Raw genomic sequence first — 144,179 nt, forward strand, 5'->3', positions numbered from 1 at the left:
TTTTATTCCAGTTCTTTGTCGATGATAATTGTGGAGCTGGGAAACAGAGGTTAGTTTGTGAATCAGGTTGGACCTGTCATTGAAGCCGGGACACAGAGCCCGAGGAGTGTTTTATATGAGTTGAGATGAGATGTGCGAATCAGGTTAGAGTCCTGTCATTGAAGCCGGGATATGATAGCCCGAGTAATATTTATAATGTTGAGAATGGAAAGAAATTCATAGAAATCCATAGCGGTATAATTGGCGACGCGTATAATTAGTGTGGGCATCTTGAAGCATATCTGTGCATTTTGTTGGTTAGAATATCGTATTTGTTGAATCATGTCGGCAGAGTTTAAAGGGAGCATTTTGAGAAGTCAGTCATCTGTGAATAAACCAGGTGGTTCCTGTAACTGCCAAGCGAGCATGGGGTGAGAGACCTAAGCGGACAGCGGGGATAATAACGGGAATAGGAGTGGAGTCGAGATTGTACTGTATTCTCGGCCAGGAAAACGTTAAAATGCTGGATTCAGTTGAAATTCATAGCCGGTAATGATCTGAGTATTGTGAAATACTGTAATTGAGGACGTAATGAACATTTGAAATCACGAACTTTGAGTATAAGGAACAGAGTAACCCAATTTCAAGGTTGTCCAAAATATAGAGCGATGGTCGTGATGATCGATTTGTCTGCGAGGGGTGTGCAAAATTCATAATGGTAATGACGAGATATGACATCGTAATTATATGGCGAGTTGTTTGGTTTGTACGCAGATTATTAGGATATCCAAGTGTTAAACGGTTAGGATTAGATTAGATTTTTAAGCATGATATCACGAGATGAGATATATAGCTGGACATGAATGATGTAACAAATTCTTTTCCAGCCAGATAAACATCGCAATATTGAATTTTACATCACAGCTGCGTAGAAATTTGTGAGGAAACCAGAGTCCGCGGAGATAAAATTTGTTGTTGGTTAATATTTCGTTAAATCATTTAAATTTATTAAATTATTAAATTCAGTGAAACCGCATTTGAAATAACTTTAATCAAGCGAATAACTTGGAGATGCATTCTGGAAATTTTAGTTTGTTGTCTGGGGAATATTAAAAATAAAAGTAAAGATTAAAGGGACATATCCGAAGGAAATGGATTTTACTGCCACAAAGTTTGTGAGCATTGCTATTGTTGTAATTATTGAACTTTGATTGATTGAGCAGTGAATGTGCTGGGGATAGTAAAGTGGAACTTTGGTCATCAACCGGTGTAACTTAATTGTGTTTAGCCTTCAGCCTAGAAACTTGGATGGTCAGGGGGTCATCAACCTCAGTGACTTAGATTAGGGCCATATGCCATTGTAGCATCATTTCCTTGCGGTCATCATCCACAATGACTTTAAAGTAACTTAAAAGATTAGAGGTCGGTCCATGACATAGACGCAGGTCACATCGATTCAATTAAGGGTCCATGCCGTAGAACCACTGTGTGGCACACACCGATTGGACGGCCTTAATTATACTCAGAGTCCAGAGTTCGTGTTACGAGGGCTGGACCATAACGAATCACTATGATGGTACATGTGATCTCACATGGAAGCCGAATTTAAGGATTTCCAGACTTTCCTTTCTTAAATGATTAATAATTGAGACAATGGTTTCTAGTAAGAATGCCCATCAGGCAGTTATGTTAAAGTCTCACACCAGTGTTCTGACATTTATGTTAAAATGATTGTGGTGTCCAGTGGACACATTTGACTATGACACCGTTGACATAGTAAACTACTTCAGAATTTTCCTGAATAAATAGGAATCCTTTAAATAGACCTTTCATTCCAGTAGATAGATTAGAATTAATGAACCCTACCTTTACCTCAGCAAGTGACGAAGAACCCGAAACGACCCAAGAGACAGATCTCATGAACTTTGCTGATAGGTAAGGAAGGTAGGTATCCCTCAATAAGGACCTAAAGGGTTCAATAGTTTATGCTAGACAGGAAAATGAGTGGATGATGTGGATAGATTTTAGCTGTTGGAGGAATTAGAACGAAAATTGCCTTAGTGAATTTATGAAGCACTGGCATCGTAGTCAAGGCCAACAGTATGCGCTAATGGGCGATTTAATTTCGAGAACTGGAAATAGAACTGAAGGACACGAAACAGGTGATGTGGGGAAGATATGAAGCCAATAGGAATAGGAATCTTGTTGAATATACGCTGCAGAATTTTGTCATGTGAGGTTGATACTTGTTTGACCCGTGTTTTGGCTGTTCCTAAAGAATAAACGATCATGTGAGGGACTTAGATCTGAAACAATTTTTGTTCCCACTTCATTGCGAGGTTTGGAACCTTGGAGAGCCAGTTTGCCCAGCGGACGGTCAGAACACTATTCATTTCCGTTTTCCGTCCCTTTCTAAGATTCTTTATTACTGTCCAGAAATGTTTTCCTGCCGCTTGACTTAGCCTTTCCATATCATTACCGAAATCTTCCCAGTCACACCCAGCTCATTGCTGACCTCAATGCTGATTCCAAGGGTCTGTTAAAAGACTACCAGGAGAAGTACGAGAAGGATCTTTTTGCAGACGACACCATTCAGACAGGTGAAGAATTCTTGAAGAGCATCGCCGAAGAAAGTAAGGAAAGATGGATGAATTTACTTGCAGACCTTGTCATGGCCTAGAACAGCAGAAGAGCCTGGAAGCTGATCAATAACTTGAGCAACGATTCTAAGAGTCCACAAGATGTTCTGACGAAAGTTATACCAAATCAAATAGCTCACCAGTTGCTGTGTAATGGGAAAACCACCGAGAAAACAGCGTATTAAACTAAAATCTACTGCAGATGAAAATAATTTCCTCGGTTATCCATTCACATCAGCAGAATTAGAACATACCATCAAACTTCTGAAGGTCAACAAAGCCGCAGGTCCGGATGACATCAGAACAATTTATGAACATTGGTCCAGGGACAATTCAATGGATGGTAAATGTGATGAATAGATGCGCCGATAATCTTCAATTATCAATGCTATGGAGGAAAGCTCACGTTGTCGCGTTGCGCGTTGCTAAATCCAGGCAAAGCACCAAATACTTCAAAGAGTTTCCGGCCTGTCCTTCTCCTGTGCCACCTATACAAGGCTTTTGAAAGGCTGGTCCTTTAGAGATGTGCATCGTTCATAGATGACCAGCTAATTCAAGATCAACCGGGATTAAACCATGGAAATCTTGTTGCAGCCAAGGTTTGAACCTAACGCAGCATATCGAGGATGGAAATGGGAACAAACTGATCACTGGTGTTGCCTTCATAGATCTCAATGCAGCATACAATACAGTGAACCATAAGAAGCTCATTGCCAAGCTATACAACACCACCAAGGGTATGAAACTAACACATGTCATACGAACAATGCTCCAGAACAGAAGGTTCTATATCACACTTAAAGGAAAAAGGAATCGATGGAAGAAACAGAAAAACGGATACCTGAAGGCAGTGTGTTATAGCCATTACTATTTACCATCTATACAAACGTCCGACTCGTTGGCTGAATGGTCAGCGTACTGGCCTTCGGTTCAGAGGGTCCCGGGTTCGATTTCCGGCCGAGTCGGGGATTTTAACCTTCATTGGTTAATTCCAATGGCTCGGGGGCTGGGTGTTTGTGATGTCCCCAACAACCCTGCAACTCACACACCACACAAAACACTATCCTCCACCACAATAACACGCAGTTACCTACACATGGCAGATGCCGCCCACCCTCATCGGAGGGTCTGCTTTACAAGGGCTGCACTCGGCTAGAAATAGCCACACGAAATTAAAAAATTAATCTATACAAATGATCAGCCAGAATATCTAGAGGCAAGGCGCTTCATCTATGCTGATGATACTGCTATTGCTGCACAGGGTAGGAGCTTAGATAATGATTACACACAGATCATCTGAAACCTAATCAAGGAAAGACACAAGTCTGCGCATTTCGTCTTCGCAACAGAGAGGCCCGATGAAAGCTGAATGTTATCTGGAAAGGAGTGACACTTGAGAATTGTGATACTCCTCGGTATTTGGTAATCAAGATCGATCGCTCCCTGAGCTTCAATAATCATTCTAGAGGGCTGAAATGCAAGATCTGCTCAAGGAATAGTGTACTGTGGAAGTTGACTGGTTCAACATGAGGAGCAAACCGTCATGTTCTGCTTCAACTGCTTTATGACTGTTCTTTGCTGCAGGAGAGTACGAATCATGAGTGTGGGGAGCATCTGCCCATACCAAGCTAGTGGATACAGCTCTCAACGAGTCCACCCGTATTGTCACTGGGTGTTTATGATATACTCCAGTGCAGAAGTTCTACCCTCTCGCTGGTATTGCCCCTCCATCTATTCGACGTGAGGTGGCAGCTGAGAAAGGGTGACACAAGATTGAGCCAGATCCCAGACATCCAATATATAACCACAAGGTCAACACATCTCGCCTACGATCCAGGAAGAGTTTTATGAAGGGAACAGTGCCCCTCTATACCAAACCAGAAGTTCGAGGGGTTTAGAGCCTCTCGGCGCCCCCAACACAAAAGTCAAGAGCATATAATAACATAGTAGGCTACTATTCACTCCATCTCACCTAGAACGAGGCAAACTTAGTTGAGCTGGGCGGAGCGATGACCCTCCTCCCTACAGCCTGGACCACGCACCCAGTGACTTCCATCTCTTCGGGCCGTTGAGGAAGAACCTTGGTGGTAAGCAATTCAGCGACGTTACGGCCGTCGTGCCGTGGCTTCAGGTACTGGATTCAGATTCCTTCCATGCCGGCATCATAGCCTTGCCGTACCGTTGAACAAGTGCTTGAACAAGAATGGTGAGTACTGTATGATCAATAGTAAAGCTTATCATTGCCCTAATACTGTGTATCTGGCTGTAAAATAAGTCCTTCACACGAGCTCTTGTTATCTTAATTTTTGAACTTACCATGTACTTATGGCAGAAGGTGCCCCTTCTAGTCACGAATTATTTATATGAATTTGAAAGAAAATCTCTTACAGGGTTATTGAATTAGAATCATAATACAGTGTATCGCATTTTTCTTGTAGAACTACAACGGCTCATTTCCGGACAACGTGAACGGTCAGCGTAGTCACCTTCTATTCAGAGGGCCTCAGGTTTGTTTCCCAACCAGTTCGGAGATTTTAACCTTAACTGATTAATTCCCCTGTTCGGGGACCGGGTGCTTGTACTGTCCCCCAACATCCTAGCAACTCACAAACCACACTCAACACTGTATCCACCACAATAACACGCAGTTTCCTATATAAGGCAGTTGCCGTCCACCCTCCTCGGAGGGCCTGCCTTATAAGGGCTGCATCAGACTAGCAATGGTCATTATTATTATTATTATTATTATTATTATTATTATTATTATTATTATTATTAAGGGCTACGTAACTAAATGGTTTAGATTGAGATGGTGTCTTCTTCTTCCTCGCTCAACTATGCAAAAACTATTGGGCCTATTTAGATTAAACTAGGTATAGATGTGTCTCAGATATTAAGTTCAGGCACAGTCTATTCTGGTTTTTCAATAATTAATTTTTTAAATGTGGCTATTAATGGGCCTATTCTTAATATACTGAGCTTGCACATGCCTTATCCGCTAAGAACTGTAATGATGGGCAAATGATCTCTTCTATTACAAAATAATGTCCAAAACATGTACTTTAATTCACAATGAATTATCTACTTTGATTATTTATAGCGCTTCGTTGATTGCTACATTCTTTTCTACAGAAGAAGGTCATATGCATTTTATTTATAACTCTAATGGCTCTGCAGGAAATTGCGCTTTTCTGTGTTAAGGCACAGTTCCATGTTTATCTATCTATCTATCTATCTATCTATCTATCTATCTATCTATCTATCTATCTATCTATCTATCTATCTATCCGTATTTGGTTGTTTGAGTCGAACATCACGGAAAAACGACTTCACATAATTCCTTGAAAATCAGTATTTAAATTCAGGGATAACCGGATAGTAGCCTACATTAGACTAAATATTGTTTTTTAATTATTATTATTATTGTACCGGGAGGTACACTTCCACGCCACTTATTCAAACTTTGCGCCACTTGAAACTCCTCTACTGGAGGAAGTCTGAACTTTAACTATAGTGTTAATTCTCTAGTTTCTCAGAAGAGATCCCTACTTGTAAATTTTGAAGTGTTCTGAACGGTGTAGTTTTCGATGTATTTTTGTTTTGCCTGTAGTAAGAAGTGTGAACATTCTTTTCTAGATGGCACTACTGAAGGACTACAATTATGCACCCTAGTGCGAAGTGAAAGAACTGTGTTTTTGGAGAAATTTTGTGTTCATAAGTTTGTTCTTTGTTAAATTTCTTTCAGTCATTGTTTAGGTTGGCTGTATAACCCTTCACCTTCCGCCAGTTTTGAATTCGACCAATGAGTAATTTTTGTAATTAATTTTCCACCAATCCTGGTTTTCTTCTTCACTTCTGACATGTAATCTTTTGGTCGTCCAAGAAAATGATTGTGGGCGGGCGTTATCTTTCCTGAAAGGTCTCGAATGTTCCGCGAGGGTACATAAACTGCTAATTTTCGGGTCTCTGCGCCACTTCAGTAACATCTATCAGTGTGTACATTATGTAGCAGGGGGCGGGTAGCGCCTCTTTCTTCGGGCAGCAGTTCAACCACCAGGTAATGGCCGTCTTATAACTTATTTTCTTGCCAGCTCAGCAGTTTAACCCTCGGGGCGGGTTCGAAACCTTCTACCATGTAACTCTCCTCTAAAATGTAAAAGTCTCTTGATTTAAATTCTGCCTATGTAACTACATATGGGGATAGAGAGTGCTTAACCCTCTCGAGCTCCCACTCATATTGCTTTGAGGTGAACTTATTTTCACTACCATTTCTTCCCTTCTAATGTAATGTAAATCGTTTTCTTGTATAAGTCACCTCTTTAGTATGGGATTAGCCCTTGCATTAGCGGCCTAGTGCCAAGTAGGTTTTAATAAGGCGTATTTGGAGTGCCGTTTCGCCTCCTCTCAAGTTGGTATTTTGGAGGCCATGTAATTGTCCTGTTTCTTTACTTAATAGGCCTCAGTAGGTTGGGTATTTTTACCCCTGTTTTCATGTGTTTGGAGGTCAGCTTGAAAGTTGAGTTTGGTGTGGCCTTTGATAGGCTGGAACTTTGATAGCGGGTTGCTCTTTCAAAAAAGGTTTCTGTGTGCCTAGAGGAGGCTTTACTGTGTAATTGGGAGTAAGTGCCCCCGGGCATGATAGGGGTTTTCTCCCCCTTTTGTTGAATCTTGTATATTCGAGTAAAGTTGGGCTAATTGCTCAAGAATTGTGTGTCTGGGTCTCAGAGCCCAAATGTTGTAACTACCGTAACTGTACATTCTTGATTGGTTGCTAGGCTACTGTTGTGATAGTACATATATCACACCCCCGAATTATATGTAGAAGTTAGAGATATTAAGTCAGTATTCGATTTTTATTATTATTATTATTGTCATTATTATTATTAGTATTTCATTTATATTGGTAAGCTGGAAGGTATCCACATATGTAGGTATGAGTAATTTGTTTTGCACGAGTGGGAAAACATTGCTTTAATAACTCTGGTAATTCGAATGAGTCATATGGCTACCCCAGTGTCTGTTGTGATGTACTTGCGTCGGGAAGTTCGTATGAGTCATGTATATATCCCAGCCTGATGAGATGAGCTTGTTGTACCAGGGAAATTTGATGATTCATGTAAAACTCCCGAGAGTTTGTTATTGTCTTGGGAGGAAGAAGTAGTTCAGGGCTTGGTCTTGAGAAGAGGACCACCCATGATTGGCTAGCAAGCACCAATCCAGACTTATCATCTGAGAGGAGGGGGATGTTGATGTCTATAAAGGTTGATGATACGGCGGCAACGAAAAAACATCGTAAGGAACATTGTAAAGGTGATTGTAGAGGTGATTGTAAAGGAACGAGAAGGAAGATAACTACAACTACAACTGACGCACTGTACGGGAAAGAAGTGGTGCTGATACACGGTACTGGAGTGACACGGCTGCAATGGACTGGACTTCAAACGTTCGTGGAGCGTAGTCCTGTTATGTTTGTGGAAAGTGGCTGATTGTGGAGAGTGCTTGCGCATTAAGTATTGTAGCACTTGTGGCGGCCTAGCATTATATGTTGGTGAAAGCTATCTCAGACTTTCCATAAATTTATATGTTGAGGATCGACAGACGTGTGTGTATATATCTTTACAACAAGTGTTAAAATATGTGAACACAGTAGTACAAGGTACAGTATCTGTGTGATGTGATAACTGCCGATTATGTGAATCGGTAAGTCGAATTGATATAGAGACAGTGAAGGGTATTTATCTTCATACATGTACATTGTTCATCGGACTATCTACAAATGGTAGCATAGTTCTCGCTTTCGTTTTCCCACGATTTTCATTATTGTTGTTGTTGTAAATATGGAGTCTTCCAGCAATATTTTATGTGTGTATTATATGTATAATGTTGTATGTTGATGAGGTGCTCATGCACGGAAGTTGTTAAGAATATAGTTAGATATTTTAGAATCAGTGTTATTGATGAACCTAGGTGCAGTTCCTACCTAATTAGTCGTTTTCAGGAGGTTAGGTAAGGCCTGCAGCAGATGTACCAGTACGCAGCATTATGTACACGCCCTGGGATATAAAGTTTATCATGCTCTTATCTAAATTCGAGGGATCCATTCTGGTGAACTCTGGCGCCCATACTACGGACATTTCGGTTAATTATGCTTATTAATTTTATTAAGTTTTTGAGTAATTTTATTTATATATTTTTATTCATGATTTTATTTATCAGTAGTCATCAACTTAGTCACAATTGGCTTCCCAACGTGTGGCTGAATGATTGGTACATCTGTTAGGCTTATAAGCGTAGGTGCACTTGTCAGGTGTGGTTGGAATTCTGCAAACTATGTCAGTGAAGTGTTTTATATGTACGTGATATGTATGTTGGAGTATGAAGAAATGTTGTAGCGAGTCAAGTATTATAAAATTGAGAAGTAGAGAGGTTGTTAAAGTTGTTGGTACTATGAATCAGGATAAGAGAAGTCAAAAGAATTCCACCACATTGAGTCTATCGAATTTAAGTGAGAGTAGCGAAATGGCTGATAGTAGGAAATATCAATTGACAACGATAGGTGAGGAACCGAGTAACCCGTCTCAAACTCAGAATGTAGGGGATCAAGGGGCGACCTTAACTCTTAGTATGCTTCAATCACTATTTAATCAGTTAAGTAAAGAGTTGAAAGGTGAATTTAACAGTAAGAGTGATGTATTGTCCAGTAAGAGTGATGAATTATCCAGTAAAATGGATAGGAAGAATGAAGAGTTAAAGGATGAACTCTCCAGTAAAATCGATAATAATAATGTTGAATTGTCCAGTAAAATCGATAATAATAGTGTTGAATTGTCCAGTAAAATCGATAATAATAATGTTGAATTGTCTAGCAAGATTGATAGTCAGAGTAAAGAGTTGAAGAGTGAACTGAGTTTTTTAAGTAATGAAATATACAGTATTAATAGTGAATTAAATTCAGTTAGTACGGAATTGTCCAGTAAGATTGAGAATCAAAGTAAGGAGTTAAATTTAGTGAGTGTTGAATTGTCTAGTAAAATTGATAGTTTAAGTAGTGCTGTGAATGGTAGAATAGATGAATTGAACCAGAAGTTTGACCATCAAAGCAGGGAAATTCAGGAAGTCAATAATAAGGTAGAAGCTCAATGCTTGGAATTGACTGAGAAAGTTGAATGCCGATTTAATGTAGTTAGGAAGGAATTTGTTGAAAACAGCAAGGAATGCGACAAAAGAATAAAAATAGTGGAAGATAAAGTCGAAGAAATAGATAGAATTAAATCCAATCAGAACGTTTTAGCGAAGCGTATAGATGAGAAGGATGAGAAATTGGAGAAAGACCTTAAGTCGGTAAAAGATGACCTCAAGTCAGTAGAAGGAAATGCCAGAATGGTAGTTGAAGAAGGAATTAAAGCATGTCATGTAAAGTTAAGGCAGGAGATCAGTCAAATCCAAGTAGGTAGCAGCATATGTAATAGGTACGTATCTTGTACGAAGGACTCTGAATTACCCAAGTTTAATGGTCGGCAGTTTAATCCGATGGAATTCTTGAAAACGGTGGAGAAACGGTTTTCCAAGAATCTTGACGATGGTTTGATTGAGTGGAGTATGGTTGATGAGCTGTTGGATATTGCATTTGTTGGAGAAGCGAGATCCTGGTTTCAAGTTTATAGACAGGGTATTTCGTGTTTGGAGGAATTTAGGGAGAAATTTAGTTCTAAATTTTGGAGTGATGCTATTCAGGGAAGGGAAAGAGATCGCGTGCTATTTGGCAAATATAGACCTCAGGAAGGTGTGTCTATGACGGAATATTTCTTGGCGCATGTTCTGATCAGCCAGAATATTGAAGGTCTAGCATCGGAAAGAGATACAGTCCGCCAGATGTTGAGGCATTTTCCTGAGAAGGTCGGATTAGCTGCATGTATGCAGAATGTTGTTACGATTAAGGAATTAGAGCAGCTGTTAGAGAGGTTTGATGCTTTGGAAGGGCAGGGGAGGACTAGGCAAAGTGAAGGTAGAAATTACGGGGATAATGGGAGACAAGGTAATCAGCTAGGGGGAGATAGGAATAATCAGAATTTCAGTCATTCTAGGCAAGGGAATCAGGGAGTTAATCACCAGGAATATTATGGCAGAAGTCCTAATCAAGGGGAATCAGAAAGTAGGGGGCGTACGGATCAAAGACCTCCAGATCAAGTGCCGAGACATGATAATAGTGAACAGTCTACGTCAAGTAATTTAAATCGGAATCGGACTTCTTAGTTGGGTCAGATAGGCAGTCCGATACCGAAATTCCTATTCACGCGACGAAACAGGTAAGTTACGAGGTAGACGTGAAAGAGGAATTATTGTATGGCCATGTGTTTTGTGTTCAGGGAGATTTTGAGAATAGGGGGCGTGTTGAAGGTAAGAAAGCTGTGTCGGATGACTTACTTTGTGCTAGTGGTGATGGTAATAGCGGTGTTGCGATCGATAATCTTGTGGAAGTTTCTGAAATTGAAAGTGAAGTTTTTTGTGAAGTTGATGAAGGTTGTTTTGTGAGTGAAGAGTGTTCACGGAGTATGCATCATGAGGATGTTTTTGTTGATTTAAGTGTACGTGAGGAGAGTAAAGTTAGGTCCATTATGTGTGAAAATGGTGACTTTAAGATTAATGAAACTTCTGATAAGAGAGTCGAAAGTAGCAGTGTTGTTGGCATGAAAGTGGTGCAAGTAGTAGCTGATATGGAAGGTGGTGAAGATGGTTTAATTGTTGGGTCATTAAGTAGTAATGACAGCAATTTCGAAGTGTATTGGGGTAAGAATTTCTGTAATCGAGTGAACGTGAGTGAGAATGAAGTGCGTATGTTTGACAAGCGAGTGCGTAATGTTTTATTTAAGTCTGAGAGTTGTGTGAATGATTTGAATGACGTGCTGTGTGATATCGATGTGGAATGTGTGAAAAAGTATGTGATCTGTTTGCTTGCATTAATTATGGTTTTGTGGAAGAGTAAACGTAGTGAGATTCCCGCGCATTTCGGAAATTGTGATTTCTATGTTCCGAATGAAAGTTTGTATGATTCTTGTGTGACTGGATGGTACGAATCTTTGTGTGTGAGATAGAGTGGATTCTAGACGTAGTTAGATTTTATTACGGTACCCATTCCTCGCTTATCGATGCCAATGTTAAGTTTATGTATAGTTTTTTCATTTATATCAGGATCCGTATACTGTGGACAGTAGAATAGGCAAGTGCGCTTATCAGCTTCTAACTTCTGACGACGAGGTCCTTAGGACATTTAATATCTATAGCCTTCGCAGATATAAGAGATAGGATCTGCACTTTGGATGTATATATTATCAATTATGAGTTATGTGTACAGTAGTAAGAAGGGATTGTATTCAATGGTATATGAAACAATCGGAGTTGTGTGTATATAGCCATATTATTATTATTATTATTGTTTGGACAAATTGTATTTCGTGTGTGCGAATACAATGCAGTAGACGCAATGTATATATCATTATTACAGTAAATTATGTGTTCAGTTATGTCATAAGGTTATGTAAGAAGTTCTGTTTTATGGTGAATCATAATATGTGATATCATCGATTCACCAAGGGGGCGTTATGTGATAGTACATATATCACACCCCCGAATTATATGTAGAAGTTAGAGATATTATTGTCAGTATTCGATTTTTATTATTATTATTATTGTCATTATTATTATTAGTATTTCATTTATATTGGTAAGCTGGAAGATATCCACATATGTAGGTATGAGTAATTTGTTTTGCACGAGTGGGAAAACATTGCTTTAATAACTCTGGTAATTCGAATGAGTCATATGGCTACCCCAGTGTCTGTTGTGATGTACTTGCGTCGGGAAGTTCGTATGAGTCATGTATGTATCCCAGCCTGATGAGATGAGTTTGTTGTTGTACCAGGGAAATTTGATGATTCATGTAAAACTCCCGAGAGTTTGTTATTGTCTTGGGAGGAAGAAGTAGTTCAGGGCTTGGTCTTGAGAAGAGGACCACCCATGATTGGCTAGCAAGCACCAATCCAGACTTATCATCTGAGAGGAGGGGGATGTTGATGTCTATAAAGGTTGATGATACGGCGGCAACGAAAAAACATCGTAAGGAACATTGTAAGGGTGACTGTAGAGGTGATTGTAAAGGAACGAGAAGGAAGATAACTACAACTACAACTGACGCACTGTACGGGAAAGAAGTGGTGCTGATACACGGTACTGGAGTGACACGGCTGCAATGGACTGGACTTCAAACGTTCGTGGAGCGTAGTCCTGTTATGTTTGTGGAAAGTGGCTGATTGTGGAGAGTGCTTGCGCATTAAGTATTGTAGCACTTGTGGCGGCCTAGCATTATATGTTGGTGAAAGCTATCTCAGACTTTCCATAAATTTATATGTTGAGGATCGACAGACGTGTGTGTATATATCTTTACAACAAGTGTTAAAATATGTGAACACAGTAGTACAAGGTACAGTATCTGTGTGATGTGATAACTGCCGATTATGTGAATCGGTAAGTCGAATTGATATAGAGACAGTGAAGGGTATTTATCTTCATACATGTACATTGTTCATCGGACTATCTACAAATGGTAGCATAGCTCTCGCTTTCGTTTTCCCACGATTTTCATTATTGTTGTTGTTGTAAATATGGAGTCTTCCAGCAATATTTTATGTGTGTATTATATGTATAATGTTGTATGTTGATGAGGTGCTCATGCACGGAAGTTGTTAAGAATATAGTTAGATATTTTAGAATCAGTGTTATTGATGAACCTAGGTGCAGTTCCTACCTAATTAGTCGTTTTCAGGAGGTTAGGTAAGGCCTGCAGCAGATGTACCAGTACGCAGCATTATGTACACGCCCTGGGATATAAAGTTTATCATGCTCTTATCTAAATTCGAGGGATCCATTCTGGTGAACTCTGGCGCCCATACTACGGACATTTCGGTTAATTATGCTTATTAATTTTATTAAGTTTTTGAGTAATTTTATTTATATATTTTTATTCATGATTTTATGTATCAGTAGTCATCAACTTATTACACTGTGTACCTGTTATATTTGTTATTTATTGATCTTGAAAAGAAAATATAACCTTGTTAAATTTTAAATTAACTTTAATTTCGTAGATTGAGACCTATTCATCCCAGCACCTTCTTTCACCTCTAACTACCACGGATAACTCCGTAACAATTATTATTATTATTATTATTATTATTATTATTATTATTATTATTATTATTACAAATACGTTAGCAGTAGGGAAATATAACTTAATTTCACCCAGTAAGAATATAATATAAACAAAATAAAATTGTTCAAGCTCTTTAGGAGTTTTCAATGGTGAAATCACCAGCCTCAGTTGGTAGTGGGTTCATTAGCTTTAGTGTGGCATTAGAACTAATGAGCACCGGGCGAGATGGCCGTGCGGTTAGGGGTGCGCGGCTGTGAGCTTGCATCCGGGAGATAATGGGTTCGAATTCCACTGTCGGCAGCCCTGAAGATGGTTTTCCGTGGTTTCCCATTTTTACACCTTAATTAATGCCACGGCCGCTTCCTTCCAGCTCCTAGGCATTTCCTATCCCATCGTCGCCATAAGACCTATCTGTGTCGGTGCGATGTAAAGCCACTAGCGAAAAAAAAAACAACAAATGAGCCCACTGCTATACTGGGGTAAAGGGCTGGAAATCTGACGATTGAAAAACCTACAATCTTCAGTTCTTTCAGTTTCTTATACTATTAACTTACTGTCTCTCACATTCGAAAGCATTTACTTACTTCAAGGCTATTCGAAGACTGGACTGTTGGTTTCATCTCAATCTTTCCCGCTCGACTTCTTTGAGTCATATCTTGTTCTCTACTCAACCCGAGGATTTCAGGTCTTCCGAAGCTTGGAGAATATTTCAAATTATTCCCTATTGTGGTTCTTCTCTGTCTATTTGATACCCCATTCTTGAATTGTACATACAGTATTATTTTTCTTCTCTTCCCTTCGCATCTTTATTTTGTGAAATTAGAACTACTTGGACGTGATCTTTCTATTTCATTCTACCCCCGCAGTGTTGTTAGCCGCTGTTCTTGGAAGCTCGGGTTCGATTCACGGTACTGCTAGAAATTTATGATTAGCACGACGCTGGTATGTGGTTTAAAATGTCCATACAGCTCACGTCCTCTGGGAGTGTACCTAGAAACAGCTGCAGCACCTAGGGACGAGGACATGATATGTTTTACTTAAAAAATAGTCAGCATATTGACCGGAATTCGAAAGGCAATTGTCTAGATATGCGATTTTATGATGAGATAAAATATACGTTGAGAAGCAAATCAGTGTCATTCTGTTATTCAATCAATGATGATTGTTGTGGCTGGAACTCATTAAGGGAATAAAAAGAAACTGCTAGAAATTCGGCCCTAGTCATTCTGAAAATAGCAAGGAAATGTAGGTTAGGGATCTCAAGTTGAGAGTGTACGGGCATGCAGAGCGGCGCCGCTATCCGAATGAAATCTAAAAAAAAAAAAAAGTTGGGGTGGGAGCGACTGTTCACTACGAATGCAATAAAAGTGTCCGCAGAAAAATAATGGAACAGAGCGCAAAAGAAGATAAAATGCGAAGGGTGCAAACTTTTCTCTCTCCCTCTCTACTCCCGTTCTCTACCGGAAAAAACCTCAACCAGTATTTTTAAAACAAAAAAATATCTACGTAAATTATTATGTTGACTCGTCGTTATCTTGTTCGTTCCGGATTTGTATTTTGGACATTTTTAAAATGCTATTATTTTTTATAATTTAAAGTCTTGCGGCTTTATCTGTACTGGTACAACAAAAAATATCTTTTGTTTGCACTTTAAATTATTTTGAATGTTTTCTATGCAGACAAGGGGTGAAATATTAGTATTATTAAAGCTAATCGCAGGCCGAGGAGGTGCTATATCAGCCCATCGCGACCGCCATTTCACTCGTGTGACGTCATGCAATGGATGGTGAATGCCGTGGGGTTTATCATTTTACTACAAAGGGGGTGGGGTGGGGGTGGAGGTAGTGGTTTGGGGGAGGAGGCTTAGAGAGTACCGCTGAGTTTCAATTCCCTCTTCCTCTTGTTAAACCCCAGGTACAACTGCATTAATCCGCCCTTAAAACAACTTGTATCACCCACCCACTCGCTTGTTTTCCTTGATGATTCTACTTGTGTTCGGAATTAATGCCCACTAGCGCGGTGCTGGAGGCCATTACGCTCGCTGGATGTTCTACAAACGTGCCTTGAAGCGTTGAATTGAAGGGATTTGAGGCTCCTTTTAGTAATGTTCACGTGTGATATAAACCTGTAAAGCAACAGTCAATTACGGTCTTGCCTTAGCGAGACAGCTGCTCCCAAGCCAGAGGGCCTGGAGTCAGCGTTACGGCATCCTCAGTCATACTGCCTGGTTTTCTTGGCCGGTTACACTATCTCTCGTATCAGATAAATCCCCAGTTGATCCTAATAGGCTGAGTGAACCCCACCCCAGCTTTCAGCTTGGAATTAAAATACCTTGACTGGCCAGGAACCGAAACCGGGGTCTCTGGGTTAGAGGCTGGAATGCTACTTCTACATTACGGGGCTAAACAAGTGTAATATAAAAACTTTCCTGAACAGTCCAGAAAGATATGTGGAGGAATTAAAGGTCAATCCTTCTGCAAATCCTAATTAGATTGGTTAGTTTTCCCTTAATTCGAGATCTGTCTCCGGTTAGACAAAATAAAAATAATCATGAAAATCAATACATTGAAGACCTAAATTATGGTGTGAAATCGCCAGCATATTGTGGTTGACTGTTCAGAGTAGATGTAGGAACGCGCTCTTAGGAGGAAATGAAGATACTAATATTGAACAGAGGGGAAGTGGAGGAAAATGATTGCTACCAAACAATCTTCGAATAATAATAATAATAATAATAATAATAATAATAATAATAATAGAATACCGAGCTCGATAGCTGCAGTCGCTTAAGTGCGGCCAGTATCCAGTATTCGGGAGATAGTAGGTTCGAACCCCACTGTCGGCAGCCCTGAAGATGGTTTTCCATGGTTTCCCATTTTCACACCAGGCAAATGCTGGGGCTGTGCCTTAATTAAGGCCACGGCCGCTTCCTTCCCACTCCTAGCCCTTCCCTGTCCCATCGTCGCCATAAGACCTATCTGTGTCGGTGCGACGTAAAGCAACTAGCAAAAAAAATAATAATAATCAAATACATTTTCATGTATTTGGAAATATGAAATGAAGGTAACACAATTTGTTGCACCTTATGCACCTTTTCGTGAGATGACTACATTTTTTCACCTTTTCTCTTATATTTTATGCTTCAGCACCTTTCTCCCTCTTTTATATGTGTTTTCATTTTGTTTTTATTTTACTTTTTTCATTTCTTGAGCAGAGTTTTAAAATTTTGTTTAATCAGAAGTAAAAAATATTCAATAAATATTAAAAATATAGTTCATGGAAACCATCAATGATTCATATTCCAGCAAGAATGGCCAACCTGCAGCTGTGAAATTAAATTTAAACAATGATGATGAAATAGTTTACACCAAGTTCAGTTGGTACTAGCATGAATTGAACGATTCCACTTATCGACTGAGTACTGTCTCGTTGGCGATTTACCATTTTGGTCCAGAACGTATTTTTCACAACATAAAATTATGGCGAAAGAGAAGCTGTATGCACTTTCAGAAGAACTCAAGACGTAATTTATCTAAACTGATGGCATCATTCTTCGATGTGCTGTCGGTGAAGTAAATATTGCATCAAGCATCAAAGAAACATAATAAATCAGCATATCCACTACAGCAAACATGTAGAGAACATTGAACTTCGCAAATCGTAACCTAAGCAAACTACTCTGATACACGCCTTCGCTTCAGGCCCTATTTGTTCATTTTACTGCTGGTTGCACCTCTAACTACAACGGAGCTGCACTCGACGCAATAGGTAGCTACACTAACATATAACGGCATATTCACGTCGCATCTATAGTAAATTTTAACGTTAACTCTTATCAAGTCCGGCAGTCCGAACGGGTCCCAGGTAAGCTGTCAGGCTTAGGTAAACCCAGGTTTTGGTTTGTTATCCATATGACTAGCGCGCTCAGTACGCGTGCGCTCTTGCTTCGTTGTCGCTCAAGCTAAGCTGATTTGCTTGTTGCAGAGCAGCTTGGGGCAGGCAAGCCTGAAGTGGTGTTAAGTGGTGATTCAAACGAGTCAATGGACTAATGACCAAAGCAAAAACACAATAACTATTTTCTTCTTTTTCTTCTTCATAGCCTCCTGAGATCCTCGGTATAGTATACTATACCTTAGGTTTGAGGCATGATGTGGCCTCTTCTATTGTCACTTGCTGCATTTCTAGCACATGGTGACATCTGTGGGAGAACTATCAGAGCAGACAAAATAAGGATATGCTCACTACAGGACATCGGGAGTAAAATGGCGGAATGCAGTGCATCTACTTCTTCGAGGGGTCCTCATTATTTAACAGATATATTGTACCCGGATGAGATAGGCCCTAGATATCATGATTTCTTGATTATAATATGAATACAGATATATGGGAATGATAAATTACCTACAGTGTCAGTTTGTGCGGACGGAAGGATTTCAACATAGTCAGACATATCGCGACAATCCGTCACCACAGTTAAGCTTGCCAATATGGGGAGAAAGTTTCTTGGTCAGAAGCTAAGAGGATTAAATCTAGAGCTCACAACAACAGAAGTAATGACTACACGGAAGTGAAAGGATATTTATTTCTGAACAAGCGCGAGCCAGGTGTATCACCGATACGAAGAATATGACGTATGAGGATTTCCAACGCCTCAAGGCATTTTGTGTTGTCAGGTTGCAACGAAGAGATTTTAAACTAACCGATGCGGTGTTGACCAATGGAAAGATTTATCAGAGGCCCGCAGATAAACCAACATAAGAGAAACTCAGAGTGATCTCCAGTTACCGTCTCCGGTAACAATAATTAAATTATTCCAACCACATAATTGAATAGAGGGGATTTTTGTAATATCATTCCCATGTTGATTAATAGTAATTGTAATAAATTAAAGTAATGAATTCTTGGAAATGACCCACGCTATCTCGCCATTGGTCAAGAAGAGCACGCCATCAGGGACGAAGATTTAGCGCGCGAAAAGTAGGACAAGAATCTAGTGATATTTCCATGATCACCGAACGATATGAGTTCAGAATACGACACATGAATGTGTATCGCCAGTTTATTAAGTGGGATAAATCAAGAGATCCAAATCCACCTGCATATGCCGATTTAGGATACCCAAACCCCCTCCCCATGAGATGACCAGGGATGACCTCGGCGGGAAACCATATCGTCCATAAATAACCAGTAGTGGGACCTCACATCACTCAGTTGTTACCAGTCACCAGTTGTGACCAATCGAGCTTCACATCAACCAGTCATTTGAAATAATTTGTTACGCTGACACGGTAACTCTGTAATTCGGTACCAGGAAACTCATCATAGATTCTGTTAGAGTGAAAGTACGTTAGTAGTCATGAAGGTGAAGACGAACAGTGATAATTATTCAGTATATCGAGTGTAAATTATCAGTATCACTGTATGTGAAATTAATACATTTCTCAACATTTCATGTGTTGGAATTTAAAGGATCGACAGGAACGCCGATAATACTTTTTGGAGGCAGTGTTCAGAGCCTGAAATAAATATTTCATGATAGACGGTGTAACAATTACTGTAGCAGGGAACTGTAGGAGCGAGGCGATCGTAAGACGGCATCGTATACTTCAGGAAGTGCGGATTGAAGAACGCGATACGCGCCGGTTCGAATGAAACGACACTTCGTCGTAATGTGTCACAACGTGTGATTCGGGCTCAAGAAAGAATAATTGTGCAAATGTAATGGGTCTAGAGGCACCTATAAGTGTTTTTTTGTATAAATTATTGTAAATTCTGTAAGTAAGGTATTAATCATGGGTAATCACCCAGAAGTGTTTTATTGTGTTAAATTTATGAAGTGCGATATGATGGACGAGTAAATTACCATGGGGCCAGGAGGCTTCTCATCCGCTACGAGACAATGGAATTTTACATAGGAATGAGTACACAAATTTAATATTTGGCGATGTTATCGCGACTAAACGGGGTCCAGTGTAGATTAATTATGGTTACTTAACATGGTCCGCCTCCCGAATCCATGATTTTAATTTTTTTGTTAGACGGACGAACTAGTGTATATTAATGTAATAATGGGTTAGATTAAATAATTTGAGTATTTGTTTGTTGTATATAATGTAAATATGGGATATATTTCTTTCAATTAATGCATGCTGTTAGTAATATTTTGATTTAAGTTCATTTTAAGTGTTAAATTCCTCTTTGTGCTAACCCATTTATTTGATTTCAATCACTGCGGTGATTATTTGTATTTTAGTTAGGAATATTTTCTACCAGACAGTCAGATTATGAAAGTGCCAGAGTATGTAAAATTTGTGTTGCGTACGGAAGGTCATAAAAATAGTAATAATAATGTTCTATCTGCTTTGGGCGTTCGTAAGTTCTATATAATAATAATAATGTTCGGGGTGTTTGCGAGAAAGAAATAATAATCATGTTTGTGGGTTGGCAAAAGAAAGTAAATTAATAATAATAATAATAATAATAATAATATTTTGTGCGTTTGCAAGTTAAAGTATAATAGTAATAATGACGGTGCTTCGTGAGTTAGCTAGTGCAAATAATAATCAATATGGAGATGACATGTAGCGTTAAAGAATTTAATTCGCGTAGTCAGTTTGATTTTACGTAAATTGTTGATTTCATGTTTGGACTTTATTTTAACCATTAAAATTTGTTTAAAAGCGATAAAGGCACGTGAATTAGAATTGTCACGATATGTTAAAAGCTCAGAGTGGTTTGAGCCCATATTTAGAGTTGGAAGTCATGAGGGACGAATATCCGGCTTGAAATAAATTGAGCCGTACTGTTTGTAATGATGAAATAGATTAATCTCAAGGCCTAAGATGATATAAAATGCATATTCCGGTGTTATGAGTGGCAGAATCCACGCACCGAGGATTAATTTACGAATTAAATGTTTGAAGAGTTTCAATAAAAAGAAATGGACTTCAAATTGGAAGGAATAGTTTAGCAATCGCCGGCATTGGAGGTATATTCCCAGCCGCGATGTGCCATAGATTGTGAGATGTGTCTTGGGAGGACGTGTGTCCCCATATAAATTAACGGCAGTACGAAACTGAAGGTACGGTCCCGAATACCGTGTTGTCCCGACCGACATAAAGTAGATCTTGGTGGTTCATAACGGGATTTAACATATGTGACTAAATTCTAAAGAGAGGAAATTAAAATATCATCTTTACATTAATAATAATAATAATAATAATAATAATATAAAAAGGAATAATAGGAAGAATGTATTCGATTAATTTGAGAATAATTAGGGTGAGATCAATGTAAGATATTAAATCCATGATGAATAAGTGATACGAAAATGATAATCTCCACCGATGTAAATAATAATAATAATAATAATAATATAATAATAATAATAATGAAAAGTTGAAGAAGCAGAAGATGAAGAACTTGCAATAGTATTTTGAGAATAATAATTATGATGACGGAGAATTAAGAGATTTTTGGACTATGATTCATTGTAACGATAATAATAATAATAATAATAATAATAATAATAATAATAATAATAATAATAATAATAATAATATTTTATTAGGAAACTGGTCATAAATTTATGCAGATAAATTACGAGGAAGAACGACCCTTCGTTTGAAACGTCGGCAAGGGTTGGGATATAATCATCCCGGATGACAACTGATAATAATCAAATATAGGATTATAATTGAAAATTATGATAATAAATTAATTGATGGTAATCACAGAATATGATAATGATCAGATAAAGAATGATAATGATATTATTTAATAATCATAGGAGGATATGATAGGGACAGTCGTCTTGTGTCGAACTGCTCAGAACCAGATGTTGGGTTTTCACAGGGGAGATTGTTAGCGGTAGATACGAAGATAACCCACGGACGGCACATGTCTTCATTGTCAGAGCATAGTAATGAACATTTCCGTACGTCTTGTCGTACTGACAAGTGTAAATATTGAAATAGGCTTTGAGTTAATGAACTCTACCTGGCGTGTTTGTGAATCTGGAAATAATAGGCTAGAGTTTGTCCGTACTATAAATTCCCGTTTTTTCGAGACGATAACATTTCCACGGTGGGTGTCCGGCTCACCAGAATGTACATACCGGAAGTGTCTCATGTCCAAACGGAACGAGGAGATGACAGTAAATAGTTACTGTCATGCCTTCGTGTCCGAAAGAAGATCTCCAGCGATGAAACGTCCACTCATACGGATGTGAATTCGACCCCCAGTAACCAATTGGGGCGAATCCACCAAATGTTTTACACTACCAGAGTAGTGAGGTAAATCCAAGTAGTATGTCATTTATTTTTCAGGATGGAAGTGTCCCAATGTAATAATTTGAGATGTTCCTGACTGTCTGACTTAATTTACAAATATTAGATAAAACTGCATTTAACTTGAAAAATCTGAATATCTGCATTTAAAATGGAAATTATGAAAATTAACATTCATTAAATAAAATACACACTCGTCGGACCTTGTACTCACACTTACTTGTTACCTGCTTACTTACACATACGTTATTTGAAGGGCGCCAGCTGCCACTCAGTGCAGCAATAATAGAAAGAGACTCTTGACTATCTCTAGGGTGTGGGGTAATAAGCTTACTTTTGACAACATACCATATAAGTTCTGGGAAAAGGAGATTGGCGTTCGGTTTCCCCATTAATTTTGAGGTTATGATATTTTACTTTCATTGAAATAAAACTATGAATTCGTTTGATAGAACAATATATATTCTTTAAATAATATTTCAAAAAATAGTGAGTCTTGTTGCGATAAAACAGATGAGAATATGAAATTATGACATTGCAACTGAAAGAAACTAGGCATGAATTTGAATTCTTCTTGACCAGACATTTAACAATTTATACGAAATATTTCCCTCACTGATTCACTTGACTGTACCTTCAACACTTTGAGTGTAATTACGACGTAATCCATTGATCTGGTGTTTACTGTAGATGTGTCACGCCTAACTTGGTGATACATCCTTGTGGCTGCTTCTTCTCCATATCATCTGCCTTCTTTGTAAGTCAATATGGTATTACCTCTTGGCAGGTCCAGAGTTGCCCTCTCTGACTCCATGGTAAGCCTTGCGTCCGTGTCTTCCACTAAGTGACGGACCAACCTTTTGGTCTCACTCTCTCAATGACCAAAGAATAATGGCTCACTGAGTCTTCTCCATCTCTCGTTCACACTCGTTGACTGACCAACTAAGGCCTCTTGATCTAGTAGACTTCTTCACTGTACTGGATCCGTATAACTAATGACTGACGCTACAATATGCACCCACCTTTTATAGACGTTGGTTGACACAGCTACGTAATCTCCAGAAATAACAATGACATACTCCCACTTACGCGACAGATATTACATACAGTGGTGAAATAGCCTGGGGCGGCCGACTCTCTGAGCGCATATCTAAATAAATACGATGACGTAGCCATGGAGTGGAGATGACTTGGCAGAATCGCCAGTGGTATAGCAATATAACAACGTCACTTCCACATCTGATACATCGAAACTCTCACTGTACAGGTATTTAATGATAATCTACACATACGTATATATGCATACATCTAAGTACAATCTTGCAAGCAACAGGCATTGCAAAATTGAATTAAATAAGACTGATAATTACAATAATAGTACCAATATCACAGATATCATAATAATAATACTGCCATAATAATAATAATAATAATAATAATAATAATAATAATAATAATAATAATAATAATAATAAAATACAGATAAAATCATACAATAATAAAAATACAGATATCATCTTGTAACGGGATTTGAACCGTTACAAATTGTCATCATGTGTAGTCTGCAAAATAAGTGAATAAATTGCTCCTCATTGCAATTTCAATAGGAAACAGTTTCCATATCTTTTTATTGTAGTTAGTCCAGTATGCCCATGGAATTTAAGTTGTCACTTCCCAGTTCTATGGTGGAGTCAAAAATTTGTATCATGAATGAGTCATCCCCCGTTACCTTAATTTGCATGCCCCGTTCATCCCTGTGTTCATTTGATGCGCCGATATATAATTAGATTTTCTTTATTAAATTTATTTTTTATCTTTTTCGAACTGATCACCCCTGAGATTAATGCTGGTCTGGGACTCAGGAAGTGAGCGGGTGCAATATGCTTTCCTTAACCAAGAGTTTAATAGACTTGTGAAGAACACATGTTAATGAAGAATATGGACTGTGTTAAAGACCCAAATTTCCTTAGACGGTTATGACAATTGCGGAGACCAAGACAACTCATGTCAAGGAATTTTCATTGATAATAACATACAACAATGACAACCCTAATGATGGAATAATATATTTTAAGCACTAACTATGCAATTATTTAATGCATGTTTTGGTACATCATCGACATAGTTGTATGAAATTACCTTTTTATGAACTTTGTAATTTTTTAATTACCAGATGAACGTACTATAGCTGAGATATTAACCTGCCTTGATGGTTCAGATATTCACAGAGTTTCACAAGTAAAACAATCTGAGTGAAAAACTTGTGTTCCAAACAAAATTTGATAAATTTTGGAAAAAAAATATTTAATGATTAATTAATCAACATGTAATAATTTTATTTAGTTAATTAGGTGGTTTATATATCAGCCAGGAGAAGTGCGAATTAACACATTGAAAACTTAAACCAAATCAGTGTAATGAATATCTAAGTCCGTCGTTGATTTTCGGTGTATAGGTATGTATGGCTTGAGTCCTTAAGTATATTATACTATACCCATGATTTTGAGCAAGTTAGTAAAAATTTTTTAAAAAGGTGCCTGTTGTGTGTTATTTAACTCTTTGCTTAATCCCTGAACCTAGTTTAAGTTAAATCTTGCAAAAATCCAAAGCCGGGGTCTCAGGAGGTTATACAGCTTTTCCTACATCCTGTTTGGATCCTGAATGCGAGCTGTGTCACACATATGGGCGTGGCCCTGTTTTACGGCCCACCTCGTGTGGACGGATATGTTCACTATTGTTCGTTTTAGTGGTGGTTCGTAGTACAATGAGTTGTGTGTGTGGTTGAGGTAAGCTAAGGGTGTATTCTGCCCGAAGGCAAGTCCGAACCTCCGCAGAGGTGTGCCTGAGCCGTTGTTTACGTACGGTAGGGTGACTAGTTCCTTTCCGCTCCTCCATTTCCTTACCCCCCCCCAATAACAGCGCATGGCAATCCATCCAAATCTTGACCACGCCCAATGTTGCTTAACTTCGAAGATCTCACGGGATCCGGTGTTTCAACGCGGCTACGTCCGTTGGCGTGTGTAGACGAAGAAGGGTGTATTAAGACAAACCCGAGTCAGATTTATTACCATACGCGATTAATATCTCCGATCCGGCATCATGAATACTGAAGACCTCGACGTAGACCATTCAACCAAGAAGACGGCGATCCTCACCTCCATAATATCTTGAACATTTCTTGCTACTCATTTTCGAGGTTTTGTGTTAAAATTAATTTGGTCTTTTAGAATATTTTAAAACCCACAAAAATGGACAATGGGCATATGCGTTTGTAAATGGGACCATTTCCTGCGGAGTGCAGGACGAAGATGATGTTTCTGAAGGATTGTCATTTCGACTGTCCTGCACGACAATACTAATCCGTTGAGGGAACTGTTGGCACGTTACAGGCGAATGGTTCTGGATCATCCGCCCTACTCACCAGGTATGAGTCCTTGTGTTTCCGATCTGTTTCCCAAATTACGGGAACCACTCCGAGGGAAGCATTCGCATACACGTGACGCCATACTTCAAGCGGTAAGGCACTCCATCGCGGACATCGGCAAAGTTATCGTGGCTACTGGTATTCTCCGCCTTTCATACATTTGGTAATGGGTACAACATGCTGCTGGGGATTATGTTGAAGGTCTACAAGAAATATGTGTGTATGTTGCCATTACATTGTTTTTGCTAGTTGCTTTAAGTCGCACCGATAACGAACATGGGACAGGAGACGGCTAGGAGTGGGAAGGAAGCGGCCGTGGCCTTAATCAAGGTACAGTCCCAGCATTTGCCTGGTGTGAAAATGGGAAACCACGGAATACCATTTTCAGGGCTGCCGACAGTGGGGTTCGAACCTACTATCTCCCGAATACTGGATACTGGCCGCACTTAAGCGACTGCAGCTATCGAGCTCGGGTCATTTTTTCCACCCCCTCGTAGATATTTTGGGTGAGTTGGCTTGTCTGTTCACCTCAAATAACTCACTATTCGTTAAAGTTTTCTGAAATCCTGTTTCCACTTTCACTATTGTTATCAAGGAGCTAATAAGCGTACTTGCTACTCTTTTCCAGTGAATGAATAAATCGCCACCGTGGCGACCAAGGTAAGCACTACTTATGAGCTGTTGACGTAAGAGTTCCTTCTTCTGTGGTATTCGCTCATTTGTGCTCGTGAATACACTTATGATTTATAACCTTTAATTAATAACAGGTAAAGGAAAAGTAACAGATATGTGACGACTTGTCAGGGACAACATTCATACGAAAAGTGAGGCCTGGGCTGGAGAATGGAACACATTTGAACACATCCATGTTCTCTAGAAGTACTGTACTTGTCGGATTTGGAAATTAATTGCAACCCTGAAATTGCAGTGTCCATAACTAATGCTAGGTGTAGAAATCAGAATAGTTCTATTTAAGTAAACAAAGTTGGTCCAGTTTTATTACATTTGTAATGGGACACCCTGAAAGAATATTGCAAGTTTAAATTTGAGCCTTTTAGTAAAATTACTGATTTTTTTAAATTTCTCAGTAGTTTTCGAGTAAGTTTTCGCGAACATTTTATCTGACATGCGGTGGTGGTAATTATTGTTTTAAGAGGAATACTGAACAACTGTCCTCTTGTAGCCCTGATCAGAAGGATAATTGGAAGAGGTCCGACACTTCAAAGAATGAAGAATCGGCAAAGGAAGATAAATTCCAGAAAAGGACTAATAATGAAATACTATGGGCCCCACAAATCTAATGCTGTTCGAGTCGGAGGAAAATAATAGTTGGCCAAGGGAGGTCAGATAAAAAGGGTTAAAGTGAGGAGTCCGACACAAATCAGTGGAAGCTGGTGGTGGCCTTCCCACACTCCCTAGATCAGAGCATTTTCTAAAGCTAACTTACCCTTTATATCGCGTATAGGACGTTTCAGGCTTAAGTTAGGAAGGGTATCGGTAAGTAGTGGAGAAAAAAGAGAGTAAGAGAAAAATAAAAATGTGTAGTTTGATTCTATCAAACTTGAAGCGATACATGAAATGAACAATATTTATAAACACTGCAAGGGGAACGTACAGAACAAATCATTTTAAGCTATGCTTGCTACCAAAGGGTACATCCGTGTGTCAAAACATTGATAAAACTCAAATTATAACTGTTAACTATTTAAAAAAGTGAAACCTTAGATTGCTCACATTATTCACATAACTATAATCAACCGTGTTCGTTTGAACGCAGGTAATTTCTCCACATGATCGATATGTGAAATGATAAATGTTAGAAAGAAACAAAATGCAGCCATAATTAATACCTAGCATATTTCAAACGCCTGTCATTCTGTCCAGTTTTGGATCGCCGTGACTGTATGGAGTCCAGGTAGAGTGGGTAGATGGTAATAAATAACAAATATTGTCCGGAGCCTGGAAACGGCTAAATAGGGCTCGTGTAATTACTGCTAGTCTAGTGGCAATGCAATGGGATGGAGAGCTTAATCACGGGCGATAGCGCGCGGATGTTGCCGTCAATGGGAATCGAGCATATCGGGCCTAATCAAAACATTAGCAGGTACAGTCAGCTCTGCGCCAGTTCGGTCCCCCGAGGGGTAACTTTGGATAAAGTCATTTTTAACGAATTAATTCACCATGATATGTGTTCGTTATGATACGCAGCATTGTCGCAAATTTAATCAGGTCCATCATACTGACAGGCAGATGATATGAAATGTGTGTCAATATAACAAATAAATATTCAAAACTACTGTTATTGAATTCACTCTCCATGTCATGAATCGAACATTTGATAAACTCTATTTCCATAAACGTGACCCTTAATTAATAGTATTGTTTCTTATCCTTATTCGTCATCATCAAGGTCATCTTCTTTTCCTTCTCCCACTTCGCGTTTTTCATTTTTTTTTACATGAGGTTGGCATATCCTTCTTTCATTCCGCCACTCCTTATCCTGGTCGTCCTCACTTCTCCACTCTTTCTCCCTGATATTCTCTTCCACCTTGTTTTAGGTCTTCTCCTCCTTACCCCTCTGCTTCCAAGTTTACAATCTTCTTTCTAATCGTATGTATAACTATCTCTGCTCATTTAGGCTACGGGCTTGAGATCGTGGCCAACAGACCCATGTGCTTAATGATTTTCTGAACCCAGGGACATGATAGCCGAGTGGTCGTAGTTCGAAACCCAGCCAATGCATGGTGAATTTTAAAAATGGTTGGGATTCAACGAAAAACTGGAGGTCTCGTAGAACAGGTATGATCACGATATGAACAGTTACGTAAAACTACAAGCTTGTTTGTGTATTTATAACCTCATCCTGACCCCTACCCGACGAGGTTTGAATGAGGATCATGGAATGACGACCACATGCCTCTTATTTGTTAGGTTCCTACTTTTCATTTTCCTTTTCCGATCTTTACTGGTCAGCTCTTGTTATCTTCTTAGTTTTAAGAGGCCTTCAAAAGAAGCCCAGAGAAATCTTAATTTTCAGTAAGGAAGCTGGAAGCCTCCGTGACTCAGGCGGAAGAGCGTTGGCCTCTCACTGCTAGGTTCCGTGGTTCAAATCCCGATCACTCACCGTGAGATTTGTGCTGAACAAAGCAGAGGTAGGACAGCAACACTCCCCAATATCATTTCATTTCATCTGTCAGTCATCCATCATTGCCCCAGAGGACTACGACAAGCTTCGGCAGCAAGTATAATTACTATCCTCGCTGCTAGATTGGCGCTTCATTCATTCTATTCCTGACCCGGTCGAAGGAACGGAAACAGGCCGAGGATGTTATTAAGGAAGCTGGCAACAAAATACGGGTAATTTATCTATATGCTTACATTCGAACCCCATCGTCGGCACTATTAAACAATTTTTGTGGTTTCCAATTTTTACACCACATAAATGTCGGGCCTGTATCTTAATTAAGATCAAGCCACTACCATCCCAAACCTGCCCCCCTCCATCTCCATCGTTAGTGTAGGTCGATCGGTAACAAAAATACATTTCACTAGTATGTAAACCTGTCTTCAACAGTCAAAAAAGTATTTGAATTGTAAGCGAAAATTGAAATGAAAATGTTAATCAAATCTTGAGTATAACAGTTACACTTTCCTTGTTGGATACTTATCATTTGTAAAGAATCATAACTGCTATTATGAAATTTATTTATTTTTAGTTGTTACAGATGAGAATTGTACTTTTTCGTCTCTGGATCTGCGAACTGTTGAGAAAGCTGCATTAAGTTGCCCATAGCTGAACACCGGGGTGAAGAGATTTATCCCAACTGTATGTAAAGTTTGTTCTCGTGTCCTGTTGACTGCGACGTAGAAAGATATATTTAGAAGAAATTGCCTCCGTTTTTGTTGCAACTCGTTTCCAAATCTCAATAATCTGAAAGCGTATTCGCTGGCTTCAACTCTGGCACCACATTGGTAATGCGTTCTACCTTATTATGCGCTCGTTGGCTGGCACTGATGGTTTTAATAATATTTCGAAGGGCACAAGACTCGGTTTCAGCGAACGAAGGAATTGCAGTACGTGTCATCATCTCTACGTTATTACCTTCATTTCTAAGATATCGTATCCAATACTTCAAAGCAGACAGTAGGACTTATTTAAGTATTACGTTAGTAGATGAGATTAATGTTGCTATGTGCAAAGAAAATAACAAATTTTGGGCCGATGACCTTCGATGTTAGGCCCCTTAAAACAACAAGCATCATCATCATCAATAACAAATTTACCCTTGAATGAGAAGCATTCCAAATTTCTAGAAACTAGAACTCAGACAATTAGAGGAGGTGAAGTGTTATCTGATCCTGTAATAGTTATGACGGGGGTAAGGGGGGAGGGAGGGGTCCCCTCAGGAAAGTATTAGTGGACCTTTACTATTTCTTATGTTTGTAAATGGTATGAGTAAAGGATTCGAATCACAGATAAGTTCATTTGCGAATGATGTTGTACTGTAGTAAGTGAGTTGTAGGATTTCGAGTGACTGCAGGGGAACCTAGAAAATGTTGTGAAGTGGACAGCGGACAGTGATATTATTGTAACGGGATGAAAATCCAGTTTGTAAGTTTCACTAAGACGAAAAATCCTCTCAGTTGTAATGTATTCGATGGAGTGATAGTACTTCATGGGTAACACTGTAAGTACCTAGCTGTTAATATAAGATATGATCTTCATGGGGTAATCATATTAACGAGATGGTTAAGAAAGGTTAGATATGGTTATGAGAGTATTTATGGATTGTAGTAAGGATGAAAAGGAGAGGGCATATAAGTCTCTGGTAAGACCCCGATTAGAGTATGGTTCCAGCGTATGGGACCGATACGAGGACTACTTGATAAGAGAACTGGAAGAGGATCCAAAAGAAAGCAACACGATTTGTTTTAGGTGATTTTCGGCAAAGGAGTAGTGTTACGAAAATGTTGAAATCTCTGGGCTGGGAAGACTTGAGAGTAAGGAGATGAGATGCTCGACTATGTGGTATGTTTCGAACTATCAGTGGAGAGATGGCGTGGGATGATATTAGTAGACGAATATGCTCGAGCAGAGGTTTAAAAAGTAGGAAATATCATAATACGGTCCGGCTCCATGGCTAAATGGTTAGCGTGCTGGCCTTTGGTCACAGGGGTCCCGGGTTCGATTCCCGGCAGGGTCGGGAATTTTAACCTTAATTGGTTAATTTCGCTGGCACGGGGGCTGGGTGTATGTGTCGTCTTCATCATCATTTCATCCTCATCACGACGCGCAGGTCACCTACGGGTGTCAAATCAAAAGACCTGCATCTGGCGAGCCGAACATGTCCTCGGACACTCCCGGCACTAAAAGCCATACGCCATTTCATTTCATCATAATACGAAGATAAAGTTGGAACTAGGGCAAATATTCATTTATAGGACGTGGAGTTGAGTATTAAGAGTGGTAGCAATTGCAATAGTATTTACGTCTGTAGGACAGTCGCATATACAGGATCTTTGGAAGATAAGTACAAATGACTATTATTATTATTATTATTATTATTATCAATATTATTATTGTTATTATTAACAAATACATCGCAATTGGGAAATATCCAAGTTAAAATATAATTACCCAACAACAACAACTACTAATACAACAACAACAAGAGTGCAACAAGCTTACGAAGGATGGAGTAGGTGCGCGATACGTAAATAAATATATATTTCTTCTAATTTTGCGAATGGCTTATCTCAGGGAGTAGCTCGAATTGCAATGCGATGTTTGTGAGGTAGGTAGCAGCTTCCATCGCCCCTAGGCGTCAACCACCCGCCGTGCCATACTTCAGGCAGTATGCTATGCATGCGTAATGTGGATGACTATTCGAAATAACCTGGGGACACTCAAGTTCGGGGACCAGCGGCTAATCATGAATTTTTGTCATCAGCCATAATCTTGGTTGACATCGCTTTGAGTTATGTGGTGATAAGAAACCTTCTGATGGTCATGGCGGTTACTAGTACTATAATATAGAAGGCAAACAAATTAATTGTATAAAAATGTAAAGATGACCTCTTGAAGAGTGAAAGGTAAAGACGTCCACTATCCCTAACCCAGGCACTGCGTAAGGTAACGTGGTAAGCTTTGTTTGGCTGCCTGTGTCCTCAGGAATGAACTTGATAGTCACATCTGATGGAGCTGAGTGAACCACAGATCCTCTCGAAGTCTTGTTTCTAAAATTATCTCGTTCTGAAAGGAAATCAAATCCATCCTTCTTTTAATGCATATGTGTTTTTTAAGGCATCTAGTTTCTATCTCTTAGATTAAGTCAAGGGGACGACTCGGCCCCCTTTTATTCTTGAACAACTACGTGGGGTTCTTGCTGCTAGGGGACTTTCCTATGGCAAATAACACGATCTCGGGATTCGAACCTGGTGACACTCAAGTTCGGGGACCAGCGGCATGTTAAGTAATCATCCCGGAGGCCGGTTGAATCCTCGAAAAAGCACCCCCCTAGATTTTGTTGTAGAAAAACCCTAAAAGCAAAGACTGTGTTATGATAGAGCATACTAGGCAGAGTGGGGAGTGAAGCAAACGGAGTCATCAAGCTCCCTCCGTGGATCAGTGGTAGAATGTTCGATTAACTATCCCAAATTCGAGGATTTGAATCTAGCCAAGATAGTCGATTCTAAAAGGTAGGGAAAATCTTGACACTCCGTATAACCACAGTTGGTAGCCTATGTTAAGAGACCTCTCGTTGTACACTCTCGGGTTTACTAGATAGAATTCACTCATCCTGGTACACAAACCACCTGAACGACAACACGTTTGATGCTCTGCAACCTATAGTAGTAGCTGAGACCATACGATTATGATTATTATGATTATTATTATTATTAGTGGGTCAGAAAGTGAGATTGCAGTAATAAAACCCTTTAATTATTTAAGATGTCGTGCAAGAGAAACGTATCCTTGGTTCGATTCCCAGCCAGTGCAAGGATTTTAATTCTGGTACTGGGTCCAGTCAGCCTCAAGCAACTAAGGAACTGTGTAGTACGAGAGACAGAGGACTCAGCCACAAAGCTGAAATACGTCTTCTTAGGGTACCGTCACACAGGTCTCGTGGTACTTCAGTATCTGCAGGCAATCTGACTGGACAGCAGTCTCCTTGGCAACGTAAGTCACACCATGGGATGCATGTACTGCGGTAAGATGTCGGTAGAATTCTAGTCGTTCAGTTAAATTCTGTTCTGACTCTTCTTCTTCTTAATCTGTTTACCCTCTAGGGTTGGATTTTCCCTTGGACCTCTACTGCCTCAAGGTCAGTGTCTTGGACTGTGAGACTCTGTTTCAGGGGATACAACTGGGGAGGGAGACCAGTACCTCACCCAGGCGGCATCACCTGCTATGCTGAACTGGGAACTTGCGCGGAATGGAAAGATTGGAAGGGATAAACAAGGAAGAGGGAAGGAAGTGGCCGTGGCCTTAAGTACCATCCCGCCAATTTCCTGGAGAAGAAGTGGGATACCACGGAAAACCACTTCGAGAATGGTTGAGGAGGGGATCGAACACCCCTCTACTCAGTTGACCTCACGAGGCTGCGTGGACCCCGCTGCAGCCCTCGTGCCGCTTTTGAAATTTCGCGGCAGAGGCGGGAATCGAATCCGGGGCTGTGGGGGTGGCAGCTAATCATACTAACCACTACACCACAGAGGGGGACTGTTGTCACTGTTACGGTACAGAATTTTTGAGACCTGGGTAGCTTCTAATTTTACGTCTTTCATAGCTTTATTCTTTATTTTTCCAATACCTTCAGTCTTCACAGAGTCAAACCTCTGAGAAGAGGATGATTATCCCGTAGTAATTTCCCTTAAACAAATAATCGACGTCAACTTCTGTAGAATAACTTCGATATACACACAGAACTCTGAAATGAAAATTTTGTGGCAACAATCAGGAAATCACAATCGAGAAACCACATTATTATTGTTATGAATCAAAATAAATTGTGAATTTCAATAGATGGTACACAATTTTTCTTCTGAACGGATGTCTAGAGATGAAGCTTCCTGCTAGTTCGTGTTTGTGGTCCAGTTTTCATATCGCGGACTTTACCGATATTAACCAGCACTGTTTGTCATTGAGAGTCGATAGTGGCGGAAGAGATGGCACTCGCAGATAGAGTAATGTCAAACACACATACACATACACGGTCACCGCTACTACTGTATGCATGTTTGTATCTTCAACAAGGAAGACTATCCAAAGTGATGGGCTTCTGTATTCTGTTGCTGCAAGAGACCGCCCTCCTGTCCCCACTTCCCTTGTCTGTGTAACTTATCGTTATTGCATCCCTAATTTTAAAGTCGTACGTTAATGAATGTTATTTAAAGTGCATTTATTCATGATAACAATGTAGTGAGAAGTAGAATCATATAATTTATAAATGTTAGGTTATTCAGTCTGCCGAAACTAATCTTTCTTATAAATAAAGTTGTTCGTGTCTGTCTGTTTGTCTGTTCCACCATCACGTCGAAACGGCTGGATAGATCTCAACCAAACTTCATATTTAGAGTATACTGACCCCGGGGAAGGTTTCGATATGCATATCATTTTTAAATCTTTGAAAAGACGGGGGTTTTATAGGAAAAACGGTTTTCCTCCATTTTCTCTTATACTATTATAGGCAAAATATCGAATTTGTCGTATAAGGACGAGACAAAACTCAATTTAATCCTCTTGACGCAAAGAACAAAACTCGGTAAGCCCTACGGGCCCGGAAACCATGTTTTAAGGCCCTAAAACCAACCGTTACGGAGATATTGGCACCACACTACCCCTGCTCTAGGAATCGGATAAAGAAATGAACTGCCGTAACCTTGGCAACGTCAGCTCCAGGATTCTAGAGCAGTGAGATTATGCATGTACGTTTGGGCATAGCCGCCAACCAAAATTGGTACAAATAAGACTTAATATCTGGAAAAAAAATATACTGTTGTGTAAGGCACTCATAGGACTCCTTTGGGCGGGAATGGAAAGGGGGTGAAGAACAAGTGTAAAAATCTTACTATATATAGAAATGGAAGTGTGTGTGTAAATGACACATCTCCAACTAAACCACTTGAGCAATTTCAACCAAACTTGGTACACGTATCACTTACTATCGGAACACGAGCACTGTGGGGGTTAAGACATCCCTAGCGCTCTTAAGGGAGAGGTTCAGGGGGGGGGGTGTAGTTACAATAATAATCGAGAATAGTGTCGAATTCATAGTTTTCGGGGTCGCTGAGTTGAAAAGTAATACTCTAGAATTTTTTAAAGTCCAGCCCCCTTTTAGGTGGGGAGCAAAGGGTGGGGGGGGGTGTGGGGGGTGAGATATAGAAATAATTTAAAACAGTTTCGAATCCATAGATTTCAGGGTCTCTGAGATGAATAGTATTACTCCGGATTCTTTTGCAAATCCAAGTGGGGGGCAAAGGGGGTGAGATATAAAACTAATGGAAAAAGCACATATTAAAATGTTATCTTCTTCTTCTTACTATATATAAAAATTGATCTATGTGTGTGCGTGGGTGTGTGGGTTTGTATATGACACATCTCCTCCTAAACCACTGGAGCAATTTCACCAAACGTGGTACACTTATCAATTAGTATCAGGAGACAAACCGCGTGAGGGTAAGACACCCCTAGCACCCTTATGGGCAGGGGGCGAGGGGGGTGGTATAAAAATAATCTTATAAATAAAGTTGTTCGTATCTGTTTGTTTGTTTGTTTGTTTGGCTTAAGTGCGGCCAGTATCCAGTATTCGGGAGATAGTAGGTTCGAACCCCACTGTCGGCAGCCCTGAAAATGGTTTTCCGTGGTTTCCCATTTTCACACCAGGCAAATGCTGGGGCTGTACCTTAATTAAGGCCACGGCTGATTCCTTCCAACTCCTATCCCTTCCCTGTCCCATCGTCGCCATAGACCTATCTGTGTCGGTGCGACGTAAAGCAACTAGCAAAATCAAAGAAATAAAAATGTTTGTTTGTTCCACCATCACGTCGAAAGGGCTGGATAGATCTCAACCAAACTTCATATTTAGAGTTTACTCACCCCGGGGAAGGTTTCGATATGCATATAATTTTAAAATCTTTGAAAAGACGGGGGTTTTATAGGAAAACCACGACGGTTTTCCTCCATTTTCTCTTATACTATTGATTTTCTGCAAACTCTGTGGACCATATGTGAAAGGTCTCATTATCATAAACAATTTTCGTTATGTTCATAAATTACCTTACTCTTCAAATGACGGAGAAATTTACTATTTTCTGCCGATACCATGCTCGGCATTGAGTGACCGACAGAGCGATAACGAATATATGGGTTACCATGGCAACGTCTCTGACTGCTTGCCAGCAGGGAAGTAACGAATTGCCATTTTCCCCATCATTCCTTTAAATTAGTGGTTGTTCCTTGGGTAGAAAGCAAGACAGTCGTCAATCGGCCATTCTGCGCGATATGGGCGGAATATCATTGGAGGTTATAACCGTCCTCGAATAGCTTAAGTAATAACACAAATATTCATCTTCTTATCTGATTACCTAAGAATCCCTGCGCCTAAATTTCTCTCCGATTACCGCTTTCTTATATCCATAACTCACACCGGAATAATTTATTGAGGAGCATTTGATTTTCCAATACATTCACTTGGTATTTATATATTTGTCGTCATCCGGATGTCCTCAGTTATAATCCATTTTCTATTAATTTCAACTAACTAAACTGTATTATTTTCTTCCTTAATTACCACGTATGTATGCGAGTGCTAATCCCGAAAGCTGTACACTCTTTCCTTTGAGGAAATATTCTAAGCTATGCAAATGTATAACTTTTTGCCCAGGAAAATTCCGAAATATGGATGCAATTTTAACGGCGGTGCAGACCTTCGATTCGGGGTAATTTTTGGCTAATCAGTAAGTCGTATCACAAGTCACAAAGCAAATGGCGTTTCATTTTGGAGAGATCTACAACTTTTGTCCTATGACTTTTCGTCGTATTTCTATCCCTAATACATTAAATACAAGTTGATTTTGTACTTTTACACGTATATGTTATCATTTGGCACACTTATAGGAAAGGTAGAATCATGACATTCGGCAAGCACATTGACATGACCATTGGCAATGTTATAGCCAAATTTTATGATTCTAGCTGTCACATGAGAATCAAAGTTCGACTCGTTGGCTGAATGGTCAGCGTCCTGGCCTTCGGTTCAGAGGGTCCCCGGTTCGATTCCCGGCCGGGTCGGGGATTTTAACCTTCATTGGTTAATTCCAATGGCCCTGGGGCTGGGTGTTTGTGCTGTCCCCAACATCCCTGCAACTCACACACCACACATAACACTATACTCCACCACAATAACACGCAGTTACCTACACATGGCAGATGCCGCCCACCCTCATTGGAGGGTCTGCCTTACAAGGGCTGCACTCGGCTAGAAATAGCCACACGAAATTATAATTATTATGAGAATCAAAAATATAAAGTAGCATCCAAAAACTGTACAAGATTTCACCCCATTCAATGACTCTAATTCAATCTAACCCATGAATATAGGAGATGCGAGAAGATGTCATAGGACCAGCCATGTAGAGCACTGAAAGGGGCGTCTGATGGTGAAGTCCGTTTGTAGATACGTCGTACAGTTACAAAGCAGTAACTATCGAAATAAAGGTCTGCACTTCTAGAGTGTGTCTGTACATTGACAATTTTGGCGAAATTTCCGTACAGTTATCCGTTTCAGGTGTAATAATGACCATATGCATATATTCAGTTTTGGTGCCTGTCTGTTTGTTTGTTTGTTTGTCTGTTTGTCTATAACTTGGAAACTACTGGATATATTTCCACCAAACTTGATATTTAGAATCCACCTGTCCTTTGGTAGGTTTTAGGGCAAATATTGTTTCTAAATCCCTGAATTGACTGGGGGATTATACGAAACCGAAACCGTGATTTTGCATTCTCACAAAATATAGACAACCAAACTTAATGTAAATTTACCTGCCTTAATGGAAATTCATTTCTAAGCCTTTTTCCTCATGTGCATCATTTCAATACGAGGGTTAATAAGGGAGATATCATTAACGGACCGTTTTCCGGTACAAGTCCCACCGGACTTAACTCAAGAGCGGGTGCGTGTAAAGCGTATGTTTTACAACTTGAAAACTACTGAAGATATTTGAGTCAAACTTTACATTAACATCCACCTGTCAAACGCTACGTGTTAATCGTCAATAACATTTCACGTTCCCGGAATGGACTGGCGGTTTATAGGGAACCGAAATGGTGATTTTACTCTTACACAATATATGCAGTACAAGACCAACCTGACTGGAAATCGACCAAACGTGATGGAATTCCATCTCTAAAACTTTTTTTCATGTGCATTTTTTCGACAGGAGGATTAATAAGGGAGATATCATAAACGGTCCGTTTTTCAGGTTAAGTCCAGCGGATATAGCCCAAAAGGTGTTGTACGTGGAGCAGGTTCCTTATTTATCTATGTAAATAAAATCGTAACGACTGTGTGCCTGTACATTGACTATTTTGGCGAAATTTTCGTACAGCTACACGCTTAAGGGGCAATAATGATCATCTGCATATTTTTTGGTTTAGTTTCTTGAAAGTCCTAATTTTTACACTTCTCACCGAAAACCCAGATTGCGGCATAATCTGCCAGTCGAATAAGGATATTGAAATTTGGCAAAATTATACGTTTTAGCCTGTAACAGACGGAAAACTTCCAAGATCTTTAAAATTTCCCTTTTTATCCCTAAGAATATCGAAATATTGAGGCAATTTTAATGATGGTGCAGACCTTCGGGAAGTATTATCGCATAATGGATGGCACAATCCCCGTTCAATTTGGAGTGATCTACAACCTTGGTCTTACGACTTTTTGTCGTATTTATATCCCTTCCACGTTTGATTTTTCTCTATTTCTCGATGTTAAGTAAATGTGGACTTTTCACATACCTCCCATCATTTATAGGAAAGATAGAATCATCAAACTCTACACGAAAATTGGTCCACCCAGTAGCCATATGTGAGCCAAATGCTATGTATGTAGCTGTCACTTAATTATCCGAAAAGCAATGCAATGTGAGATAATCTTACACAAATTTTACCCTATTCCAAGTTTCTAACTCAATCTGACCCATGAATAGATCAGATATCATAAGACCAGCAATTTAGGCCGCTAAATCCGGCGTCTTATGGTACAATCCTTTCTCGATATGATGTACCGTTTAGAAGCAGTTAATCTGTAAATGAAGGTCTGCAATATTGTAAACAAGCACATACTTTCGTGTGTCGAACTATATATATTCACTGATGTCGATTTTGTAGCGATCGAGAAAGGGTGTGTCTGCTATTGTAATCAGTACTCCGCACACCGACTATGACTGGCAGTAGGAATGGAGTCCTTCTCCAATTCCTGTGTAACTGGCATTAATGAGGCAGGCCTACCATTGTAATGAATAATTCACTTCTCGATTTGACTTTCAGAAGGCAAGGGGGCATGCAGCATACAGTCTTTGGCTATAGGCAAGCGTTCCCGCAGTTATAAACAGATGTACCCATCTAAATGTGACTGGCATTAGGCATACTGGCCTGCTATTTTGATGGAAACTCATCAACTTGGTGTGACTGGCAGTAAGCTGGCTGGCAGTTGGAAAAGGGGCCTATCATTATAATGATAACTGCACAACTCAATTTTGATTGGTTGTAGGGAAGTTTCCTGGCATTATAATAAAAACTCCTCAATTTGTAATATGTCTGGAAGTAGGAAAGGGGGCTGCCATTGTAACGGAAACTCTCCAAATCGATTGTGACCGCGCAGTAGGCAATGGGGCCTGCAATTATAATGCAAACTTCCCAACTCGATTGTAAATGGCAGTAGGCAAGTGAGACTGTCGTTATCATCACAAATCCGTAACAAGCACTTTACACTGGAAACAACGTATGGGGACCTCTCCATATTGTTTCTCGGATAACGCTAAGAGACATGCTATTTTAAATCAATCTTATTTACTGCATGTACAGTATTTACTTCAATATTCGTATACAATGCAGAATACCGTAGCGAAGCACGGGTACATTTGCTAGTTTTGAATAATTATATTTAAAAACTACCTAGAAATTGAAACATATTGTAACAGTATTATACATGAAAAATAAAACATATTGTAGGAGTTTTATACCTGAAAAAAGAAAACATATTGCAACAGTATTATACCTGAAAAATAGTCCGACTCGTTGGCTGAATGGCTAGCATACTGGCCTTCAGTTCAGAGGGTCCTGGGTTCGATTCCCGGGCGGGACGGGGATATTAACCGTAGTTGGCTAATTCCAATGGCTCGGGGGCTGGGTGTGTGTGGCGTATTCAACATTAGAAATCATCCAAGGTAGGGAGGGACCTCATCTTCATCTTCACAGACATGCAGGTCGCCTAACAGGCCATCTACTAGAAATAAACCTGCACCAGGCCTCTCCGGAGGCCATACGCCATTATTATCATTACCTGAAAAAGAAAACATGTTGTAACAGTAATATACCTGAAAAAGAAAACATATTGTAGCAGTATTATACCTGAAGTCCGCCTCTGTGGTGTAGTGGTTAGCGTGATTAGCTGCCACCACCGGAGGCCCGGGTTCGATTCCCGGCTCTGCCACGAAACTTGAAAAGTGGTACGAGGGCTGGAACGGGGTCCACTCAGCCTCGGGAGGTCAACTGAGTAGAGGTGGGTTCGATTCCCACCTCAGCCATCCTCGAAGTGGTTTTCCGTGGTTTCCCACTTCTCCTCCAGGCGAATGCCGGGATGGTACCTAACTTAAGGCCACGGCCGCTTCCTTCCCTCTTCCTTGCCTATCCCTTCCAATCTTCCCTTCCCTTCACAAGGCCCCTGTTCAGCATAGCAGGTGAGGCCGCCTGGGCGGGGTACAGGTCATACTCCCCAGTTGTATCCCCGACCAAGAGTCTGAAGCTCCAGGACACTGCCCTTGAGGCGGTAGAGGTGGGATCCCTCGCTCAAGCCGAGGGAAAAACCGAACCTGGAGGGTAAACAGATGATGATGATGATGATGATTATACCTGAAAAAGAAAACATAATGTAACAGTAATATACGTGAAAAAGAAAACATATCGTAACAGTACTGATACCTGAAAAATGAAAACATATTGTAACAGTAATATACCTGAAAAGAGTCCGGCTTTATGGCTAAATGGTTAGCGTGCTGGCCTTTGGTCACAGGGGTCCCGGGTTCGATTCCCGTCAGGGTCGGAATTTTAACAAACATTGGTTGATTTCACTGGCACGGGGGCTGGGTGTAGGTGTCGTCTTCATCATCATTTCATCCTCATCACGACGAGCAGGTAGCCTACGGGAGTCAAATCAAAAACCTGCAACTGGTGAGCCGAACATGTCCTCGGCCTTTACCGGCACTAAAAGCCATACGCCAATTCAATTACCTGAAAAAGAAAACATACTGTAATAGTATTATACTTGAAAAAGAAAACCTATTTTAACAGTAATATACCTGAAAAATAAAACATATTGTAACCGTAATATACCTTAAAAGAATACATATTGTAACAGTATTATACCTGAAAAAGAGAACATATTGTAACAGTCATATACCTGAAAAAGAAAATATATTGTAAGAGTAATATACCGGAAAAAGAAACAACTTAATAAGTAGAATGACACGTTTCGTTCTTAAAAGCACATCATCAGATTCTATCAAATTACACCCAAATCTTTAAAAATGTATAAATATTTATGATTATTTATGACTAGCAAATGTACCCGTGCTTCGCTACGTTATTCTGCATTGTATATGAATATTGAAGTAAATACTGTCTTCTTCTTCTTTCTTTTCCTACCGCTTTTCCCACACCTGTGGGGTCGCGGGTGCGAACTGCGTCGCACATGTGGATCTGGCCCTGTTTTACGGCCGGATGCCCTTCCTGACGCCAACCCTATATGGAGGGATGTGATCACTATTGCGTGTTGCTGTGGTGTTTGGTAGTGTAGTGTGTTGTCTGAATATGAAGAGGAGAGTGTTCGGACGGACACAAACACCCAGTCCCCGAGCCAGAAGAATTAATCAGAAGCGATTAAAATCCCCGACCCGGCCGGGAATCGAACCCGGGACCCTCTGAACCGAAGGCCAGTACGCTGACCATTCAGCCAACGAGTCGGACATTGAAGTAAATACTGTACATGCAGTAAATAAGATTGTTTTAAAATAGCATGTCTCTTAGCGTTATCCGAGAAACAGCATGGAGAGGTCCCCATACGTTGTTTCCAATGTAAAGCGCTTGTTACGGATTTGTGATGATAACGACAGGCTCACTTGCCTACTGCCATTTACAATCGAGTGGGGAAGTTTACATTATAATTGCAGGCCCCATTGCCTACTGCGCGGTCACAATCGATTTGGGGAGTTTCCGTTACAATGGCAGCCCCCCTTTCCTACTTCCAGACATATTACAAATTGAGGAGTTTTTATTATAATGCCAGGAAACTTCCCTTCAACCAGTCAAAATTGAGTTGTGCAGTTATCATTATAATGACAGGCCCCTTTTCCAACTGCCAGCCAGTTTACTGCCAGTCACACCAAGTTGATGAGTTTCCATCAAAATAGCAGGCCAGTATGCCTAATGCCAGTCGCATTTAGATGGGTACATCTGTTTATAACTGCGGGAACGCTTGCCTATAGCCAAAGACTGTATGCTGCATGCTCCCTTGCCTTCTGAAAGTCAAATCGAGAAGTGAATTATTCATTACAATGGTAGGCCTGCCTCATTAATGCCAGTTACACAGGAATTGGAGAAGGACTCCATTCCTACTGCCAGTCATAGTCGGTGTGCGGAGTACTGATTACAATAGCAGACACACCCTTTCTCGATCGCTACAAAATCGACATCAGTGAATATATATAGTTCGACACACGAAAGTATGTGCTTGTTTACAATATTGCAGACCTTCATTTACAGATTAACTGCTTCTAAACGGTACATCATATCGAGAAAGGATTGTACCATAAGACGCCGGATTTAGCGGCCTAAATTGCTGGTCTTATGATATCTGATCTATTCATGGGTCAGATTGAGTTAGAAACTTGGAATAGGGTAAAATTTGTGTAAGATTATCTCACATTGCATTGCTTTTCGGATAATTAAGTGACAGCTACATACATAGCATTTGGCTCACATATGGTTACTGGGTGGACCAATTTTCGTGTAGAGTTTGATGATTCTATCTTTCCTATAAATGATGGGAGGTATGTGAAAAGTCCACATTTACTTAACATCGAGAAATAGAGAAAAATCAAACGTGAAAGGGATATAAATACGACAAAAAGTCGTAAGACCAAGGTTGTAGATCACTCCAAATTGAACGGGGATTGTGCCATCCATTATGTGATAATACTTCCCGAAGGTCTGCACCATCATTAAAATTGCCTCCATATTTCGATATTCTTAGGGATAAAAAGGGAAAATTTAAAGATCTTGGAAGTTTTCCGTCTGTTACAGGCTAAAACGTATAATTTTGCCAAATTTCAATATCCTTATTCGACTGGCAGATTATGCCGCAATCTGGGTTTTCGGTGAGAAGTGTAAAAATTAGGACTTTCAAGAAACTAAACCAAAAAATATGCAGATGATCATTATTACCCCTTAAGCGTGTAGCTGTACGAAAATTTCGCCAAAATAGTCAATGTACAGGCACACAGTCGTTACGATTGTATTTACATAGATAAATAAGGAACCTGCTTCACGTACAACACCTTTTGGGCTATATCCGCTGGACTTAACATGAAAAACGGACCGTTTATGATATCTCCCTTATTAATCCTCCTGTCGAAAAAATGCACATGAAAAAAAGTTTTAGAGAAGGAATTCCATCACGTTTGGTCGATTTCCAGTCAGGTTGGTCTTGTACTGCATATATTGTGTAAGAGTAAAATCACCATTTCGGTTCCCTATAAACCGCCAGTCCATTCCGGGAACGTGAAATGTTATTGACGATTAACACGTAGCGTTTGACAGGTGGATGTTAATGTAAAGTTTGACTCAAATATCTTCAGTAGTTTTCAAGTTGTAAAACATACGCTTTACACGCACCCGCTCTTGAGTTAAGTCCGGTGGGACTTGTACCGGAAAACGGTCCGTTGGTGACATCTCCCATATAAATTAATTTCCATTAAGGCAGGTAAATTTACATTAAGTTTGGTTGTGTATATTTTGTGGGAATGCAAAATCACGGTTTCGGTTTCGTATAATCCCCCAGTCAATTCAGGGATTTAGAAACAATATGTGCCCTAAAACCTACCAAAGGACAGGTGGATTCTAAATATAAAGTTTGGTGGAAATACATCCGTTAGTTTCTAAGTTATAGACAAACAGACAAACAAACAAACAGACAGACACCAAAACTGAATACATGCAGATGGTCATTATTACAAATGAAACGGATAACTGTACGAAAATTTCGCCAAAATTGTCAATGTACAGGCACACTCTAGAAGTGCAGACTTTTATTTCGATAGTTACTGCTTTGAAACTGTACGACGTATCTACAAACGGACTTCACCATCAGACGCCCCTTTCAGTGTTCTACATGGTTGGTCCTATGACATCTTCTCGTATTTCCTATATTTATGGGTTAGAATGAGTTAGAGTCATTGAATGGGGTGAAATTTTGTACAGTTTTCACATCATCATCATCATCATCATCATCATCATCATCATCATCATCATCATCATCATCATCTGTTTACCCTCCAGGGACGGCTTTTCCCTCGGACACAGAAAGGGATCCCACCTCTACCGCCTAAAGGGCAGTGTCCTGGAGCTTCAGACTCTTGGTCGTGGATACAACTGGGGCCTCACCTGCTATGCTGAACAGGGGCCTTGTGGAGGGATGGGAAGATTGGAAGGATAGGCAAGGAAGAGGGAAGGAAGCGGCCGTGGGCTTATGTTAGGTACCATCCCGGCAATCGCCTGGAGGAGAAGTGGGAAACCACGGAAAACCACTTCCAGGATGGCTGAGGTGGGAATCGAACCCACCTCTACTCAGTTGACCACCCGAGGCTGAGTGGACCCCGTTCCAGTCCTCATACCATTTTTCGAACCCGGGCCTCCGGGGGTGGCAACTAATCACGCTAACCACTACACCACAGAGGCGGACACAGTTTTCACATACTACTTTATATTTTTGATACTCATGTGACAGCTAGAATCATAAAATTTGGCTATAACATGGCCAATGGTCATGTCAATGTGCGTGCCGAATGTCATGTTTCTACCTTTCCTATAAGTGTGCCAAATGATAACATATGCGTGTAAAAGTAAAAAATCAACTTGTATTTAATATATTAGGGATAGAAATACGACGAAAAGTCATAGGACAAAAGTTGTAGATCTCTCCAAAATGAAACGCCATTTGCTTTGAGACTTGTGATACGACTTACTGATTAGCCACCAATTACCCCGAAACGAAGGTCTGCACCGCCGTTAAAATTGCATCCATATTTCGGAATTTTCCTGGGCCAAAAGTTATACATTTGCATAGCTGAGATTATTTCTTCAAAGAAAAGAGTGTCCAGCTTTCGGGATTAGCACTCGCATACATACGTCTTAATTAAGGAAGAAAATAATACAGTTAAGGAAATTGAAATTAATAGAAAATGGATTATAACTGAGGACATCCGGATGTCGACAAATATATAAATACCAAGTGAATGTATTGGAAAGTCAAATGCTCCTCAATAAATTATGCCGGTGTGAGTTATGGATATAAGAAAGCGTTAATCGGAGAGAAATTTAGGCGTAGGGATTCTTAGGTAATCAGATAAGAAGATGAATATTTGTGTTGTTACCTAAGCTATTCGAGGACGGTCATAACCTCCAATGATATTCCGCCCATATCGCGCAGAATGGCCGATTGACGACTGTTTTGCTTTCTACCCAAGGAACAACCACGAATTTAAAGGAATGATGGGGAAAATGGCAATACGTTACTTCCCTGCTGTCAAGCAGTCAGAGACGTTGCCATGGTAACTCATATATTGGTTGTCGGTCTGTCGGTCACTCAAATGCAGAGCATGGTATCGACAGAAAATAGTAAATTTCTGCGTCATTTGACGAGTAAGGCAAATTATGAACATAACGAAAGTTGTTTATAATGAAGAGACCTTTCACATACTGTTCACAGAGTTTGCATAAAATCAATAGTATAAGAGAAAGTGGTTTTCCTATAAACCCCCGCCTTTTCAAAGATTTTAAAATGATATGCATATCGAAACCTTCCCCGGGATGAGTATACTCTAAATATGAAGTTTGGTTGAGATCTATCCAGCCGTTTCGACGTGATGGTGGAACAAACAAACATACACGAAAAGTAAAAACCACCGATTCGGTCTTGAGTTGACCTAAAACGGATAAATATTTGAAAATTTGGCTAAACAAAAGGAATTACAGACAGCGGACCCCCTACAACTTTATTTATAAGATTAGATACTTAGGAATTTGAAATCTGGAACTTATCTTAATGGAGTCCTGCTTTGTCTCCACTTCAGCATAGAATGCATATTTGCTTGTGATTTGATAAAATCTGACGATGCTCTTTTAAGAACGAAACGTGCCATTCTATTTTAATTTTGTTCATACTTCGGGTATAATAATCTTACCTTTTTTATTTTTTTCAGGTAGTTTATAAATGTATTAATCAAAATTACTTTCGGCAAACTGAAGAATCTAACAGTTATGAGTCGGAACTGATAGGGATGGCTCAGATATGACAAGAAATCGAATCATGATGTTAAATATAAAAATTAGCAGTTTTGATGGATGGTGTGTTGCAAGAACGAGAATAGTTTTCAGATTAAACATTCCTTGGGACACCCTATATTACTCTACACTGATCTTGCTGTTAGTAACACCTCAATTCTCCTGTAGCTGAAAACATTGAGTTATGGTTTTTTATATTTTACTTAGATACACTTGTAGGTGTAAGTTATAACAGTCCAAGCATGTTATTCATGAGAGTACTACAAGTAGGACTAAATAGCAGTACTGTATAAAGAGAGAAAGTCAAGAACCAAATATACAGGATGAAGCGAAATTCGCGCACTCGGGCGTCGCAGCGTGACTCCTCACATGGCAGTAATAAAAAAAAGTGTCTGCCACAAAAGTTCGTACTTCGAGTATGTCCGGGAGAAAAAGGACGTTGAATAGTGGCAATCTGGGAACACTGTAACCACATGTAATGTAACTACCTCTGTCAGCAGATATTGTTAGTGCCGTGCAGTTAGTACGGTGGATAGAGTTTTGGGTTAGCATGCAGGAGGGCTAGTGGTCGATTTTGGGTTGAAGCGTATGTTTTTTTATTTCGTAAATGTAGTCCAGGTGGTATGGGATCTGGCATCTTAATCGTCAACAGCGATTGCAGCGGGTCCTCTAGAAACCATTTGCACTTACATACTATGATCCTAGAAATGGACGAACAATTGTTTTCATTGGTCAGATTTGAAAGACGCCCTTTCCACGTCGTGGGCGTGAATTATTCGCACCCTCCTCCAATGGTCTCATAGATTAGTCATCATCATCATTATCATCTGTTTACCCTCCAGGTTCGGTTTTTCCCTCGGACTCAGCGAGGGATCCCACCTCTACCGCCTCATGAGCAGTGTCCTGGAGCTTCAGACTCTTGGTCGGGGGATACAACTGGGGAGAATTACCAGTACCTCGCCCAGGCGGCCTCACCTGCTATGCCTTGCGGGGAATGGGGAAGATTGGAAGGGATAGACAAGGAAGAGGGAAGGAAGTGGCCGTGGCCTTAAGTTAGGTACCATCCCGGCATTTGCCTGGAGGAGAAGTGGGAAACCATGGAAAACCACTTCGAGGATGGCTGAGGTGGGAATCGAACCCACCTCTACTCAGTTGACCTCCCGAGGCTGAGTGGACCCCGTTCCAGCCCTCGTACCACTTTTCAAATCTCGTGGCAGAGCCGGGAATCGAACCCGGACCTCCGGGGGTGGCAGCTAATCACGCTAACCACTACACCACAGAGGCGGACCTCATAGATTAGTACCAATTATTATTCTTGCCTCGTTCAGGTCCATTACATTTCGTTAAGGCCTTATGTTACCAATAGGCCTAGCAAAGTATTTGTTGTGTTCAGCGTTACAAAATGTTGTAAATGTAAGTCAGTATGTAATGTCCGATGGAAATTAGCAAATAAAAAAATGCGCCTCAACCAAGGATCGAACCCTCGACCTCCTGCATGCCAACGCAAAACTCTATCCACTGCACTAACTGTACAGCACGTGCAACGTTTGCTGACAGAGGTACTTACCGTACATGTGGTTACAGTGTTGCCAGATTGCGATTCTACAACGTCCTTTTTCTGCCTGATATACTCGCAGGACGAACTTTTGTGACAGACATTTTTTTATTGCTGGCATGTGAGGAGTCGCATTGCGACGCCCGAGTGCGCGAATTTCGCTTCACCCTGCATAGGAACTTTGTAGTATAGTATATTTGTCCATTTGTACGCTTATAACGGGTAAACTACTAAAGGTATTTCAATTAAACTCTAGAATTTACCAACTGAATGATATCATTTCATAATTCTTGCAAGGTGCATGCAACAACATTTTACAACTTTTTCTTTCTTCTTTTAGTTGCAGCTTTTCCGTCGCACCGAATCTCACAGGAATTATGGTAACGATGGAATAGGACAAGGCCAGGACTGGGAAAGAATCGACTGTGGTGTGAAAATAGGCTACTACGGAAATCAGTCTTCAGGGCTGCAGACAGTGGGGATTCGAACCTACTATCACCCGAATGCAAGCTCACAGCTACGTGATCCAAACCGCATAGCTAGCTTGCTCAATAATATTGGGTTTATGAAGTAATTTTATATTATATTATACTAACATGTGCCCACGGTTTCGCCCGCGTTTATTAATTTAACCGCTTTAGATGTTTCAAAGTCCGCCTCTGTGGTGTAGTGGTTAGTGTTATCAGCTGCCAACCCCGGAGGCTCAGGTTCGATTCCCGGCACTGCCATGAAATTTGAAAGGTGGTACGAGGGCTGGAAAGGGGTCCACTCAGCCTCGGGAAGTCAATTGAGTAGAGGTGGGTTCGATTCGCTCCTCAGCCATCCTCGAAGTGGTTTTTCGTGGTTTCCCACTTCTCCTCCAGACATATGCCGGGATGGTACCTAACTTAAGGCCTCGGCCGCTTCCTTCCCTCTTCCTCGTCTATCCCTTCCAATCTTCCCATCCGCCACCAAGCTCCTGTTCAGTATAGCAGGCCTCCTGGGCGAGGTACTGGTTATCCTCCCAAGTTGTATCACCTGACCCAAAGTCTCACGCTCTAGGACACTGCCCTTGAGGCGGTAGAGGTGGAATCCCTCGCTAAGTCCGAGGGGAAAACCGACCATGGTGCGAAAATATAAAACCACGGAAGACTATCTTCAGGGCTGCTGACAGTCGGGTTCGAACCCACCAAGGCTACAGCTGTGCGCCCCTAACCTCACGGCCACTATTCCTTGTTTATCTATCTTATGTATTATATGTTTCTTCTGAATAAAATAATAAAAACCGGGCGAGTTGGCCGTGCGCGTAGAGGCGCGCGGCTGTGAGCTTGCATCCGGGAGATAGTAGGTTCGAATCCCACTATCGGCAGCCCTGAAGATGGTTTTCCGCGGTTTCCCATTTTCACACCAGGCAAATGCTGGGGCTGTACCTTAATTAAGGCCACGGCCGCTTCCTTCCAACTCCTAGGCCTTTCCTATCCCATCGTCGCCATAAGACCTTTCTGTGTCGGTGCGACGTAAAGCCCCTAGAAAAAAAAATATAAGATTGAGTTAGTTAAAAGAAAATAAGGTTTACATTTTATTGCTCGTATAGTGCAATACTCGTATTCCCTAACATTGTAGTGAATATCGGGTAAATGAAAAACAAGTTATAGATATAATATTATATTGAAAACAGGCCTTTACCTGTATAAGTATTCATCGAACATTACGCCTATGTTAAAAATTTAAGATTTCTGCACGCCGTACATTTGTCTGGGCATCGCACACATACACACAGATAAACATTTCCGGATATTAGGCACTGAAAGTGACTCTTCGGGTCTGGGACCGAAAATGGCTTCCTACAATATGGATTTAAAATGGCTCTTTGACTTGTCTATATTATGCATGTTTAGCGGCAGTGAATCAATGAAGTTAATCTTGGTACCAGCACGTTGGATTCTCATATCCAAACACACGTTTTCCGACGGTTTTTCGTTCATAACTCACCAACGAAAGCGAAAATGAAAAATCCGGCTTTGAAGTGCATTCGGACCCTCTTCCATCTACCTACGTTCAAAATTTCATATATCTGCGTGCCGTAGATTTGGCTGGGCATTGCTCGCACGCACATACAAAGAATACACAGACAATCACTTCATTTTATTATTAAAAAATATATTTAAATGTAATTTGAAGCATCTTTTGTTCATATTTAAATTGATTGATGGTTTCACGGTCCATATTAGTAGAAAAGATAACCTTTTCCTTTTTGCCACGTCAAAGAAATAAACTGTAGGAATTTTTTCGTCCTCGCGGAGGTCGTGAAGCAGTTTTGCGTAAGGCAAAAGTATCGTTATTTGAGCACACGGACCAGAGCGTGAGTGAAGAATTATTTCGTGATACATCTGGTTACTCGCGCTACAGCAGCGTTCCAACCCTGTCCTTCGCAAGGTATAGATACATCGCCCCATTTTCTTACGCCCCCGAAATGAAGGCACAGCAACAAAATAATTCAGCGACACTAGTGTAAGGTGGATAAATCAGGGTGCACCATGAAGATGTAAAATTTTATGCAACTCCGTATTTATTTTCAGTTGACTTATCTTTTATCATCATCATCATCATCTGTTTACCCTCCAGGTTCGGTTTTTCCCTCGGACTCAGCGAGGGATCCCACCTCTACCGCCTCAAGGGCAGTGTCCTGGAGCTTCAGACTCTTGGTCGTGGGATACAACTGGGGAGTATGACCAGTACCTCGCCCAGGCGGCCTCACCTGCTATGGTGAACAGGGGCCTTGTAGCGGGATGGGAAGTTTGGAAGGGATAGGCAAGGATGAGGGAAGGAAGCGGCCGTGGCCTTAAGTTAGGGACCATCCCGGCATTCGCCTGGAGGTGAAGTGGGAAACCACGGAAAACCACTTCGAGGATGGCTGAGGTGGGAATCGAACCCACCTCTACTCAGTTGACCTCCCGAGGCTGAGTGGACCCCGTTCCAGCCCTCGTACCACTTTTTCAAATTTCGTGGCAGAGCCGGGAATCGAACCCGGACCTCCGGGGGTGGCAGCTAATCACGCTAACCACTACACCACAGAGGCGGCTGACTTATCTTTTATTATAAATTTAATTTAATGTTATTTGAGTTTTTAAGGACAATTTCAAGAAACTCTCAGCTTGATAAGCAATTAGGGAGGTGATCCTTTATTGTATCACATTTCTTCATTTTATTTTCCCGAGGTCTTAATTGTGCATTTTAATTTTTCTTTTGTTTTCAAGAATAATGCGTCTTTTTTGTACTTCTTTCTACAAGATTTGTCGCATTTAACGTGGTTTATGCATGTAATTCATTCAATAAGTCACCATTCCTTCTCTCTTTTCTACATCTTCCAATGTTTATTGTAGTTCCTGCACGTAATCCGAATTCATAAGGTTGAGTCCCCTTTCACCGAGACCCAGAATGGGAAAATCATATATCCCTCCTTCCACTAGTATTCTACATTCATCTGCGTTCAACTGTTCCTGCGCTCATCTACTGCAGATTCTCCGCGAAATGTAAATAATTGACATGGCAAAAAACCAAAACATTATCATGTCTAACTTTTATTCTGTTTAAGATTTCGGTAGGGAGACATTTATGGAGTTTTCTGATTTAGCGGGGATGACTGTCAAGTCCATAGTGGTAATTGATACCTGTTAAGTCTGATGACGATGATAGTTAAGGCGTCAAATCTTCGTGGTCTGACATCATGCTTAGCCGATTCGAGCCACGTTGGTGGAAAAGAAAATCAACTTCAGAATGTCGGCCGGCAGCATAGGAGAGGTTGTGGTATACAATACGTAATCACAAAATTACATGCCAAAAGTCTGGGTCCAATTCCAAACCTCTCCGCAATGTTTGTGTGGAGTGAACGCACATGGCAATGTTAATGGTGATTCGTACGTCGGATGGAGACGTTAAGCTTTCAGCAGACGCCCTGGTGTTATTCGACAGGTCTAGGCTATGTGTGGTTAATCAAGGATTTGCTGTCTCGAATTGTGTTGGAATTTCTTCCGAGTAATTTAGTGATGATGTGGAATATAGTGATTTTGCAATCTGTGACGATATAATGCTGAAAGAGGTGAGTTTGTGATTGTGCGCCACGTGGTCGGGCTGTGACCAGCTTACCCACACTACGGGCCGGCTTCTTCAACTGCCGCGAGTGATCCGCCTGCAGGTACGCAATGGAACGTGGAAACTTCCCTCGCACTCTCACCGGCAGGAGACTGGTTAACTACGGATCGTAAGTTTTATTCTCCTTCCTTACCGACGGCTGATCTGTCGTGTCTCCTTACGGTCCCAACATCGACCCACGATTCGCTGAAATTACGCCGTCATGCACGCCGTTCCTCGTTAAGTTTCTTACTGACACTGTTACTACTGTCTGGTGACGTACAAATTAACCCTGGGCCGACAACGAATAATAAGTTCTCTGTGTACTGTTAAATATCAGGTCCATAAGAAATAAGATTACAGACTGTGAACTTCATGTTAAATAATTAACTGCTTTCGACGATATCGCCTTAAGTGAAACATGGTTGACCGATTTTGCGTTAGAGTCTGAAATTCCACTCTCTAGAGTGTTTTCCTTATTCAGGGCCGATCGTAGAACTGGACCCCGGGAGGGGGTGTTTTTTTGTTTTACGTCGCACCGACACAGATAGGTCTTAAGGCGACAATGGGTTAGGAAAGGCCTAGGAATGGGAAGGAAGCGCCGTGGCCTTAATTAAGGTACAGCCCCGGCATTTGCCTGGTGTGAAAATGGGAAACCACAGAAAACCACCTTCAGGGCTGCCTACGGTGTGATTGGAACCCAATCTCCTGAATGCAAGCTCACAACTGCGCGGCAACTCGTCCGGCAGGTGTTGGGGATTAATAGCTGTCAAATCTAAATGATATGCGACCCTACGCTCCGACCTGATGCATGACTATAAAGCTATTTGGGTTGAGGTTACATTTCATAAAATATATATTTGAATGTTTCTATAGACCACCTCGTTCCCATCTCAACTATTCTGAAACTATTCTTTTCTCTGTGCTTAAAGCTGTTTATTCCAAAGATAACATTGCCATACTATACCTCTAATAACTAAAGTTGATGTCTGACATTTCTTAGGGGGAGGTCCGTTTATTGCCTACCGTGACGGGATAAAGGGAGTGGGGGTATGGTTGCCATGGAAACGAAGGTGGGGCTACTTCGGTTGCCATGGAGATAAATCTTCTGGCCAGCTCGTCTTGCTGGGAGTCGCCAAACTTCTCACTTCACTTCTGAGTTACATCTTGTCTCAAGCAGTTCAGTGTGAGTGGCATTTTATTTCTGTTTCTGTTTTGTGGCCGTTAGTAGGTATCTAACTGTACCACTGGACTGAGCCAGGATCGAACCTGATATGTTGGGATCAGAAGGCCAGCGCTCTACTGTCTGAGCTTATCAGGCCGGTCCCTATTAAAAATAAAAGAATATGAAACTAAATCAGTCACAGTCTGGCCGGTTGTGTCCCATTTGCGATCACAGCAAAATTTGTCCCATTTGCGATCACTCCCATTACAGTGGAAAACAAGAATGTGAAGAAGGACCAGTTCATGTCCCATTTGCAGCCTGTCAGAGTGTTCCAACGTCGATGCATCAAGGGGACTGCTAATTAGGACTCCACACAACTGTGTGATAAGGATCCTCTCAACCCGTACTCTCTCTCTTGAACGTTTTTTTAAAGGTAATATTAGTCTATACTTTTTAACATACTGTAATTATTCCAGCTGTAGACATTCATCGTTGACGTAGCTTTTGTTGTTATGCTGCAGTATCTGCGTGCTTACTTACGACATGTAAGTCAATGAGACGAAGAAAGGCAAGCCTTATGCTTTATATAGACTAATGGGTACTCTTACAGAAATTTACGGAAAACGCAGGGATGTTTGGTGACATGGGTTTATTTTACAGCTGGATTTACGTCGCAGCGACACAGATAGGTCTTGTGGCGACAATGGGGATAGGAAAGGCCTTGGAGTGGGAAGGAAACGGCCGTGATCTTAATTAAGATACAGCCCCAGAATTTGCTTGTTGTGAAAATTGGAATCCACGGAAAACCATCTTCAGGGCTACCGACAATGGGAGTCGAACCCACTATTTTCCGAATGCAATATAATCTTTTCACGCTATCGTTATAGAATTATCTTTTCAACTTATTTTAATCTAAACATTTTCTTAACGTTAAGTTCTGGAATCTTGTACATCTAATCCGAGTGTACAGACAAATATTATAATTTTATTTATCTGGGTGAAAGTAGGCTGAATGGCCGCGCGGTTTAACGCGCTACGGCTATGGAGCCACGCTCTGCATTCGGGAAACGCGTAGGTTCGAATCCCACCATCGGCTGTTCTCAGAATAGTTTTCTGTGGCTTAATATTTTCACTTCCTGGCAAATGCCGGTATAGTTATTATCTATATGCCAGAGCTGAGTCCTCGCACCCCTTACCGAATTTCATTCACCATAACACATTTCGTCTTTATTAGCTGAGGTTGGTGCCAGGATGGGTATCCGGCCGTATAAACATGCTGTATAAATGAATCTCATTTCATCCCGACCAGGTTTAAAGAAACGATACTGAGGGGTAGACATACATACAGGCAGAGGAAAGTAGGCAAATTATATTTTGAGCAGCTGCTTACTTAACGTCTCAGTATGAATATTTGAACAGTTTGAGCATTATGTAAGCATTAATTTAATATTAATATTGTCCCCTATTGTATAATGAAGTGTAAGTTAACTGTTAAGTATGAGATGAGCTACAATTGCTTCAAAAATGGTAGCACTGTCGAAGAAGTTAAGTGTTACAGCAAAATCCTTTGTGTTGAAATCGGAAAGTATAAAATTAAACGGTCTTAATACGCCCATCTTTTGTCCTACTCCTTAAAACTAATTTAGCTGCCTTTACACCCACAACCATCTGGTAACTCTAAATAAAAGGTTTATTTGAGTCACGTTTATTCTCTGTCAGTCCCGATATAAACGCATGTCTCAAACGATAAATGTAAGTAATTTAATGAGTTTCAACATACGATTCGTAAGAATTCCACTTTCGCCAGTTACTTGAGGGATGTCTTCCTGTACCAGTCCTTCAGTAAGGAATTCCATCACAGCAACCTGACTGTTTGTATGTCACTGATAAAAGTGGTCGCAAATGCGACGACACCGCCTGGCCAGGTAGTCTACAACAGATCACAGCGGTCAGAATGAAGGAGGGAACAAGTGAGCTGGAAACGAGGGGTAAGAGAAAGGAATGTTGGAATGTGACAACATCGTGAAATGGCACGTGCAATGCTCCTCCCTCCAACCCTAGGTGTCAGACATCAACTTTAGTTATTAGAGGTATAGGAGACTTTAATCTGTCTGTCTCCTGGATTTCCCCTTGATTAGGTCAGCCTTCTAATAACCTTGACAAATGGTCTGGACCACTATATGACTCGACGGAACTTCAAATAGCATGTCTTGGTAAACACGTGCGGAAATAGTCTTCTTGACTACCTGCTTTCTTATAACGAGCCCTCATCTGTTTCTGTGGGACAAAATATTTTAAACTCCAACCACAACTTTCTTTCTCACCCCTCCCCGTGCTCCGAGATGTCATCGACCTGTCCTTAGGAGCTCTGTGCTTGTGTGGCGTAAAGTTGACTAGCAAAATGTTAATTGTACACTGTCCCTTCCACCATGGCATTTGTTGCACGTGGGTGAAGTTCAAGATGCGGTGGACTTATTTTATGAGTGGACCCTTGCGGTGATTCGTGACCTCGCTCCTACTCGTTCGATGTCCAGAAAATGCCCTCCATGGAAGAAGAGTGATACTGAATGTGTTGACCTAAAAAATCGGTAGCCTGGAGACAATGGAAGAATGCGCCCTCCGAGAGAAATTATAACATATTCTGTGACCTTAGGAAAACCCCACAAGTATTTATTAAGGCGGGATTACTCAGGATATATTAACGAGCCTGCCTTGAAGGAAGACACAACAGTAAAAATTTCTGATCACAGAAGAGACAACAAACGAATACCGCAAGTAGTAACCTGGGACAATTCTGTAGCCAGTGGAGCAGATAGACCTGAATTATTCAATGAATACTTTACCTCTAATTTCGTTAAACCTGTTCAGTATGCCGATTTTCCTAAAATCAAACCAGTTACTTCCCATAGCCTCAGTAATGGTATTTCTACCACTGAATCTGATGTGTACTCCCTACTTTCGTAATTGTCAGAAAATAAATCCACTGGTCCTGATGTTCTCAGTCCGATCTTCCTTAAGAATACAGCAGTAACTCTTTCATACCCTATTAGCGTGGTATTCAGTCGGTGCTTCTCAGTCGGCTATTTTCCAAGCTTCTTATAAACTTGATTATAACACACACGTTCTTAAAGTTGGAAAGAGGTCAGATATCGCAAATTGTCGCCCGGTCTCTATATTACCTGCTTTATCAATCATTTGTGAAAGGATCATCCACCAATGTTTGCTTGCGTTTACAATTAATTCCATACATATCCCCAGCTCCTGCGCAGTAACTTGGCTATCCTCCTCCATCATGCCAAGTCTGCCATCCACGCGGGCTCTCAACTTGTTGTATGCTATATCGACATCGCAAAGGCCTTCGATACCGAAGCATCACACGCGTCTTGCACACAAACTTTATGAACGGTTTAACGTGCATGGGAGACTCCTAGCCCTCATTAATAGCTTTCTGAATGAAAAAATACAGCGCGTGACCCTTCATAGATGCAGTTCTTCTCCCACCACACCCCCCTCTCTGTTGTCACACAGGGCAGTATCCTAGGTCCTGTTTTTTTTATGACCTTATAGATACTGTTTCCCACTATTCATGTGAAATCCTTCTCATTGTATATGATTGTGAAATCTTCAAGCAGATCGATTCTCCCACACATACAATCCAATTGCAAAATGCACTTGATTCACTGTCAGGCTGGTGTACTACATGGCGTCTTAAACATCATCCCTCCAAGTACTCCATCATTTAGTTCACACTTCGTAAATCCCCCGTTCTACGAGAATATCACCTACTGAACCAACCGATTGCAATTGTTAACTATCAAAAAAGACTTAGGAGTGCATTTTGACAATAAATTGTTGTTTGTCCCCGCACATAAACAGGGCCACCTCGCGTGCTGTCACCCCTTGGTTTACTCTACACGTTTTCTGACATCAAAGATGTAAATGCCCTCAGAAATTCTATGTTTACTGGTTTTTTACCTATTGTTGAATACGCCTCTCCAGTCTGGTCCATTTCTGCTTCTTCAAATCTCAACCACCTTGACCGTGTACAATCTTTTTATGCACCATCGTCGGAGCCAGGGTCCTGGCATGTCGCAACGTAAGCACTATGCAAGTGCTGCTATATAAAGCAGCTAATGGTCAATTTAGATCTCCAGATTTAGTTTCCTTATTCCCCCTCCACGTCTCATCCCGTAGTACCAGAATGAAGACCCCATTCCATATTCCTTACTCCCGGCTTTCTCTCATCCAAAGGTTCTTTTCTGTACGTATTCCAGCATTGTTTAGTACCTTATCTATGAACAAGAACCTAGACATATTCGTATCGTTTCCTTCCTTCTTTAATGATATTTCTCATACTAAATTTCCCTTCTTGTTCTTTCCTGTTTTGCTCCTGTATTTACTGTAAATGTGTTTTTCTTTGTTAATGTCGTTGTTTATGTAAATATGTATTATATATGATTGTACAGTTTTTACTGTGTATATTTGTGCCCTTTGTAAATATTTATATATAATTCATTTTAGATTAATATCTATTGTACATAGCTCGAATCTTTACAATTCGGTGTTATGCTGTTTGCTGATCCTGAATAAAAAATATATATAAATGTGCCGACATCGGGTTTCACCCTCTCCCTACCTCATAATCCTCATCACAATCACCACAAGCACAGCACATCCTGACGAGCAGGTCACCCATGGGTGTCAGACAGAAAGACCTGCACTTGGTCTCTCCGGAGGTCAAACGCAATCAATCAACCGATCACTTATATCTGTGCTCTGGAGGTAAAGGTCACTATGTCACAAATATGCAGTTTTACAAGAGAGCTAAAAGAAAGCTTTTTGAGAGTTTATTTCACTTAGCCGCTCTTTTGTGCAAAATTTCGTAAATGTATGTTAATAGTACAAATATGTCCTGACTTCTCAAATTTTGATTATTTCTTTCCATTGTTTTAAAAGTATACTGGTCTTGGGGTACATTTTACCTCATATTGGCTAGGTAGCTTATTTTTGCACGTAGGATACAGTTGTTTGCACCTCCCAAAATAGAGTAAACTCAAATTCGTAAAAAAATTGCCACAGTGACATTACTACTTCCGGTGCACAGACTTGTCTATAAATAACAAAAGAATGGACCTGAAATAATCATTCTTAGCTGATTTTTATTTTTCGTGTTCGGTTGCCACGTGAATTGTTGATCGTTGTCGTTGATATTATTGTGCTCGTTGTCGTTTCTTGCCTTGAGCCGGGGAGACCACCCATCCCTTAGCGACTACCAAACACTAAACCAGGACACACAGACGCAGAAAAATCTTACAGAGAAGGCCATAAGCACTATACTACAGCACACACTATTTCACAATGGCTAAAATCCGCACACTTTAGAGGATACAGTCCAGGGTAGAGTTATCACAATTTCATCGTTAACCACCGGTGACGCGAACGTTAAACAGTACCAACCCTCTCTCTCGACAGTAACCAGAGTTATGTCTGTCTACACTCGTCTCTGTTGTGACCAATAGCAGATGGCTCTTGAACAATAGCATGCTTGCTTTGTCGTGACAGTCCACTTAGAGTACTTGAAAAGCGTGCTGGCTCTGAAGCCCGCTCGCTTGTAACTTCTCCAGTGTTGTACAACTGCACGTAGTTCTGTCCAGTCTCGCTGCTCGCTCTCCGAGGCTAAGTAGTTAAACGGATAGTTTACAACGCTGTGCGTCGAGTTGGGAAAATCCTGGCACCCCGCGAACAAGGAATGTAAACACAGCCAGCCATGCAGGCTTCAAAAGCGTGCTGGTCGTTAACGAGGAAATTGCAAGAACTAAAGCTGAAATAGTACCGCCCGTCTCGAAACAGTGAACAAAAATCAACAATACACAGCCAGGAACCAGGAAGGGAAGGATAACCTCTCTCTTCGAGAAACCAATCTAGCGCGAATAACAGTTTCAGTAGAGAAGGGAAAAATATCCTTTGACACAAGTCGCACCAGTGTGTGAACCTTGCGGTGTGCAACCTGAGAATGCTCAATGACAGTTTGTTGTCAATTCCGTGTGGCGAGACGCACTGGGTTGGGAAATCTTGTACCGTTATTACGTACTTCGAAGGTTTGATATAAGTGATTTGGGCACTAAAAAACTCACGGCGTTCAACTCAATTGATCAGATCCTAAAATAAATATGAAGTGCGCAGCAAAGTTGAAACAAATAAAGTTACTCTGCAGAAAGAAAACCAACAACTTCCCTTCCTTCTCTTCCTATCCCACTCACTTCTAGGCAGCCGGTAGTTCACCTATAGAGCAGTAGATTAATAAAGATATTTTAAAAAATATATAAAACTTCAAAGCTAGAAAGGCAACTGGGAATGATTGGATTTCTAAGGATATACATGGGTTGATTTTTTAATAGTGGTAACTGTGCTGTATCAATGCCATGAAACACAGCCAGGCAATATAATGTATACCTACGGTAGCTTAGATACCCACCCTCCCTCAGCGTAAATGAACTCGCCCTCCACACGCCATACACAAGAACGCAGTCTTGAGAGCGCGCTCGTGGAGTATAGCTGTAATGATTTCGAAGCAAGATCAGAGGAGCTGGTTGAAAGTTGAACGCGCGAGAGGTCACAATGCAATGCAGTATTACGAAGGACTGCAAGAGGCTTGAGGTGAAAGTGCATTTACCTTACCGTACTGTAGCACGGTGGGTCAAGGCCTTCAAAGACGAGCGACAAAATGTGACAGACATGCCGCGGCCTGGTGATCCTGCAGTAAGAGATGACGATGTGCAGGATGTGAACGCGTTAGTGCTGGCGGATTGGAACACCACAATTCGTGAATTGGCCAACGATACAGGGCTGGCGCCTTTGACTGTGCTAAAAATCCTGAAGAAGCGTTTAGGAATGCGAAAAATCGCCTCCAAATGGATTCCACATGATTTGACCAAACACCAAAAATGGTACGCATTTGGAGTGCTATTAACACGAAGGTGAGGCCTTCTTACGGCGGGTAATCACTATTGACGAGGCCTGGGCCAGAGCTTATGAACCACAGCCGAAATGCCAATGAAACTAGGGGCGTCATCACGGGTCACCGCGAAAAGTAACGATTTGGCCAACCAGAACCAGTGTGAAGACCATGCTGATCGTTGTCTATGATTGGAATGGTGTTATCGTAAAGCATACCGTTCCCCAAGGACGTACCTTTAATACGGAGTATTACTGTGCATTTTGCAAACGAATCTGATAGCATCTCTAAGAAAAAAAAACGAGGACACTTCCTGAATAACCCACACATCATTCTTCATGACAATGCAAGGCCGCATGCTGCAGGGGCTGTCACTGAGTTGTTCAATCGCTCACCACTTATTCTCCAGATCGCAGCCCCTGCGACTACGATTTCATCCCTAAAATGAAAGCACCTCTTCGTTGGGTCCGCTTCCTCACAGTGGATGACATTCTCTAGGCCACCGACCGCTCCGTCCGCGACCTTCAGAGATCAGGCGCTCTCAACGGCATCCAACGGCTTTCACATCGCTGGGAACGAGTGCTACACAACGGTGGCGATTACTTCGAAGGCCTCTAAAATGCCTAACGTTGTAACTATGCTACGTATCTAAATAAAAAAAGAAATAATTGTCACAATTAAGAATATTAAAGTCTATGTGTTGGGATATAGTGTCATATCTGAAATACTTATTCCGTTACTGTTCGCATTAAGGAACGATACCGAATGAATGGAGAGTTGCAATAGTAGCCACAGTGCACAAGGGAAAGGGTGGCAAACATAAAACAGATAATTACAGGACAGCCAGATTGGCATGTGGAAAAGCATGCTATTATGCATGTTTGCGAAATTACCAAGTGGTTTGATAGAAGACAATTCAGGTTTAGGGAAGATTATTCTCGTGAATTGTATGGGACTCACATCAGGACTACATGACATGAGTACTGGAGAGCAGCTCGACTTGTTCTGGGTGATTTCCAACAACGAAGTAGTGTTACGAAAATGTTGAAAACTTTGGCCTGAGAAAACTTGTGAGTAAGGAGACGAGATGATCGACTATGTGGTATGTTTCGAGTTGTCAGTTGAGAGATGGCGTGGAATGACTAGTAGACTAATAAGCTTGAGCGGAGCTTTTAAAGGTAGGAAAGATCATAACATGATGATCAAGTTGGAATTCAAGAGGACAAATTGGGCCAAATATTCATTTAAAGGACGGGAAGTAAGGGATTCTAATAAATGATCAAGGGAAATAATCGATCCAATTCCAAGTTTCTTGAAAATGTTTGAGAAAAGGCTAGGTAAACAGGTGATATGGAATCTGCGATAGGATTCGACACACCACATGCAGATCATGGATGACTGATTAGACTTGAAGAATAATAATAACTAGGTCCCGGATTTTTATGGAATATCAACGTGTGATATATGTACATAAAATGTAGTAAATATCAGTGGAAAAAAATTAAAACATATATTACTCATAAAAATATGTAATGAAGTACCTAATATACATTAAAAATGTAGTAGTATTAATGCATTAAATTTACAAAAATGTTGGTGTATTCCATTCACTATGACTTATGGTTAAGATATAAGACAACAATATTGTTTTAAATACCTCTATACCGAGCTCAATAGCTGCAGTCGCTTAAGTGCGGCCAGTATTCGGGAGATAGTAGGTTCGAACCCCACTGTCGGCAGCCCTGAAAATGGTTTTTCGTGGTTTCCCATTTTCACACCAGGCAAATGCTGGGGCTGTACCTTAATTAAGACCACGGCCGCTTCCTTCTCACTCCTAGCCCTTCCCTGTCCCATCGTCGCCATAAGACCTATCTGTGTCGGTGCGACGTAAAGCCACTAGCGAAAAAATAACCTCTATATTTTACGACAAATTCATCGTGTTTGCTTTCGATCATTGACATAATTTAATGTTCTGTAATTTTGAAAGTAAGTATAGTTACTTATTAAATAATCAAATTAAAGGCATAATCAATGTACTTCAAGAATTTAAAAATAATGTCATGCAGTGTAAATCGCTGAGCGTATGTCCAACCCTTGTCACGTTTCTTTACGTTGTGGGGTATGAAACATGTACCGTCGTAGCGAGCTTTATACGACAGCGTGGTCTTCCTGACGTCAACCTCATCAGAGTAGCTAATGAGATGAAATGAATGACGTGATGTATGCTAGTAGGAACGGACACGTTGAAACTTGCTGCCAGCACGTAGACAACTCCTGTCGGATAGCATCAAGGGACTTCTCAAAGCTTAACATTTCCATCCTACAGACGAATCACCATCAACAGCGTCATGTGCCCTCACTCCATACTAACACTGCAGAGAGGTTTGGAATTGAATCCAAGTTTCTGACATGCGATCTAGTGAATATAAATTGTACACAAACACCTCATCTTAACGTATCCACAAAGACGCGCACGAAATGCTGTCAATTGGTACAGTTATTTATTCACACCTATTTACAAATTTAACACACACATAACCTTAATCACTGCTATCACTAGCAAAATACACACATCAACAAAGCCGCCATTTTAACAACGCCCATCACTTCAACATGGAGACTGTAATCCACTGCATGTCACAACAACAAGAGGTCACCAGTATACTCCTGCTACACCATAACTCTACTAAACAATAACTCTCCTCTAATGTTAAGATCGCCTCCTTATATATGTGCATGGTCAGGCTTCTAGAAGGACACGTTACAAAAAATACCGTCTCAAAAATTCTAGAGTGCTTAATACATAGATATAGTGTACAGAATATCCTCCAACATTGTCGTCTATCCAGTACCATTCTGGAAGTTACGGTGTGTTTTACAATTTTGTAGTGGAATACAAATTATATATACAGGTAAGAATAAATTATATACAGGTTCTTACATTAATTGAACCGATATAAATGTCTACATACAGTGCATGTTTCATGACATAATCTCACAAACAACGCGATCGTATCCTAGGTATATATGATATAATAATAATAATAATAATACAAATACTGACTGGGTGTAACACTTCATAGCCATACATTACAAGTCATAATGATAATAATCATAATCTTACAATAATAATAATAATAATAATAATAATAATAATAATAATAATAATAATAATAATAATAATAATGATAATAATAATTCGAGCTCGACACATGCATTATTTACCCATGGGTTAGAGAATGTTGTTTTCAAGCTGTATCTGTTTATCATACTTGCGTCAAACTCTCCTACGCTGCTGACCAATATTCTGATGGTGAAACGTTTTTTCGAACAACGGAACTGGAACTGGTTAACTGTCTGTCAGACCATATGGACTTGATGCCTTGCCGATCATGGCCACCGATTGGGCTGCACTCTAAATCGCTGAGTATTTTACAAAATTTATTGCTGTAGCTAATTTCAAGTTATCTTCATGTTCTGAAAATGAAATAAATTAGCATCACAAAATAAAGTTAATATTGTTGATATGTACAAAAATGTTTGATTCTTCCTTCACATAAACATATGTAATATTACTATGTAAAAGTAAATCAAATGCAAGTATAACCATATCAGAACCACAATTCGTCGACATTCTTCATTTCCAGTGGTCTGCAATAAAGACATGAAATACGTAATTACAGTACCTATATAAGAATCCGGCTCCCCATAATAACTGATGAGACATAAGTTGCTCAGTCGCTCTGTCAGCGACACATACGTTCTGATATTATAGGAACAAGGGACGGAGACTGGCTCCTTAGAAATATTTCGAACACAGTGCCCTTCAGTTCAGAGGGTTTCATGCACGATTCCAGGGTGAGCAGAACATTATGTCAGCGTTTGGTTCAGGGACTGGGTGTTCATGTTTTTATTAATACACACCTCTTCATTTACATAAAACATTACTATCGGCCACTTACCAAAGAAACACATCTTTGGCGTCACGAACGGCATTTGGCCTAAAACTGGACCAGGTTCACATGTGCTGTAAAGATTTCAACCTTAACCCAAGGAGAACGTGAGAAAAGTGGCGGAGAAAGAGGCAAAAGGCGGGAAAATTAAGAGAAGGAAAACGGTGAAACGTAATAATATGTGATATGAATCGGGGGGATGTGGACGTATTCAAATCAAGTACAAATTCTTGTTTAATAAATATAAAAGATTATATATTCTCATAATATATCTACCTGTATAAGACGCTAAGGTGTATCTTTCACAAGTGGGCCTCTCAGTTTAGCAGTAGCGTGCCTGCATTTTATCCGGAGGTTCCGGGTTCGATTCCCAGCAGGTGAGAGATTTTAACCTGGATCTGAAGGCTGGTTCGAGGTCTACTGAGCCTACGTGATTAGAATTGAGTAGCTATCTGACGGTGAAATAGCGGCCCCGGTCTATAAAGCCAAGTATAACGACTGAGATACTGGCATGTGACCTCTGAAGAGGCCTGGTACAGGTCTTCCGAGTAGACACCGTATAGGTGACCTGCGCGTGTGTGAGGATGGGACCCTATCTGTGATGAATTCTAATGCTGGAAATGGCACACATAACCAGCCTCCGAGCCACTGGAATAACCAATGAAGGTTAAAACCCCGACCCAGCCTGGAATCGAACCCTGGACCTCTGGACTATAAATCGTTGTAGTAAGCCTTAAGGCAAGTACGAAGGTATTGAACTATCTAAGGAGAAGAGGGATCATATTGCCGCAGACCTCGGGGTAAAATGATCCTCTGAACTACATTTGTATATGGGTATATTCTGTATTGTATCGTTATAAAATTCCAAAAGAAATCTCAATACTAGCTAATACATGCACCTAAACATACGTGCACTTGTCTTTGAAGCGCATGCATTACATAAATTTACCTTAGAAGGATCATATTGCCCTGGTCTCCCCTACCATAATACGCTGCCTTCCTGCCGGGCTGAGTGGCTCAGACGGGTGAGGCGCTGGCCTTCTGACCCCAACTTGGCAGGTTCGATCCTGGCTCAGTCCGGTGATATTTGAAGGTGCTCAAATATGTCAGCCTCGTGTCGGTAGATTTACTGGCACGTAAAAGAACTCCTGAGGGACAAAATTCCGGCACCTCGGCGTCTCCGAAGACCGTAAAAGTAGTTAGTGGGACGTAAAGCAAGTAGCATTATTATTATTATTATTATTATTACGCTGCCCTCCAGAAGAAGGAGTAACACTTGATATTTTAAAAATACACTTTAAGGTAGCAGAACTTATTTTCAAAACATCATACAGAATAAGAGAATATTTCCATGCCTATTCCAAAGACAAAAATGCTGAAAACAATTCAATTTAAGGAGATACGTGTTTTTAAATTAAAAGTAGCTGAATTGGACAGATTTCTGACTGCAAAAATTTTTGATTTAAATGACGTAAGTTTAAGGAAATGTACTGGAAGCTTGTTGAATGTTGAATACGTTATCAATAAGAGGTATTCCCATCCCTGGTTGCAATTACCGGCTCGAGTCTTCTGGACATGTTCCTGATCAAGCCTCGGATGTCCTTTTGTGGTATGCTATCTCATTATTCTTGCAGCACGACCTTTAGTTCAGCCAAATTGTCTAGACTCCTGGCTGGCCAGTCCAGAGTGGGAATGTTGACCTCCCAAGGAAACTCCGTGGCACACTGAGTGGCATGGGGTCCTGCATTATGGTGCATAAGCAAAGAGTTTTCTTCAAAAGCGAATGCAAATGGCGTTATATGAGTAATGATCTCCTCAGCGTGCCTGTGTGCCATGAAGGAGGTGTTCTCAATGAGTACAAAGTCAGTACGGTTATCTGAAGTTACGCCACCCCACGCCATCACGGAATCTCCTTCAAACTGTGTAATCTCGGCGGAGGTACGGGGGCAAAATACTCTCATGGCCTTTTCCACACCCTATCTCTTCCGTCAGGTGACCTCAAGTTGAATCTGGGCTTGTCCCTAAAGAGTGCGTATCTCCATTGCTCCTCAGTCCAATGTCCATGCACCTGCACAAAATGAGATGGTTTCTCCAGTGTTATGGCGGAAGTGTTGGTCCTTTCTGACCGTGTTATTACTATTACTACTATTATTCTTATTATTATTATTTAAAACTACGTGATGTAGAGATAGTGCGTCTGCCCTTTACTAGGAGACAGTAGGTTTGATTCACTGTAAGCAGACTCGATTGAGAAAGTTAAGTAATTCTAAACAGGGGAATTTTTCGACACGTGACACTCCAATACTTGCATGCCACCTTCAATTAAAACCATCGTCTTGGCAGACCACGGTCCAATGTGCTTCAGTGTTTTGATTATTGGAATAATAATAATAATAATAATAATAATAATAATAATAATAATAATAATAATAATAATTTTTTTACTTTTACTTATTTTCTGTAAGTATCCTCCAAAAGACAGACCTACAACTATGATTATGTTCATCAGGATCGGAGAGATGTCACGTTATTTGCAGGCAATACACATATCTGATGCGGAACATGACCTACAGATTATATTATCTAATTATGCCTTTCTGGTAAATTAAATTTGATCACTCTGCTCCCAGAGTGTATTACATATTGTTTAACGTGTGAAGTTGTATTTGAATTCAATTATGTCCACTCTCATTTCGCCGTATATAATATTCACAATGAGGTATTAACAATAAGTTATCCACTTTATCTATAATTGCTAGCTATTAAGTCATGTAAATGTTGTTACACAAATGTCACACATATTTAACAGAATTATCAAATTTGAAATTAAATTAATATAGGCTATCAAAGTTCAACTGTAATGATATGAGTAACTCATTAATGTGATGCAATACGTTATTCCATGTTAATTAGAGATCCCTGTTTGTATAATTCTTTCTCCGTTTCTTCGTTTATCATCCCGCTGTGTAAATCATGAAAGAAAAATGTGCAAAAACAACAACATTGCTGATTCTCTGTACAAATACAATCAGAATGTCATTAATTTCAATCAATGTATTTTCAGGTGATGTCAATATCATTGCTGCGTGACATGTTGTCATATCAATATGAAAATTGATTGAGTTTAGGCGCGTATACTAACATAAGCATGCGAATTCATTACATAGTGATATTTTATCAGTATTTCGAAATGGTTAAAACAGTCCTGTAATATGCAATACATCAAAACAAGTTTTAGAGCACAAAAAAGGAGAAGAGTACAACTGAATTATCACACATGTTAATTTCTCATTTTAGATTTATGGTTTTGAATTAATTAACATTTTAGTGACGTCATTTTGGGACTGTTTGTAAATCTGTGTGTTGGGGAGGGTGAGAATGGAGGGAGTGAGAGGGAGGAGCATTACCTGGCCGATGGTCGGGGGGCTGTGAATTAATATTATCGGGCTCAGTGTGCATGTGAGGATTATGACGTGAAATTGCACAGGTTCATGGCTTCATAATCACCGCTGTATTGTTCAATTTGACGTGAACTCATTATTTATTGCTGCATCAATCAAGAGGTATTTAGCATGCACCGCTCACCCTCTGTGCCACACGGGGGCTGAAAACGTGAGCCCATGCTAGGCGCGCCAATGTACTAGGTGTAGGAGACGATGGCCAGATAGAGAACTTGATTGATATAAACGTAGATGAATAGAGATGGTGATGACTGACTTTCCGAATACATTTATACAGTAGAGATTAAAATAATACAGCCATATAGTGAAGAGAAATGAAAAGAAGGCTTGGACACAGTAAACAGTCTTAGATTTTTAAAAAAATTCTAAGCTACTGGCTGTAAGTAGTACAATGCAAATACTTTCCGACAATAAATTCTGTAAGAAACAAAATTGAGACTAGATAAACATTTCCAAACACGCACACTTTTAACATATATTTTTGTTCATTTTCTGTAAGTATCCTCCAAAATGTACTTTACTTGGTTGCTAAAATGCTGTAAAAGAGACAAGTCTTATAATTTGTCGCTGTTCGGGTGAAAGGTCATATCTCACAATGCTCTTCGTATGTAAGACTGGTCACGCCTGCAAGTCACATATGCCAGTTTATCAGAACAATATTCGTTGTGTTCATTTTCCTATGCTTACATGTAAAGGAAAATGAACCTTACCGTACCGTACTCTAGAAATATACGTTTGCACGACCTATTTACGCACTCCTACATTATATTGTACTTAAGGTTCATTTTGTTTTACACGGCAGCATATGAAAGTGTACACAACGAAAATTGTTCTGATGGACGGCATATTCGTATGTGGCTGGGAGGCGTGACTAGTCTTTTGGCAAATAATAGATAGGAAGAGCATTGTGAGATATCGATGGCTTACTTCTAAAACCTCCTATGTCCCGATGTTCCTCCTACGCATTATTTTCCTTAAGACTGGCCACGCCTCCCGGCCACATATGGATATGCAGTCCATCAGAACAATTTTCATTGTGTTCAATTTCCCATACTGATGTGTAAAGGAAAATGGACCTTACCATATCGTATAGTAGGGATGTTGTTTGAATCACGTATTTACGCACTCCTAGAGTATAATGCATTTAAGGTTCAATTTCCTTTACAGAGTAGCATAGGAAAATGAACACAACGAAATTTGTTCTGATGGGCTGCATATCAGTATGTGGCTGGGAGGCGTGAGGAGTCTTAAGGAATATAATGGGTAGAAAGAGCATTGCGAGATACGAGGTTTTAGAAGTAAGCCGTCGATATGACCTTTTTCCCGAAAAGCGACGAATTCTTAATTTTCAAAACTGTAAGCAGACGAATGCCAAAACTTATTTTCTTTCGGTAAACTCCACGCTATGATCAAACCGAGGCTGAGAATTCCCTTTCTTTTTGCGTAAACTTTACGCTGCATATGCAGGAAGGCTGAGAAATATTTGGACATTAATATGTCTGATGGCTTGGGTGTCATCCACAAATTTGTGTAGCATAAGGCCGGTCTCCACTGATTAACATTTAACAACAACATGTTAAATGTTAAAAGTGTTAAATGTTAACTGGTGACACCATCAGCATGTTCAATGTTAAATGTCAAAAACTGTTTCATTTAACATTGTGTCCACACTTAATAAACATGTTAAACTTGACATCCTTTGTTTATATACAGGTAGTACATCATATCAATTTATGGTAATACATTTAGATGGTGTCTAGTATTTTTAAATAAGGACAATGGACTCAGATGAAGAGGAATTGGCCTTTGTTATTGCCACTGTTGCTTCTTGTTATGATTTAGAAATTCAGTTTTATTAGGCACATTTCCTCCCCTCACTCTGCTCATAGCTTCAAAAGCAAACCACTTTGAAGTACAGGGTATAAACTTCGTCCGCTCCCGACTACCGACTTTTCTGAACTTTCTGCAATTCTCGACTGTACTGGGAGCGGAGGGACGCTAGTTTTTTTTCCCGATTTACTCGCGGGAACAATTATAGATATATTCGAGTTCCTGGAAACTGTCGGCTTTCTTCGCTTTATATCTGTATTCCTCTGATGAGACATCCCACAAATAAGGCCTTTCTATTATATCATTAATTAAGTCCAGAGTAATCTCCTTGCTCTACCCCATTTCTGACATTTTAGTATAGTGCAGAGAGAACGACACACGTGCGTGTACTGTATTTGTAGCTTATAACAAAGAGAAGGAGTATTGCGGAGTGTTGTAATTATAATCCTACTTCATGAGGAGCACGTCGTTTGCATCGTTTAGGTTATGTGTTGGCATGGAAACATCATGGAAGTTGCCAAAGCTGTGCCGACAACGCACGAACAACGAATTGACTTGACATGTTTTCCACTTGGAGCGGAAAACACGCCAACATGTTAAAAGTGTTAACTCAACATTCTGAGTTAACATGCAAAGTCAATTGGAAGACACAATCACAATATACATGTCAACTGTAACATGTTAAATTTAACATGTTGGTGTTAAATGTGTTAAACAGTGGAGACCGGCCTTTAACGCGACTAAACGTGTGACGAAAGTGACGTCACATTCGTCGTTACCGCGGGCTTTGGTTGCCAAATATGCTGGGGCCGTAGATTTGTAACATATATAAGTAGATTCTGTTGAAATAGAAAGTGTACAGTCAGTAACATCAAATTAGTCGTTGCTGTAGGCCTTGGTCGCCAAAGATGCTGCAGCTACAAGTTAAGTTCTTCTGACGAAGAATTGCAGTTCTTCTTGATATAACATTGAGTTTCATTTACTAAAGACACTCATGATCATTAGCCTTTCGCAACGGGAACCGTTTTTTTCTTTAAACTTTGCGCTGCAAACAAGCGAATAATCTTTTTCGTCTGAACCTCACATTGCATACTACTGATTAACCATTTTCCATAAACGACACTCTGTAAACAAACGAAAGATGAAGACCATTTTTCTCTAAACTGCACCCGGTAAGCAGATGGAAGCTAAAGAAACTTTTTTCTTTAAATTTCATACTCTAAACAAATGAAGAATGAAAAAGAATTCCTCCTTAAACTTCAAATTGTAAAAAGTCTGACAGATCATTTTCGTCTCTACTGTAAACAGACAGAGGTTGCATTTTTTAACCTATTCTTCATACTGCTAAGAGATGAATATTAAAACATGTTTTTTCCGCTCTAATATTCGTATTGAATATAGACTATAAACAGACTTCACACTGAACTGACGGACGATGAATTTTTCTGTAAACTTCACAGTGTATCCGGTGTAAGGCTGAAAAATCCCTTCTTCTTCTTCTTTTCAACGTTTTTCATTTTTTATTTTACAAATTGCTTTACGTCGTACCTGGCGACGATAGGATAGGGAAGGGCTAGGAGTCGGTAGGAACCGGCCGTGGCTTTAATAAAGGGCACACGCAGCTCAAGCATTTGACTGGTGTGAAAATGGGAAACCACGGAAAACCATCTTCAGGGGGTGCCGACAGTTCGAACCTACTATCTCCCGAATGCAAGCTCACAGCTGCAAGCCCCTAACCGCATGACTAATTAACTAGCTTTGTTTTAAGAGAAGATTGCAGGCTCTACTGATCCTGAATCTCGTGCCGTTTCTTTCGTAGATTCTTTCTCAGATATTCTGTGTATTAAAATCGCTGTTCCTAATAAACTGTTCTATGTCATTTTTCAGTTTATCTATGTAGTTTGTTTATTTTCCTTGCGCAGAACTTATCACGTATCTAAGTAGACGAGAAAAATATATGTGCAACAGTTGTTGTTATTACAGCAATGCTTTGGCTTTTATGTGCTACTAGCAGTTTCTCGCTGGCTCAGCCTGCAATGTACAATGTATGGTGTTGTTCGTTACTATCCTCACGGATGTATTTGCAAAGTTTCGAGTTAATGAAATAAAACACATGATCTGCAGTGGTAATAGAATGTTATATTATGTCAACAAAACACTTGAAAATACACCACACAAAGAAATTGAATTAAACGTTCCTTGGAACAACACCACGCGCCGAAATGTTAAAAAGTCCTTCAAAGAATTTCATCATGGAGACAAATGTACTCATAATGTTTCTCAGAATCTACCAATTTATGTACTTACCTCAAATGAAAGCGCTTGATCCACTGAGTGGTTTTAGACCAAAACGAAATGCGTACCTTAGTTATAACGAAATATATGATTGCTTCAATGATAAAAAAGTTGAAGAAATGAGACGATAAATTTAATGTGTTCTCATAACTTTCCTCAGAATCAACCAATTTGAATAGTTAAGAGATGAAATGAAAGAGCTTGATCAACTGAGTGTTCTTAGGCCAAAACGAACTCCGTACCTAAATTAGAATCAAAGATATGATTGCTTCAAGGAGACAAACAATTGAAAATCAAATATTTTGAGAAAGGCAGAAGTTAAGTGATTTATAGACTAGTACCTGATGACAAATCTGTGCATGAATACCTTTCAGTTAAAAAAAGAAGGAAATCGACCGGATAGAATGGCTGGACTGACTGACTTTAGTTTTCATAAATTTTTTAATATGTAGGTATTAAATGTTTATCTTTCGTAAACTGGTTCTGTAAATCACCATCATGTTTAATTTATAATTGTATGTTTCAAATATAACCCTAAAATACTTTGTAAAATAGGGTTCATTTGTATTGGATATTATTATTAATAACAATAATAATAATAATAATAATAATAATAATAATAATAATAATAATAATAATAATAATAATAATAATAATAATAATAATAATAATAATAATAATAATTGTACCGGGTGGTACACCTCTACGCCGCACATTCGAATTTTCCGCCTTAAAGTACTCCTCTACGGGAGAAACGCTGAACTTAAAACTGGACCTACTTAAACTTTTGCTCTGAAGATGTCACTGCGTGAAATTCGACTTGTTTTTGTTTTCTATTTATCAAGAAGTTTGGACATTCTCTCATAGATGTCTCTACTAAAAACTGTGATCATGCACCCTGGTGCTAAGTGAGGGAACTTTCTTGAAGAAATTATGTACTCATAAGATTTTTCTTACTAAATTTCGTCCTTTCATTTGTGGGTTGGCAATATTAATATTTTCTTTCCGCCAGTTTTGAAGTTAGCCAATCAATTATTTCTGTAATTAATTTTCAGCCAATCCCGTATGTCTTCTTCGATTTTGTGTGTAACTGTGTACTGTAGCCAATAAAAGCTGAGGGTATAAAAACTGCTGATTTTCTTGTCTTTCGGCCAATTCACCAACATCTAACTTAGTGTATGGACGTGTAGCAGGAGGCGGGTAGCGCCTCTTCCATCTGGTAGCAGTTCTTCAGTAAGGTAATGGCCACTTAACATCCTTATTTCTCGCTAGCTCAGCAGTTTAACCAGCGGGAAAGGTCCGAAACTTTTACAATGTAACCTACCTTCTAAAAATGTAAACTTGTGCCGCCTTATGTAAAAACTGCATATATCTGTAACTGTAAATCGGGGATAGAGAGTGCTTTACCCTCTCGAGCTCCCCTTCATTTTGACTTGAGGTGACTACGTTTTGGTAACTGTTCTACTTTTCCTTAATGTGTTAAATTTATTCATTATACGAGTCACCTCCATAGTTTGGGAATAGCCCCTGTTTCATCGGCCTAGTGCCTCTTAGGTTTTAAGAAGTTTCATGTAGGGGTGCAAATTCACGCCCCACTCATTTTTGTATTTTGGGCCATTTACTTAACCTATTCTTTTTCTACTAAGGCCCAGTAGGTTGGGTACAAGATACCCCCGTTTCATTTTGTGTAAGTTGTGCCTTGATGGTAATTTAGTGTAAAGCCTGGTATTGCCTTTAATAGGCTTGGAAAACTGAGAGCGGGTCAGCTCTTTTAAGTATTGGATATGTGACTCTAGGAGGCTTTACATTGCTAGGTGGGAGCAAGTGCTCCATGTTATTAGGGGATTTCTGCCCTTTGGTAAATATGTGTATGTGAGCTGAGAGCTCAGAAATTGTAATACTTGGGGCTTGAAGCCCATATTGTTAAATTGTCTCTAAATTTTGGATTTTCTTGTTTTGGTTAAAGCCTTGTCTTTTTACCTAACGTTTCATTGTTATAAAATTTGCTAAAGTTGAATTTTTTTTAAAAAAAGGAAATATAACCTTCAGTTTAAGTTTTAAATTTTTCTTTTCTTGGCATTTGTAGTTAGACCCATTCACCGCTGCACCTTCTTTCACCTCTGCTGTTCCACAGATACCTCTGAATAATAATAATAATAATAATAATAATAATAATAATAATAATAATAATAATAATAATAATAATAATAATAATAATAATAATAATAATAATAATAATAATATATTAAATTTTAGACTAGCTTATATCCTAGTTTGGGCCACTTGAAAGGCATATCGTCGCTGCCGGGACAAAACCTCCTATGTGGAATATTTTAGCTTAGAACTTTGGCCGGTGAGGTTCTGTCATTTAAGGTGCAATATTGTGTGAATATTGTCAAGGCATTCTCGCTGTTCATAATGTATGTGCTGCGGGTCAGTATATCTCCAAAATATTATCACATAGGAGGTTTTGTCCCGGCAACGACGATATGTTGTATTGTATCTTCGGTTAATATATCAAATACCGTCATGCTGTGTGGATATAAACTGAAGTTTTATGAACTATGTTAATTTAGTTTTAACTGTGAAGTAATTTGCATACAAATATATTATTAAGTTTTAACGTAGACTTACGTTCCTCGACAACGAGTACGTGGAAGGTAAAATTTTAAGACGCTCTTAGTTTTCGGGTAGAACGCCCACATCCCCAAGATTATGTTTAATGTCTCATTTGACAGATAAAGAGAAAGATAACTGTTGAAAAAAGAAAAACAAAACAGAAACGTATTCATGAAAGCGCTTCAAAGTAAGGCAAAATTTGTGCTAAATATGTGACGTTACACCCATACTCAGTTGCAAGATGGCGATGTGTTAACTCGCGTGCACAGTTGGAGGTTAGCTTTTGTGAATACATCGTGTTCAGTTGTTTGGAATAACAAATTTAAGTTAGGGCTGCATTCCTCTGTAGTAGCTAAGTTACATGGAATTTTATTAAGTAATAATTTCCCCTTTGCTCATTTGATGGTCTGGAGCACAGATCTCCGAGGAATATTCCACGGCGGTAAACTGTGCATAGTAACTAAGTGAAAGGTAAAAGCTGACAAATTTTCTTTCTGGTCTCTATTGGGATATTGTTTGTTAAACACTTCTAAAATGACTGTGTGGCCGTGCTAGTGGGTGGGCAAGAAGGGTCGTCAGTAGCACGCACGTTGGGACGACATAGTTTTTCATTGGTCGGTGTGTCTGAGGGGGGTCCTGGGATGCCCCCTACTGAGCTCTTCAGTTGAATAATTGGCTTACTAGTGGGCAGGGGGCTTCTCATGGCAAAACTCAGGAGCTTCACCTGCAGAACACTCAAGGTGGTAGTTCATTTATGTAGGGTACCCAGTTGAAAGAGAGTTTTAGGGATAAATACCACCGCTAAGACACGCACGATGAAAGAAATAGAAGCCTAAATTAAGCGGTTCTATCTAGGATAAATGAGATTTACGACATAACGCCGTTGAGCCTGCTATGTGAATTATTTCAGCTTAGAACATTGTCCGTGAATGTGTTATCATCTAAGGTTGAATACTGTGTGAGTTTCAAACAATTCCTGCTCTCATGATATATGTGTTTCGGGTCAGTATTTCTCTCACAATATTATCACATAGCGGTTTTAGCAGGCGCAACGACGATATTTAAAGTGTCCCTGTGACATATTCTATAGAAATATAATTGGGGCTGTATTCTTAGGGTCATTAGCACATTCACTAGTTTGATGCTGCCCTGCATGCCACAGTTTGAAATATTCTTTTCTCTATGTTACTATTCTAATCTAACTCTACTCCTGTCTGTATGTCATAGTCCTTTGACTTAACCAAGTTTAATGGATTCCACCAGGCCATTTTCCCGTGATTACTCGGTGACATCACAGAAGACCACGTTGCTAATTTCAAACGTATTAAGAGAGTTTTTTGCTAAATAAATAAATAAGTAAATAAATAAATAAATAAATAAATAAATAAATAAATAAATAAATAAATAAATAAATAAGACGAAAATTAAACAGAAACTGGCCTGTCCGTCATAAATATTCAAAAAGTACAGACAGAAGGACGATTTTATATATAGGGAGATGAAATCAATTGACACCCCTTCCATATTTTAAAAAAATAGCCAGTTAGGTGACACCATAGAATTTTCTCCAAAATACGGTTCCATAAAATCCTGGTATTCTCCATTTTCTCATGAGACTGGATATTACATAATTATATTTGCATCTAACAATAAGTGGGGTGATGAAATAATGATCTGTAGGTTTGGCGACCATGTCTAGTAAGAGAAGCGTGGAGAGAAAGTTACCAAATAGGCAAATATTGACTATAAGGAGCACAAAGTATCCTAAATGCTATAGGAAGATCCCGAACATTATATGGGGCAGAAATATAGCACATTGAAAAGGCATTAAAGAGCTAGAGGTAATAAATAAATTTTGCAGAATAATAATGTGGCAGCCAGAATCCAAGCTAATAGTGGAATTTAAACATCTATCAGACGATATACCTAAATACGTACGGTAACGAAATATTAGCTAACATTAAAGAGGTGAAACGGGGAGGGGGAGAGGAATATTGGATTTTGCGTACCTACATCAGGCGAAACATCTTCAGGAAGATTATTGGATAAACAAGGTTAAAAGCGATGGGAAAGGGATACTGCTAAGATGAAGAGGTTCAGAATGAAGAAATATGCTGAACAAGAAGTTAACTACGGGAATGAAGAGAGATGTTAATGTCAGAATATAAGAGCACATCTGTAGAAATATCCGAAATTAGCAAAAATATGATAATGAGGAAAGACTTACAATTAGAGAAGTAAGAGGCAAGGTGTGGTGTTTAATAGATATTTTCAGGAGAGAAAGATTACGGGAATCGCTGTTGTTGTGTGGAGAAAGAGTGGAAGGGGTGCATCTTTCTGCAGAGAAACATCACTTAAATTCAAAAATCTAAAGCAAAAAATTCTAAAGCTAACACCACAGCGAAATCATTCCACACAGTTAACAAACTATTAAACATAGAGTGGATTGCACCGATTAAGGTAACAAAATTAGTTTTTACAATTAGAACTGTGGAAAAGGAAACTAGAGCGTAAGTTAAGCGTTAAAGTAAGTAATGAATATATGGTATTTGTTGTATGTCCGGCGCTCCCTTCTCGCTCCGCCAGCCAGCTGCACGCGCGCCTGTGTATCATTCTGCTAGCTTCGACGCGCAGCCCTCAGTGCGCGTGCCTGACCATCGAGTGTACTATAAATAGGAGCTCCCTGCCTGCTCACTTGCCCACTTGCCCCGGTGTCCAGCTCCAGAATACACCCTACGTCGAGCACGGAGGCTACTCCTCTTGAAAATGTGCTTCGACCAGGTGGACTGAATTTCTGGCAGTACGAGGTCTCACCTCTGGTCACCGCTCCCTTACCTGTTTCCGCTGCCTATGTTCCGTAATTCTTTTACAAGCCATTTTCATTCCCTAATTTATGCAAGCTCCCTTAGTTTCGCTAGGTGGAATTTCTTCAATCAATTGAACTTGCTTTTTAGGAATTCAGGCACTTCACCAAACAAGGACTCTCAAAGACATTTATGTTAGTGTGCCAGATAGTTCTCGACTATCAACGTGTCAATTCACAAAGACTATCTTTTCAAGATAGAAGTGTATATAAAGACTGTAAACCTGTACATATTGTATAAAGACAGACTTTTCTCAAGATTCAATATTCCTTTTTGCTTCAAAATAAATTTCAGTTATTTGTGTAAATATCATAAAGTGAAGCAATAAAAGTTGTGTTTTGTAAATTTCAACCTTGGTTACAACACAACTCTATGGCGACGAGGTAAAAAGCAACAACCTACAATTCTTCGACCCCAGTTGCCAACTCTATAGCAACGAGGTAAAAAAGCAACAAACTCCACGTCATCAGCCCCAATCGCCAACTCTATAGTGACGAGGTAAACACGACACTACCATTCAACAGGCCCAGTTGTCAACTCTACGGCGACGTGCTAAACAACAACGACACTCCAACCAGTTCTGACACACAGCTTACCTTACTCTTTCTTGCACGCATCTCGCAATGGCTACTGCGGAACAACTCGCTACGGTCTTCCAAGCCTTACAGCAGCAACAACAACAGTTTATGCAACAACAACAGGCAGCATTAATTCAGGCTCTTCAAGCTCTTTCTGTCTCTACACAGCCATCAGCTATTCCTCCGTTCTCTGCTTTTGATCCAGCTAAGGAAGAATGGTCAGTTTATTTAGCCCGTTTACAACAGCATTTCATCTGCCATTCTGTCACTGATGATCAACGCCGCCGCGCACTATTTCTTAGTTCGGTTGGCAATGCTACGTGTGAATTGCTACGTAAATTAAGTCCGGAAGAACACTTATCTGAAGTACCCTTCACGCAGCTCTTGGCCCGTCTCACGGAACATTATGCCAAAGCTCCTCACATAGTGGCTGCTCGCTATAAATTTTTTCAGAGCAGAAAGCAACCCAATCAGACACATACTGAATGGATAACTGAATTGCGTGGTCTAGCTAAACCCTGCCAGTTCATCTGCTCCAAGGACGGTTGTGGTTCATCCTACACTGATTCTCTCATTCGGGACATGATAATTTTACATACTCCTGAAGACAAAATACGTTTTGACGCTGTCAAGCAGAGTAACCCTTCTTTAGAAGACGTCCAGCGTATTGCTACGGTTTATGAGCTTACTACCAAGACTGCCGCAGCCATAGCTTCTCCACACGAAGTTGCACAAGTCTCGCCTCAGGCCCGCAAGTCCTCCGCTACAGTGAACCGTACGGATAAGGCGCTCTCCACCAAGCATTCTCGCCAGGTTCCCTCTCGTAATGCTACACGGAAGCCCAATTCTAAAAGCACCTCGCAACTCCTGCCTTCCTGCCGAGGTTGTTTTAAGCATCATGAACGTCGTGACTGTCGTTTTTTCAAAGCTACTTGTGAACGATGTAATAAACTTGGACACATTAAGACTGTCTGTCAAAGTTCGCTCCGCCCTGCTAAGACTACTGCAGCACGTCGGAAGCATAGACAGCCCCGCCAAGACATGGAAGTTGATCAGATCAATCTTATTCTTCCCACAAAGGATTCTCACAAAATCATCATTCCTCTCTCATTCTCTGATCGATCTGTCGATTTTCAATTAGACACTGGATCTCCTGTCTCTATTATTAACCTGACTACCTACCACGTCTTAGGTTCACCTTCATGCTCTCCAGCTGACATCCAGCTCGTGACATTTAACAAGAAGAAAATTGACATCAAAGGTCAAATCAAGCTTCAGGCTAGTTATAAAGGAATTCAGAAGGCCATTCCTCTTCTCGTAGTTAACAACTACACTGCATCAAACATTATGGGCATGGATCTATTTAACTTATTTGGTTTCCAGATACATGACAACATTAACGTCGTATCTACATTGCATCCTACTTCTGACGTTACCGCTCTCCTAGCGCAGTTTTCTGAAGTCTTCGACTCTCAGCTCGGAACAGCCAAAGACTATACAGCTCACATACAGCTGAAATCCGGAGCTAAGCCTCGCTTCCTCAAAGCACGTCCAGTACCCATAGCACTTCAAGACCAGGTCACGAAAGAATTAGAAAGATGGATACAAACTGGAATTGTTGTACCAGTTACTTCTAGTCAATGGGCTACTCCACTCGTGGTAATCAAGAAACCTGATGGTAATGTTCGACTTTGTGGCGATTTTCGATCTACAGTCAACGCACAACTCGACACAGATATCTTTCCTATTCCACGTCCAGAAGACTTATTCCGTCGTCTCTCTGGTGGACAATTCTTCTCTCGAGTTGATCTTAAAGAAGCATATCTCCAGCTACTTTTAGACGAAGAATCTAAGAAATTTCTCACACTCAACACTCCTCTCGGACTGCTCCAGCTACAGCGGCTCCCATTCGGTGTTTCCTCCTCAGCGGCTATTTTTCAGCGCTATCTGGCTCAACTCACCGCCTCCATTCCCGGTTGTGCTAACTACCTGGATGATATTATTGTTACTGGAAAAGATCATCAGGAACATCTAACCAATCTACGCCTCCTTCTCCAGAAATTGAAAGACAATGGCCTACGAGCGAATCTCGCTAAATGTACCTTCTTTCAGCCTCAAGTTCACTACCTAGGACATATACTTGATAAGAATGGAATTCGTCCTAGTACACAGAATGTCTCAGCGATAGTAAACATGCCAGCACCTCAGAACCTCAAGCAGCTTCAGTCCTTCATAGGCAAAGCGAACTATTATAATAAGTTCATTCCACGCTTCGCTACAATGGCAGCTCCATTAAACGCTCTACGTAAAAAAGGTGTTAAGTTTCAGTGGACTCCGCAATGCCAACAGGCATGGAAAACAATCAACAACGCCTTAATTCAAGCTATACAACTCACTCATTTTCAGCCCGACAAGATCATCACGCTAGCTACTGACGCTTCAGACTACGGTGTCGGTGCAGTTCTCTCCCAGAAGGATCGTCATGGACAAGAACGCCCCATCGCCTTCGCTTCGAAAACACTTAATGACCATCAACGTCGATACTCACAGATAGAGAAAGAAGCTTTAGCCATCATCTTTGGTATTCGCCGTTTCAATGAATATCTCTATGGCAACCATTTCCTGATCATTACCGATCATAAGCCTCTCGTACACTTATTCCATCCTGGTAATAAGATCCCAGAGAATTCCCTCAGAAAGCTTCAAAGATGGTCCATGTTCCTTTCTGATTATTCCTATCAGATTGTATATCGAGCCACATCCCAGCATTGTAATGCTGATGCCCTCTCCCGCTTACCCGTTGGTCCTGATACTGCCTTCGATTCTCAAGAATCTGAATGTCTTCAGTTGGACATAGAACTTGAAAATACTGTATCCAGTTTTCCTATTGATGCTACCTGCATAGCTAAAGCTACGGATAAGGACAGTACACTTGCTACGGTACGTACTTACATCCGCAACGGTTGGCCTCTTCAGAGCACACTTCCTGCCCACCTGGCACCTTATCATCGTATGCAGCATCGTCTCACGACTCGTGCCGGAGTTGTATTACTAGAAGCAGGCACCATCTTCCGAGTGGTTATCCCACTTAGCCTACAGAAACAAGTTCTCGGATTATTACACCAAAGCCATTGGGGTATCTCCAGAACAAAGCAACTCGCCCGTCAACACTGCTACTGGCCCGGTATTGATGCCGCCATCGAAAAGCTAATACGTCATTGTGAGCAATGTCAAACGAATCAGAACGCCCCGTCTTCTGATCTTGCTTCATGGCCTCCTGCTACTACTCCATGGGAACGAGTTCACATCGATTTCGCAGGTCCTTTCCTCAATTCCATGTGGTTAATAGTCATCGATTCACTGTCAAACTTTCCATATGTCGTGGATATGCATTCGACTACTACAACCGAAGCTACCATTCGTGCTCTCCAGAAAATCTTTACTACAGAAGGTTTACCGCAAGTACTCATTTCGGACAACGGACCTCAATTTACAGCTACTGCTTTTCAGAACTTTTGTACACATAATGGCATTCGTCATATCCTAGCACCACCTTTTCACCCTCAATCTAATGGTGAAGCTGAACGCTTCGTACAAACATTTCAACGAAGTATGAAGAAAGCTGTCTCTTCAGGCTTAAATAAAGACCAAGCCTTGCTCCAACTCTTAAACAACTACAGAACTCTACCCGGCGCTGATAATCTCACTCCTGCACAGAAGCTCCATGGACGACCTCACAGAACTTTACTTTCTCTGTTACAGCCTCTTCCGGCCCAGCATAAGACCTCACCAACGAAGTTCTCCCTCAACGACAAGGTCTACACCAGGACATTCAAATCCAACCCACTCTGGATACCTGGAGTCATCTGCAGATCTTTGGGTCATCGTCTATACGAGATACAGACTACGGAGAAACGTATCTGCCGCCATCAAGATCAGATACGTCTGCGCTACCGCCCCTGTCCAGCTATTGATGCTATTGCTAAACCAGATAAATCTATTGCTGAACGCGCTTTAGATCATTTAATAACAATGGGTTCCTTTCAGGACGAGACAGCGCCACTCCGCCCAGTTCCAGCTCCGGACAATACAACAGAACCATCAGCAGCTCCGCCCCAGCATCGCAGTCGCCGCCAGCGCCGCCGCCGTTTCACGCCGTACCGGCGTATTTAGGAGGGGAGGGTGTTGTATGTCCGGCGCTCCCTTCTCGCTCCGCCAGCCAGCTGCACGCGCGCCTGTGTATCATTCTGCTAGCTTCGACGCGCAGCCCTCAGTGCGCGTGCCTGACCATCGAGTGTACTATAAATAGGAGCTCCCTGCCTGCTCACTTGCCCACTTGCCCCGGTGTCCAGCTCCAGAATACACCCTACGTCGAGCACGGAGGCTACTCCTCTTGAAAATGTGCTTCGACCAGGTGGACTGAATTTCTGGCAGTACGAGGTCTCACCTCTGGTCACCGCTCCCTTACCTGTTTCCGCTGCCTATGTTCCGTAATTCTTTTACAAGCCATTTTCATTCCCTAATTTATGCAAGCTCCCTTAGTTTCGCTAGGTGGAATTTCTTCAATCAATTGAACTTGCTTTTTAGGAATTCAGGCACTTCACCAAACAAGGACTCTCAAAGACATTTATGTTAGTGTGCCAGATAGTTCTCGACTATCAACGTGTCAATTCACAAAGACTATCTTTTCAAGATAGAAGTGTATATAAAGACTGTAAACCTGTACATATTGTATAAAGACAGACTTTTCTCAAGATTCAATATTCCTTTTTGCTTCAAAATAAATTTCAGTTATTTGTGTAAATATCATAAAGTGAAGCAATAAAAGTTGTGTTTTGTAAATTTCAACCTTGGTTACAACAGTATTTGTCCAAGAATATGTAAGACAGTTTAATATGACGGAAAAATATTATGAGAACTTTAAAAATGAGCATAGAAACACTGTTGTTACCTAATTATAATTTATAACGTCATAAATAATATTTTAATAGGGGTTACTATAAAATGTTCATATAAAAATAGTTTGGGTTACAATAAACTAATGCTCTCTACTCAGTTCGTGCTTACCCGAAGCTAGGGGAAGGGGAGTATTCAATTATATTCTTAAAATATGTTACATGATCACAATCTAGTACCTATATGCTAATGACTGGGATAAAATAATTAAAACATAGGTACTACATACATTTTATTATAATTTAATGACAAACTGAACAGATTTTGAGGGAAAGGTACGATGATCATAACAAAGGAAAATTCAGCATTTGTGTACTTGGAGTATTTTAAAAATATTTCACAGGAAACTGAATAAAAATTATTTCAAGAAATTTAGATCCTAAAAAAATTACATTGGGGAGAAAGTACGGGGAGCTGGAATCGAGTTCGGGAAGTAGGAAGTTCTGCCATTTGAGCTATTCAGACAGTTGTCAGATGTAGTCCATGAGTGCTCTATCTAGTATTTAGCACCTTTATTCTTGCAACGGGTGAAATACTGTACTGTAATGTAATACTTAATCAAATTTACTTTGAGGTCATCTTTCGTCAGGGTCATTATGAATTCTAACAAAAATGACCATCTCGGATGTACTTTGTCAGTATGAATGACGCGCACAAACATATTATTCGTATGAGGACGTCATACAAGAGAAGGTAAAAAAAGCAGAATTAAAGTGGAAAGTATTCCTTTTAGCGAGACTAGTGGGGTCGGACTCGGTTGTGGTCGCAGTTAGATTTCAGCTGATATACTGTACTCTGTTTACCGCTGACAGCGGTCTGCTCTGAGCATCGCGTGCGGTGTCAATCTTCTCTGCGCCATAAAAATGTAAAAGCGCTTTCTCCCAAGCTCTAAAGCGGAAGTTGATCATCCGTCATTTGACTTCAGCTTGTGTTTTTTCTTTAAATATGCAGAGAAGTAGTATAATTATCTCTAAAGTTCATCAGAATTAAAACCGAAAGAGCATTAACAACAAGGCAACAGTTCAGAGCGAGAACTTGGAAATGAGCTCTTTAGGCGAACGAGCTGCAATTAACTGACGCCGACCTTGCTACAGCTATCGCATGTTTATGGAATGATAATTACCAGGGTTCACTTGCGACTAAACAACGTTCTACCGCAACAGAGCGCGTTAATTTGGAGGCTATTGCAGAATTCAGGCCTGTCTCCATACCGTACGGGATTTGACACTATTAAGATGACTTTCCATAAGCATAATACCCTTAAGATCAAGCTTCATATTTACCTCCAAGTAACCTTGTCTGACAGAAGACTCAAATCTTCAGTTTCCCAGGTATCACTGTGTCAGGTATATCAAATATATCACGTTCAACTAGAAATACAGTTTTCAATCACAGCTGCTAACTCATGTTATTGAATACTGAACTCTTAAGAAGGTCGATGAAAATATCATGATTTTGGATGTTGATATGAACGTTGTCAAGTAAAAACGATCACTTGAGTGCTTCGGAAGCTTTTGCATTGTCGAAAACAATATATGCATCTCACAATAGGGCAGTGCGGTGGGTGGTGTTTATGCGGGACTCTAAAAATATTTTGTTGATGGGCTCAAAATGAATTGATATTGGAAAACATTTTCTTTCATAACTGTGAAGGAGATAATGATCATTATTATTGATGAAGTATATAGTTGTCCAATTTGTCAGATGTTGAACAGATAGAATCTGGTTCTGTTCGACAAGGGGACCAACTGCGCGAACGAGTCATTCTTCCAATGAGTTTATTGTCTTATGTATGTGTGATTACAATGCCGGCCCCGTGGTGTAGGGGTAGCATGCTTGCCTCTTACCCGGAGGCCCCGGGTTCGATTCCCGGCCAGGTCAGGGATTTTTACCTGGACCTGAGGGCTGGTTCGAGGTCCACTCAGCCTACGTGATTAGAATTGAGGAGCTATCTGACGGTGAGATAGCGGCCCCGGTCTAGAAAGCCAAGAATAACGGCCGAGAGGATTCGTTGTGCTGACCACACAACACCTCGTAATCTGCAGGCCTTCGGGCTGAGCAGCGGTCGCTTGGTATGCCAAGGCCCTTCAAGGGCTGTAGTGCCATGGGGTTTGGTTTTTTATGTGTGATTACAATATTATTTAACAAGACTCATAAACATGTATATATGAACTTATCATTGCTCACTAGCGAACACATTTTTAACCTACCGTATCACCAGATTAACAAAATTATTATTCTCAGAGAGAGAGAGAAGAAATGAAAAGCTCAGCAGTAATGCTTTGTAAAATTTAAAAATGTTTGTATGTTGTCCTGATTTTCAAGTATGTACATAAATGTATAATCATGTTGCCTTAGCTATCATGTGCAGGCATTTCCATTTGACACCATTTAGTGTAAGTTTCTACGTTGCATTTTTACTCTACTGGATGGCAGAGAAACCAGCACTCTATTTGGGTGACCTATTGCTGAACAATGATTTTGTCGGGTAAATATCAAATGTGTCACGAGAGATCATTTACATGTGGACACTGAGTCTGTCGACACTGGACTGTCAAATGGAATTTTTCCCGTCCTTCAAAAATACGACTCCTGTCGGGTTTCAACCTGGAATCTTGTGATGTGGAAGCCTACATTCTACCAATGATCCATGGAAAGAGCTTTCTTCTTCATTTGCCGATCTATTTCCGGATACTGGCATCGCACACTCTAATTTCATCTCGTAGTCCGATACGGTTGGAATGACGAAGCCTGAAACCATTTTCTTCATTTCTTTAGTCAGGAAATCATTTTTCTCCTAACATCTACATGTATAGCAACTATCTTTCTCTGATATATCATCTGAAGTCTACCGTGCCTCTCAAGATGGCTTATGACCCATCATATGGTTTTTAACCACGTCCGTATAGTTATCTTCGTCTGGTTTCCCCGTGCGCCTTCTCGAAGTTGCAAGGAGTATGTTCCATCTCTAGCCTACTCCCAAATATTGTAGTACTCCACCATCAGGATATTAAAAAAAAAAAAAAAAGGAATCAAGCCGCGAACAGTTAGTCAACAGTCGGCGTATTTGGCCTCGAAGTTCTGACCGGAGTACGGTATGTGTACCAACGTTGTTTGAATAATTGGAGCTGAACGGCAGTAGTGCTGATTGTCGTCAGTATCAGAGTATCGTCGTGAACTGAGCGGAGTACTGCCTTGGAGTACTGTGTTTGTACTAACGTGAACTGTATACCGACTTGGAGTTTGTGTGTTGAACAGTTGGTGTGAATACAGTAGTCCAGTTGCGTTGTTATGAGGAATGTTTTAGTGCTGGTTAGCATTGTTGAGCTATTGCTGTTTAGTTGTCAATGTTAAGTAGTTCACTGTGTGGAACAGCCACATGAATTGTCTATGTTGACTGTGAGAGGGGCGGACTTTCTCTGAAGTTGAACCAAGGAAGATTCGTCCTATGATGTGGTGGCCAGATGCCCCGTGTTTCTATCTGTCTGCATGCAGCTGTTGTGCTGGGTCACTGGACTTGCGAGGCGAAGTGAAAGTAAGGATGTTTGTCAATCACGATTACCACGTTCCAGGTAATACCGGCGAGCCGGGCTACCTAAGTACCTACTGTGAGGAGGGCAGAGACTTTATATATAGACAGCAATTAGCGGAATGTGTTCATTAAGTTAATATCATATTATATATATATATATATATATATATATATATATATATATATATATATATATATATATATAATGTGTGTTTGTGTGTACTATTTGGGTCAACTTGAATTAACGTAGATCGATAAAACAGAATTTTATTCGTAACAAAAGTGGTTTCAGAGTTGAATAAACATAATGTTTGACACATCATTGCAATCGGCGTTAATCAATAATTAATTAATTAATGTTATTTGTTTTACGTCCCACTCACTACTCTTTTACGGTTTTCGGAGACGCCGAGGTGCCGGAATTTAGTCCCGCAGGAGTTCTTTTACGCGCCAGTAAATCTACCGACACGAGGCTGACGTATTTGAGCACCTTCAAATACCACCGGACTGAGCCAGGATCGAACCTGCCAAGTTGAGGTCAGAAGGCCAGCGCCTTAACCGTCTGAGCCACTCAGCCCAGCTCGGCGTTAATCAGCGAACCATTTACTCCAGATTCTGACCACCGTCGGGGACATTCCCGAACATCTGTGTTTAATGAGTTTACATATACACATTTTTTAGGTTTCCCTTTGCGTAAATTTATGCATGCCAGTTGAGATCAGAGGCCACACGAAAATGGAGGATTAGTTTATTGCGCTCTTCGATACGATGACGATGAGAACAATAGAGGATTGGCCACGGCATGTACTCGGGCCGGCTGGGAGGTCCCTGGTCTGGCTTAGTCATTCGTTCCAAAAAGTACCGAAGAGGCCTGCGCAGTGATGCCACGTAAGAATACCATTCAAGTCTTCGAGTCTGTAGTACTGTACATAAATGTAGTTATTTAGAACCACACGAATCTTTAAATTAATTTTTTTTCATTCCTTCTTTCTTCTTCAAATGGTGTTAATATTTTAGGGAAAACGTGGTTGCTCTTAATGGTTTAATATTGAAGTACTGACCAAAGAACCCGGCATTCTCACCAATATATACCAATAAACTGAGGTCTCTCAGAAAATTAGTATTCTGAAACAAATATATTAGGGTAAATAGTCCGAAATATATCAGTCCTAATTAGTTGTTCTTGACGGCTGTTTTAAACGTATTGGTTCCACCTAATATTATTTGTTCAATGGATCCTATAATTCATTCTCCATCAAGATTTTTATGGACTGGTGTATCGAAAGCTGGACAATGTTTTATATGTATCTCAAAGTAAATGGATCTTCTTAGAGCCATTACGCAGTTTTTAAGCATCTTTCGATCAATAAATGTTTAAATACCTTCTGCTATTTTTGGATATTCTTTTTTGAACAATTCTTCCAGCCTCCTTCCAACGAATAGCTTCTAGGAACGTGTGTGTATATTTTAAGAATCATAATAAGCTTCTATATTTCTCCCTCGGGAGATGATATGAATAGGACTGAGAACATGTAACACTTCTCACCACGATGAGGGATTATCCTCAGCGCCCGACGTCCAGGAGCTTACGGTGTATTGGAAACGTAAAGTGGAGTACACGAAGCGGCTTAGAGCAGCCTCAGCCTCCCCTGATGCTTATCACTGCTTACTCTTCGTGTTTGCTCACCGGAAACTCAAACAATCCAGTATTATTCCAGGTAACACCAGTCTCTTCAGCAGACACATTCCTGAACCGCCCGTCAACCGCGCACTCAAGGTTCGTTCGGCTGTAAGAACAGCAAGAGCATCCAATGAATAGTATATTATTACAGAGAAGGATGTGCGATTGATAAGGTGATAAAAATGAGAAAAAGGAAACATGTTCTCAGTCGGTCGGCACAATTTATAATACAGTACATATTAATCAAATTTTTCTTCTCCTTCCCAACCTTATCCCAGTTCAGGCGTCAGCTGCAATAATCTTCTCCATTTTTCTCTGTCCCTTACGTCTTAAGCCCTTTCTTTTCCAATCCTGTTCTTCCATCGCAAATTTTGTCTTGATCTGTTTCCATTGACTGGTGTATTCTATGCTCTCCTTACAGGACCTATTTTGCCCTTTCTCATAACGCCAAGACACAAGAAGCAAGAAAGTTAATATTCGAAGTAAAAGTAATTCGTAGAAATATTTTCATGCCCTCCCATTGCATTACAGATCCTAATCGACTTTGACCAGCCAAGCGTCTGAGCTCATATCGAAGGCCTGAAGATTAAAAAAAAAAAAAAAAACCGAGCTCGATAGCTGCAGTTGCTTAAGTGCGGCCAGTATCCAGTATTCGCGAGATAGTAGGTTCGAATCCCACTGTCGGCAGCCCTGAATATGGTTTTCCGTGGTTTCCCATTTTCACACCAGGCAAATGCTGGGGCTGTACCTTAAGGCCACGGCCACTTCCTTCCCACTCCTAGCCCTTTCCTGTTCCATCGTCGCCATAAGACCTATCTGTGTCGGTGCGACGTAAAGCAACTAGCAAAAAAAACAAACAAAAAAAAACGTGTGGTCATGGCGACGAATTCAAGTCTGTGAGCCCGTAGTTCTGTACATAAATGTAGCAATTTAGAATCACACCAATCTTTAAATTAATTAATTTTTCTTTCGTTCCTTCTTTCTTTCTTCTGCAAATTGTGGTAATATCTTAAAGAAAACGTGGTTGCTCCCATTTATTTAATACTGAAATACTGAAGGAACGAAAGAAAAATAAATGATTAATTTAAAGATTGGTGTGGTTCTAAATAGTTACATTTATGTACAGTACTATGGACTCAAACGCTTGAATTCGTCGCGCTGACCACTTGAATTGAATTTTTAAAAATTGATGATGATAGTGATGATTATGATGATATGTCTCAACGGTGCATTAGCCGCCGGTATCTTCAAGAGTTGTGGCATTCCACATCACAAGTCCGCTGGCACACTGGAGTGAAACGCGTGAAAAAGCCTTTGAAGAATGCTTAAGAGTTTGAATGCTTCCGATTAATAATACTGTATTATATTCGCAACTGGTGAAATTAAATTTTGGTTCCTTTCTGAAAACTTAAGAGTTTTGTTACGATTGCGTTTGTTTGTTTGTTATAGAACGTGCATTAAATCAAACAATAACCTGTCTTCATACTGTAAATTTACTTGTAGAATGTCTTCACTGTAAATCACCGCTAGACAGAGCAATGAGATCCATTACACTGCCCTCTTAAACCTGTATTTGTTTTATCTTCCAGCAAACTCGCATGTTCCTAACAAAGATCTCAGAGTTTACAATATTGTATATTTCCAAGTAAAAGAAACATTACACGCGATGAACAAGTTAAGACGGTGGTGATAAAGAGCGACAGTAGCTGGCTGCCTACTATAACGGTTGTTCAAGCAGCAGAACATAACATGAGCAAGCCTAAAGTATCTCAGAGTGAAGCTATAATTAAGAAACTTAATGAGGATAACACATAAAGTTTGAAATCTATTGCCCATGACAATATCTAGTGTCATGTGTGCGTGATGCAGCATTACCAGTTCCGTGTTCTCCGCAGCATTATTGCAGCGAAACATTCCGTGACAACTATCTGATTAAAATATCATCGTGTGAGCATAACACTTGTGATAATCTGATGGGAACATTTTAGCGTTTTAACGGGTAGAATTTTCATATAGTTCCGGAACTACTGAATAAAAACAAGAGAAAACTTTATCTCAATTGGCAATTCCGAGAAGTTATCGGTTACTTTTTATACGTATATATTTTCTGTTCAATGCAGAGTTCATGAATCGATGTTGTATTTGTCCATACTAGAAACGTAATATTCCATTCTGGTGGGGAAGATGTTAAAATTTTGCACAGCTTTAGGTACCTGTCAGTGAGTCAGCCCCTTCAGTTACAGCTCGCAGGCTGGTTGTATCCTCATGTACCACCACTGAAGGTTATGTTATCAGGGAAAACACAAAAACCAATGGAGGAGCTTTAATGAGGCATCCTTAGCAAATTGAGCTAGATGTCCCACTATTTTTTTTTACTGTTTCTGGAGACGCCGGGGTGCTGGGAATTTTGTGTCATAGGAGTTCTGGTTCGGACTATGCGAGTATCTTCAACAGACTAAACCGATAGCGAACTCGTCAACTTGGGCTCAGAAAGTCTATCATTTCAACTAGACGGAGTAAGAAGACGGCAATATAACGATGGCTTTCTTTAAAAACCTCGTAAGTCCGAATACTCTTCCTGTCCATTATATTCCTTAAGACTGCTCACTCCTCCGAGTCTCATATTTATCTGCAGTCCAAAAGAATAATTTTCGTTATGGTCATTTTCCTCTGCCAATTTGTAAAGGAAAATGAACCTTAAATACATTGTACTGTAGGAGTGTGTAAATTTGCCGTGCAATCAACATCCCTACAATACGGTACGGCAGGGCCTCTCAAACGCCCAAAATCTCACGCGTGCAGAGCGAGGCGCAAGAGCTCCGTGCACTGTGCATCGGTGTCGCTCGGTACCGCTCGGTATAGCTCGGATCAACGCTTCGTCTCTGGGCTACTCGGCTATGCTCGGCTCTACTCGGCTATACTCGGCTATACTCGGCTCAACTCAGCCCGGATTTGGAGCGCTACGGCGCAAGTGGGGGAGAGGGAGACAGGCGGAGCGAGCGAGAGAGGCGTGAGGAAAGAGAGAGTTAGCGCTATTGCTCCAAATCGAGGAGTGGGGGTCTGCACTCTGGTCAACCAAGCCAAGTCGTCTTTTGCACCGTGCACAGTGCATGCACCACGCGCATGCACCCTGAGAGGCCCTGCGGTACGGTAAGGTCCATTTTCCTGGACATACGAGGTTTTAAAAGAAAGCCATCGATAAATGAAATAATCTGATGCTTGGCAACGTCGGCAAACCAACAAACATTTCTGTGAAGCGGTATTATATACTACAACCGATTATGAAAGATCCGGCCATGTCAAACCTGTCCCTAGAATCGTACCACCACCATCGCCGACAATAAAATAGTCGTACAATATTGTTTTTCTCTGTTTTACTGTAATTCCTGTTATGAGTAAGAAAACATTTTTTTTTCAGTTATTATACATCAGGCATCAAGAAATATAATTTTGTCAACACAGTGAGAATACTGAAGTGCATTGTTCAAATCATTTGTACCGGTAACAAGAACAGTGTCTCCCCGTTGTTATATTAATTTTAAAGTAAAGAGTTAGGAATAGTAAATTCATTTTGAGAACGAAATAAACAATTTAAACATTTAAAAAAACCGAAATAACTTAACTAATTTCTAAGGAAGAGAAAACATCTTTTATGTACACTGACTGACAGAGCAAATGCAACACCAAGAAGGAGTGGTCAGAACTTTATGCCAATTGCAGGGTAGACTGACGTCACTGAGGTATGCTCATGATGTGAAATGCGCCGCTGTGCTGCGCACGTAGTGAACGATAAATGGGACACGGCGTTGGCGAATGGCCCACTTCGTACCGTGATTTCTCAGCCGACAGTCATTGTAGAACGTGTTGTCGTGTGCCACAGGACATGTGTATAGCTAAGAATGCCAGGCCGCCGTCAACGGAGGCATTTCCAGCAGACAGACGACTTTACGAGGGGTATGGTGATCGGGCTGAGAAGGGCAGGTTGGTCGCTTCGTCAAATCGCAGCCGATACCCATAGGGATGTGTCCACGGTGCAGCGCCTGTGGCGAAGATGGTTGGCGCAGGGACATGTGGCACGTGCGAGGGGTCCAGGCGCAGCCCGAGTTACGTCAGCACGCGAGGATCGGCGCATCCGCCGCCAAGCGGTGGCAGCCCCGCACGCCACGTCAACCGCCATTCTTCAGCATGTGCAAGACACCCTGGCTGTTCCAATATCGACCAGAACAATTTCCCGTCGATTGGTTGAAGGAGGCCTGCACTCCCGGCGTCCGCTCAGAAGACTACCATTGACTCAACAGCATAGACGTGCACGCCTGGCATGGTGCCGGGCTAGAGCGACTTGGATGAGGGAATGGCGGAACGTCGTGTTCTCCGATGAGTCACGCTTCTGTTCTGTCAGTGATAGTCACCGCAGACGAGTGTGGCGTCGGCGTGGAGAAAGGTCAAATCCGGCAGTAACTGTGGAGCGCCCTACCGCTAGACAACGCGGCATCATGGTTTGGGGCGCTATTGCGTATGATTTCACGTCACCTCTAGTGCGTATTCAAGGCACGTTAAATGCCCACCGCTACGTGCAGCATGTGCTGCGGCCGGTGGCACTCCCGTACCTTCAGGGGCTGCCCAATGCTCTGTTTCAGCAGGATAATGCCCGCCCACACACTGCTCGCACCTTCCAACAGGCTCTACGAGGTGTACAGATGCTTCCGTGGCCAGCGTACTCTCCGGATCTCTCACCAATCGAACACGTGTGGGATCTCATTGGACGCCGTTTGCAAACTCTGCCCCAGCCTCGTACGGACGACCAACTGTGGCAAATGGTTGACAGAGAATGGAGAACCATCCCTCAGGACACCATCCGCACTCTTATTGACTCTGTACCTCGACGTGTTTCTGCGTGCATCGCCGCTCGCGGTGGTCCTACATCCTACTGAGTCGATGCCGTGCGCATTGTGTAACCTGCATATCGGTTTGAAATAAACATCAATTATTCGTCCGTGCCGTCTCTGTTTTTTTCCCAACTTTCATCCCTTTCGAACCACTCCTCCTTGGTGTTGCATTTGCTCTGTCAGTCAGTGTACATACATACTTTTCCATACTTACGCGATATTGAACTATGGCTGTATTCTGTTAGTTGGTTAATTAGAGATAACGTATTTATTCGTGGCGTAGATAGGGCTCAAGGCCCTGGCTTACACTTAACCACAACATTAAATGATACAATTTATATATATAAAATAAGAGTTTTGTCTGTACATTGCTTAGAATTTGAAAAGAATGGTATTTATGAATCGGTCATGTCCACAGTAACAAGGAAATGCACTTTTTACTTTTCCGTAATGTCTGTCTGTCTGTCTGTCTGTCTGTCTGTCTGTCTGTCTGTCTGTCTGTCTGTCTGTCTGTCTGTCTGTTTGTCTGTCTGTACACGCATCACTAGAAAACGGCTAAAGAAATTTAATGAAAATCGGTATGCAAAGTCGGGGAATAAGTTGCCATAATCTAGGCTATAAATTATTTTATGTACGCTGATAGAAATGGTAGTTTAGGGGAAGGCCTAAATTTAATTTTCAAATATTTATGTTATTAGTGGTTCTATCTTAATGAAAATTGGTATTCAAATCCGAGGAATAAGTCGCTACAATCTAGGCTATAAATAATTTTATTCACGTTGAATGAAATGGTAGTTCAGGGGAAGGTCATAAATGTTATTCTTAAATATTTACGTTATGAGTGGTTCTATCTCAGTGAAAATTGGCATGCGTAGTCAGAGAATAAGCCATTATAATCTAGGCTATGAATCATTCTATTCACACTGAGTGAAATGGTAGTTTAGGGGAAGGCCTAAAATTTAATTCTCAAACATTTAAATTTTTAGTGGCCATATCGATAAATACTACATAACCAAAGTTACATATAATTAAATTTCCGACCATTTATGTATTATACATTTTTACCGTACCGACTGTGATAACATAGATATTCATGAAATTGTAATTTTTTTGCTAAGTCCATATCAACGCCGAGCCACGAGAAAATGGGTTAACAGAATTTAATGAAAATCGGTACATAGAGTCGGGGAATGAGAAACAACAGTCTAAGCTATAAACAAATTTATTCACCTTGGATGAAATTGTAGTTTAGGGGAAGGCGCCTAAAATGTAATTTTTAAATACCTATGTTATTGGTGCTATTGAAAAATATTACATAACAAAAGTTATGGGGAATACAATTTCCGATCATTTATGTTTTAATCAGTTTTACCGTAGCGTCTATTGCAAGAGTGGTATTTCAGAGTCGGAATAAAACTAAATGTGAAGACCTACAATATCAAAAGCGCATAGCATTGATCAACAATAACATTACATTGACCATTTGTCTCTTATGCTGCCTCTCAACTCCGATAGATGGGATTACTGCTGCGTACCGAGTATAACAACCTGACCGAATATTAGCGGGAAATAGCTGGGGAGTTAGAAAACTTTCTTCTTTAGCATGCCATTCATCTGGTTCATACATTTTCTGATACAGCTGGTACGTAACACACAGGTTCATCATAGTATGCCAGTTATGCGATCCCTAATCTGATGCGCTGTTTTGAATGAGCAGTGTGCATACTTAAGGCAGAGGCTCACTTAGTAGTAGTAGTAGTAGTAGTAGTAGTAGTAGTAGTAGTAGTAGTAGTAGTATAGAATACTCATTTCGACCTATTCCAAATTATAGCACCACAATTCACTAAATAACTCAAAATTCGACCCTGAAAAGAGCCGTTTCTTAATTAAAACTTCTTCCTCTTTACTTTTATTAAATTCTACAATCATTTTATTCCAAATTAACAGTGAATAGTGGGTTTCTCCTCTAGTTTGGAGGAAAAATTTGCCTCCAAGTCAGGTAGATTTTTCCGCCGCCAGTGTAGTGAATTAAGATTTTCCGACTCATCGGGTACTCCTAGGAAACAGATTAGTAGAAGGGAATAGTATATACCGCGGGAATCTCCACTATTCGACTCCCTCCCTGCCGAAAAAAGGCGAAGGGTGTTCACAGAATTACGGCTATCTGCGGCGTTGATCATTCCAGCTCTGGGACTTTGGACTGTTAGATCGCCAGCGTAGTCCTGTTCGTTAAAGGTGAGAAAATGTGCGGTTTTTCAATTTGATCGAGTATTTTATATGATGTCATTCTTTTAATCGCTACTTTCCTACCGACGTTTTTTTAATGACCTATGATGACTTCAGTTCGGAAAACCACAAGGTCAGTCTCTGAGAATCCAATCCCGTAGCGAAGCACGGGTACATCATCTAGTTATGTAATAAAACTGTAAAAATCCCAACAAACCATGAAAATTAAGTAATGTAGTTCTTTAATATTGATAGCAAACATCGAAATAGTAATAATATAAATAATTATATTTACAAAATATACATGACGATGTAAATGAAGATAAAAATTTTAACGATATTATTACTAACTAGCTGTAGCATGTAAATGATGACATTTTCGTTCCTCAGGAATTCTTTCACGTGCCAGTACCGACACGAGTCTTACGTATTTGAGCACCTTCAAATACTACCGAACTGAGGCAGGTTCAAACCTGCCAAGTTGTGGTCAGAAGGCCAGCGCTCTACCGCCTGAGCCACTCAGTCCGGCTGTTTTGCTCCTAAGCCCCAATTAATTACTCAGTTCGGTCTCCTTTGGGAGTTTTGAGAATTTTCAAATTCTCTAGGTATTTTCACTATATCATGTGTAGGGCCCGGATGTTTATGCAGTAATAGGTTAGAACGCAAACGTACTGAAGCGAGTAACAAGTAGAGTCTACCCGCACGACGGCAATGCTATGAGGTTTGCATAAACATTAGGGTTTCGGCCCATTAGAACCCCTAGATTTTATGTTACTCCCCCTAGATTCCGTTAGAGCGGGCTAGTCGACATTTCTTACTAACAAAATTATTTAGTAGGAAATGTCGACTAGCCCGCTCTAATCTAGTGTAGTCGGAGTAATATAAATTGTAGGGGTTCTAATGGGACGAACCCCTAATGTTTATGCAAACCTCACAGCATTGCCGTCGTGCGGGTAGACTCTACTTGTTACTCGCTTCAGTAAATTTGCGTTCTAACCTATTACTGCATAAACATCCGGGCCCTAATCATGTGGTACGCAGTTTAAAAGTTCCAGAGTGTCAGTAAGTGGCTCGTTAAATTCATGTCTCCTTTGATTTTTATATCTGTTTGTAAAAAATATCTACGTGTAGACTATTTATAGTACACATAAATATCATATTTATCTTTCAGACTGTCTGAAATATAGAAACTTCGTGCGATGCAATATTTGGCAGGTTGTCGGTGTCCCATTGTTCCCCAGCTAATTATGTTTGCATTCAGTACACACATTTCCTTCACGTCCTTTTCTTGAGCTGTCTATCCTTCATTGTTGTCAACAATGCGTCCACAATGAGAGGAAGTGGTCAGCGTGATAGCGCCTGGCAGTATGCATTAGAGAGCACCCATCTGATTAGTTAGCCAAGTGAATACCCTATTGTGCGGGGCATCATTTGATGTGCACTGTGGGGTAGCTCGGAACCAAACTGAATGGACACCGTAACGATCCGTACGTACAAGTGTATTAAGCTACCCGGAGCACTGATGGCCACGTTATTGTGTAATAATAATAATAATAATAATAATAATAATAATAATAATAATAATAATAATAATAATAATGAATTAAGAGATGGCAGCAGGAAGGGCATTGGTTCCTAATCCTCTGGCCAAGTCCTAAATTAATCTTGGGCGTCACATCAAACCGATATAAACAAGAAAGAGGTATTACGCTGATCAAGACTAAATTATATTTACGGGCTTAAAAAATTCGATTGATTTTGATGCGATACGTCTGAAACGTCTGGTTATCTGTCATTTTCGTAAAGGGCAGGAATTGACTTTATGACAGAGTGATTTTTTAAATTTTGTAAATAATATTTAGGTAGAGATATTGGTTGGATACAATTTGTATTTGTATTTTATTCCAAGAGAAGCAATTTTGATCATGTAAATATTGTGTTATTTCTCAATAATTAGCAGTTTACCCAATTCCAGAATTTCATGAGCCAATAAATACACATCACTAGTCCAAAGCTCTATTTTCAAGTGCAAACCTGTACAGTCTGAATATAATTATATCTCACTTCAGGTCGATTAGTTTTGAAGATACCACGTCCAGCGCCTTTCTAAAATGTTCAGTGCAGTAATCTTCGGTTCTGAGAGCCCATGGTTCGATTTCCGAACGAGACTCGCCAGTATAATACGGGTACCTACAAGTTCCGACCCACAGTCACCCTCTGACTACTGTCCTGTGCCCATGCTCTGTACGCTTTCTAAAGCCTTTGAACGTTTAGTAGGCCTATGTATGAGCAAGTTATGGAATATATATATATATAAAATGGTCTTTTGGACACCATGCAATTCGGATTTAAGAAGGGTCATAGTTGCGTGACTGCTCATTTGAAAGTTACTGAAGACATCTGAAACGCTATGGAGAAACGACTTCTCACTCTTCTTATCCTTCTTGACTTCAGTAGCACCTTTGACATCATAGAAATTCAGACTATGATAAGAAAGATGGAATTCCTAAATTTCTACTCAGCTGCGCTGAAGGTTTTAGTCGTAATTTGTGTGACTATCAACAACGCGTAACAGTAAACAACAAGGCCTCCAAATGGAAAACTTGGTGGGGTCCCACGGGGCAGTTTTTCTGTCCCCTTGCTTTTCTATATTTATATTAATGTCATAGGAAACAACATACGCCAGCTCTATGCTGATGGCATTAAAATATATGGGCACAGCAAAATTTCAGATTTAGGTGAAACAATAGAATATTGAATAATGAACTCCGAAGTTTCAGTGTATATGCACAACAAAATCCTCTTATACTATACGCCACAAACACTCGGGCAATCATGATAGGATCACGAAAATTACTGAGCTGCTTAAACAAAGTAGCAATCCCACTTATCCCGCTGAAGGCAACGTTATTTCCTATAGTAAAAAGGTTAGAAATCTCAGTATAACTATGAATGAAGTACTTGATTGGTCTGATCGCAAAAAAGAAATCAGTATTTGTTTTTGAGCGCTTCACCCTCTTTAACGACATAGAGATGTAAATATAAGTATGTGTTTCCGTATGATCTGAAGACTAGACTAACACAGACACTGGTTCTCTCTATACCTTATTATTATTATTATTATTACATTTTAGTTCACGTGACAAGGGAACAATCACTTAAACTTCAACGAACAATGGATTCCTGCTTGCGATTTATTTACACTATCATGTATGATGTTCACATTATCCTAGAATATCAGGCTCTCTCATGGCTGAAGCCTGATCAACGTCGGCAGCTACACATTTTAACGATGATGTTTAGATTGTTAGCTGAAACCAGCTGCCTTATATTTATTCTAAATGCACTTTTTTATTGTCTTTTAACGACCTAAACACCTGTTCAAGTCCTTTTATTTCTATTCCTGTACACCGCACAGATAAAATTAATATATCGTTTTTGATGATCCGTGCCACATTATGGAACTCACTGCCAGTTCTTTATCGAGATTTAAAGTCACGTGAGGAGGACAGCTGACTGAATGGGTGTATGCATGAGGATTAGCTAGAAAGTTTTTGAGCATTTTAGTAATAGAACCTATGGAAAAATGTTTAATTATAGCTGTAAGGAAAACATATTAGATTATAATGTATGAAATTTTAATTGTATTTTGATTTTATTTCATTCGTAGATTTCATTAGGATCATGAACTAGGTATTTTGATTTATAACCAGTATTGCAGTGTTTAGTTTTATTATTGTGTTTATACCTGTTCTTAAATAACATTGCAATGTTCTTTAATTTAAGGTTTCAGTATTCCTTAAACTCAACTTTGGTGACCTTAATTATGTTTACTTCAAGTTTGAAATTTAACGAACATTATGTCAGTTTTTAATATTAATTGAGTTTGTAATTTATTTAAATTCATTTTCATTTTATTTGTTTATTTAGTTTTAACTATTTTAATTATTTTAGATTGTAATCAAAATGTTGTTAAGTGTAAGAGAGGGCCTAGAGCACTAACTTCTTCAGTGAACAAGGCACTAAAGTTGAAAAGTTCGTAAATCCCATAACTTAGATTTGGCTAAATAACTCATGAAAAACGCAACAGTATTATTTTATTATTATTCCGATTATGACTTCACAAGATTTCCTAAGCAGTTATTGTTAATTACATCATCAAACATTTCATGACAATTATTATTATCATCTCGACCCATCACTGCAGAATTTTCATTCGCAACAAAACGTATTATTATTATTATTATTATTATTATTATTATTATTATTATTATTATTATTATTATTATTATTTTACTTCTTACTTTCATATGAATCAAAAATTAGGGACAATGTAGGTATAATTTAAGGCTATTAAGCGACGCAGTGGAAATCCCGAAACCTGAATATAATGAAATCCTACACGTTAAGCAGGTACTCAACGCCTGGCACTCAACATTAATTCACGACATGCCCGTAATTTATGGTACGTGCAAAAAAGCAAAGCAAAGTCATCTCCGTACAAGCCATGAAGGCCCTTGGAGGGGTGGAAGGTCAAGGCTTCCACTATCCGTAACCGTGGCACATGATGGGGTAGAGTGGTTAGCTCTACGCCCGGCCGCCTTTCCCCCCAGGAATTAACCTTGTACTTATTTTTGGTCTAGGCTGAGTGAACCTCAGGGCCATATGCACCTCCGGAAGTGGAAATCTCGCTTCTTAAATTCTACGACTTCCTGGCGGGGATTCGAACCTACGTCCTTCCGGGCGAACTGAGCACGCCTTTACCGCCTCAGCCAGACAGCCCCTCTTATGGTACGTGACATAACATTTATATTTAAGGCGACTTTAGCTGACCTTCCTAAATTACAAGATTAGTAATTGACATAATTATATCTATCGGATGATCTATCCGTGATCACGGATAGAGTTAATTATTTGCAGATTAATTAAAACAACATTTGAATGATCTAGTACTCGCATCATCCAAGCTGCGATGTCACAGCTATCCAATGCTGTGCGTTCGGCACCTTTTAGGGTGTTTACGCCATGTTAAAATGCGCGCTCTCATGGTGAAATTTGGCGTATATCCAAATTGGCACGTTATTTATACACTGACAACACAGCCTTATTTTTTAACACTCGTAACACTCTTCTTCAAATTAATTCTATGCTCTAAAATTAACTGTTAACCTAACACACTCCCGGTGATAATCTCACTCCTTTATGGTGGTGTGACGTTTATGATGGTCTGTATATCGTCCTTTAGGGATCAATGCCGCGTATCTGACAATGCTCTTCCTTTCTAATACTTTCCTTAAAAATGATCAAGCCTCCCAGTCACATACGAACATGCAGTCCATCAGAACAATCTATGTTATGTTCATTTTCTTATACCGCCGTGTAAAGGTAAATGAACCTTACCGTATCGTACGTTTGCATGACGTATGTGCGTAGCCCTATAGTATAATATATTCAAGACTCAGTTTCCTTTATACTACAGTATAGGAAAATAAACACAACGTAAATTGCTCTGATGGTCTGCATATCCACAAGTGGCTGTGAGGTGTGACCATTTCTAAGGATCATAATGGATAGGAAGAGCATTGTCAGATATGCGGTATCAATTTTTAAGGCACGATATCAATATGAGGCTGGGAATAGCGATGGTATGTGAATCTGGTGAAATTTAGCAAAATTTAATTTTTATGATGCACCTAAGAGTAGCACATTGTTCTAATGTTATTCTTGACTTCACGGTAATATTGTTTGCAGATGTACGCATTTCTGTATATTATTAGAGCATGGATTCACTACCGTCATGAGAGTTATATGAATTTCAACAGGGGGATGGACTTGTTACAGCTGGCACGCAACGAAAACATGCATAACGTCGCTGCCGGGACAAAACCTCCTATGCGAAAAAATTTAGCTTAGAACTTTGGCTGGTAAGGTTCTGTCATCTAAGGTGCAATATTGTGTGCATAACGTCAGGGCATTCTTGCTCTTTATAATGTGTGTGCTGCGGGTCAGTATATCTCCAAAAATATTTTCACATAGGAGGTTTTGTCCCGGCAACGACGATATCCTGTGACTCACTGGGACTAAAGAAGCCATTGCAAGACTTATTTATGGTTAATTGCATCAAGACAAGGTAATTTCGTGAAGAATTCACTGCAGAATTGTTTATGATATATTACATACAGGTAAGGTAAACCATCGGAAATATTTCAGGCATGTATACAGCTCCTTTTAGCCTATCATTATTCTGATTTCTAACTCTGCAGGGTAAGTAATAGCTACACCAATGGTTCTTCTTCACATGGCTGAAAACTACGATACTTACATATCGTCGTTGCCGGGACAAAACCTCATATGTGATAATATTTTCGGAAGTATACTGACCCGCAGCACATACATTATGAAGAGCGAGAATGCCTTGACAATATTCACACAATATTGCACCTTAAATGACAGAACATTACCGGCCGAAGTTCTAAGCTAAAATATTTCACATAGGAGGCTTTGTCCCGGCAACGACGATATACGAAGAACCATTATCAATATTACAAATAATTTTGAGATATAAGATTTGAATGGAGTGAAGTGGGTCCACTTAGCTCGTTTTAAAGTAAGTGAAAAATTTGTTTTAAAGAATTCTGTTTCTTGACTGATTGTGTGCAAAATAAGGAGAGCAAAAGCCCTAGAACCAATGTTTTCTTCAATGAGATTTGGATTTCTGTGTGATAGTACACCGCAAAAGGGGTGATTCTTGTATTTTACATTTACTATCAATTCCATTTCTCTGCTGATTAACTTTCTTCTTTAGTTGTTTAATAACGAATGGTCTTTGTCTTTCTTCTGATGATTTGTGATGTACTGTATTTAAGGTTATATTCCTTAAGAACTGATAACACGTATGGACCAAATTTCGAACTCATTTTACGAATAATATCGTTGGAATGCAGAAAAGCCACTGATGACCTGCTGTATTTAACAGCACTGCTTAGTTGTTGGGACTACCTTCTGAAGAAGGATGTGAGATCCAGCTGGCAGTGAATGAGAAGGAGTTTCTACAGCGTTGCCAATTCTATTGAAAAAACTTGTTTGGTGAGTAGGTGACAAAAGTCCGCTAACTTATTTTGCGAAAAACTGTTGCCGAAAGTATTTTTATCATTATAATTAAAGAAACTGTTTTCGTAATTACAAGCCAAGTATACACTCCACACTATAACTTTTAGATATGGAATTAGAAAGAATCACATATTTTTATTCCCGAGCCAAATGAAACGTACACTCTGGTCGTCGTTCATGTTAAAATTAAACTGAGTTTGTACGTAAGTTTTCTTATTATTATGTACTGAAATCGACTGCATGGTAAAGGAAGGGTCACCGGAGCATATGTTTGAAAAGTTGTTTGGTTTATGTATGGATAGCATGAGAGCAATTCTTGGCTTTGTCGGATTATTGAAACAAGTAGTTAATGTTCCTAGCTTACATAATATAGTTAAGAAGCTCTACGTGCAAAATTCTTAAAACTGTCTGAGGCCAATGCTACTGCAAGAAAAATTTCAACTTTGTTTAGAGGAGGGCACCATTCTTTCACACATAGGAAGTTTGTTGCGTTCTTGGAGGAACCAAAACACATAGTGCGCTGTAAACACTAAATATCACAGCCGTTTCTGGGATTATTAAAACAATGGTGACAAATAAAGTTGTGATCAATGGAGAGAAAGCCTATCATGTCGTTGTTGAAGAAACTAAACCTCGTATGTGACAATGCTCTTACACATTATTTTACTTAAGACTGGTCACGCCTCCCAGCCACACATTGATATGCAGTCCATCAGAGCAACTTCCGTTATTTTCATGCTCCTATGCTTGTGTGTAAAGGAAAATGAACCTTACCGTACTGTAGGAATGTACGTTTGCACGACGAATTTACTCACTCCTACAGTATACTTTATTTAAGGTTCATTTTCCTCTACACTATCACATGAAAGCGAAAATTGTCACTTATGGACTGCATATCAATACGTGGCTGGGAGGCGTGACCGTTTTTTAAGGAATATAACGGATAGGAAGCGCATTATGACATACGAAATTTGGTTTCTTTACCGACGATATTATGGTCTTTTGTAGCAAAAATCTGTATAAAGCTAGGACTACACTTACTGTATTTAAAAATATTACCACCAACTTCGTGATCTTGGGATTTGTATTGCCGTGAATATCCTGGATTCGATTCCAAACTATACGAAAGATTTTACAGATTATTTTAAAAATTATATCAGCCAGGAGCCAAGCGTCATGTGAGAACACAGAGTTCATATCGAGTTGCCACTTCTAAAAATTCTGAAAATGTACACTGGAAGCCCCAGGTAGTGTCAAATTAAAAGTTGCTAACCTGTCAGATATAACCAGGATGATGGCTTAATTACTGTTTTTGAGTGTTACTGGAATGAAATTGGAAATGTTTCACCTCTGTAGTTTTCTGCACCACTTCCAGCTAGAACAGCAGTTAAATTCTACTTCTATTCGCCTGAGCTACAAAGGAGCCTCATAAATACGTTGCGTGGGTGATCCTCGCCGTATAAACGCTCAGCCTCGAGCTGTTGGGAGGACTTTACACGAGAAATGGCTTACCTACTTCATCTTTAGAAATTGATACTAGTGAGGTAACAGGTTCCTCAATTACGCTAGAGGTGTGTGCATGTCAGCCACTTCACGTAACGGCGTGTCTTTCAACCGTATCACGATCCTACCACAATGGTATCTATAACAGCTCCCTCAGAGGGATGTTATCTGTGTCAGCTGTTCAAGAGTTTTATCACGATGCTGCGTACGCACACAGTAGAGCGAGCTCCGTGAATTCTTCTGGTGACGCTCAAGAAGCGGTTACCTCTTTACTTCCATGAAGTGCTTGCACGTCTCTAATTTCATGGCATCTTAATTCTCAAAGACAAAATTCTATTCATACGTTCTTACGTCGAAACGCCTGGGTTTATTTTCCTGGACCTCTAAGGGAGCTCCAGTGTGTACTGACAATCCGATTGATCAGTCGTAAGTTTCTCACTTGTTCAAATAGAAAGTTCTTGAGGAACAACAAAGGATATTAATAATGCACTAGCTGCTGTACCTGTCATTGAGGGGTTAGTTCTGACGTAGAATTTTCTATAGTTTCATTTTTCTCCTTCTTCTTAATCTGCTTACCCTCAAGGGTTGGTTTCTCCCTCGGACTCAGTGAGGGATTCCACCTCTACCGCCTCAAGGGCAGTGTCCTGAAGCTTGAGACATTGGGCCGGGAATACAACACGGAAGGAGGACCAGTACTTCGCCCACGTGACCTCACCTGTTATGCTGAATAGGGGCTTTGTGAGGGGATGGGAAGAATGGAAGGGGTAGACAAGGAAGAGGGAATGAAGCAGCCGTGGCCTTAAGTTAGGTATCATCCCGGCATTTGCCTGGAGGAGAAGTGGGAAACCGCGGAAAACCACTTCGAGGATGGTTGAGGAGGGAATCCAAACTCCCTCTACTCAGTTGACCTCCCGAGGCTGAGTGGACCCCGTTCCAGCCCTCGTACCACTTTTCAAATTTCGTGGCGGAGCCAAGAATCGACCCCGGACCTTCGGGGTGGCAGCTAATCACACTAACAACTACACCACAGAGGCGAATTCTATAATTTCGTATGGACCAAAAAGAGTTACAAAACGCGATTGAAATAATTTATAAAAACCAAGTGGGATGAAAGTCATTATCACATTTTAAATATCAAAAAGTGTCTGAGCTCGTTATGAGTAGTGCTGCCGTATTAAGGTACTAACCTAAACATACCGCTCTGGACTCCTGAGTGGTACCATGCTGTGTGAGGTGTCTTTAGATTAATTTCAGCTTGTTATAGTCAGGCTTCATGGCCAAATGCTTAGCATCCTGGCCTTTGGCTCAAGGGGCCGGGGTTCGATTCCCGATTGGGACTGTGGTTGTAACTTTCATTCGTTTATTCCTCTGGCTTGGGGGCTGGATGTTCATGTCGTTTTTAGTACTAGATTCATTTTAGGCAGGGGCCCATCCTCACAGACGCGCACGTCGCCAATAGGGAGTCAAATCGAAATACCTAAACCACGGCTGTACGGAGGATACACTCCATTATTCAGTGGGTTATTTAAGTATTCGACTAAAACAAAATCAAATAGCGAACATTCGAGATAATTCGGCGCTGTTCCGGCAAAAGGTTATATCTCACAATGCTCTTCCTATCCATTATTTTCTTTAAGACTTGTCACGCCTGCCAGCCACATATGGATATGAAGTCCATCAGAACAAATTTCGTTGTGGTCATTTTCCTTTGCAGTTGTATAAAGGAAAATGAACCTTAAGTACTTTATACTGTAGGGGTGCGTAAAGATGTCATGCAAACATACATTCTTAGAGTGCGCTACGGTAAGGTTCAAAAGCTTAAAAGAATTCGAAAACGCATTCGAGAAGAGAGAGCAGCTTGTTAGAATTTTTTTTTAAGTCGAACGTCAGAAGGCTTATCGCGAGCACCTCAGAGTTATGGCGACCGAGCCTCGAGAGGCGAGTTCCATGCTGCTGGACACAGCCGAGCACGTCTACTGCCCCAGTGGTGCAAAATGATTTGATACTCACGCTCCTGAAGATGAGTGAATTTGTTTCAAATCTATATACGTAAAAGAAGAGTTTCTTCCGTACATCATTCAAAATTAAAAAAAAAAAACAGATGTTTTTGTGCTATTCGTATCCACGGTAACAAGGAAATGCACTTTTTCATCTTCCGTCATGTCCGTCTGTCTGTACGTATGCATGGATGTGTGTATGTACACGCATCACGAGAAAATGGCTGAACAGAATTGAATCAGATCGGTATGTCAAGTCAGGGAATAGTCTAAGGCTGCATAAAATGGAAGGCGTCTAAAATGTTAAATACTTATGTTATTGGTCGTATCTAAAATACTGTATTACAAAACTTATAGAGAATGCAATTTCCAATCATTTATGTCTTACAAAGTTTTACCGTATCTACTATGATAATGGAATTAATGAATTTAGACTTTTGTTGTTTAGTCCACATCCACGCTGAGCAATGATAATATGGAAATATTTTTCAATCGTATTAACTGGCAATGATTTTTGTCATGATTGTGTTAAGGCACGGCCTCTCAGGGTGCATGCACCTGGTGCATGCACTGTGCACGGTGCAAAAGACGATTTCGCTTGGTTGACCAGAGTGCAGATCCCCACTCCTCGATTTGGAGCAATAGCGCTGTCTCTCTTTTTCCCCACGCCGGTCTCGCTCGCTCCGCCTGTCTCCCTCTTCCTCACTTGCTCCGTAGCGCTCCAAATCCAAGCCGAGGTGAGCCGAGCTTAGCCGAGTAGCCCAGAAACGAAGCGTTGGTTCGAGCCGAGCCGAGTGGGACCGATGCACAGGGCGCAGGAACTCTGCTCATCAGTTTGCACGCGTGATATTTTGGGCGTTTGAGAGGCCCCGTCTTAAGGTGTGAAAACAGCGTGGTCATCGGTCCGTATTGACAAGGAAGATTGTGAAGATGATTATAAAAGTATAGAAAACCGTAAAAGAGCGATCGCTTGAACAATAAGACAAGAAGGAGCCCTGAAAGATGGAAGGACTAGCTTTACATTAGATGTCCTAATATCACCGAGAAGGAAGCAAAATAAATGTGAAGGCCTACAAAATCGATAGCTCATAAAATTGTTCAACAATAACATTACACTGACCAGTGTTGTGATGCGATATTCCTTTCCTGCTGCCACTCATCACCGATAGATGGGATTACTGCATGTCTGAATATTGGCGGAAAGTAACTGAGTAGTTAGATAACTTTTGACATGATATGTGATTGTCACATCAGCGACGGGTACTACAGCTAGTTAAGAAACAAAATGTCAACAATAACGTTTCAAACCTGTACTTACTAGATACATTATTTTGCCAATGTTTATCACACTGTACGTCAGAACTTACAACACAGCGCTGTTCGATGTGTGCTGTATAACTGTAGCAGTATTGATATCTAGCGGAGCGGAAGAGACAGAGCATGGCTCAAAATAACAATAGTCAGTCAGTCAGTCAGTCAGTCAGTCAGTCAGTCAGTCAGTCAGTCAGTCAGTCAGTCAGTCAGTCAGTCAGTCAGTCAGTCAGTCAGTCAGTCAGTCAGTCAGTCAGTCAGTCAGTCAGTCAGTCACTGTTACTGACTGCCTGCAATAACTGTCCATGACGGAACATAGGTATTTAAAATTAGAAATTAGCCGCCTTCCCCTAAACTACCTTTTCATCCAGCTCCATGTCCGGCTCCATGGCTAAATGGTTAGCGTGCTGGCCTTTGGTCACAGGGTTCCCGGATTTGATTCCCGGCAGGGTCGAGAATTTTAACACCATAATTGTTTAATTTCGCTGGCACGGGGACTGCGTTTATGTATGTGTCGTCTTCATCATCATTTCATCTTCATCACGATGCGCAGGTCGCCTGCGGGAGTCAAATCAAAAGACCTGCACCTGGCAAGCCGAACTTGTCCTTCGACACTCCCGGCATTAAAAGTCATACCCAATTTAATTTTATCCAGTGTCAATAAAGTTATTGATAGCCTAGGCTACAGTGCTTTATTCCCCGACCGTACATACTGATTTTCATGAAATTCTTTTCACACATTTTTTCGTGGCTTGGCACTGATATGGACTTAGCAAAAACGATTCGAAATTTAGGAATATCTCTGTTAACCATGATACAAATATATGACTTAAATGGTCGGAAATTTTATTGTATATAACTTGTCGATTTGAATTTTAGATTTTCTCTTAAACTTCCATTTCACTCTGTGCGATTAGAATTACTTATAGCCTACATTGTAGCGCCTTATTTTCCGACTTTACATACCGATTTTCTTTAAATTATCTTTAGCCATTTTTTCGTGATGCCCAGACAGACAGACAGACAGACAGACAGACAGACAGACAGACAGACAGACAGACAGACAGACAGACAGACAGACAGACAGACAGACAGACAGACAGACAGAGCTGACGGAAAATGTAAAAAAATGCCTTTCCTTTTACTTTGTCATAAGTCTATACAGAGTTCTCCTCCATCCTTCATACTGTGGACACGACCGATAGAGAAATACCATTTTTCTTTAATCCTTAGCAATATACAAACAAAAGTCTTTTTTTATTTTACATTAGCTGATGTATCCGTGCTTCGCTACGGAATTCTACATTGTATGCATACAGAAGTTCTAGGTTAGGTAGTGTACACGTTGCGATTAAGATTGTATTAAGTTGCATAACTCTTTACAGTATCGTAGAAACGCGATGGGGAAATCACCAAACGTCTTTTCTCATATGAAGATTGGGTTAGTGGATTTTCATTGTAATGGTAGGTCCGCTTGCCTACCACCAGTCACAATCAGGTTGGGGACTTTTCATTATAATGGCAGACACTCACTTTGCACCTGCCTTTTTACATCCTCAGAAAGACTGTCTTAGTGGTTTTTCCAAATGAAATCAACATACGTCATTACAATGACGCCAGTAGGAATGGTGCGATTGAAAGCAATACTTTCATATTACTCAATCAAATGAAAAACCACACATTTTCTCACTTTTAAGGAAATGCACTACGCTGCTGATCTAACAGTCCACAGTTCCAGAGCTGGAATGACCAGGACGCAGACAGCCGTAATCCGTGCACACTCTTCGTTTTTCTTCGGGAGGGATTGGGGGGGGGGGAGAAGGCGAATGGTGCAGAGACCCAGGGCAAAAAATGCCCTTTTACTGATCTGTTTTTCTACACTGGCGGGGGAGAAATCTACCTGACGTGGAGGCAAATTTTTCATCCAAGCCAGAGGAGAAATCCCCTGTTCGCTGCTAATTTGGAATAAAATGAATGTAGAATTTATTAAAAGTGAAGAGGAAGAAGATTTTCTTAATTAAACGGCTCTTTTCGGGGTCGAATTTTGAGTTAGTGAATTGTGGTGCTAATTTGGAATAGGCCAAAATTGTAATTCTACTACTAAGTGAGCCTCTACACATTGCTCATTCCAAAATGTTCGTCAGAGTAGGGATCGAATGGCTGGAATACTAAGATGAACCAGTGTATTATGTAGCAGCAGTATCATAAAATGTATGAACCGGAGGAATGGCATGCTAAACAAGAAAGTGATTTAACTCCCCAGCTATTTCCCGCCAATATTCAGTCAGGCTGTTATACTCGGTCTGCAGCAGTAATACCATCTATCCGAGTTGAGTGGCAGCACAGTACAACGAACAATGGTCAATGTAATGTTATTGTTGAGCGATACTGTAGGCCTTCCCAATTAGTTTATTCCGACTCTGAAATATCACCCTTATAATACAGCAGATGGTACGGTAAAACTGTATAAAGTATAAGTGATAGGAAATTGCATTCTCTGTAACTTTTGTTATGTAGTACTTTTCGATAGGACCAATAACATTGGTTTTTAGGCCCCTAAACTACAATTTCATCTCGGGTGAATAAAATTGTGTATAGCTTAACCTGTAATTTCTTATTCCCCAACTCCATATACCGATTTTCATTAATTTCTGTTCAGCTACTTTCTCGTTGCTCGGCGTTGATACGGACTTAGCAACAAAAATACAAATTCATTAATACCTGTGTTATCATAGCCGGTACGGTAAACATGTATAAGACATAAATGATCGATAATTTAATTCTGTATAACTTTAGTTATGTAGGATTTATCGACAGGACCACCAATAATATAAATATTTGGGAAATACATTTTAGGCCTTCCCCTAAACTACCATATCACTCGCTGTGAATAAAATGATGTATAGCCTAGATTGTAGTGGTTCATCCCGAGACTTCATATAAAAACCAAAACCCAAACCCCATGGCACTACAGCCCTTGAAGGGCCTTCGCCTACCAAGCGACCGCTGCTCAGCCCGAAGGCCTGCAGATTACGAGGTGTCGTGTGGTCAGTACGACGATTCCTCTCGGCCGTTATTCTTGGCTTTCTGGACCGGGACCGCTATCTCACCGTCAGATAGCTCCTCAATTCTAATCACGTAGGCTGAGTGGACCTCGAACCAGCCCTCAGGTCCAGGTAAAAATCCCTGACCTGCCGGGAATCGAACCCGGGGCCTCCGGGTACGAGGCAAGCACGCTACTCCTACATCACGGGGCCGGCTCCGGACTTCACATACCGATTTTCATTAAATTGTCTTCAGCCATATTTTCGTGATGCGCATACACAGACAGACAGACAGACAGACAGACAGACAGACAGACAGACAGACAGACAGACAGACAGACAGACAGACAGACAGACAGACAGACAGACAGACAGACAGACAGACAGACAGACAGACAGACAGACAGACAGACAGACAGACAGACACTACGGAAAAGTAAAACGTGCATTTCCTTGTTACTGTGCACATGACCGATCCAGAAATACCATTCTTTTTAAATTTTGAGCAATGTACAGACAAACTCCTATTTTGTATATATAGGTATATACATTTTTGATAAGTATTAGGGACTTTGCACACTGCAGACCATTACATTTTATTTTCTTCCACCTCTGCAGTGCAGCATGTAACAGCAATGTACGGACAGATTTTCAGGACACGTCCCTCGCATGTAGAAGAAGAAAATATCCTCGCTGCCGGGACAAAATCTCCTATGTGAAATATTTTAGCTTAGAACTTTGGCCGGTAAGGTTCTGTCAGCTAAGGTGCAATATTGTGTGCATACTGTCAAGGCATTCTCTCTCTTCATAATGTATGTGCTGCGGGTCAGTATATCTCCAAGAATAGTTATATGGTCATGAGTTCGGAAACGATTTATTTCTGTGTCAGAACTCATTTTATACAACTCTACATAGTGCTCTACCGTCTGAGCGACTCATCCCGGCTAATAATAATAATAATAATAATAATAATAATAATAATAATAATAATAATAATAATAATAATAATCATCATCATCATCATCATCATAAATTAGAGTGCCTAATGTTTGCCCGGAAGAATGATCTTTACCTTGCTCTTAAATCCATGAGTAAAAATGCAAAGGTATTCGATCCTACGACTTGGATCTTAGGGGGGAGCTTCGTGTCTACTCTGGCCTGTTGTCGGCTCTCAGCTTTAGAGAAGACGTACATCATGTGTACAATAAAGATTTATCAAGAGATACTATAATTAACATAGTTGTTAAAACCGTACTTTAACGGTTACATGATTATCAGCTTGGAACTTTTTGAAATGGAGAAAATACACTACATACTTCATTCCTAGGGAGCTATATAAAGTAAAATAGGCATCACTGGGGTAGATGGTGTTCCTTATAATAGCAGCCGCCTGTCAAACTTAATAAACTCCTCGGTACTGAACTACCCCATCAGTGGTTGAAGCATTGGCTAATTGCGACTTGCAGTTCCCATGAGGAGACCCCAACGTGCGCAGAGTAATAATTTTGTGTGTGCTATAATAAGTGAATAGAGATGAAGATATCAGAAGCATGTTGTGATTTGTAAAGACGAGCAGACAGGGCAGCTGTGTGTTGAGGGGAGATGGCAGGAGATAGCAGCAGTGGGGACAGATTGGAGCCGCAGATAGGTACCGCTGTGGGAAGGAGAACTACTCGCAATCAATACAATATTGTGTTGTGTTTGTAGTACTGACCTGTAAATACTGGGATTAGACGAACTGACGGGCAGATGGTCAACTACCCTCCAGGTGTCATGTCGAAAATGGTGCTACATTAGTGTTATTACAAACCATTACACAGGAGATTTGATTAGGAAAGGGATCTGAGTAAAAATCATTTTTTCTCCCATTATTATTTAGGAATCGTATCGACCATTTAAGAGCACACTTAACACTTGTAAGCCTTTCTGGATTTTCATTACCACTTCATTTTGATGGTAAATGCATTTCTTCCCTCTTCAGACCATTTTAAGCCAGTTCTTTTCACTCCGGAAGAGTCAAGAATTAGAAAAAAAGAAGTGTCTCAGGGGCACCGGTCAGTTCCTCCTTCATTGCAGTTAACCATGGGATGGTACATTTCCAGGTCATTAGGAGATCGAGGATTATTATTATTATTATTATTATTATTATTATTATTATTATTATTATTATTATTATTATTATTATTATTGTTATTATTCTGTTACTTGTTTAACTTCGCAGTTGCACATCGAAGGTTTCAGCAACGGAGGGGTGGGAAACGGCTGGGATTGGTAAGGTACTGGCCGTGGATTGTATTAACGTACAGCCCCAGAATTTGCTTGTTGTGAAAATGGGGACCACAGAAAACCATATTCAGGGCTGCCGATGGTGAGATTCGAACCCACTATCTCCCGAATCTAGCTCACAGCTACGCGACCCCAATCGCAAGGCCAACTCGCTCTATATCAGTAATTCTGCACGATATTCTGGCGTTAGGCATCATCATCATCATCATCATCATCATCATCATCATCATCGATAAGCTTCGACTGTTAAGGACCTAAATATCGCCTTCATATGCAGGCAAATATGTTGTTACAATAAATGAATTTGACCCCAAAAATACTATAAAATATGACCAAACATATCGTCGCTCCTATGCCAGAACCGCGAATGTGATAATGCTCTTCCTAACCTTACCGTGCCGTACTGTAGGAATGCATGTTTGCATGACAGATTTATCCACCCCTAGAGTATAATGTACACTGACTGACAGAGCAAATGCAACACCAAGAAGGAGTGGTTCGAAAGGGCTGAAAGTTGGGGAAAAAACAGAGATGGCACGGACGAATAATTGATGTTTATTTTAAACCGATATGCAGGTTACACAATGCGCACGGCATCGACTCAGTAGGATGTAGGACCACCGCGAGCGGCGATGCACGCAGAAACACGTCCAGGTACAGAGTCAATAAGAGTGCGGATGGTGTCCTGAGGGATGGTTCTCCATTCTCTGTCAACCATTTGCCACAGTTGGTCGTCCGTACGAGGCTGGGGCAGAGTTTGCAAACGGCGTCCAATGAGATCCCACACGTGTTCGATTGGTGAGAGATCCGGAGAGTACGCTGGCCACAGAAGCATCTGTACACCTCGTAGAGCCTGTTGGGAGATGCGAGCAGTGTGTGGGCAGGCATTATCCTGCTGAAACAGAGCATTGGGCAGCCCCTGAAGGTACGGGAGTGCCACCGGCCGCAGCACATGCTGCACGTAGCGGTGGGCATTTAACGTGCCTTGAATACGCACTAGAGGTGACGTGGAATCATACGCAATAGCGCCCCAAACCATGATGCCGCGTTGTCTAGCGGTAGGGCGCTCCACAGTTACTGACGGATTTGACCTTTCTCCACGCCGACGCCGCACTCGTCTGCGGTGACTATCACTGACAGAACAGAAGCGTGACTCATCGGAGAACACGACGTTCCGCCATTCCCTCATCCAAGTCGCTCTAGCCCGGCACCATGCCAGGCGTGCACGTCTATGCTGTGGAGTCAATGGTAGTTTTCTGAGCGGACGCCGGGAGTGCAGGCCTCCTTCAACCAATCGACGGGAAATTGTTCTGGTCGATATTGGAACAGCCAGGGTGTCTTGCACATGCTGAAGAATGGCGGTTGACGTGGCGTGCGGGGCTGCCACCGCTTGGCGGCTGATGCGCCGATCCTCGCGTGCTGACGTCACTCGGGCTGCGCCTGGACCCCTCGCACGTGCCACATGTCCCTGCGCCAACCATCTTCGCCACAGGCGCTGCACCGTGGACACATCCCTATGGGTATCGGCTGCGATTTGACGAAGCGACCAACCTGCCCTTCTCAGCCCGATCACCATACCCCTCGTAAAGTCGTCTGTCTGCTGGAAATGCCTCCGTTGACGGCGGTCTGGCATTCTTAGCTATACACGTGTCCTGTGGCACACGACAACACGTTCTACAATGACTGTCGGCTGCGAAATCACGGTACGAAGTGGGCCATTCGCCAACGCCGTGTCCCATTTATCGTTCGCTACGTGCGCAGCACAGCGGCGCATTTCACATCATGAGCATACCTCAGTGACGTCAGTCTACCCTGCAATTGGCATAAAGTTCTGACCACTCCTTCTTGGTGTTGCATTTGCTCTGTCAGTCAGTGTATTTCAGGTTCGTTTTTCTTTACAAACGCGCATAGGAAAGTGAACTGAACGAAAATTGTTCTGAAGGACTGCATATCGTCCCTTAAGAATTGATACCGAGTATCTGACAATGCTCTTCCTATCCATTATGTTCCTTAGAATTGGTCACGCCTTCCAGCCACTTGTGGATATGCAGACCGTCAAAGCAGTTTACGTTGTGTTCATTTTCCTATACGGTAGTATAAAGGAAACAACCTTGAATACATTATACTAAAGGACTGCGAATATACGTCATGCAAACGTACGGTATGGTTCATTTTTCTTTACACGACGGTCTAGGAAAATGAACTTAACATAAATTGTTTTGACGGACTGCATGTTCGTATTTTAACCGTCCATTGCCCGGGGATATTGAGGGTTCGTAGGTGTTGTAATTAAGCCTCGGCTGGAGTCAACGGTGATGCATAAGTCTCCACTCAGGGCATGGACATTCGACGAGTATCTATGCAGTTCTACTGGCATTTAACACAAGATCCTTCTATTGTAATAAATAATTGTTCATCAGATTATGCAGGACTAAAATATCGTCGTTGCCGGGACAAAACCTCCTATGTGAAATATTTTAGGTTAGAACTTTGGCCGGTAAGGTTCTGTCATCTAAGGGCCAATATTGTGTGACAATTGTCAAGGCATTCTCGCTCTTAATAATGTATGTGCTGCGGGTCAGTATATCTCCAAAAATATTAACACATAGGAGGTTTCGTCCCGGCAACGACTATATACCTCATTTAAATAAGAAGATATCAAATGTTAGTTTCTTGGAAGGATCTTCCCAATTTAATGAAATCATAATACTCAAGCTACTACAATAATATTTACAACGTAGGATGATTGGATAAAAATCAAATAAATGAAATTAAAATCTTTGTTGGCTGATATTTATATAATTCACCATCATTAATCTCTTAATTAAAATTGAAAGTTGTACCTTGATGTAAACAAATATGGAACTTTCTGAAGGCTTATTCTCATTCAGAAAAATTAATTCATTATTATTCATTGTCCGCCCGCTATAAAATAATAAAGTGGAAAAAAATATCTCAATTGTTTCTATCGTTCATTTTATCCAAGATTTCATCTTTCGACGCCCTATCATTCTATCGCTCTTCTCATAAATTGTCTAAGTGCTAATCAATTTGAGTTTCCTAATAGTGATCTGCAATCAGCATGATCTCTTTAAATGTGCGGTCATCCAATATTTAAAAGACATGATAATTGGATTCAGCAATGATTCAATTGAAATAAAACAGCATGCGCCAGGAACTCATGTTCGTCACCTAAAAAAAAAGAATGCACAATATCTAGCTGATACTACATAATCAACAAGATAAGAAATGATTAATGGGATCTGGTTTCGCCGGAACTGTCCTCCTGAAAAAGAGTCGTGAAGGTCTACTATCTACAAAGGTTCATACTATAAGCAACTACACAAAGAACACGACCTACATTACACCAGGTGACGATAATTTGATCAATATGACATCCTAATATATCCATATTATGTTTATTTAATGTCGGAGATCTCTTGTCACTAATTATTCGTTCAAAAATATATTCGATATCCGTACCATATCATGCCGCAAAATAGTGTCTCGATGATCGTATGCCAATCTACTCATAACCTTCGGACATGTCACACAACAGATTAATAACAACCTTACTGCTTGCCTATCTCGGATTCTTAACTTTTATGATGAACGCTTAAATCCACTTCTCAATTCTAAGTTCATTGAAAATCTCGAAACTTACTCATTATGCCTCATAATACCTATTCTCAACGAACCATTTTAATATAACAACATTATTTCACCATTAAACACTTATCGACGATCTTATCCTTGTATTATTCACCATAATTCAAGCGCACAACACTTATTCACAATTATTTACTCCAAGAAATTCACCAGCATCTATCTGAAGAACCTTACCATCATTACAAACATATCACGGCACCAATATTACGTAATATATGCAACTGGACAATGTACGCACATGATATCACACAAGAAGAGCTTTTAAAAGTAGACATTAAATCACATCACCTTACAAAGATATTCATGCAGTGCTCGTATGGTTTAAATTATGAAGACAACGCTTCCTTATATCCGCAGTAAACATAAAGAAATTCCGAGTAATTCACGGTAAAATGCGCATTCTACGAGCTAAACCTCGCATAAGATAAGTGATCTCAAAACTTTCATATCAGACTTAACCGTAACCACGAGTATAAATGGGTATTTGTGACGATCGCTTTAGGTCACTCAAGCTGTTTCAATATTACTTCATCATGAAAATACAATAAAATCTACACTACCACTATGCATCAACAAGATAGAGTAAAGAAGATAAAATCTTGGGTACTTATCGATGAACATCACGTAATATTGCTCTCAATCCTCCGTTCCATCGGTCATGGTTTGGCATTCATCTTAGCATCATCTCCCGGGCCTGTTAGGACGCTAAATCCTTTAAGCCCACATATTAGCTGTCATCATCACATCACAGGAATAGTCTTCATACATTATGAGTTCAAGGACCTGAAACTTATAAAATCGAATTAGTATAGTGATATAGGCGTTGTATAATTTCCCACTATTATTACAGAAAACTCGCCTTATTTAACAAGTACGGAATCGTTATTAAATGCAATATAGTTATCTCCTTAATACGTCTTTTAATATTTCCTTTGAATTCTATTGCTTCAAATACTCCTACTCAAGACGCGTGTATGGCTATTAGATCAACCTTCAGTCTCAGTTTTTTCATTACAATCCAATTGTTCATAAAAACAAAAATTGTTTCATTAATAATATTGGTCCGCGTTTCATATCTTAGGCTAAGTTCATTAACTTGTAACTTCTCTTCCGTATGTTTTTGACATTTGAGGAGATGAATTCCGAGATAGCACCATCTCTTCCGATTAGACAGATGCATAAGGAACACTTCACCATTTTTTTGTCCTCATGACGTATGCAATCGATTTATTTTCTTCAGCGCCTTCTTGATCATTTAACCTAAAACGTCAAGTCATGGCCTCCGCCGCGTTATTACTGGACCTGAATATCATATGGTAGACTTGTTTTTTTTCATGCTGTTTAAAATGTAAACTTCACTTGCTAGCCTCAGTTCATATATTAAATAATATCTCACGACTGTAAGCATCTGGTGACCACGGAGTTCTGAGCTTATGAGTCTCCGTTCTTATTTTATATCCATCCAATTTCTTATTTGAATAAGCGAGTTATTTCCGGTTATTTGACACAATTGGACATATTACAACTTGATCTGCGGCTGCTGGATGTATTTTCCGAGTTAATCCGGTTGATCTTTTCCTTCAATGGTTCAACAGCTAACTCACATGCCATTGAACGGTTATAGTATGTGACTGGGAGGCGTGACCAGTCTTAGGGAAAGTATTAGAAAGGAAGAGTATTATCAGATACGCGGTGTTGTTTCTTAAGGGACGATATGAATATGTGGCTGGGAGGCGTGACTAGTCTTATGAGAAATAATGGATAGGAGGAGCATTGTCACATTCGTGGTAATGGCACAGGAGCGATGATATATACTTAAAACGAATGTGTTTTGCCACTAGTTGTTTTTTCGAACATACAATTCATTAGTACGTACAACCTTATTGCATTACTTTAATTGATTCCCTTATTAGTTCCTTTAATTTAATTCCACTAGTGGGCACAGAATATTTAATTGAAGTAAAATATAGAAAAAATACGTACCTCTTATTCCGCATTCATTTCAAAATTTTTGTGTCTAGCAGTGTTCCTTTGCTGCTTGTCTCTTCTTGCCTTTGCTTCGCGCGCTTTAGTGTTTTATTTTACTGTTGATATGAGATTTTTCTGAACATGGTTGATAATTAAAGCATCGTCGCGACTTGTGACTTGGACTAAATCAATAATAATAATAATTTTATATTGCTTTACGTCCCACTAACTACTCTTTTACGGTTTTCGGAGACGCCGAGGTGCCGGAATTTTGTCCCGCAGGAGTTCTTTTACGTGCCAGTAAATCTACCGACACGAGGCTGACGTATTTGAGCACCTTCAAATACCACCGGTCTGAGCCAGGATCGAACCTGCCAAGTTGGGGTCAGAAGGACAGCGCCTCAACCGTCTGAGCCACTCAGCCCGGCGGACTAAATCAAGAAATGGGTTTTATATGAAGCAATTTTCTAAGGGGATGTATTACTTTCCATAAAATACATGGAAATAGGCAGCCTGCAAGACAACTCATTGTAGAAGTGAGAAATATTCGCCTGTGGCACCAGCACTAAATGGCGATATTTGCTTCTAAAGCGACGAGAAAAAAATACATTACAACCTGAGGTAGACGAAAAGGTTTTGAAATTCGCATAGCAGAGAAGTAAATAATTATCGTAATATAAACCTATTGTCATATAATGTTTACGTGTCTATATTGTAATACTGGGAAGTCCATAAATTAAACTCATGCAGTTAAATGGCATTTTTCGTGTGTTTCGCAGCTGCGCGTTACATTTTCAAGCGAACTTTAGTTTAAAATATCAAGCCTTTTAAAAATGTGGGTTAAGCACTAAATTCGACGACGCGTTAGATGATTAAATATACAGTCTACAAGCACGTTACTTTTCCTGTCAAACATTGTTGAAAAAATAGTTCATAAGAAGAATATGAAGTATATAGATAAGAACAATTTACTCAGTAAATATCAGTCAGGACTTCGCCCTAACCATAGTACAACAGCTCTGGTGAAAGTAAGTAATAATACTGAATGTGCTATTTATTGTGGTCAGCTAACAACTTTAATACTATTAGATCTGTCTGAAGCCTTCGACTGCGTGGATAAAGGCATACTTCTAGAGAATTTAGAATTGTTGAACTTTTGATCCATTATGATAACGCGGATAAAGTATTTTCTCTCAAATCGTAATCAATGTGTTTACATCGCGGAAAGAACATTCTCATGGAAGCAGGTTACGACAGGGACGTCCCAGGGTTCTGTAATTTCTCCTCTTCTCTTTTCTCTCTGTATTAACGATATTTCATCAAATTTTGAAAATTCTAAATAGGCATACCTTCTATACGCAGATGATTTATAGATCTATGTTCACACGGAAGTCAATGAAATAAAATGGTATATGGCTTTTAGTGCCAGGAGTGTCCGAGGACATGTTCGGCTCGCCAGATGCAGGTCTTTTGCTTTGACACCCGTACGTGACCTGCTCGTCGTGGTGAAGAGGAAATGATGATGAAGACGGTACATACACCTAGCACTCTTGCCAGCGAAATTAACCAATGATGGTTAAAATTCCCAACCCTGCCGAGAATCGTGCCCGGGACTCCTGTGACCAAAGACCAGCATGCTAACCATTTAGTCATGGAGCCGGACCACACGAAAGTAAGCGGTATTCACGAAAATGCATGTAAAATTAATCAAGACCTCGCCCGTGTCGACCTGTGGACTAGCCTAAACGGACTCAGGATCAACACCGCGAACTCTCAAGCTGTAATGATAGGTACATTTGAAACTCATTATCACTTAAATAACGTAAATATCCACATAAGAAGGTTGAATGGAATCATTCAACCCTCTTGCAAACTAATTTAATTATTTAGGATTGATACTGGACTAAAACCTTAACTGGACAAATCACGTAACAACTATATGACAACGAGTATTTTGCTGCATTCACGCACCTACAAGACTGAAAGGATTACTTCCTTTCAAGGTCTAAAAGTTGTTGGTTCAACAGCTAATAATGCCTCTGATTATTGAGACGCCGTGTGGGGCAGACTAAGTGGGGTCCTCTCAAACTCGGAATACTTGTGTCCGCTTCGTAATGAACATTCCAAAATTTCACAATATAGCTCCTCCATTCCATGAGCTAAATAGGCTTAAAGTAAACCAGCGTCGTAGCTGTCACTCTTTGCTTTTACTTCTTAAAAAATGTACAAGCATACTCCGTCTTACCATTCATACATCCTGACCAGAGCTGCAGCTAACCTAATCCCCAAAACGCCAAATCACAGATCCATTCTCTAAATACAAGAATTATTTTGCTGTTAGTACAATTTTACGGGAGCGAATGCTGGGTGGACTCAGGATATCTTATTCATAAGTTAGAAGTAACAGACACGAAAGTAGCGAGAATGATTGATGGTACAAACAGGTGGGAACAATGGCAGGATGGTATTCGGAATGAGAAGATAAAGGCTAATTTAGAAATGAACTCGGTGGATAAAGCTGTACGCATGAACCGGCTTCGGTGGTGGGGTCATTTGAGACGAATAGAGGAGGATAGGTTACCTAGGAGAATAATGGACTCTGTTATAGAGGGTGCCAACGGCAGTAGCCGTGTTGAAACACCGGATCCCGTGAGATCTCCGAAGTTAAGCAACATTGGGCGTGGTCAGGAGTTGGATGGGTTGCCACGCGCTGTTGGTGGGGGGTAAGGGAATGGTGGAGCGGAAAGGAACTGGCCACCGTACCGCACGTAAACTCCGGCTCAGGAATACCTCTGCGGAGGTTCGGACCTGCCTTCGGGCAGAATAACCCTTACCTTACCTTATAGGGGGTAGGAGAAATAGGGGGAGACCAAGACGACGATGGTTAGACTCAGTTTCTAACGATTTAACGATAAGAGGTATAGAACTAAATGAGGCCACAGCACTAGTTGCAAAGAGAGGATTGTGGCGACGTTTAGTAAGTTCACAGAGGCTTGCAAACTGAAAGGCATAACGGTCTTAAATAATAATGTATGGATGTATGTATGAACAATTCGAACATGGAATTCATTGCCTAACGATCTCAGGGACACAATATCTCAACCGAAATTTGAAAAATATTGGCAGGAGTACCTGGACAAATTAAGTTGAATATAAGTGCATTAATCCTGTTTTCCTTTTTTTGGTTGTTATTTCATTCCGTGTGTTATTAAGTTTCAAGCTAAATTCATTTTTAAGGACAAATTAGGAAAACATTCTTCATTCTGAGTTATTTTATGTAAGTGTCTCATGTTTCCTTTCCTTTAATGTGTTTTTATTACTATGTGTGTTTGTAGGATGTGTGATATACCGGTACTGTTAAACTGTTTGTACGTTGTAGTGTTATAAGATATGGTTTGGCCGATGACCTAGCTGTTAGGCCTCTTTAAACAACAAGCATCAACAAAGACATTTTGGCAGAATGTCAGGCTTCATAGGCCACGTCATGGAAATAAAGACGTAATAATAATAATAATAATAATAATAATAATAATAATAAATACGGTATTTGCCGACGACCTAGATTTAGGCCCCTTTTAATAACAAGCGACAACAACAACAACAACAACAACAACAACAACAACAACAACAACAAACCGTACGATATCAATATGGTGGATATATGCAAGATCCCTTTCGGAGAATTCATACTGTATTTTAATGCTCTTTATTTGTAAATATCTTCACATAGGCCATATAGGTATTTTCTCACACCTTTCTGCTTGATAGTTGCCTTCATTAAACAATAATTATTCCAATAATACATCTCAAGGTGTTATAATTTAGTATACGTATTGAGGTATACACATGTACTGCAAAACATTTACCATTACGATCCTGTGAAATGAATCTTTCTAATAATAAATATGAATTATTTATGCTATTATAGATTAAAAAGAAGGCAAAATATTTGTTAATTCCTTCTGGTCTTGGATCCGAAGAGGATAATACTGTACATGCCGAACATATGTGAAGTACAGGACGAAAATCCGAAATCCGAAGGTTGTGGGTTGGGTCACATCCTGTCTTCCCATCACTCACAAGGCGCTGTGCAACATAGCAGGTCAGGTACTGGTCCTCATTCTCAGTTGTATCACAGATATCCCACCAGTGCAATGTTAGATCTTTTTCATGTTAGAATATGTTCTTCTTATTCGTTAACTTTCACATACTCATTTTCTGATGTTTGCAAAACTATTTTTTAAGTTTTAATTATTTGTCAAAGGAAATAACACATGCTGTTTGTGCAAATGAAATACCTCCCAAGCAAAATTTCATGTAAATATTTTCAATAATATTTTAATTAAAATAAAACTACGTATATCTATTTTTAAATATTTAATTTATTTTTGGTTTAGTTTCTTTACCGTCCAGGTTTGATTTCTCCCCCAGACTCAGCGAGGGAGCCCGCCTCTACCATCTCAAGGGCAGTGTTCTGGAGTGTGAGGCATTTGGTCGAGAATAGAACTGGGAAGAAAGACCAGTACCTATCCCATTTGGCCTTCCCTCCTGCGCTGAACAGGAGTCTTGTGGTGGATGGGAAGATTGGAAGCGATAGGCTAGAAAGAGAGAAGGGAGCGGTCGTAGCCTTAATTTAGGTACCATCCAGTCATTTGCCCGGAGAAGAAGTGGGGACCACGGATAATCACTTCGAGGATGGCTGAGGTGGGAATCGAACTCCCCTCTACTCAGTTAACCTCCTGAGGCTGAGTGGATCCCGTTCCAGTCCTCGTATCACATTTCAAATTTCGTGGCAGAGCCGGGAATCGAACGCGGACGTCCGGGGATGGCAGCTGATCACACTAATCACTTCACCACAGAGGCGGACGTGTACTGCAAAAATAATATTATGGGAAATGAGCAACAAACGCAAGACAGAATGGAACGCAGAAAGTGCAATACATGGAATATCCTCTTAGGTGCCGGGCTGAGTAGCTCGGACGGTAATAGTGCTGGCCTTATGAGCCCAACTTCGCAGGTTCGATCCTAGCATCGTCCGGTAATACAGTATTTGAAGATGCCCAAAAATACCAGCCTCTTGTCGGTAGATTTACTGGCACGTAAAATCCCTTCGGGACAAAATTCTGTCACCTCGACGTATCCGTAAACAGTAAAAATGTAATTAGTGGGACGTAAAAACCAATGGTATTCTTTAGTTGAGATACTTTTTTCCACCACATATACATTTCTTTAAAGAAGAATGTTAATAGAAAAACGACTTCTTTTACGAATGAAGATAGGCTCTATCCATATCGCCTTAGGCACGTACTTTACTTTAAGGTAAACCGTTCCGTAGAGATCCTTTTCCTAGTAACTATTACCGGTCTCTAAAGTCACTAATAGACTCATAACTTTCTCATCTCTCTGCATGGTATAGGTACCGTTTACACTGAGGGGGGAACCTGAGATCTTACTCCTGGTTCAGCAGCACGCTCCCACTCAATCATTCCGCTGACATCTTGATCTCGAGATAGTATTTCGAAAGAATTTCGCAGAATCTTGATTCTTGACAAGTTAATGAATGAGTTGGCTAAAGTGAAGTAACAGGAAGCAGCAACACCGTTTTCCTTTTTGTGAAAAAATATCTATCAAACCGATCATACTAAGATTTGGCTCTCTTTATCCCATTACGGTTTTTCAACTAAATTTCTTAATCAGCGTCTGGCACGATCTGCTTAACAAACATATTTTACGCAATATTTCGTGAAAATAATTCCAATCTTCAGTCTTAAACTGTAGATGCCATACTTGTGACCATACGGATTTATTAGAAGCTACCATCATCTCCTGATTGTAATAAAATATACCGGTAGGCTACTTTGAAATAAAATGATATTTCATAAACCGCGTTCAAATTATTTCAACGTTATTCATAAAAGAAATAATTCTGTGTCTTGAAAAATAATTTAAATGCAGCTTACTGAACTTACTGGAGCTACGCGGACTCTTTTTGGGTTCAAGCCCAGAATTTGAAACCGGGACAATATGGGAAAAATTCCAATCCAGAATCCACAGGAAATTGCACCTCGACAGTCTGAGAGAGAAGCCAGCAGCAATGTTATTGCAGTCTTCTCTAATCACACTTCCCTGAATGCTCCGCAAATAATCCTTTCTTAATTTCGCGTAAGGAGGCATGAACACATATCAAATGTTTGTAGTCTGATTGTTATATTATCCATTGATGTACCATTTTTACTCTAACTAATGTTTTTTAATGTCACGTAAGAGTTGCCCATTTTTATTCGTTCGAAGATGTTTCGCGAAGATCTGCATTTTTAACTTAAGTATTTGAAGAGAAAATAAAATGCTTTTGCTACATTTTTCAATTGATAAATCTGAAACTATGTTGAAACAGGGTTCGTAAATGTGAAAACAGTTATTTATCAGAGTTTAGTAAGTTTAACTTTCCATTTGATAATATTTGAGCTTTCGTGTTAAATTTTGTTAAAGTAGGTAAAATTGATAGCCGTTAGGATGGGCGAGTAGAGATACAGATTGTTGTTAAGGAGATAGAAAATGTTGTCCATATCGGTTAGAGTCGATGGAACACAGCTGCAGTTTTTCCAGTGTGAGCTCGGACTTCAGTTTGTGTCTCACCATCGTGAGTGGCGATGACGTGAATTTGTGAACTGTACCTCGCCAGTGGTTCCGATGTTGACATCTGCTTGCATGCTTCCAGACCCGATCTTTATGAGCTTCTATTTATCTGTATTGATACGTAGAACGATCAAATTGACTTCACGACTGAGATCTGTGGTAATCTGTTGGATATGAGTATCGTTTTCTCCTAAGAGTGCAATATCATCCGCAAGGTCTAAATCTCTAAACCGACCTTGATCACTCCGACTACTCCTAGGCCGAAAAACTCACCTTCTGTGATTCAAAGCTGCATGTCACTTCGGTAGTACCCAACAGAGATACCGCTCACGAACTTAGCGAGCAGGTTTAAGAGGTACAGCTCGATGAGGGAGGTAATATTGGGAATACTCACATATATCAGGCCATAGGAAACCCAATATTTTCAAGTATTGGAAGACGGAGCCTTCTATGCTTAGCTGGTAAAATAATGCCTTTGTTAGTACTTTCCAAGGGGCTTTGGTAGCAGAAAATCCTTAGGGAGGTCAAAGTAGAAGGACTACCAGTACGTAGACCAAGTCAGTCACACACATTAAGTGTGAGGAATTCTGTCAAACGTACACATTAGCATTGTATTTATACTGTTTTACATGGATTAGCCTACAAGATTTAAAGCGACTGACTAACCGGACCGTGGACACAAGTTACCGATGCGGCTTAACACTTGATGTAAGTAAGTCACGTTTTCTGGTAGTATCCCGAATACAGCGCCAAGAGAGCTTGATTATCAATGGACAGACAGTACAGCAAGTGACAAAATACAAGTATTTAGGAACAAATGTGAACTACAACATTTACTGTACTGAGGAAATAAAGTCCAGGATCGAACAAGCCAGAAATGCATTCAGTAAAATGAGGAGAGTGTTCTTTAGCTGATACCTCAGTTTACATATAAAAAATAGACTTCAGAGATGTTGAGTCTTCTCCACCTTGTTTTAAGGAATTGAGACCTAGACCATAAATACATGAGAAATGGACAGATTAGAGACATCTGAGAGACATACAGAAGGACACTGCGGTTGAATTGGAGAGATAAGGTAATGAGGTAATGAGGTGAATGGGAAAGAGAAAGGAAATGTTATACTCTGTCAAAATCAGAAAGCTTCCCTGTCTCGGTCATGTGATGTGAGGAGAGAAATATCATCTACTGCATCTGATCGTTCAACGGAAGATACAAGACAAAAGAAGACCAGGAAGAAGACTTATTTCTTGGATTGATAATCTGTTCCACTATTGAGCTTTTTCACGCTGCATCATCTAAAACGAGAATCTCTATGATGGTAACCGACATTCTGAGAGGAGATGGCGAGTGAAGAAGAAGAAGAAGAAGAATATTGTTACTGTTACTTTTGAGTTAGAATACTTTCAGTATTATTAATTACTGCGACTAAAAGTAACCATATTCTGGTTGAGAAATACTAGCTAAAACAGAACAGCAACAAGTACCAAGAACTGACGAACACTGAAACAACTGAATGGAAGCAAATGCAGCAGACCATGATAGGAGCAGCCAAAGAAACAGCATTACTCAAGAAAACATCCATGGTGGAATGAAAGATGTGAACAGGCAATATCACTCAGACTACAAAGATGGAAGAAGTGGTTCTCATCAAAGAAAGAGGAAGATTACAACAGCTTCAAAGAACAAAGAAAATCAACTGCAAAAATCATAAGAGGAGAAAAAAGAAAATTCGAGAAAGAACAACTGGCTGGAATAGAACAAAACTTCCAAAAGAATAACACGAGGGACTTTTACAAGACATTTAAGAGGAGCCTTTCTAAATACCAACCACCGAGCTTGTGTTTCAAGAAAGAGGATGGCACCATCGCAACAAACAATGAAGAAAATTGCCAACTGTTAGCAGAATACTTTAAACAGCTACTTAACTGCCCAGTTCCAGAGCAGAAGCTCGCCACAGAACATACGCAACAGAACCCAGACTCCACACCGCCAGATGAAACAGAAATGACAAATCTAATCAAGAAGCTTAAGAATAACAAAGCAGCTGGTGAAGACTCAATAACGAGTGAACTATGGAAACATGTGAGCCCCCAAATGATCAAGAACCTATGCCAGTTAATGCAAGAAATCTGGATCACTTGTAAGATTCCTGATGATTGGAAATTAGCCTTAATACACCCACTACACAAGAAAGGGGACAGAACAGATGTCAGCAATTACAGAGGCATCTCTCTCCTTCAAGAGACATACAAGATACTATCTATGGCATTACTATCAAGATTAGAACAACAAGTTGAACACAAAATCGGCGAATACCAGGGAGGCTTTCGGAAGGGACGATCATGTGTGGAACAAATTTGGAACCTCAAGACAATACTGAAGGACAGAGTTGCCAGGGGCAAGAAGTGTGTAGCAGTTTTTGTTGACTTTCGAAAAGCATATGATTCAGTTGATAGGAGCACATTGTTTAACATCCTTAGAGAAATGGGTACAGATAACAAGACATTAGAGCTAATAAAGGAGACCTTAACAAACACATACTCAAAGGTTAAGTTTATGGGAGAGATATCTGAACCCTTTGAAATCAATACAGGCGTTAGGCAAGGAGATTGTCTATCCCCACTGCTGTTCAATTGTGTCCTGGATAAAGTCATCAAAGAGTGGGAAAAAGAACTCGCAGAAAAAGGCATTAAAGACCAAATAAGGATAGGATACAAGAAAGAGAACATCACTATCAACTGCTTAGCATTTGCTGACGATCTTGTACTGTTATCAGAAAAGATTGAATTGACGATAATACAAGTTAACACTTTAAAGGAGGTAGCAATGAAAACCGGTCTGCAGATATCATTTGAAAAGACACATTACATGACCAACATTAAAGAAGCCCCAAGATACATAGTAACAACAAACAATGATAAGATAAATAAAGTTGTTAAATTCAAATACCTTGATGAGATAATACAACCTAATGGGCTTGATAAAGAAGCAAACCGCGAGAGAGCCAGAAAAATGGAGCTTGCATTCCACCTTACAAAAAACACATACAAGAAGAAAGCGATCTCTATTAGGACAAAACTACGCCACTATCAGGCAGTAATTCAACCAGAGTGCTTGTATTATTCAGAATGCCCAGGATTAACAACCAGGAAAGACATTGAAGAAATTGAGAAGAAGGAAAGAAAGATTTTAAGAAAAATCCTCGGTCCAAAGAAATGTACCGACACATATCGATTACGCAGTAACAAAGAAATGTATAAAACATGCAGTAGGATTTCAGATGTCATTCGAAAACGAAGAGTTAAATTTTTTGGACATATTTCAAGAATGCCTGATCACAGACTTGCCAAGAAAATCTTTAACCAGTTCAATAAGCCCAATAGGAAAGGCAGCTCTTATGAAAAATGGTTTGTTAACACGAAGAAGGATTTGCAGGAAATGAACGTTACACAGCAAGACATCCGCAATAGAACCACCTTCAGAAAAAAGCTACACTCATTTAAGGGTTTCCTAGAGCCAGAAACAGCGACCAAGAAGAAACAACAATGGACGGCTGAAAGAAAAGAAGCAGCAAGCAGGAGGATGAAGGAGTACTGGCGCCAAAGAAAGTTTAAATCATGAGGAGTTATTTACGCGGTCCACAGCTGGCCAAAATCGATAAAAGAAAGATAGTGAGAAAAAAATAAGAGAAAAAGAGAGAGTGATAGAACTATAGACAGGTATGTCAATATGTGAAGTGTTAGACTTTCACCTCGGTAGTTATAACAGTAAATAGTATGTAATGCTATCCGAACTGAGTGATAAGAGATACTGTATGAGATAGAAGTGGAAGCCTGCCTCCTGTCTTGTTGCGTGGCTGCTATCAGAGAGGATCAGGCACGCTCGAAGATAGTATCACTGGGTGACACGGATCGTCTGCTCCAAGAGGCGCAGAGAGAGTCAAGTGGAGGCTCCTTGTAACTCCTCTGATACTGTCGGTAGAATACTCAATGCAGATATTTGACCGTTTACCTTTAAATTATCTAGATCGGCGTTTTTCAAAGCATGCGTAGTCCCTCATACTCCCTCAGCCTAGAATTAGGAAGTAAAGACCTGCCAAAAAATCGCAGGATAATACTCAAGTACCATTAAAATATTTGTCGTAAGTTACTGTAGTGTTAGTGTCTACTACTTACCACAGGATTATTAACAGAGATCGTTTCCGCAAGAAAATATTGACGAACGGGCTAAACCGAGAGGAGCAACCGAAGAGAAGACAGAGGAGCGTAAGCAGGCCCACTCACAAAGAATGAGGGAAATTTGGATTCTAAAAAAGGCCAAGTTCAGTGTCAAATGCAACATGACTTGACGTGGTCCTTGATGGCCCCAGCAAATTTTATAATAATAATAATAATAATAATAATAATAATAATAATAATAATAATAATAATAATAATAATAATAATAATAATAATAATAATAATAATAATAATAATAATATTTTTAATTTATAACTTATCTAAAATACATTTGCAAATATGCAGTAGGATATTATACATTATCTTTGCAATTATTTACACCTGCAAAGCACTTGATGTGCTTATCTGCCGGTGTTGTTTCATATTTATATACAATGTTGCAATCCTTACTGTTTACAACATTAATAAGGTATGTATATTTACATTAGCATTGTAATTTTGTTCTGTGGTGTGAGTTTTTCTTAATCCCTGAAAGTATCACTCAAAGTAGATAAGTCTTTGGTACATTTTTCATTCATGAACAAATATTTAAACTGTAATTTTATTATCTATGATCCATAGTTTCACATGTTTTTTTAGTTGATATTTGGTTTTCAAGTGTGTCAATTCTGAGGGCAACTTGTTCAAAAATTTAGGAACTACAACTTGCAGTGTTCTGGATCCATATTTGTTGTAGTACCTCATGACCTGAAAATAACTTATATGCCTCAGTCTTGTTCCATGTGTATGTTCATTAACAATTCTATATTGTGGCTTCCAGTAATTTTCTTTAATTATGTTGTACATATATAGTTGTTTAACTCTCAAGAACCTTTCCTTCTGGTACATCCCTGTTAACATATCCTCACTTAAGTTAAATATTCCTCTGTTTTCATACCAAAAGAATGCTTTGACAATGCGATTTTGTATAATAATAATAATAATAATAATAATAATAATAATAATAATAATAATAATAATAATAATAATAATAATAATCCTTAGCTCATTTGTACTGCCTCAGACCATCTCCGTATTGACTGTCCGCGCCATTAAAATGGTATGACACGTCTCGAACATACACTCCCAGCCGACAGCCTGATCCACGAGTCATTAGCACGAACCGTATTAGATATGGAAACCAGGGACAGAGTTCGAGAACCAGCATCACAAGAGCAGTTTGACAAGGACTTTTCCGCACTGCCCCGGCAGCCTCTTGCAGTGAACGGACCGAGCCAGCCATAAGATAAGCTCTCATACGTCGTTGCACCTAGAAAAAACACTTAAGTGCGGCCAGTATCCAGTAATCGGGAGATAGTGGGTTCGAGTCCCACTGTCGGCAGCCTTGAAGATGGTTTTCCGTGGTGCTTTCCCATTTTCACACCAGGCAAGTGTCGGGGCTGTACCATAATTAAGGCCACGGCCGCTTCCTTCCAACTCTTAGGCCTTTCCTATCCCATCGTCGCCATAAGGCCTATCTGTGTCAGTGCGACTTAAAGCAAATAGCAAAAACAAGAAAAAACACTACGTGGCCTGAAATTAAATAGCGTATGGCTTGTGGTGCCACGAGCGTCCGAGGACAAGTTCGGCTCGCCAGATGCAGGTCTTTTGGTTTGACACCCGTAGGCAGCCTGCGCGTCGTGATGAGGATGAAATGATAATGAAGACGCCACATACAACCAGCCCCGTGCCAGCGGAATTAACCAATTATGGTTAAAATTCCTGACTCTGCCGAGAATCGAACCTGGGACCCCTGAGACCAAAGGCCAGCACGCTAACAATTTACCCATGGAGCCGGACTCTGGCTTGACGGGTTCTGTCATCTAAGATTCAGTATTGCATAAACTGTATCAAAGAATTTTCGTTCTGCGATACATGTGCAGTATTTCTCCCCTCAACATTGCCACATAGCGGTATTTCGAGACACAACGACGATGTACAGGACAACATTACACCGTTTAATACAATCTGCTCGGAAGTAAACAAACAACATACCACGAATGACACCCCGGAGCTTCTTCATAATACAGCTATCAAATCCAGTGCACAAGCAGGGTTAGATACCGGAGTAAATCTCAAAATGCTAAATGGTCGGAAATCATTCAAGAGGGGAAATGGTCGTAAGTGGTATATCTGACGATTCTGATGCTAATACAGAGGCAGATTAAGTTCAATATCACTAGGTAAGGAAATATAAAAAAGCAACAGTAGGAAAAAGAAGTACACGTTGGTGAGAAGGACCTCCGACTACAAATACAAGGCAAACATGGTGTCTGTCTGCAAGTTAACTCATTCCCACCTGCCATTCCTGAAGTCAGGGTCTAGGAAGTCAACCGGATGATAGCAGACTTATGTCGCATTACAACTACTTCTAACCCAGGCCTGATTATTTCCATTTTGCGCGCTTGTTACCAAACAGGGTAGCATGATCAAGTGCCTGAATATGTAAAGAATATGCATTATATGTACAGTGCTCATTCATGTGAATCGCTGCAGGCTATTGATTTTCAGTTATCTCCTGTATAAGAAGAACCAAATTATTGCCAATAGACTCAACCTACTGTTTATGCTTGACGAAATATTGACTGCCGAAACTGAACTCTTATATTCAATTCATAATTTTAAAAAATATTTCATTATGTTGTTAGGGGTCTTGATTCTTAAAATTTAATGGGTTAATCATATTAACAAGGTTGCAAATAAAATATACATATATCTTCATATAGTTTTAAGGGTAGTTAGCGGTTGTATTAAGTATGTAAAGAAGGCGACGTATAAGTCCCAAGGCCCAAGCTAGAGTATTGTTCCTGTGTATGGGACCATCACCAGGATTACTTGACCGAGAATTTTAAAAAATAATCCAAAAGAAAGCGGAACTATTTGTTCTGGTTGATTTCTGACAAAAGAGTGGTGTTACGAAAATATTACAAGTTTTGGGCTGGAACGATCTGAGAGTAAGGAGACGAGCTGCTCGACTAAGTGGTATGTTCCGAGCTGTCAGATGAGAGATGGCGTGGAATTATATTAGTTGATGAATAAACATAAATGAATTTTTTAAGAGTGGGAAAGATCATAATGTGAAGATAAAGTTAGAATTCAAGAGGACGAAATGAAGACAATATTCTTGTATAGGAAGAGGAATTGGGGGTTTGGAATAATATTCCAAGGAAGTTGTTCAATAAATTCCCAAATTCTTTGAAAATAATAGGTAATCAACGGAGAGGGAATCTACGACCTCGGTGGCAGCCCGAAATGCAGACCAGTGGTGAATGATTTACTATGTGCCTCAGATATTTCTGGGTGTTTTTGACATCTGTGAGCTAAAGTTCTGCCTAGATATTATAACTATTTGAAACACTGATAAACCTAGGCTAATAAGTGGAGGAGATATTTTGATTGCATCTCGTAGAAATTTTCGACCACAGTCAATGGAAACTATAAATTAATTTCAAATTTCCAATGGAGATGAGGAGAAGTTTCTATGATGTTTTTCAGTTAAAGCAGGGAATGCTATACAAAGACTAGTAGACACATTTGCGATATGTATAAATGGAGGATTGTTGGCTTATTTTGATAGGGGTACAAGTTTAAGTGCAATGGTATTTAAAATTTGAGATCAATAATTCCGAAAATTAACATGTGCTTAAACTAGTTAAAGTTAATGTTTACCTACTTAAAATGTTACCTTCTATATAGGTGGCAAGGCGCGAGTTACAAAAGCAACATCTGCTTCCCTACGAGACTTGTTATACTGAGATATTGGTTGTTGTTGATTATTTAGTATTCATTAGAATACCTGCTCACAATAATATTTATTAAGCCAACCAACTCTTTTTTTTTTTTTGCTAGGGGCTTTACGTCGCACCGACACAGATAGGTCTTATGGCGACGATGGGATAGGAAAGGCCTAGGAGTTGGAAGGAAGCGGCCGTGGCCTTAATTAAGGTACAGCCCCAGCATTTGCCTGGTGTGAAAATGGGAAACCACGGAAAACCATTTTCAGGGCTGCCGATAGTGGGATTCGAACCTACTATCTCCCGGATGCAAGCTCACAGCCGCGCGCCTCCCAACCAACTCTACTGGAATTAAAGGTAAGATGAGGATAGATATTACCACTGTAGATTCTCCTTCCCCCACCCAGATATTTTGGAGGAATCTTTTGCTCCATTAATACCAGTGATATGAACCTGTGCAGCAGGATGCACAAGATAGTCTGCGATGTCTCACGAAACCCCGTAATTCTCATTGGGCACTGTGCCATTAAACTTCGATTTGTTTCAATTTCTGAAGAATGTTAAAAATGAAAAATCATTTCAGTGTTGTCCGGCTTTATGGATACATGGTGAGCTCGCTGGCCTTTGGTCCAAGGAGTCTCGTGTTAGATTCCGGCCGTGCCGGTGTTTTAAACCTTCATGACTTAGTTCATCTGACTAACGGGTGGGTGTTTGTGCTGTCTTCAACATTGGAATTCATCCCTGGTAGGGTCCAATCCTCTCAGATGCGCAGGTCTCCTATAGGCGTTGATTAGAAGTACCTGCACCTTGCATCTCCGTAAACACATTATTATTATTATTATTATTATTATTATTATTATTATTATTATTTGAATGTTGACAGAAAACAAATGGATAATTAATTAGCTTGTAAGTTAATCTATTTCTACGCGAAGGAATTTTTAAAATAACCGAAAAGAGAATGACTTGGATTATATATTTATACAGTTTCATTTTTTTCATAGATAAAGAAGAACTCAAACGAATAAAACTCCCTCGATTTACAGTACACTGTGGTCTGGTGTGGGCCCAAGCAGTTTTTGATGATATGATATTGAGAGAGGTATGAGTGCTTAATTATAGTGATGTCATTTATTAAGTAGCCAGTCCCTGTTATAAACTGTGTTAAAGAATGAATCTTGGGATTTGTTGGTGTGTACTATTAGCGGGTTTGGCAGACATACTGTATATATGCATAGTACATTGTGGCTCAGCGCGGAAAGCAACGGGAATTTACCTCCTCATTTTTCTAGTACCCCTCTTCAGTGACGTCTGGGCTTTTGATGAGAAGAGAATTGTTGGGGATTCAGTATGGATAGGATTCAACATATACAATATATATATATATATACGAGAAGAACTTATATCTTCGTGAACACTCCAGCCGGAAATCAACTACGCAGCTCTCTCCGAAACAACCTGTACTTATTTGAATTTGTTAAAGATCGCTTTACAACTAGCTCTGTTTCGTATTACACCTCTGTACGTAACAATCTTCACTCTATCTCAGGTTTCTGCCACCAGCTCCGACATCATGACATTCTATCTCTAGAGGGGCAAGATAGCGCGTGCACTATGCTAGTCAATAGATGAACTTAAGATTATGGTGCGCCTTTTTTTGCGAATACAATAGTTAAGCTGTACGTGATACAGAAATTAAGTGCCAGCTCTGGCTGGGTAACAGAACACCACATCAGACCACATCAGCTAGCGAGCTGCAAGCTGCACGCCTGTCGACCGAGATCGGATCCCGAGATGAGCCTTATCTCATCTCTGTATTGTGGTGGCCATCAGACAATCTTATCTCTGGTTCAAACAGAGGGGGTGCCTGCTATTGAAAGGCTGTCTCCCCTGCCCGTTAAAACCACTACGCCTTTCAAACGAATAGCTCGCAAGACGGCTGAGTGTAGTTAACAATATGGGATATGAAGACGACGTGTGGCGGGATAAGAGGAAAGCGAAAATTGTTCTCGTCATTGTTAGTGCCATGTAGTGACAAGCAGCAAATGGTGGACTGGGATCGTACAAGCTGCACTGCATACCATGGTTCGTAACTAGACAATAAACCTCACTTTGAATTTCCAAATTTCGAATACCGTTATTACTGTATTTATACTTGTAAGCGGACTGAGTTTAGAAGTCGGTTATGAAGTGGGTATTCTCTCTTTCCAGGCTCTTATTTCATTGAAGCAGGTAATGTTGCACAATGTGTCCTGCATTATGTCAAGTAGAGTCGGCGCCCTCTTAACCGGTCTGCTTGAAACATGAAAGTTGGTCGGATAAAGACTGATTAAACCGACACTATTTAAGTAGACTAATGGGCATTTCGATTCACGGTTATTTTGCTAAAAAAATAATGTTTAGATGCAAAATGTCAATTTTCGTTTTTTCTGAAGTCCGTTTGTCTGTACATTGACTATTTCGGTGAAATTTTCGTTCAGTTATCCGCATAACCATCTGCATAATTTTTAGCTTTGGTGTCTATTAGTTTGTCTGTTTGAGTTCTTATAACCTGAAAAATACTCTTAATATTTCTACCAAACTTCATATTTAGAATCCACCTGTCCTTGGGTAGGTTTTAGGGTCAATATTGCTTCTAACTCCCTCAATTAACTGTGGGGGGGGGGGGGGTTTATAAGAAACGTAAAGCGCGATTTTGCACTTCTACAAAATGTACACAACCAAACTTAATGGAAATCTACCTGCCTTAATGGAAATCAATTTCTGAACTATTTTCCTCATTTGAATTATTTCGATACGAGGATTAATAAGGGAGATATCATTAACGGACCGTTTTTCGGTACCAAGTCCCACCGGGCTTAACTCAAGAGCGGGTGCGTGTAATGCCTATTTCTTATAACTTGAAAACTACTGGAGATATTTCAACCAACCTTATATTTAGCATCCACCTGTCCAAACGTAGGTTTTTACGTCCATAACATGTCAAATTCCAGGAATGGACTGGGTGTTTATAGGGAACCGAAACAGTGATTTATTCTTACACAAAATATATAAGACCAACCCGGCTGGAAATCGACCAACCTTGATGGAAATCCATTTCTAAAACTTTTTTCTAATGTGCATTTGTCGATAGGAGGATTAATAAGGGATATATCATGAACGGTCGATATTGCAGGCGAAGTCCAGCGGACGTAGTCCAAAACGTGTCGTCCGAGGAGGAAATTCCTTAGCTATATAAATAAAGTCGTATTGACCGTGGTCTGTACATTGACTGTTTTGGCGAAATTTTCGTACAGTTATCCGTTTCAGGTGTAAAATCGACCATCTGCATTTTTTTAAGCTTTAGTGTCCAGAAAGTCCTAATTTTACCCCCCCCCCCCCCAACCTCCACCCAAAGCAAGATTGCGGCACAATCTGCCAGACGAGCTAAAATATTGAAATTTGGCAAAGTTATTTATCTTAGCATGTAACCGACGGAAAGCTTCCAAGATCTTTAAATATTTCACATTTTACCCCCGAAATATATCGAAATATTGAGGCAATTTTAATGTCGGTATGTCGATGCAGGCCTTCATTTCGAGGTATTTCGTGGCTAAACGGTAAGTCGTATCACAAAACGGATGGCACAACCTCCATTCAATTTGGAATGATCTACAACTTTGGTACTATAACGTTTTGTCGTATCTCTATTCCTTATACGTTAGGTTATTGCCTCTATTTCTAGATTGTTCGTACATTTTGCAATTTGCACATGTATAATTCATAGTTTGATAACTTAATACGAAAGATAGAATAATCTAATTCTACACAAGCATTGGTCCATCAAGTATCCATATGTACACCAAATTTTATGTTTGCAGCTGTCACATAAGTATCAAATTTACCATATGCAACGTTTCTAACTATTTTTATCCATAAATAGTTGCGACAGGAAAATATCATAAGAACAGCCATTTAGACCGTTAAATGAGGCGTCTTATGCTACAACCCGTTTGTCGATATGACTAACTATTTTTACCCATAAATAGATGCGATAGGGGAAAATATCAAAAGAACTACCATTTAGACCGTTAAATGAGGCGTCTTATGGTACCACCCGTTTGTCGATATGGCGTATCGTTTAGCAGCAGTTATTCTGTAAATGAAGCTTTGCAATATTGTAAACATGCACCTACTTCGTATGTCGATCTATATACTCATTGATGTCAATTTGTAGCGATGTAGAACGGGTGTGTCTGACATTATAACTAATATTTTTCAAATCGATAGTGACTGTCAGCTGGCTGACGTCTGCTTTCGTAATCATTACTCTCCACATTGACTTTGACTCGCGGTAGGAATGGGATCCTTCACCAACTACCGTGTAACTGGCATTAGTGAGGAGGGACTACCATTGTAATGAACCATTCCCTTCTCGATTTGACTGGCAGAAGTCAAGGGAGCATGCAATTTTGGTCAAAACTCCCCTCATCGATTGTGTATGGGAGTAGGCAAGTGTGCCTGCCAATACAAACAAATTTACCTATCTAAAATGTGACTGGCATTAGGCATAGTGGCCTGCTATTATAATAGAAACTCACCAACTCGGTGTGACTAACATTAAGAATAGGGCCTCTCATTATAATGATAACAGCAGAACTCAATTTTGATTGGCAATAGGGAAGGTGCCCGCCATTATAATAAAATATCCTCAATTGTTATCTGTCTGGTAGTAGGAAAGGGAGCCTGTCTTTCCAACGAAAACTCCCCAAACTGATTGTAACCACGCAGTAGGCAATGGGGAATGATATTATAATGAAAACTTCTCTACTCGACTGTGAATGGCAATAGACAATTCAGCTTGCCGTTATTATCACAACTACGCAACTCGCAGTTTACATTCGCAACAACGTATGGGAACCTCTCCCTGCTGTTTCTGGATAACGCTAAGAGACATGCAATTAAACAAATCTTATTCATTGCGTATACAGTAATTTACTTCGATATCCGTATACACTGTAGAATACCGTAGCGAAGCACGGGTACATTTGCTAGTTTTAATTTTTATTTTTATAGCGAACATAGTCTAAAATTTTAAGTAGGCCTTTTTGATTAAAGACCGTCAAATGATTTTCTATAGACATCGGTCTGTCCAGCAATTTATACTACTACTATATCACCACGTTTTAAATAATATTTCGAAACATGTCAGGCTTATAAATTTTGTTTTCTTTTATTACGGCAATTTACGGTAATTTATTACTAGGGCTTTCTTTTCTAAATATTCTTGTAAGTAGTGATTTGATGTCACATCGACTCAGTTAGGTCTTTCAGTGACAGTGGGATAAGACAAGACTACGATTGGGAAAGAAACGTCCATGACCTTCATATAGGCACAGTTCCATCATTTACCTACTTTGAAAAAAAACCCATGGAAAATAATCTTCAGGTGCCATCGGGAAATTCCCAGCTACATAACAGAACCGCGTAGCCAGCCCACTCAGTTTCTAAATTTACAATTACAAGAACTTCATCATTTCATTCTAAAAAACCCTGTCGCTATCGGCTCTGAAGGTCCTTTGGCCTACCAAGCCACCACAACTTAGGCCGAAAGAGGTCAGTGCGATGAATCCTCTCGTCCGTTATTCCTGCCTTTCTACACCGAGGCCACCATATCAGTGATAACGGTTCAGAATTGAATGTGGCATGCACACTACTCCTACACCATGGGACTGGCTCATCTCACGTAAGCCTGTCTTCGAGAGTCGAAATTGCTATCTAACGATAAGAAGTAACTGAAAATGTTAAATGGGCTTTTAATATATCTTATGAAAAAGTATAAATTTTCTAGGTTTTTACGGCATTTGAATGGAAGAAGAACAGGTATTGTACTATTTCCTTACACACCATATTGAGTGTGGTCTGGATTGAGCTTTTACGTTTTTGAATCTGCATACTCTTGAGAAAGCTACATAGAGCGGTCCAAAATCACTGGAGTGGAGAGATTAATAACTCTGTGGTGTAGTGGTTAGTGTGATTAGCTGACACCCCCGGGTTCGATTCCCGGCTCTGCCACGAAATTTGAAAAGTGGTACGAGGGCTGGAACGGGGTCCACTCAGCCTCGGGAGGTCAACTGAGTAAAGGTGGGTTCGATTCCCATCTCAGCCATCATGGAAGTGGTTTACCGTAGTTTCCCACTTCTCCTCAAGGCAAATGCCAGGATGGTACCTAACTTAAGGCCACGGCCGTTTCCTTCCCTCTTCCTTGTCTATGCTTTCCAGTCTTCCCATCCCCCCCGCAAGGGCCCTGTTCAGCACAGTAGGTGAGGACGCCTGGGCGAGGTACTCGTCATCCTCCCCAGTTGTATCTCCCGACCCAGATTCTCACGCTCCAGGACACTGCCCTTGAGATGGTAGAGGTGGGATCCCTCGCTGAGTCCGAGGGAATAACTAACTCTGGAGGGTAAACAGATAAAAAAGAAGAAGAAGAAGTAGAAGAGGAAGAAGAAGATGATGATGATGAGTTGTTCATTGTGAGAGAGAAGGCTAGACTTAAGGGAAAATGCCTAGATGTAAGGATTTAACAGGTGTTAAATCTATTATTGGAATAAAACACTATCTTCCTGAAGGACCAAATACCGTAAGAATTTCCGAATGAACGATAATTTTGTCCAGCTTCAGTACAGTCAATCTCGTTCCGTTGCACAAACCAGCTTTATTAACTTCATTAACATCATCGCACTCTACGGATTCAAAACAAAAAATACGTTATTCAGTCACCTATCAAACTGCCGGGCTGAGTGGCTCCGAAAGTTGAGACGCTGGCCTTCTGACCGCAACTTGGCAGGTTCGATCTTGGCTCATTCCGGTGATATTTGAAGGTGCTCAAATACGTCAGCCTCGTGTCGGTAGATTTACTGGCACATAAAATAACTACTATAGGACAATCTTTCGGCATCTTGGCGTCTCACAAAACCGCCAAAAAGTAGTTAGGATAAACAATAACATTATTATTCCATATCAAACTATTTAGAAACTGATGATAGATTGTTCGTTTCTTGGGACACAATATTGCTATTTTAGTAAAAAAATATACTCTCACTTGGAAGAAAAGAAGAGCCAAGTAACTATCGTACAATATTTTATTGAAATCTGGTTTTGTTTTATCTCAATAATACCATTTAGCCTAGTCCTCTGTTGCCGAATTTTAGAAGTTATTCACTAACGTTAAATCTTAATTTTAGGCCACCAAGTAGAATATTAAACTTGCCTGTAGAACAGCTGCTCCGTGACAGTGAGGGAACCGCTGCCAGACTCGTTGGAAGTCTGCACCAAGCACGATTACTTTTCTAGGGAAATGTAATTTGTTATTCATTATTAGTAGCTGATATACTGCTAAAAGAGCGTAGTGGGGAACCATGGTTGCCTCGTCCCATAGGATTAACTTAGCATTCTTATGTTAGACGCAGAGTAAATGCCTGCGAATTTAGTCATTACTCTCTATTTCCTGTGACTTCACTTTACTGAGTTCATCTTTCTCCAAACGCATCGTCTTAGCTTCAGTTGTTTGTCTCTTTGCCACTTTTGCCTTTGTTTATTATTTTTGTCTCCCTTGTGGAGTTTTAGTACGTTGGTCGGCTCATTTAAAATTTGCTGATTTAACACAGGAAATGTACACAACCCCGAAGTTTCTGTTCATCGGAACCTCTTGCCTTCATAGACATAATGTTCTCCTGGCGTATTTCTGCGGAGGATGACAGATGTGGCAAAAGCGATGACGTTAACTTCACAATCGATCATGTTAGGCTTAATGATTACACGGTGATAAACAGTGGTACAAGAGTCGGTAACAACTTAGATATAAAATCCTTTTGTTCTGGCAATAGCATATCGTCGTTGCCGGGAAAAAACCTCCAATGTGAAATATTTTAGCTTAGAACTTTGGCCGGTGAGGTTCTGTCATCTAAGGTGCAATATTGTGAGACAGTTGTCAAGGCATTTTCGCTCTTCATAATGTATGTGCTGCGGGTCAGTATATCTCCAAAAATATTATCACATAGGAGGTTTTGTCCCGGCAACGACGATATGCAAATGAACACAACGAAAATGTTGTGATGGACTGTATATCAATATGTGGCTGGAAGGAGTGACCAGTTTTAAGGGAAATAATGGACAGGAAGAGCATTGTCACGTTCGCGGTTTTGGGATAGGAGCGACGATATACAGATATACAGTGCATGGCATAATTAATGCTTTCGACATTTCCTCTGATTATGTGTGGACGTACGGCCGATTAAAAGAAGTCCAGAGCTACAAGCTCCAATGAAAGAAGAACTGTTTTGTGGCCTAAAATTTATTTTCCTTGAGGCAATAACATGAAACGAACAATTAATATAATATCCCAGTAAGTAATACCAGATTCTAATTCACTCATTAAATCTCTCATTATAGAGTGAGAAAATGGAGATGATGTTTACTACTCAGGCACTCAAATGTAGAGAACACAAATATATTGAATTATTGTTGCCATTGATGCTTTCACGGCCCGTACTTACACACATGATACTCTATAGGCTTTTGGGCTTGTGCGGTGTCAAGAAAATAAGGTGAAATTATTTACGTTTCGCAGAGAACTGTGCTCTGCGTCATCAGAAGAAAATCTCGACTGTCCATGGGAAAGGCTTCCTAAACATTGCATTGTTATTGTAACCCATATCTGGTACCCGTTTCAGTCTCTCAAATGTTCTCGTTTTCTCTATATACCTTTGGAAGGCAATGTAAATCAGGATGTATGTATTTCGAACGCATGCCGATAGATATAGCTCTGTCCATTCTTTAAGAAGCCTTTCTCGTGGACAGTCGAGATTTTCTTCTGATGATGCAGAGCACAGTTCTCTGCAAAATGTAAATAATTTCACCTTATTTTCTTGACACGGCATAAACCCAAAAGACTGTACAGTATCATGTCTATATTGAATTATTATCATTCCCTAATATCACTCTGTGTAATGAGACTACATTAAACCATGCAGCGGGACTTGGTACAGTCTGATAGCGGTAGACGATGTTAATGTTGTTATTTGCTCCGAAATGACAGCTCCACTGTACTGATTGAGAAGCATTAACGACTGTCTTTTTTCAGTTATCACATTCACTGTGCGATAACTTACAAGGAGACTGAACTTGGTTCAGTCTTATGCCAGAATGTTATTACGTGCAACAAGTGACAATCTAACCTCATTGAATGAGAGGTCTTTTATTGATAAAGAGCCAAGCATATGAAATTCCATCTCACCCGCATCATATCTCTACCGTGAAATCTGCAACGAATATCGAAAATCAACATTTCGTCACTGCCGGGACAAAACCTCCTATGTGAAATATTTTACCTTAGAACTTTGGCCGGTAAGGTTTTGTCATCTAAGATGCAATGTTGTGTGAATATTGTCAAGGCATTCTCGCTCTTCATAAAGTATGTGCTGCGGGTCAGTATATCTCCGAAAATATTATCACATAGGAGGTTTTGTCCCGGCAACGACGATTTGTTAAGATGTAATTCCTCAAACTCAAAGTAAGTCGTTCTGTCTCGTGTTTATCGATGGAAGTAATGTGTTTTCATACGCCAGAATGGAACAAATGATTCATTCACTTCACTGGAACATAGTATTTTCACTAAACAGTTCAAGTATGATGTTCATCATTGCATTGTTATTGTAACCTATATCTGGTACCAGTTTCAGTGTCTCAAACGTTACCGTTTTCTGTATATATCTGTGAAAGGCAACGTAAATCAGGATGTACAGTATGTAGTTCGAACTCATGCCGATAGATATAGCTGTGTACATCCTTATGGCGAATATAGACATTCACTTCGCCTAAAGAAATGCATTCTTCATTTAAAAAGCACAAACGTTGGCATCGTGGGAAGTTTTTGTATTGTTTTTATAAAGAAGAGATAACAACCTAAAACTGGACGATTTTCATATGTTGAATCATACTCCTTTTCTCAAAATAATTTCAAAGGTGAAAAAGATTTTAAATGCCTCAATTTCTTCAATAACGTCCGAACTGGTTTCATCATACTGCTGTTACCTCGCTCATGCTGTCTATGGATCAAATTTCTTTATGACGACAGGATTCCACAGATTACATGTAATTATTGGAAATACATTCCTCTTAATTTGCTTATGACGACATTTAATATGCCATTTTTCAATTAATCATCGCTTTGGATTCGAAGCTGCCGCATGATATTGAGACTTTGTCGACGTAGTATGATTATTCTATCGGATGTCGATACCTCATGCTATACCGCCTTCATTTTAGCTGCTGTATGTGTCTCGGGGAGCCGATTACATCAATATGTTAGTTGCGGTATTCACCATCTCAGATAGTATTATCATGGTAACCGGGCGAGTTGGCCGTGCGCGTAGAGGCGCGCGGCTGTGAGCTTGCATCCGGGAGATAGTAGGTTCGAATCCCACTATCGGCAGCCCTGAAAATGGTTTTCCGTGGTTTCCCATTTTCACACCAGGCAAATGCTGGGGCTGTACCTTAATTAAGGCCACGGCCGCTTCCTTCCAACTCCTAAGCCTTTCCTATCCCATCGTCGCCATAAGACCTATCTGTGTCGGTGCGACGTAAAGCCCCTAGCAAAAAAAATATCATGGTAAATCATATTGTCAAGTAGACTGCCTATTGACATAGTAATCCACAAAATTTAAACACAAACCGAACTGCCACAAACGGGTTTGGAGATAGGTGATATTTTGTAAGACCTTGTAGAGTAGTATCCTATCTTGCATCAAACAATACTCAGGAGTTTTGTTTTCAATGGCACGGTATATAAAGGTGCAAAGATAACTCGGCCTTTCAACGATTCTAAATCAGAAATATTAGAATTTCTTGGCAGTGACAAATATTTCAATCCACAAATGCGTAAAAAACATATTGGAACTAAAATAAAAATAAAATTAAAAGAAAACCGGGTGAGTTGGCCCTGCGGTTAGACAGGCGCAGCTGTGAGCTTGCGTCGGGGACATAGTGGGTTCGAACCCCACTGTCGGCAACACTGAAAATGGTTTTCAGTGGTTTCCCTTTTTCACACCAGGCAAATACTCGGACTGTACCGTAGTTAAGGCCACTGCCGGTTTCTTCCCACTCCTAGGCCTTTCATATCCCATAGTCTCCATAAGACCTGTGTCGGTGTGAAGTAAAATAAACTATAAAAAGTGTTTAAAAAGTAAACAAGTCAAGTTGTAAAAGTTTGAAAAAATTATATCACGAAAATATTTAAATAAACCTGCAAACTGACTAGAGACAGCATCCGCCACTAGAAGCAATATGAAACAGGTTGCATTTTGTCCGCGGGCGGTGGTGGGGTGGGAGAGGCTAGAACGCTTATGACCGTGGGAAACCAGAAGCGACGTTATTCACTGTGACCGTCGGTTAACCCGAGGCCGGTTATATTGAAGGTCCCATTGAACTGTGATTTGCAATATTACTGTAATTCAAAATGTAGTTTATTTTATTTCCCTTCTGCCAGTGCATTTCGACTTTAACGCTAATACTGTGTTTGAGGATGATATCTACAATGACCAAATTTTATTAAATTCTATTTTCTCTATTTTTGAAAGCATCGCGCCAGAAGTACAACTGTGTTTCGTGTGTAATCTCCTAT

This window comes from Anabrus simplex, chromosome 1 (assembly GCF_040414725.1).
Source record: "Anabrus simplex isolate iqAnaSimp1 chromosome 1, ASM4041472v1, whole genome shotgun sequence".
Classification (NCBI taxonomy): Eukaryota; Metazoa; Arthropoda; class Insecta; order Orthoptera; family Tettigoniidae; genus Anabrus; species Anabrus simplex.